Source organism: Semicossyphus pulcher, unplaced genomic scaffold, assembly GCF_022749685.1.
Source record: "Semicossyphus pulcher isolate SPU_LCO1_2020_fin unplaced genomic scaffold, fSemPul1.0.p SCAF_16, whole genome shotgun sequence".
Classification (NCBI taxonomy): Eukaryota; Metazoa; Chordata; class Actinopteri; order Labriformes; family Labridae; genus Semicossyphus; species Semicossyphus pulcher.
In genome coordinates, this window is record NW_027211670.1 from 10,634,879 (window position 1) to 10,778,612 (window position 143,734).

General features: G+C 42.3%; 5 protein-coding genes across 8 annotated transcripts; 3 read left to right on the plus strand and 2 right to left on the minus strand.

Moving 5' to 3' along the window:
- The first annotated feature begins 4,151 nt into the window (after positions 1-4,151).
- myof (myoferlin) lies at positions 4,152-34,933 on the plus strand. 2 transcript variants are annotated; one of them, XM_069665150.1, is made up of 54 exons: positions 4,152-4,343; positions 5,161-5,216; positions 5,529-5,620; positions 12,903-13,011; positions 13,093-13,186; positions 13,292-13,449; positions 13,756-13,884; positions 14,027-14,089; positions 14,183-14,233; positions 14,317-14,347; positions 15,979-16,094; positions 16,232-16,358; positions 16,447-16,550; positions 16,655-16,723; positions 16,808-16,851; positions 17,384-17,466; positions 17,624-17,662; positions 17,984-18,108; positions 18,782-18,895; positions 19,059-19,236; positions 19,321-19,445; positions 19,655-19,764; positions 19,963-20,155; positions 20,839-20,994; positions 21,652-21,783; positions 21,897-22,060; positions 22,777-22,891; positions 24,224-24,326; positions 24,514-24,653; positions 24,768-24,938; positions 25,196-25,292; positions 25,374-25,451; positions 25,566-25,747; positions 25,829-25,987; positions 26,887-26,988; positions 27,086-27,247; positions 27,338-27,503; positions 27,604-27,680; positions 29,150-29,161; positions 29,251-29,349; positions 29,426-29,554; positions 29,664-29,819; positions 29,923-30,014; positions 30,093-30,263; positions 30,389-30,537; positions 31,532-31,671; positions 31,766-31,854; positions 31,939-32,034; positions 32,188-32,329; positions 32,457-32,556; positions 32,646-32,839; positions 33,751-33,860; positions 33,939-34,086; positions 34,212-34,933. In XM_069665150.1, the coding sequence occupies exons 1-54, from the start codon at positions 4,256-4,258 to the stop codon at positions 34,248-34,250; spliced, it is 6,168 nt and encodes a 2,055-aa protein (XP_069521251.1). In that variant the 5' UTR covers positions 4,152-4,255; the 3' UTR covers positions 34,251-34,933. The 2 variants fall into 2 exon arrangements, with proteins under 2 accessions (XP_069521251.1, XP_069521252.1); XM_069665151.1 differs by lacking the exon at positions 17,624-17,662.
- Positions 34,934-36,257: 1,324 nt separating this feature from the next.
- On the minus strand, positions 36,258-41,927 carry LOC138593499 (alanyl-tRNA editing protein Aarsd1-like). Of its 2 annotated transcripts, XM_069664530.1 has the most exons (17): positions 41,788-41,927; positions 41,544-41,657; positions 41,382-41,448; positions 41,173-41,271; positions 40,694-40,783; positions 40,519-40,581; positions 38,895-39,023; positions 38,610-38,769; positions 38,426-38,483; positions 38,197-38,353; positions 37,983-38,099; positions 37,758-37,888; positions 37,604-37,670; positions 37,380-37,471; positions 36,787-36,841; positions 36,615-36,709; positions 36,258-36,526 (listed from the first exon to the last, which is right to left on the minus strand). In XM_069664530.1, the coding sequence occupies exons 1-17, from the start codon at positions 41,820-41,822 to the stop codon at positions 36,388-36,390; spliced, it is 1,668 nt and encodes a 555-aa protein (XP_069520631.1). In that variant the 5' UTR covers positions 41,823-41,927; the 3' UTR covers positions 36,258-36,387. The 2 variants fall into 2 exon arrangements, with proteins under 2 accessions (XP_069520631.1, XP_069520630.1); XM_069664529.1 differs by lacking the exons at positions 40,519-40,581; positions 40,694-40,783; positions 41,173-41,271; ... (1 more) ...; positions 41,544-41,657; positions 41,788-41,927 and adding an exon at positions 39,565-39,674.
- A 1,167-nt stretch (positions 41,928-43,094) lies between these two features.
- kat7b (K(lysine) acetyltransferase 7b) lies at positions 43,095-49,043 on the plus strand. 2 transcript variants are annotated; one of them, XM_069664372.1, is made up of 14 exons: positions 43,095-43,278; positions 44,252-44,402; positions 44,504-44,752; positions 44,865-44,947; positions 45,224-45,307; positions 45,502-45,600; positions 45,730-45,840; positions 45,985-46,176; positions 46,384-46,473; positions 46,603-46,743; positions 46,836-46,929; positions 47,055-47,201; positions 47,329-47,435; positions 48,047-49,043. In XM_069664372.1, exons 1-14 carry the CDS (start codon positions 43,249-43,251, stop codon positions 48,146-48,148), a joined length of 1,680 nt encoding a protein of 559 aa, XP_069520473.1. In that variant the 5' UTR covers positions 43,095-43,248; the 3' UTR covers positions 48,149-49,043. The 2 variants fall into 2 exon arrangements, with proteins under 2 accessions (XP_069520473.1, XP_069520474.1); XM_069664373.1 differs by having other exon boundaries at positions 43,095-43,266.
- Positions 49,044-120,681: 71,638 nt separating this feature from the next.
- dlx4b (distal-less homeobox 4b) lies at positions 120,682-124,288 on the plus strand. Its single transcript, XM_069664587.1, has 3 exons — positions 120,682-121,259; positions 122,126-122,322; positions 123,678-124,288. The coding sequence occupies exons 1-3, from the start codon at positions 120,941-120,943 to the stop codon at positions 123,921-123,923; spliced, it is 762 nt and encodes a 253-aa protein (XP_069520688.1). The 5' UTR covers positions 120,682-120,940; the 3' UTR covers positions 123,924-124,288.
- Positions 124,289-130,588: 6,300 nt separating this feature from the next.
- dlx3b (distal-less homeobox 3b) lies at positions 130,589-133,282 on the minus strand. Its single transcript, XM_069664487.1, has 3 exons — positions 132,778-133,282; positions 131,821-132,005; positions 130,589-131,493 (listed from the first exon to the last, which is right to left on the minus strand). The coding sequence occupies exons 1-3, from the start codon at positions 133,118-133,120 to the stop codon at positions 131,179-131,181; spliced, it is 843 nt and encodes a 280-aa protein (XP_069520588.1). The 5' UTR covers positions 133,121-133,282; the 3' UTR covers positions 130,589-131,178.
- Positions 133,283-143,734: the final 10,452 nt, after the last annotated feature.

Here is a 143,734-nt window from a genome sequence, read left to right on the forward strand (position 1 = left end):
ATTCACCCTTTAAAATGTCATTTAACAAACCTAAAGTAAGCCATTAAGTAAATCTTACGTCTGCCATGCGGAAACAGTTCTGCACCGTATTTTCTGACGTCACTGACCTGCCAACCTGCAGCAGGTCTGTAACGGTTACTATGGAGATTTGAAGTGCTATTTACTTTTAAAGCAGATATCAACCTGAATATGTTTTAGCTGACAAACTTCCGGTTTCATATAGTTACATATTTTATGTAAACATTACATATTTTTTAATGTAATTACAAAATAATTTGTCATCAGAACAATATTTAAGAAAAAAACATTTGCAGCAAATTTAAGTAGAAAAATACAAAAAAAGTAGGCTATTTACGATAAGATAAACCCACATTCAGCATACGGATTTCAGTCAAAACTAGGCCTATTATCTTTTAAAGATAAATCAGCTTCATATCTATTAACACAGTGCAAATCTAATAAATATTATAAATAAATCTTTTTTTAGTATGTAGTTGCATTAAAATTAAAAAAGATATATATATATATAACAAAATATATAACAAAACTAACCGGATATAAATAATAAGATTGGACAGAGACAAAGGCGAACAAATTAGCAAAACTTTACCCTTTAAATGCCTAAAAAGTCGTGTTTCTTATAACGTCCCTTCAAACATGCGGGACTTGGTGCTTGCTTAGACAGGTTCCATAATTATTTTTGCGACATTTCATTCACACTTGTTCAAAATGTAAATTACGTCCGTAGTGTTCCGGTTTCACTGTGCACAGTCATTTATAGAGTTCAGTTTTGTCAAACGGCTGTCAAATGAGATCAGTTAACCCTTTAGAAATGTAATTTAACAAACTCATCATCAGGTCAATGCATCGTTCAGTCTGGACAGTAAACAAGCTGTTTCTTAAAGAGTAAATCTTACGTCTGGCATCCTGGAACAGTTCTGCTCCTTGTCGATGTTCAGTCGATGTCCGGGGGAAAAAGTCGTCGATGAAGGTCGTTTTCTTGTAGAAATCCTTGGAAATTTTCAACTTTGAGAACCACTGCCGATATATGCTGCCAACTCTCAGTTTGTTTGTGTCGAAAAGACTTTGAGTTTGTTGTTGTTCGATTAATAAGATGTTAGAACTGTCCTGACGTCAGTCAGAGTTACTATGGAGATTTGTTTAAAATAACGCCTAAATAATCTTATTAGTAAGTTCATTTACACATTATTCACCTTATTAAAATCGCAGCATCAATTTCTCTTGTAGAAAAATGCCCTTGAAATTCCTTTTTGCTGGCTAATTTCTGTCTCAGCTATTTGTTAGAATAATATTTTACCATTTTAAGCGTTTAATGTTCATTCTGTAGTCTTTATTTGTGCATTGCATGAGACCAATACAGTCTATGGTTTAGACATTAATTAAAAGGTTGAATTAATGCATTTTTGTTTCTTGTCTAGTTGAAAATGAACCATGGTCCCAAACATGCGGGCCTAAAGGGACTTATAGGCTATGCTTTTGTAATATTAATATCCCATGCTGTTTAAACTATAACTATTCTCGTTCACACCTGGTGTAAACTGTGCATGGGCCAACATAGAGTTAAGTTTTGTCAACCATCTCAGTTGTGATGTGATGATTTTACCCAGAAAATGGCATTTAACAAACTCTCCACCATGACAAAAATCAGGCTTTTATTTGTGAAATTATGATCAAAAACTGCTCAAATCAAATAACTTTATTTCATAGCATCAAGGAGAAAGACAATGTAAACGCAAAAGAGCAAAATATTCTACATAAATTGGCTAGATAATAAGAGCTTTAACAGGATATGTGAAAGAAAAATTTATGTAGCGGAAGAGGACGCAACAAATAAAAGATTTTAAGGTAGAAAATAAATTCAGTTTGTTTGTGATGTTGCAGATTCACAGTTACCATTTCACATGTCAACATATTACAGTTATGCCTTCCAACCTTCTGTGCACTCATTAATAGTACTCTTAGATATTATTATTATATATTATATTATATATTATATTATTATATTATTATTATATAGTCATAGATGAACAGATTTCACAGTAACACAAAGTGGCCACAAGATGGTGCTTTTCTTCAAGTAGCATCTTTGAGGTCCACTGACAATCTTAACTCAATTATTCCTCTACTTTTGTAACCAATGTACACCTTTTGATAAAGTCAAATTCAAAAGCACACTCTGGATTTGAAAAAGGACACTTAAAAGTTGGATTGATTCCTGAGGCACTGATGAAGGCCATCCATCATCAACCTACATTAACCAGGGGGCGCTAGTGCGCATGTGTAAGATGTAGATTTGTCTAGCCAGTGAACTCGGTAAACTATCATTTTACCACGTAACACTAACCTACAGGCCCACAGTAAGTGTCTGCTCTTTGTGTCCGGACTCAACTCGCCGCAAAGTTGAACCATGCCGAAGCCAAGCACCTCCAGCAAAGTTAAAACTGCTGGCGGCCAAGCTACCGGAGCTAGTGCTGGTGCTAACGGCGGCCAACCCAGCAGTTCCTCCGCGGTGCTGATGGAGCAACCTGACAAAACCTACGCCATGTGCAGGGAAATGTGCAAGGAGATGTCTGAGTCGGTCCTACATGGCATTAATGAGCGCTTCGATGCTCTTGAAAACAAATTTCAGTGGCTAATGGCCTCGCAGGCCGCCCTGCAGACTATGTGGCTAACCAAGAGCTAGCAGCTAGCGACCTTGACATACGCCTGCAGACACTTGAGGCTAAGTACTTAGAGCTAACGAAGCAAAACAGCCAGCTTCAAAACAAAGTGCTGGACCTGGAAGCCCGTTCCCGGAGACATAATATTAAGATCGTCGGCGTTCGAGAGGGCGTGGAGGAATTCGTTTCCAGACTGATCCCCAAATTGCTCGGGGAAGAGCATTTCCCGCACCCGGTGAAAGTGTGAGTTTGCTCTTTCATTGTAATAAATGTTAATGCTGTTCTGTAATAACCAAACAGACTTCTTTATATGTGAGAGTCTGAAGAAGGAAAGGGGTTTCTTAGTGTAACATTCAAGGTTTTTCACTGTCCTCACTGGTAAGGATTTGACTTTACATTAACAAAATCTTATGAAGAAACAAGATCGTTAAAAGTCAGACTTATTACTGTATTACGGTATGGTGGATGTACGTGGAGTTGCGGTGCATGGGAGAGTGTGTACAACACGTATATCACAAAGGCTTTTCTGTTTTCATCAGCACACTGCCAATCCACACGTTCTCACTCACTCATAAAGGGCTATATATTGTATTCTGTATTTATTATACTTATCGTGATTAAATAAAAGCATAATAATTAGTAACTAAAGTTACCAAATATAAGGCAGGCAGGTAAATTGAAATATTTATGTAAATTACAAGTGCTGCAAGATAGTTCCAGAACCTGACTGAATGTAGTTTCGTTTGACCACTCAGGAGCAAGGATTTCATTAGCTCATAATCTAGGACACGTTACTTTTATATTACATGTTCATTATGTGGACAGGCTTGTTCGGTATTCAGACAGTTTTTACATAGAGCCCTGGAGCAATGGTCAACTACCTATGAAGCTGGGATGGCTCCAGTGTCGACTGTCAAATATGCATGTTATTACCCGCTACCGCCACTAGGTGGAGACTTAGAAGAAGTATTTGAATAATACTCCAACATGTAGAGGCGAGGTGTAGCCTGGAGCATGGTGGATTTTTATGACTGTGAGTAATAGTAATTAGGAAGCATCTGAAGACATTTAAACTTTAGAAAATGATCCTTTAAACTTGAGCAATATATTTTTGATTCAATGAAGAATCACTGCTACTGTTTAAACCTTTTGAGAATGTGTACTGTGACTGTTGGTAAGGTTATATGTCTATACAACGGAGCCCCTTTAATATTTCAATAATATATACAGTATATAATTATATAAAACATGCATGAATTTCGTCAACTTTTCCGTGTGAATAGCGTACTGTAGTTCGGGCTCAGCAGTCTCCTCTGCTACACTCACACGGTGGCAGCAGCAGCTCGCGAGCTTCCACTCAGAGGTAATTCCACCCCCGTGACCGCCCTCATTTCCCCTCGTCCTCACCACCGGGACCTGGAAATACACTCGGCCCTGCCCCGTGAGCTTCAGTGATGGGGCGGTGAGGATGCCGGAGCACGACCGTCCTGTTTATACTTTTTCATCACGTTCCTCAACGTCAATGAATTAACCTTTTTTTTTTATTACTATTTTATTTTAACCCTGCTGGTGCCATGTTGCGGGTCGCAGTACAGTCGGCTAAAAATCTGCCTAAAAAGAAAGTTGGAAGTCCTGACCCAATTGTCTCTGTGATTTTTAAAGGTAAGACGAACTTTAAAAGCCTCATAGTCACTTGTAGCGTAATATTTGGTCTTATAACGTGAATAAAGTGTGCATTTGGCGCTAAATAGTAGGTTCAAAGTCACTTTTATCATGTATGACGGCTACATATTTTTATGCTAGCCCATGCATTATAAAACTGTACAGCAGTACTATTTTTTTGCACTTTTTTTTTTATTAACTTAAAGTCTCACATTAAAGTAGTCTTTGTAAATGCAGTGCGTTAAAAACTTCAGCATCAGTTGTATTGCACAATTTAGGACTTAAACATGTCACAGCACTTCCAAGTCGCAAAGACAGCTGGGTAAGGGACCATGTTAGAACCTGCAGAATACACCTTGGCTAATACAGAGAAAAGAAATATGTATAAAAGTTAACAGATTCATCTAAAATCAGCCTCTGGCTACGGATATAGCATATCAGATAGAGTTCTGTGTCCAACAAAGAGTGGCATTTGCTCCTAAAGAGGAAACGATCCTGGCAATCAGCCTGAGTTGCCCTCAGCTGTGTTCATTGTCATCATCATCAGCCACAGGTGTGGCACCCTCTCTCTTCCTGCTTCCCTGTAAAGGCAGAAACACAGAACTGTGCAACAATAACTTAACAATAATAAATGGGTAACATAATTGTAGTTATATTCTAGTGTTGGGAGACATATGTGTGTCCTCATATTGATCATGTACTAAACAGTAGTTTGCTTATAATGTAAAGAATAAAGTGTTTTATTTTGAAGGAGTGTCAGAAAAATGATGGACATTGCAGTCCATAATATTCACACAAAAAATAATTTCCCTTTCAGATGAGAAGAAGAAAACAAGATCGATTGACAGTGAGGTGAATCCTGTGTGGAATGAGGTAAGCATCCAGTACACACACACACACACACACACACACACACACGGCCAAACATGCAGATTAAACTGTCTCACTCTCTTACATTGATTAGAGGTAGGTTAGATCAGCTATTTAGTGCAGCAGGGAGAATTGATTTACAACAAAGTATCTCCACTTCAACTACTAAACATCACATGCTCAACATACATACTGTGACAATCATCATATGACTGTCACAGTATGTGCTTGATGTATGTGAGTCAAGGAGTTTAATGTCTCTCTGCACAAAAAAAAAAATCTCATGGGCTTTTTGTCCCTCATCTTGTCCTGCAGGTGATCGAATTTGACCTGAAGGGCAGCGCTCTGGACTCCAGCTCCTTCATAGACGTGGTTGTGAAAGACTATGAGACTATTGGGAGTAACAAGTAAGTGCAGTGCAGCCTCTGAGGCTTAGCTCCCTGTTAGCTTTTGTGCAACAGAGGGATCGCAGTGATGAAAGAGGAGCTGTGTGCCTCATTCTGCAAACTCATTCTTGTCTCTACAAGAACCTTTTTTTTGGGGGAATTAAGTCTGTTCAATCAGGCAGCAGGTGAGCCAACAGCAGCTGAGGTGTTAACTCGTCTCTGGTGTCAGTAATTTTGATTTAAGTTACAACACAGGGGACGAGATCGTTTGAAGTACCCTGGCTGCAAAATAGTTATTTGTTCACACCAAAGGCCACGCCCTCTGGTGAGGTAATTATTATCATCTACTGTCACAGTGATACACAGGGAAAATAAGTTTCATAGTAACCCAGTGTTTGAGTTATGTAGCTGGCTGCTGCTACCCCCTCACACCCTGCCTGCCATGCTGGGACTTGCCGGGATGTGTGGGATGACTGGTCCTGATTGGGCAACAATGGATGGATGAATCGCTGTTTGTCTTCTTTTTCTCTCTGTTAGGGAAATGTGTTGCACTCTTTCACTCAGGGCAGGGAAAACTCTTAAAGGAAAACACTGTGCTGAAACGGTGCACTTTTAGTTTCTTAGTTGCTGCAGAAAAAGTTAACATCTGCCAAATCCAAATAAAACCCCTGAAACATATGGGACCAATCAGTCCAACCAGACAGAATGTTTCCTCGTCATCGCTAATTAAAGCGATCAAAGTCGCGTCTGTGATAAGAAAAACAAGCACACAAAAGTGTTTCTGTCTCTGTGATCTATGTGAAAAAGACTGAATAAGGTATATGTTGTTCCTGTTAATATGCTTTGCCTTGTAAAAGTTTCCCCGCTGCATGGGACAGTCATAAATGAGGGAGGAGACCATGTTCAGCTGAGTAAAGTTTTCCACTGGGCTGGCTCGTCTGACACACTCCCTGAAGATCTACACGGAGGGGAGCAGAAAAAGGACGTCCCTCTCTCTCTCTCTCTCTCTCTTTTTCTCAAGCAGTTTTACAGCTGCTGTTGTGGGTTATCCCTGTCGTCGTGGCAACTAAAGAGGAAGCCAAAAAAAGCGTTCAGTGTTTTCTGATGTAATTAGATTTTAGAGGAATCAGGAGATCGTAGGTTTCTTCAGTGTAAACGGCAGCAGCATCTTGATCATAAGGTCTGCCTATAGGGAGTTTAATCATAAGCATTTATTCTTTGGATGTGAGAGGGCACATGATTAAGTTTGATTTCCGTCTATTTTATTAAAATTTTTTGAGTGATTTGCAGAAGTAAAGACATTTTACAAACAATACATGTTCTGTTTTAGTATTTTAGAGAAGTCCGAACAGACTACAGCCACACGTCTGCAGCCGTGCTACAGGCTAGCAGCTCTCTGAGGATATACCAAGGCACAGCTGTGCTTTGAACGAAGTGCTAACATGAGCATACTAACAAGCTAACAGTCATAGTCATGACATTGTGCTATGTTGGTGTGTTAAATAAGCTGTACATGCATCCATACATTTTATTCACTCCGTTGTCCCGTAATAAGTTATTTCCGGTTGTTTTCTTGAGATCTTGATTTATTTATCGTGTTATCTCGAGACAACAACGCAGCACCATCGTACGTCAGATGATCGTATCCCCAGAGTTGCAAAAGCACGAAAACGAACATAGAAACAGACTTAGCTTACCTCATTAGTGCGGCCAACGGCGGCATGGCATGTCGTGGTCTGTAACTTCACAGTGACCAGCCTGTTGTTTTGTTTTCTAGATCACCAGAAAGTTATCCCGTTATCACGAAAAAACAAGCTTTGTTCTATCGAGATAATGGGCCAAATTAATCCGTTGTAAAACCAACTATGTTATCCCGAGATGATGAGAAAAATATTGAGATTTCGAAAAAAATCCAACCAGAAATAACTTGTTATCACGGGAGAACAAGCTTTGTTATCGTAAGGTAACGGGAAAAATTTGTCGACATTGAGAAAACAACCTGAAATTACTAGTTATCACGGAAAAACAGAGTAGATAAAATTAATGGATGCATGTCCACTAGGGGCTTCCGTACATCTGAGGTAGACAGGAGTCTGTAGTTTTAAATGAGTTAAGTCATAACCGAAAGTACTGGACATTAAAATTTTAACTTTATGAAGTTACTTTTACAATTCATCCTCTGGGGACCACGAATAATTGTTGCAAATTTCACAGCAATCGGTCTGATGTTTGAGATGTTTCAATAGAATACAAGAAAAAGGAACTTCATGATGACACTACAGGAAATATCATGGGATCAATCAGTCGGATTCATCCTCTGCAAACCATGAATGTGTGTACAGAATGTAGTGTTAATCTGAAGGTGTGCCTTGACATATTTTACTAAATGAATTAAACTTTGACCTGCTGGTAATGACGGAGAATAAGTCAGGGGATGACTAAAGTCACGCAGGGTGTATCCTCTGGGGATCAGGAATATTAGTAGGATATTTCACAACGATCCATCCAATAGATGTTGAGATATTTTACTCTGAACCACAAATGTCATCCTCATGGTGGTACTACATGAAGAGTCAGGGGATCACCTGGGTCAGTAGGGCTCGTTCTCCGGGGACCATGAATGTTTGAAGAAGATTTCATGACAATTCATCCAGTAGCTGTTGAGAGATTTCCGTCTGGAACAAACCAATCGGTGGACACAAAGCTAGCTGGCTAAAAGGTGATACAGTTGGGTGATCTCAACAGGCAATTTTGTGAAGTGGTTATAAATTAACTGTCATCTCCGGCTGTTTATCGGCTTTGCATGTAACTGTCGCAGAGGTTTTTTAATCCCACAAATGTTTAAATAAAGATTAAGAATGATTAACTCGAGGACGACACTGTGATGCTTTTAAACAGAGCTGGAGTCTGTAAAGTTTCCTTGAATAGTAGGTTTTTCATAACCTAAACCTGCCAATGAAAAGGCCTCTGAAATCTTATCACTACAATTAAATATTAACTGCTTCTGCACTGATATGTTTGGAGCGCTAATAAACAGGGTAAAACTCTTCTAAGGATATAGCTGGACAAGTTTTTTTCCATCCAAACCTTTGACTATTGTTTTATTTCCTGTCCTTTAAAACAGAGAGTCGGACTTCAGGAGGTTTGTCTAAATATTTCACCTACTTTCACCTACCGCGTTATGAAAAAGATTTCAGCCCTGCAGTGCTGTACTAAGGACACATAGTCATATTTACAGATCTATGTTTGCTGATTTTCACACCCTAATAAGAGATCTGGGAAGAGCTGTATCATCACCCTCATGTATCCTCACACATCTGTGGGAGAGGAAATGAATTATGACAGTGGGAGGGAGGGAACTTATTGAAATAACGCAGAGCCAAGAGCTGCATGTCTTCAAAGTCCGTCCTTCCCCTTCACAGATAGTTGATTGAGACAGATTGTTTGGTTTACATAAGTGAGAACTTCATCATATTAGGGGGGGTGGAAAGGCCGAAAAGTGTTAAGACTCTCTGCTGTCTGTTATCTGTCCGCTATCAACGGCTTTAACGTGGGGAGTTAGTCAGCCGTTGTGAGAAGTATCCTCTGACTCATCCTGTTTTTGGTCACTGCGCTGTGTGTTTACATGAAAAACAATGAGAACATTTGTCAGTCAAAGCACGCCTTTCAGTGTCTGTTCAACATACTGTAGCTTCAGTGACAGGCTGTAGTAACTGCCCCATAACTTTTGGAGGAAGTTCAGGCATAATGTGTAACTTTCATATTTGAATGCTCTTATAATAACGCAGTCAGGCTGAAAACGGAGGATTTGCAAAATGATAAATATCTGACAGGCTTATGTCTGAATCCAGCTGCCTAACCAACCTATTTGAATAGTTTGGCAGTTTTATGTGACAGAGGGTACATGAGCCTGAAATTCATACTTCAGTCACTCTTTGGTTAACCCTGCATTCATGTAGTGTAGGAATAATCTGGGAAATGTAATATAGACTCTCTTAAGTAAGAACAACAACTCGGAAAGCCATAGAAAATTTTGGTACACGATTGTGTTTTGGTTAGTAGCTACAGCAACTCCACCCCCCAATCTCTACTGCGCAGCTCTGGCTCCAAATTACATTACCAGCGCAAGATGGCAGTGCCCGTCACGGAGGGGTATTTTAGCTTCAATTTAGCACAATGACAGTAGATGGAGATGCGTCGTCCATCTTTATGTACAGTCATTGCTTGTAACTTGTAGTTGCTTTCCAAGCAGAGTGATCTACATTTGCTCTAAACAATAAAATACTGCCCATCTTCTTAGTGGCGTTCATGTTATTCCCACATTACAACGTTAAAGCTCATGAACACACTGAAGTAGGAAAAAAAGACTTCCCGACTCTGGACAATTTCGAGGAGCACTTGAATGCAGCATAACTCCAATTCTCTTTATGTTATGAAACCATCTAAAACCAAGAGCAGTTGTTGGTCCTCCTGTCAGATTTGAAGCTACATACCAGGTTTATAGAGTCACTGACTCCCTGGAGAATCCCTTTGTCAGCCTCCTTCCTGATTCAGAGCACCGAGTGCAGCCAAAACAATCCTCCATCCTCTCTACTCCCAACACAACTCTGCCCAAGCTATTTGTGCAGTAATGAGAAGTCATGGTAACCTGATATGCAGCTGCATAATGTAGCCTCTTGAAAACATGTAATTATCTGTTTCCTGCAAATTTCCTGGTCCTATGAATTTTTCTATCCAGGCCTTGCAAAAGTGGTTACTAAAGGGGAAATACACATAATATTGTATATCATTCATCATTCAGTCTTCAGTGATGTCATTTTAATGCGGTGTCCATAGTGAGTCACTGTTTCTGTCTTAGGGAAATTCCTCCCCTCATGAATGCTGCCAAAATATTAAGCCTGAGTCCACCCAAAGATATTACACTCTACATGATGTACTGCATTCCTTTAGCTACATTGTGTTACTTTGGACACAATACAGAGAGCATTATTTAATGCAGCCAAACAGACACGGAGTTGCCCCTTTATTTGATACAGCTAGCTAAAACAAAAGATGTCACAATAGTCACAAACAGTACAGTACTTTTATATTCCCTAGGTTGGGTTTTATCTGCACAGGCAGACAGACACGAGAGACGGCAAGAAATAACAAAGCACTTGAGAGACATTTTCTTCTCAAACTAAAACAAAAAGACAGCCAAAAGTCACAATTGTACTTGTATAGCAAAAGAGTTCAGCATTCATGGTGGCAGATCTCACAATGACAGACACTTTCCAACATTTAGTTTCGTTTTATTTTGTCCTTGAATAACAATGAAGCAGTAAACAGAGGAATGTGATGTGTGCCACACAGCTCTCACAGCTCTAGTTAAACTTCATCTGGGCCCATTACTCGCATACCTAAATCGACGGCGGTTTGACTCATTGGATTTCTGCTTGATCATTAAAATGTTAATGATTAATCGTAAGTAATTAGATGTAATACATTTTTCATAAGGAAACAGTTTGACATGTTTGCAGAGGTAATAGATTTACTGAGTAATTGATACAGACAGTAGAGATAATGTTTTTTGTGAGAGGTCCAGTTTGAACACCTCTAATATCCTCCTGGTTCTGTTGTTCATACCTGGTATTATAGGACCTTTAATGGAAACAGATGGATTATTTGGTTCATTTCAGTTCTCTTTACAGGAAGCCAAAGGTGATTTAAAAACATGAATCACTGGCTCGCAGCTTCTGTGCAGTGTTGACTGTATGCCGCCTCATGGGGTGCGTTTGTTTGTCTGTGCAGGCAGGGTTTGTTAGCTCTGGGTGGCGACCTTCTATATGCCCCTTTTGTGAATGTGACTCGACTGAGCACACATGCAGCATTTCATTTCTGTGTAGTCTGAACTGTGATTATTGACGTGTTTGCCGGCTAGAAATTAAGCTTCTCTTTAGACCTTTGACCATTTTCACACGGCGGCCATTTTTCTCTAAGATCACACACAGGGTGGGAAGCTCCGGCGGTTAAAAACACATATTTGATAACCTATTAGCTACAGCTAAAGTTAACATTCAGCCACCCCCTAGCTTACATTACCTTTACCTAGGAAAAAGCTCAATGCTAACATCACCTTTTGAAAGTGTTAAATGATACAATAGGAAAGTTATTAAAGAACTTAACATCATAAAAACTTATTCGATAACCTATTTGCACCATCACACAACAGCCACCTCTTAGTTAAAGTTACCATTAGCTTAGAAAGCTGAATGCCAACATCACCGTTTCAAAGTGTTAACAGACTTAACTTTGTATAAACGACTCATTTGATAACCCACTATCTACCATCAGAAAAACAGCTAATGTTAGCAATCAAGCACCGCCTTGCTAACATACTTTTAGCAAGTAATTTACACCTTTTATATCGTATCATACTACACTTTAAAAGCTGAAGTTGACATTCAGCCACCTCCTAGCTCGCATACCCTTAGCTAGGAAAAAGCTCAATGCTAACATCACCTTTTAAAAGTGTTATACTTTAGGAAAGGTATTAAAAAACTTAACTTAAACAACCTATTTGATTACCTGTTTGCACCGTCACACAACAGCTATTGATAAAATCCAGCCACCTCTTAGTTAAAATTACCATTATCTTAGAAAAACTGAATGCTAACATCACCGTTTCAAAGTTTTAACTTTGTAAAAGTGACTCATTTGATAATCCATTAGCTACCATGAGAAAAACAGCTAATGTTAGCAATCAACCACTTTCTCGCTAACATACTTTTAGCAAGTAATTTACACCTTACACTTTTTTAACGTATCATGCAACACCATCAAAAGCTTAAGTTACTATTCAGCTACTCCCAAGTAACAGTAATATTAGCTGGGAAGTGGCTAAATGCTAACATTAGCTGTAGAAAAACAGCTAATGTTAGCAATCAACCACTTCCCAGCTAACATACAGTACTTTTAGCAAGGGTTAGGGTAGGAAGTAACTGAATGCTAACATTAGCTGTTTTCTGACAGTAGCCAGTTGGCTAACCAATATCCACTAAAATGTGTTTGTTATAGCTTGTCAATCTTGTCAGATTATGTTCATTCATTAATAACATAAAGACTCAGCTCTATAACATAACAGCATTTTAGCCTCCCACTCTGGAGCAAAATGGCCACCATGTGAGTATAGTGAATTAGGCTACATTAGGATATCAGTGCATGATTGTCACCAAGTGAATTCTCACTGTAGTCACATGGTATAAACAAATAACATTACAGTATCTGACACACATCTAACTACCTACTGTGCTTCTTCCTCCAGATTCCTCGGCTCAACCAAGATCCCTTTGAGAGACCTCGCTGCAGGTCAAGTGAGGTCACTACCATCTAGAAATGTTCCTCTGGTCAACGAAAATGGGCAGAATATTGGAGTATGTTTCTTTCTTTATGAATTAAGAAATACATCTTTCTTTAAAGGGAATAAATAAGACTAACTAATCTTTTCCTTTCAGGCTACAATCGACCTTGTGGTTAGCTATGATCCTCCAGCCAACGCTGCACATAACCCCAACGATCCTCACTCGGGGGACGCCACAGTGGATGCTGGTATGTTTGTGTACATTTTAATGATGCAGTGAAGACTAACTGGAAGCGTTAAATTTGATTGGAGGCGTAGTAGGTGTTTGATCTCTGCTCATTTCTGCTAATTAGGTGGTGGTGGTGACGAGGGTGATGAGACTCAACCAGATGGGGTCCAGGGTGGCTCTGCTGGGGCCCCGCTGTCCCCGGGTCAGTCTGTTAACATCCGTAAGCGGCTGGCCAGGGCCCACAGTCGCCACCGACTAGTCAATAAACCTCAGGACTTCCAGGTCAGTTTGAAAAGTTTTTTTCTAAGCAGCTACAAGCTTATCGACAAAAATAAAACCTACAACTACAACATAAATGTGTGTTTTTAGACATGAGGCAATTCTGCTTCCAGCCCTGTTAGTAAGCTTCTTATCTAATAGCAAGTAGCTAAATAACCCATACATTGTGCTTTTGCTAGGTTTAAAAGAGCTATGTTTACTCAAGTTATCTTCTTCTTGTTCACAGTTTTTTAAAACACTCTGCAGTGCTCTAGGTCAGATTCAGATTCACACATTCACACTGTTACTGTGATGCTACGTGTGTTTCAGATTCGTGTCCGGGTCATTGAGGCCCGTCAGTTGTCTGGCAACAACGTCAAACCCGTGGTGAAGGTTAGCGTGTGCGGAGACACGCACAGGACCAGGATCAAGAGGGGAAACAACCCCTTCTTTGACGAGGTACTCGCGCTTTAAAAATAATTTATCCTGGTTTAGACCTCAGCCGTCCAAGATTACAAGGATGCCCTCGAGTGTCTACTTTAAATGTGTTCCTTGTTTTTCTTCTTGGAAACTTTTCCAAAAATGTTTGTATTTTCGGCAGATTTTCTTCTACAATGTCCACATGCTGCCATCGGACCTGTTTGATAAGCACATCAGCTTCCGGGTCAGTACACACATGTCAGTTTTAGGTCCTATCCTCTGTCAATATGTGTAGATACTGAATATGAACCTTGAAATCCTGCTCTTGTCTTTGCAGATTTATAATTCTTACTCACTGAGGGCTGACAGTCTCATGGGAGAATTCAAGGTACCTGGCGTCTTTACATATATGTTTTTACTGTAGGTATAAGAGCCCTTATATGAGTCTGACCTGTTTTTGTCCTCTCACAGCTGGATGTTGGTTACGTCTATGATGAACCAGGTAAGCTTACCACAAACCAGTGATTTGTGTGTCATATACATTGCTTACAGGATGCTGTGGTTTGGTGTATGAAAGGTCAAAATGTTGCAGGGTTGTTTGAGTGATTCTTATATATGAAGACAAGATGTTTCTGTAATGTTGCAGGTTTGGTTTACATACAACTAAAAAGTCTTGTTGCATGGTTGTTTCATTAAAGCGGCTAATGTCAACTTTTTTGTATTAACAGTTAATCACATGGATACTTATAAACTATTAGTGAATAGTGTTGCTCGTAGAGATGAACAAATGAGAAGCTCTACAGAGCTTTTTAGCATCTTTCAGTTGTTTAGGTTTTCCAGCTGGCATCTTTTTCTTTTTGTTCAATCGTTCTGCTCTCATAGCTTAGGCTAGCTTTCAACAGCAGCAGCAGCTGTTTCCAGTGAAACGCTATATAGTCCCTGTTCAGCACCAAAAGGCAGATAAAGTTAGCAACCAGCTTGTGAACACAGTGGTGCACTTAAAGCTCCTGTGAAGAGCTTTTTTGCTGATTATGAAACAGACTGACATTAATTCTTATTACTCTATATGACCTACAAAAGCAAACCAGACCATCAGCGACAAGATTGATTACTTTTATACAGTTGTTTTTAATGCCTGAAACCGCAGGGGGGTAGGTGTCAGACGAAGAGATTCACTCCACGCTGCCTTTGTTTACATTTTCCAGGGCAGAAATTTAAAGTGAGTGATACATATGAGTGTTAAAGAAAGCAGGATGAGATTTTATGTTAACAAGCACCACTGAAGCATGAACAGGAGAAAATCAGCAAAGAGATGAGAGGTACGGCTTTGTTCACAGGGGGCGCCAAAATCAACACAAACCGAAAGTTCCTCACAGGAGCTTTGAGCTAGCAGCTGTAAAGTTGGAAGGGACCAAAATGGAGCTAACGGGAGGGAATCATGTACTCATATTCACCAATTGGCCAGAAACATGACTCCAAATAAATGAAACTGTGCTCTGTATCTCCTGTATGTTTCAGAAAGCAACTGTTAGCTCATGTATTCGCCCCATGAACTGAAAAGGGGATTATATATCAGTGTTATGTTTGGATGGATAAAGCTCTTTTAATTTAAATACATTGACAACTTGTTTTATGCTGCCAACGAGTTGCCAAAAGTTCTGTTATTTAGTGGATAAGTAATAGGGGTGGGAATTGAAGGGTAATTCATAATAAGATACGCGATACTGGTCCATGATAATGATAATATCACGATACAGCGGTAATGGATACATCACGATATCTGATTCTGAACTTCTTCTTCGGCTAATTAATTTCCGTCACCGTGGAGAGTCGTTAAGAAGAGACGCGGTGAGTCAAAATTGCAGGGAAATCTGTTCAGAGCGTCATATATTTGTAAATGACAATATCGATATTTGGCGCCAGTCTATCGATAACTGTATTGCACGAGTCAGGACAACTATATATTGCTGTTTCGATATTTTGTCCCACCCCTAATAAGTAACATCACACACAATGTCTATGCCACAAACTAATCTGTGTATTCACTTCATAAACAGTTAGCAAAACCTGAACACATTTAATGTTACTTTCTAAATATGATATTATTGTTCATATGTGTGTGACCTTTTTCAGCCCACTGTGTGATGAGGAAGTGGCTCCTGTTGAATGACCCAGATGACTCTAACTCGGGGGCAAAAGGCTACCTCAAAGTCAGCCTCTTCGTGGTGGGGGCTGGAGACGAGCCTCCGGTAGGACTGACAGACAACATCACCCAGATGACTTTCACTGGGCGCTTAGTGCTTCCTCTTTCCTCATGTAAATGTGGTGGTTGTGTCCCCTGCTCTCTCTCTCATGTTCTTTTATCTGTTCTCTCCATTTCACACAGGTGGAGAAGAGGGAGGTGAACGATGATCAGGACGACATCGAGAGTAATCTGCTGCTGCCGGCTAGCGTGACTCTGCGGTGGGCCACGCTGTCGCTGAAGGTGTTCAGAGCGGAGGACGTTCCCCAGAGTGAGACCAGCTCAAGTTTACGAATCACATAGTGATGTAAACCTCTAAAATACCAACAATTAATTCTTCTGATGTTGTGTTATTTCAGTGGACGATGCATTCATTCAGACCATGAAAGGAATCTTTGGAGGAGATGAAAACAAGAAGAACCTGGTCGACCCCTTTTTAGAGGCTCGCTTTGCTGGAAAAAAGGTCCTTTTCCTGTTTTTAGCCTCAGTGCTACATGTCAGCATGCTTGAATTAACATGTTTGTGTAACAGAAGAAATGCCAATGTGTGTTTTATCCGTCGCTCCAGCTGTGTACTCAGGTCATCGAGAAGAACGCGAACCCAGAGTGGAACCAAGTGCTGAACCTGCAAGTAAAGGTAAGAGGCTGAAAGGACTGAAATAGATGTTATTAATTCATTTTCAGTGTCACTTTTTTAACCTGCTTGTTGTATGTTCTGCAGTTCCCCTCCATGTGTGAGCGTGTCAAACTGACAGTCTTTGATTGGTGAGTCTAAAAAGATTACTATTTATATACAGTGTTCAAGAGGTAGGGTTATTTTGTTCTGAGAGTTGAGAGTGCACTAAAAAATGTGGTCAGTTGTGCGTGCGCATGTGTGTGTTTACTTGCCAAATCACCAACCACATGAGAATAATGTAGCAGCCTATGATTCATGCACTGCAGGCCCCTCCCTTCCCCTCAGCTGCATGCTCTGGGATCCTGTTGGCAGCGCCTGGCAGCCAATTTTTCATTATTTGAGTGTGCGAACAGCCTGATAACTCAGGACCAGGAAGGCTGAAGGGAAATCAGTGCAGGAGGAAAGGTTAGAAAAACTGTGTGTGCCTCAGAAGGTGTTGAAAACACACTCGGGCCTGAGAGCCGATAGATGCATTGTTGAGAGACGTGTTTTTCTTTTCCACACACTTTCTTCATAGATAAACTTCACACTATGATTTTAAGGTTATTTATCAGTAAATTCAGTAAGTCATTTATGTGTGTGTGTGTGTGTGTGCGTGTGTGTGTGTATGTGTGATTACAGGGATCGTTTGACAGGAAATGATGCTATTGGCACGACATACCTGAACCTGGCCAAGATAGCCTCCTCTGGTGGAGAGATAGAAGGTATTTTTGGATTTTCAAAATAAATCATGAAAAAAATGGAAATAATCTTAACCAAAGTGCATTTTAACCAGATACTTTATGTATTTATATATTTGCAGTTAAAAGCATTGTTACTCTTCTAAACGGTGTTTGAATTCTCCTTTTTCTCCTGGAATAGAGGAACATGCAGGAATTGAGGAAATGCCGTCATATGAAGGTTCAACTGAGCTCTTTGTTGCTCTGTTTTGCATGACATGTTGGCACCAAGCATGTTGCGCACGCTAATTCGCTGATTGTGTGTGTGCACATTGCTAAAAATAGCTTCTCTGTGCTGTGTTTTAACTGTAGTTTTTATTAGCATTAACCATTTTGTTGTCGTAGCGCCTGCCACCTGCTTACCCAGCATTCACCGCTTCAAATGTCCATGACCACCGCCTCCAGAACAGCAACACCAACATACTAACAATAAAGCTTTGCTTTGCTCAGCTTAGCTTTGAGTCCAATGATGAAGAGGTTACGTCTTTGTCTGTTTCCACAGCAAACACAGGCCAGTCTGAGGTGGGCTTCCTGCCAGTCTTTGGGCCCTGCTATGTCAACCTGTACGGCAGCCCCCGAGAGTTCACCGGCCTGCCAGACCCCTACGAAGACCTTAATTATGGCAAGGTAGTGTTGACGACATTCAGGATGTAATCGCTCACCAACATTTTAATCTTTCTCTTCACTTCTATTTTAATCACTCAATCTCAATCTCCACCCTAAAGCATGAACACTGAGCCCTTTATTGATGTCAGGTGTGCAGTGTGTGAGTGTGAGCGTCCATGAGGGCTCAAAATGGTATAAAAAGGAACACACTATCATGACATTACAAGTTACCTGGTTTAGTAGTTTATTACACTGCTGTGTTAAATACTTGATTCTGATTGGTTAATCACGATATTCCGAAGTCTGTTATTTCTCGATAACAGACGTTGCTATGAAGAACAGACCGTTGCTAGGGATGCAGTTCGAATCATCCAATCCAGAGGACTAACTGTAATCATGTCAATTTGCTGAAAGAAGTCCAGTAAATTTGACTTTGCTTTGTTTACAGAGTAAATGTGAGTAAAAATGTGACTAAAAAGATCCGACGTCTATGCGTGCTTTGTCTACATGTCACTGTGGAAGACTCAGTGAATGTGAATACACAGAAAGGATGCAATTGGGCTTTGAAAAGTGCACAACATGCACTGGAATTGGCAGTGGGACAGCCTGAACCCTCAAATTTAGTGAGTGTGGAGATTGGGATTGGGCCTATAGTCCCTTGTTTTTTCCAACAGTTCATTTATAATCTTTGCAGGGCGAAGGAGTGGCCTACAGGGGCAGGGTCCTGGTGCAGCTGTCCACTAAACTAGAGGGAAAGGAAGACAAAACAGTCGACAGTATCCACAGCGATGACATCCTGGTGGTGCAGGTGTTGTGACTATTTATCAATATATAACTTATGTCACTCAGAAATACGTGGCTGGTGTTGAATTACAGGCATTGGTCTACTTTCTTATGATGCTTAAAATCTGTTCATGCTGTCTTTTCTACTTCTCTTCCACGCCCTGCTTCTGTTCTTTTCCCCTCATCAGAAGTACCAGAGGAGGAGGAAGTACTGTCTGTGTGCAGTCTTCCACAGCGCCTCCATGATCCAGGAACCAGGAGAGCCCATCCAGTTTGAGGTCAGCATCGGTAACTACGGCAACAAATTAGACACCACCTGCAAACCCCTGGCCTCCACCACTCAGTATAGCTGCGCTGTGTTTGATGGTGAGTGGGGAAACGTATATCTGATGTGTGGATGTAAAACCTGCTCTCCTTGTTAAGAGGATTCTAAATGTGTAACTTTTCCAGGTAACCACTACTATTACCTGCCCTGGGCGGACACGAAGCCAGTGGTTGTGGTTACCTCGTTCTGGGAGGACATCAGCCACCGCCTGGACTCAGTCAACATCATCCTCTACATTTCTCACCGCCTGGTAACACAACATTATCCTCTGTTATCCTCAAACACCTACAATTACTGCTTTAGTTAGTATCACAACTTCTGAATTATTGCCTTTATATCTGCAGCCGTTAAAGCACACTGTGTTGTGCTAATGTTCTGTGCGTGTGTGTGCATGTACCAGAGTCTGTTACAGATGTTTATTATTGCTTAATCCTCACCCCTGTTTTGTGGTTGTTGCAGCAATCCAACCTGGAGGCGTTTAAAACTGGCATCCTGGCAAAAGTGCCTGACAACGAACTGGTCGAGGTGTGGCTGAAGCTGCTCACTCAGCTGATTGAAGACTTGGAAAGGTAAATAGAGGATATGGTGCTGCTGAATAATACAACAAAATAATTCCTGTTGTTTTTGCATCTTTGTAAGTGAATAATAATTCCAGTTTAACCAAAAAACATATAACAACAATGGTCATGTAGTAAAAGGTAATCTGAGACTGTACTGACAGACTATTCAGTATAATCACAGTGTCGTTCACCTCTGTCCTCCTCCAGTTTCCCCACACCCGAGCTGGAGGGCCGCTCCAACCTGACATCTCTGGACGTCCAGATCAAGAAGCTGCGGGACAGCGATTTGACCAACATCAAGGAGGGAGCCCGACGCATGAGAGAGGAGGCCCGAGAGATCCGGGACACTCTGTCTGACTTAGAGTCCTGGGCCGAAAAACTCAAAGTGCTGGCTGAGGAGGTACGGACGCAGCAAGCGTGGACTCACTAGTGTTAAATGTTTGTCACTGACTATTTTTCCATGTCGGAGAGACGTTGACGAGCTCAAAATAGATCGTTGATAATAAAAACTGTGACGACAGGTATGTTTGGTTTTCGTTAACGAGAGAAGACGAGACTAAAATATTAGTGATGGGCTGTCAGGCATTCAACATCCATTATAATTAGCACCAATTAGAGACAATAAGTATCACAAAGGTGGTTATAAACTTTCTTTTCTTACCCAGGCTTTCTGCTTCAGGCTCTGTGCGCGCTCACAGAAAAAGGGGCGATCGTCGGCTGTCTGCTTCAGTCAGACTGTTTAAATGAGAAGCGATGATGACAAGTAATCTTTAGATGCGGTGTCCTCATCGCTCTTTTACTGTTTGGATGATCTGCTGAAATTTAAGGTCTTAATTTTACCTGAAGCAAACAGGTGAAAACCAGAAGAGGGAGACCGGAGGGGGGGTCATATTTTCTCAAGAGAGAAAAAGTACTAAAATGTGATGACTTGTTATTGACTTAAACTGGACTTGAATGTTGTCCTACACTAAAACTATTAAGAGTAAAGATGTGACTAAATGACTAAATCTAAAATTAACACTTGTTAATTTTTTCCTATCCATGATTCTGCATGTGACATAATTTTCCTGTCTCTGTGTCCAGCCCCAGAACAGCATGCCTGATGTGATCATCTGGATGTTACGTGGGGAGAAGAGAGTGGCCTACAGTCGCATCCCCGCTCACCAGATCCTCTTCTCCACATACAGCGAGCAGGCCTGTGGGCAGCACTGTGGCAAGATGCAGACCGTCTTCTTACAGGTGCTGGTTAGACTGGTTAGATTTCACTCGAAAAGCTGAATAGATAAAAAGGCTAAATACATTAAAGGAAATGTCAAAGGGACCAGTTTGTTACCTTAAAGGTATAATCTCAAAGATTTTCATTGAAATAAAGGTCTGTTAAGTCTATCTATCGCCAAGGTTGATTGAGCCTATGGCCCACTAATGAAAGCCTTTGCATGTGCAGTATATCGTATTATTACAGACTGGGTGTCTGTGGCAACATTCACGGAAAAAATCACATTCGGCGCCCAGTTAGTGACGCGCTTTCCATCAGCCAGCAGTGGTTGGTCTGCCAGAGAGGGTAGGCGGAGCTAAGCGGCTGCTTTTCCGCTCTCTGTAAGCGGTGCAAGTAAACAGTAATCTACTATGGCTGAACAAACAAAGAAAAGATCGATGAATGCAGATAAAACTTCAAAAATTAGTGAAAATCCAAAGAAAAAGAAACAAATTCGACGCTCAGATGAAGGCAAACAGTCGGAAAAGGAAAGCGGCATAGAAAATCAAGAGTTACAACCGTTACAATATCTGGGAAGTGTGCTCCTGCTTCAAGATTATAACTTTAATGAGCTTCTGCACTAGAACTAATTATTCTGAAATCCTTACACTCATGTGATTTTTTTTTTTCATCCCCTTCAGTACCCCATGGACAAGGCCAAGGGCCTGAAGGTGCCAGTTCAGATTAGAGTCAACATGTGGCTCGGTCTGTCTACACATGACAAGAAGTTCAACTCGTACTCTGAGGGAACCTTCAGTGTGTTCGCTGAAATGGTATATCACTGAATAACACATTGGTCTCTCACAATATAAGAATGTACCTTGTTAGCCAGAAGATGCTGCTTATTTGGAGCCTTAAACTAAACATGTCCTCGTTGTCGTTGCAGTACGAGAACCAGGCGCAGGTGTTTGGTAAGTGGGGGACCACAGGACTGGTGGGCCGCCACAAATTCTCCGACGTTACGGGCAAACTGAAGCTGAAACAAGAGTACTTCATGCCCCCCAGAGGATGGGAGTGGGAAGAGGACTGGTTCATTGACCCAGAGAAAGCGTGAGTTACATTTAATATCTAATTTCCCTAAAACAGCTGACCAAGAGGAAGATGAGTTGCATGTATGAGCTGGAGTTGCACTGCCGATTATTTTTTCCACTGAAAGCCACATTTTGCAGAGGAAGTGGGCTCAGTCTGCCCTCCACTGTTTACATTCCTCACATGCCACAGAGCACGATTTAAAGACAAAGTACCAGACTGTGCCCGTGAGCTGGAGGTTATGTACACTGAACTAATCCTTTTCTGCACATGAATCCTCACTCCTTATTTACATGCATCATATTTTTGTACATGTTTAAGCACCTTTCTGGGAGGGAGTATCTGTAGCTGCTGCGTATCTGCTTTGTACAGATGAATAAAGGAGAAAGTGGAGAAAAATAACAAATGCAGATTATTTCAGACGTCTTTATGTTGGTTTCTCTTTTAATTCGTCACAGGACGACTGCAGGGAAAGTAGCAGCTTGATTTGAAATAACTGACTGGGGCAAAGCCAACAGTTTGGTTCCTCCCAGCATGTAAACACAAACGCTGTCAAAGCAAACCTTCTTCTCTCTCACGCTGCACCAACGTCTCTTACCAAAGTCGCTGTGCCAGGATGTCCTTTATTTTTAAGTTACCACTAGAGGGTGCCACATTTCCCACACAGCGTCTCTTTGTTGTGACATTTGTAAAGAGTGTTTTCATCTTTCTCACAGATGTTTGATTTTGTGTTTCAGTCTGTTAACAGAGGCAGACGCCGGACACACTGAATTCATGGACGAGGTGTTCCAGAACGAGACTCGCTTCCCTGGCGGAGAGTGGAAGGGCGCCTCCGAGCCCTTCACTGATGTGGTGAGGATTAAAGCTGATGTACAAATGATGAGCTTTAGATATCACACAGAAACATCCTAATCTCTGACACACAACAAAATAAAAGCATCATCAGCCTGACACACTTTATCTCTTAGTTACTCATAAGTGTGAAAGTGTGTGTGTTTACATGCACACTACTATCCTGGTTATGATAGTAGTAGGTAAACCCCTTTGCGACTTGTTCCACATGTCGGTTATATTATCAGGACGGCGTGTCGCCTACTGTAGCCTACCTTTGAATGTACTGACTCGTTTACGGCCCATAATCTGTAACTCTGCCTAACAACAGGAATGACGGGCGCAATATAACCTTTACAGCTCTTTATTCTGCTAACGATCTGACAGTGAACTGGGCAGAGACGCACAGTATAAGGCACAGCTGTTTCCATGGCAACAATACAACACGGGCTCTTGGTCGCACTGTGTTTAGCTTCTTGATGCTCCTTCAAATTTGAAGTCGAGCTCTCCGCAGCTGACGAGCACTTATCCTCCAGACAAGACTTACTTTTCACCGTCATGTTGTTCTCGTCCCTTTCGCCCCCAAAAATTCACAATAATGTGAATATTTCCACAAAGTAAACGCTGTCCTCTCTGCCATCTTGCTACTTCAATTAGCTAGCTATACATGCGCACTGACACAGCTGGGACGCAGTTACCTGCCAAGAAGTAGGAGAGACACAGAAACAGTGCTTTGGGGATTTGTAGTTTTTAGTGGCGACAAAAGGAAAAGAGAAACACAGCATTTTTTTTTCCTGTAACAGATTCGTTATGGATTACTTGACTTGCAGAACTAACGCATAACGTAACTCGTTTCAACCAAAGATTTATCAGTGTACTCTGACAGATTACTCTGTAAAGCGTTACCCCCAACACTGTATACCTGGTTGAGCCCTTACCCTGCTTTTGAGAAGCCTGGTAACTCTACCTCGAGTACTTCAATTGAAACCAGGATCATTTGGCATGTAAACACCTTATCCAGGCTTATGAAATCTTTGTCAGAACAGAACTTGGTGACTGAGATGGTGAGACATCAGACAACACTGCAAACAGATGATGTGAAACCAGGACTGTCATGACTATGTATACAGGGATTCTAATAATCAGGCTTCTCATGTTAACATCCCTGATAAGATCAGAACCAGGATGAGGCTCAAACCGGGGTACTAATCGCCATGGAAACACACAGTGGTTGCACATTTCATTTAGCTTTCCTCCGGATGTCTAACTTTTAATTTGTGGTCCATTTGGTCAACATAAAGGAAACTTATTAAAAGACTTGTGCCGCTAACTTGAAGTTTTCTTGCTGCACAGAATGGAGAGAAGAGCCGTAACCCCGGAGAGTTCGACTGTCCTCCAGGTTGGGTCTGGGAGGACGAGTGGACTGTGGATGACAACCGAGCCGTGGATGATCAAGGTGCGGACATTTACCTGTTGGAGTAACACGTAGTCGCTCAAAAATGCTTCATAGGACCAAAATATATCTAATTTACATACTTATAGACTTGTAAACAAGGACTTGCTCTTGTCTCCTTACTGGGAGGAGTAATAATGAAACACAGGATAAGAGTCTGTAAGCATGTCTCTGTGTGTGCACTCTACAGGCTGGGAGTATGGAGTCACCATCCCTCCTAATGACAAGCCTCTGTCCTGGGTCCCTGCGGAGAAGGTTTACCACGTTCACCGCAGGAGGCGTCTGGTTCGACCTCGCAGGAGAGCCGCTGTCCCTGCAGGAGGAGCCCAGGCAGCCATATTTGTTTTTTACAAATATATTTAGAAAGCTGATTTTGTAAAACACAATACTGTAATTTTTCATTCTTTAAAATTGTTTGAGCTTCTTGTTTGTTTTTGGTCACAGAGGCGGGACCTAGGTGACCCTGAGGGCTGGGAATTCTCTTCTCTGATTGGCTGGAAGTTTCACAGGAAGGAGCGTTCGTCGGACACGTTCCGTCGAAGGCGCTGGAGGCGGAAGATGGCACCGGAGGACCGGCTGGGAGCATCCGCTATCTTCCAACTGGAGGGAGCGTTGGTGAGTTGAGGAAGGAAAATAAGGTCAGGATCTGGTTTCACCAGCATCCGTTCACGTGCGAGTACTTCAGGAAGGGCTGGAATAAAAGCCTGAACCGGATCTGAGCTCACTGAGTCACCAAACATCTTCAAATATTTACTCACGCATTAAACACATCTACAGTAACACAGTGTGTTTTTTTTAATAATCAGTATGTGTGTCATTGCGAGTGTGACGCATGAAGTAAAGCTCTGACATGTCTGCTTTGGTTTACACAGCAGGGTGTTGATACTGAGGAGAAGGAGAAAGGCTCCAAGGCCGACGCCAGCAAGATGTTTGGTGCCAACACGCCCACTGTGTCCTGCTCCTTTGACAGTAAATGACACACAGAAACAATCATGTACATACACACAAACAAACATAAATATAACCTACTTAATAATGTCCTCATCGCAGGGTCATATGTGTACCACCTTCGTGTCTACGTATATCAGGCACGCAACCTGGCATCTATGGACAAAGACAGTTTTTCTGGTGAGATTGTTGCTGCTCAACAAAAAGATTAAATGTTTGGTTTGAATATAAAGACTGGCTGGATAACAGATGTGAAATGTGGCCTCTGAACCACCTGTTTTCTTTCCTTCACAGATCCGTACGCTCACGTCTCCTTCCTGCATCTCAGCAAGACGACAGAGAAGCTGCCGGCGACACTGAACCCGACCTGGGACCAAACGCTAATCTTCACTGATATAGAGATTTATGGAGACCCCCGCAACGTCGCCCTCCGACCCCCTGATGTTGTTCTAGAGTTCTACGACCACGACCAAGTGGTAGGTTCTGGTCTTACACTATTTGTGCTGTTGCAACGTCACACATGATCGTTATCATAACTTCTTTTATCTTCTTCTCAGGGGAAGGATGAGATGCTGGGCCGCAGTGTTTGCAGCCCCATGGTGAAGTTGAATCCAAGCATGGATCAGACACCCAAACTGCTGTGGCACCCCGTCATCCAGAAAGGTGTGATGGCGGGAGAGGCTCTGGTGGCTGCTGAACTCATCCTGAAAGACAAGGTTTGCCCTCAAAGTAAAGAGAACAGACAACAACAGCGTTATCATAGTGAGGCATTGATACAGAGTTTTAAAGGGTCCTGTTTGTGTGTGTAAGAACGTTGTTTCCTTTTTTTAATTTAAGGTACTTTTATTGTCATTTTGAGTCATATAAAACGCCGCACATGACAGATATAACTGGATTTACAGAAGATACCCCTCTGTCGTGGTGAAGAGGGAGCTGAGCCTGAAGGCAAAGCTTTCGATTAAGCAGTCGACCTACGTTCCAACCCTCACCTACGGTCATGAGCTTTGGGTAGTAACTGAAACAATGAGATCGCAGATGCAAGCGGTCAAAATGAGTTTCCTCCACAGGGTGTCCGAGCCTGAGAGATAGGGTAAGGAGCTCAGGCATCCGGAGGGAGCTCAGTGTAGAGCCGCTACTCCTTTGCATCGAAAAGAGCCTGATGAGGTGGTTCGGGCATCTGATTAGGATGCCTCCTGGGCGCTTTCCGATGGAGGTTTTCCAGGCATGTCCAACTGGGAAGAAACCCCGGAGTAGACCCAGAGCTCACTGGTCAGGCCTGGGAATGCCTCGGGATCCCCCAGGATGTCCTACCATGTTTCTGCTCCAACAGAGCCCATCCATACTATATTTTTATTGTCAATTAATATTAATAGATGTTCTTCTGCAAAAAAAATCTCTAGTGTCAAATAATGTATAAGGTCTTTATCATTTTTTGCCCGACTATTAACATGTATATCTTGGGGAGCTACTCTAAGTGCAAAGTAACATTTACAACTCTTCTTCTGTATCATGATCTCACATTATGCGGCTTTATGAAGATAAATGTTGACTTTATGAATCATGCTGTCCTTCTGCCTCTCAACCCTAAAAAACACTCCTGTGTCTGTGTCTGTAGTCGGGCGAGTCAGATCTTCCCCTTGTTCCCCCAAAGAGAGCCGAGAACCTCTACATGGTCCCTCAGGGCATCCGGCCGGTGGTGCAGCTCACTGCTGTGGAGGTAACACACCACCTTAGACACTCTCCCTCTGAACTGATACACACAGTGTCTCCTAATCCATCCTCCCTGTGTGTGTATGTGTGGTCACTTAATCCAGATCCTAGCGTGGGGCCTGAGGAACATGAAGTCCTACCAGCTGGCCTCGGTGTCGTCACCCTGCCTGGTGGTGGAGTGCGGGGGGCAGAGAGTGGAGTCAGCCGTCATCAAGAACATGAAGAAGAGCCCCAACTTCCCCAGCTCTGTCCTCTTCATCAAAGTGGTAAGAGACTGTGACACAAACAAAGGGGTGGGTGAAGTAGAACAAGTGTCTTGGAAAATGTATTTCTGACATCTTCTTTGCTTCATGCAGCTGCTTCCAAAGGAGGAGATGTACACGCCTCCCATCGTGCTGAAGGTGATCGACCACCGCCCGTTCGGCAGGAAGCCTGTGGTGGGTCAATGCACGATCACCTCTCTGGAGAAATTCAGATGTGACCCGTATGTCATCACCGCAGAGGGAGCCATGTCCTCCAAAAGTAAGGAGGCACGCACAACAGGACAAATGACTCCGAATATTTTATTAAAATAAACGAGAGAAAAAAAGCCTTGTTTATGTCGTCCTCTCACTCTTTGCAGTGGCTCTGATGATGGCCTCGCCTTCCAAACAGGTCTCCATTAACATGGACGAATCAAGGCCGCTGCTGGACACTCAGGTAAACAGCAAACCACCACGGCATGTTGTTAATCGCGAGTAAATGTTCTTCTAAACACACATGAAGTCGCCACATGTCACTAAGAAGTGCAGAATTTGACTCGAGTCAAATTTGACAGACTGTTGACAAACTGCTCTGGCTTACAGTTCATGTACAGCATGTCAGCTGCTGTCAACAAAATGGCTTCCCCTTCCTCCCACTTTGTATGTATGATTACGTATTATAGCTTTCTAATTCACACGGCTGGGCAGCATTGACACTGGACGGCTGAGATCACGTAATCCACCACGCTACAGCAGCTTCACCTCGTCACCTGGAAATGTCACAATAACTGTGGTTGTTCTTAATTAAATGAGCATGTTTAATCGTTTCTTTCAAAGCAGGGGCGTAACATCTATATTGGCCCAACAGTGCTATCAAACCATCACTCATATTGCTGGAAGTAAAGAGAGAAAATATTCTAAAAGTAAAAAGTTACGTTTAAAATAAAGCTACAGCTAGCAGAGGGTTAGCTTAGCTTAGCTTAAAGGCTGGAAACAGGAAACAGCTAGCTAGCATCTGTAAAAAAGTTACAAAATCTGCCTCCTAACACCTGTAGAGCTCACTAATTTAATTTAACCAAACTGTAAAAAGTAAAGGTTCAGTTAATATAAGAGGTTATCTATTTATTGGCCAGGCACAGTCACTTCCTGGAGTCTCGGTTTGTCCCCTGGTATCGACTGCACCTGCCGAAGAAATAGCCTGGAAGTTACCGCCCTGTTATACACTGTTTTTAATACGGACTTAACAGACAGTTTGTACTGGAAAGCAGATTTTATTACCTTTTAGACAGATCCTGTCTAGCTATACCTCTTGTATCCAGTTTTTATGCTAAGCTAAGCTAACCAACTGCTCTCCCTTTTTTAAGCATACAGACTTGAGAGAGGTGTTAATCTCCACATCCAACTCTAGGCAAGAAAGTCAAAAGACATTTGTCCCAAAATGTCTGACTATATCTAGCTTATAAATACAATGACAATTGAAAGCTTTGTTTTGTTGAATAAAAATCACGTCTCAGAGGTGCCGGACAAGAAATATGTCAATATTTAAAAATCAATGCTACGTAGTAAAAGATAAACTCTTTCTAAAGTTAAGATTGAAACATTTTATTGGTCTTAATTCAAATCCAGTTTGCACTCATGGTAGGCATGGATACCGTAACCACGGTACCAAGTTGTTGCAACAGGTGGTGTGAGGGGTCCCCCTAGAGGCCTGGAACCTTACTGCGGTAGCATATTTTGCAAATTCCAATTTGTTACGCCCTTGTTTTCATATTTGCTCCTTTTCAATCTCTGTCATCATTTACTGTTTCCCTTTAGCCTAACTTGTGTTTTGTATGTTGAGTTTTTGCATTCATGTTGCTGCTTTAAGGGTTTATTCTTGTGACTTATTTTCTGTTTTTTGTCACGACGCGTCGTCTTTCTCCGAAGATTGCAGAGAAGGTGAGAGTAAAAAACGGAATATAACTTATTCAGATCCTTAAACCAAATCCAGAAAACTAAATATACAATTGTTTTAATTAATGATTCAGGAAAAAGAGACGGTTGATTGGTGGAGTAAACTCTACGCCTCGGTCGGAGACCAGGAGAAATGTGGCCCTTATCTGAAAAAGGGATACGACACCCTGAAAGTGAGTCGGCTTTGTTTCTTGTCACTGTCACAGAAGCTTCTCTCCTGAGCTTTAGCTGACCTGACTGTATTCTCAGGTGTACGAATGCGAACTGGAAGACGTCCCAGAATTCAAAGGACTGACTGATTTCTGCAGCACCTTCAAGCTGCAGCGAGGCAAGAATGAAAATGGGGACGATGACCCCTCTGTGGTTGGAGAGTTGAAGGTAAATTGACACTATTAAGTAATTCAAAACAGCGTTTGAGTTGTTATTAGTTCTTAATATTTACAGAACACAAAAGGTAAGTCTGATTTGTGTGTTCTCGTACCTGCAGGGTTCATTCAAGGTGTACCCTCTGCCAGACGACCCCGGTATCGCTCCTCCTCCGCGGCAGTTCAGAGAGCTGCCAGAAAGCGGACCTCAGGAGTGTCTGGTCAGGGTTTATGTGATCCGAGCTGTAGACCTGCAGCCCAAAGACAACAACGGCAGAGTGAGAATGAATCCGTGTTAAGATCATTAAAAGAAGCAGATTTCTACACTCGTGAATCCAGTCAGCACCTTCGGCCTAACCTTGTGTTTCCTCTCCCGCTCAGTGCGATCCATACATCAGGATTTCCCTGGGAAGGAACACGATCGACGACAGAGACCATTACTTACCCAACACCACCAACCCCGTGTTTGGAAGGTAAACGCTATGACGCATTTTACGAGACCTTTTTAAAATCTTGTGAAACTTCTGACTTACAACCATTTTTCTGTTCAGGATGTTTGAGATGACGTGTTTCCTGCCCCAGGACAAAGACCTGAAAATCTCCGTCTACGACCACGATCTCCTGAGCCGCGACGAGAAGGTCGGGGAGACGGTGATCGACCTGGAGAACCGCTTCCTCTCCAGATACAACTCCTACTGCGGCCTGCCACAAACCTACTGCATGTGGGTGTGGGCCATCTCGGGGGAGGGGGGAATGAATGAATGAATGAATTAATAATTAAAGTAATATATATTGATGAACAAGTACCATTCATGCAGTAATAATCTCTCTTTTATCTTCATCCTAGTTCTGGTATAAACCAGTGGCGAGACCAGATGAAGCCATCTGAGATTCTGGAGAACCTGGCTCGTCTGAAGGGCCTGTCCAAACCCAGGACTGAAGACAACGGCACATCACTCGCCTTCAACGGCAAAGAGTACACACTGGCTCAGTTTGGTAATGTCAATTATTTAAAACGTAGTCGTGTGACTGAATCAGGTTTTGATTGGACTGTTGGTTAGAGAGAGTAAAACCTCACATCCAAGTCGAATTAAATCAAATTTTATTTGTATAGTGCCAAATCATAACCAGGGTTATCTCGAGACACTTTACAGAAAGAGCAGGTCTAGACCGACTCTTTGTTAAGTTATTTAAAGAGAGGCCCAACATGAATCCACCATGAGTAGCACTTAGCAATTCGGCACATTGGCAGGAAAAACTTCCTTTTAACAGGCAGAAACCTCGAGCAGAACCAGACTCATGTTGAACAGCCATCTGCCTCGACTGGATGGGCCGAAAATGGGATAGAAGGAGATGCAGGATAGAGACAGGCAGAGAGAGCAACAACAACATATGTTCTTGTTACCACAACAACATATGTCCTTGTTACATGAACAACAACAGACACATACTTATGGTTACTATGCCAATAATAGTGGTAGACTAGAGTGAAGATTGGCTAAATAAATAAATAAATAAATAAATTAGCGAGAGAAGCAGAGTAATGATAAAGGCTGAGGTAATCGTAATTGTAACAGTTGAAGTCAACAGGTCTACTATTAGCATTAGCAGCAACAATAATGATACTATGGGGAAGGCTGATTAAATGGTTTCCTTCCCACCCTGCGTCTTTAAAGGTTCCCTTTAGCCTTTGAGAAAGGATTAGCAACACATGGACAATATGTCTTTTGCACAAGTTGAATTGGCTTGCAGTTCTCTTACTGTACCGTTCAGTCATTCGCTCAGTGATACAAGTTTGATCAAGCAAATACCCCTCAGCGAGAAAAACTAAATCAGCCATGCTAACTGTATGCTAATGTAAGAATGCTGGGTTATAAATGATGTCCTACAGGGTGTTAAAAACACACAATTTACTTTTTAATGTCGTAATAGACTGTTGTCATTTCCGTTCATTTAATAAGTCTGATAAAGTAAATGTTTTCACATCCAGAGGCCAACAAAGAAATCCATCAGCACTTGGGTCCGGCCCGAGAACGCCTCTGTCTGCACGTGCTGAGAAAACAGGGACTCGTCCCCGAACACGTGGAGTCCAGGACTCTTTACAGCACCTTCCAGCCCACCCTGTCTCAGGTGAGCTGTCACAGCTCGCACATACTTCATCTGGACATGTTTACATCCACCCTCACACTGCATTATAGTAACACCTTTACATTGTGTTATTTAGGGGACCCTTCAGATGTGGGTGGATGTTTTCCCAAAAAGCATCGGCGTCCCTGGACCTCCCTTTGACATCACACCACGCAAACCTAAGAGGTGAGCGCCGTGCAGCTCTTCAGTGCATCATCACCGCTCACATCATCAGGTGTCACAGAGTTAACACTGACTGTTAATGTTCAGGTATTTCCTGCGTGCCGTCGTCTGGAACACCACCGACGTGACTTTAGACGAGACCAGCATCACGGGCGAAAACATGAGCGACATCTACGTCAAAGGGTATGGCTGCTTTTTTGCGATAGCTAAAGCTGCATCCGAGCCTCTTTTACCTGATTTACTTTTATTATATTGTTTATATAAAGGTAAAGAAGCTGCATCCTATAAAATCTGTATAGTACAATGAATGCTCACACCTGTTGTTACCTCTGCCAGCTGGATGCCCGGCATGGAGGAGGACAAGCAGAAGACTGACGTCCACTACAGGTCTCTGGACGGAGACGGGAACTTCAACTGGAGGTTCATCTTTGACTTCGAATACCTGCCTGCTGAACAACTCTGCCTCGTGTCCAAGAAGGTGAGCCTTGTTTGGACCATCAATCTTAGAATAAAAGTACCTTTTTAAACGTGACAGAGGAAAAATAAGGCCCACGTTGAATAATCAGCTAAGTGAGAACACGTTTTTCCCTCTTTTTATCAAACAGGAGCGCTTTTGGAGTCTTGACAAAACAGAGTTCAGGATTCCCCCCAAGCTGATTGTTCAGATATGGGACAACGACAAATTCTCATTGGACGATTACCTTGGTACGAGACCAAAAACACTTGTTTTAAGGTGTGTGATTTATATAAAAACCATCATTACATGCCTGATTGTTGTTGTGTGATACTCACAGGCACACTGGAGCTGGATTTGCGTAACCTGGTCGCTCCTGCAAAGACCCCAGAGAAGTGCTCCCTGTCGATGATGGACAATCTGGAGATCGGCGCCCCGCAAAAGACGGAGAACGCAAAGTCCCTGTTTGCTCAGCAGTCGGTCAGAGGCTGGTGGCCCTGTTCCATCGAGCAGGACGGACAGAAGGTCATCGGTGTAAGTATGAATTAAAGTACAGCCAGAGATAGATGGATGCTTTTTGTCCAAATCTGATCTATTGAGCTAATGAATGAAGAATGAAAGGGTTGGATGGGAACATTTAGCCCGACACGGCGTGAATTTTGGAGGTCAAGGACAATCATTGTTTCAACTGCTTTAGGCTTCATGCCCCCCTCTTCTCTGACTCCAATCTGCCGTAGAGTGACTGCCAGAACAAAGTCAAGAGCTTCCCCTAAAATGTGCCGTTTCTGCCAGAGAAATGTTCATATTTAGACTCAAATAAGAGGAATAATGGCAGAGGGAAACTACTGATCTTTTTTTACTTTGGTTGCTTATTCCGTTTGTTTTTGGGCTCCGAATGAACACGACACAAATTTACAGCTCTGGAAAAACATTAAGAGACCGCTGCAAAAAAAGTTATTCTATAGGCTTGTGTGTAAAATATTTCTTCCTACTTCCAAGCAACATATTCACATATACTGTAGGTCTTTAATTATGCAGAAAATGTTGACTGGTTAAGATAACCAAAAGATGCAGAAAAGATGTATTTCTGACCTTGAATAATGCAAAGAAAACAAGTTTATCTTTAAACAACAGAGTACTGATGTTTGAACTAATAACTATAAACCTGGTTTTTAATTACACCTTTCATGTGTCTTGGCATGCTCTCCACCCGTCTTTCACATTGCTGTTGGGTGCCACTCTCGACTTTGTTCGATGGCTCGTGACCATCCGTCTTCCTTTGATCACATTCAGGAGGTTTTCAACGGGGTTCAGATCTGGATTGGGCGGACCACGACATGTAGAGAGAGACGCTGATTTGGGGAACATTTGGAGATGTCTCTCTTTTCTTCCAGAGCTGTATTTGTTGTTATTATTTCTTTCTCATTACCTTTCCTTGTGTGCAGGGCAAAGTGGAGATGACACTGGAGATTGTCAGTGAAGCAGATGCAGATGAGAAACCTGCAGGAAAAGGACGAGACGAACCCAACATGAACCCAAAACTGGACCCTCCCAAGTAAGAACTTAAAGACTTGAAGACTCTTGAGGAGGAGTTTTTGCATGTTACATGAACAATGTGATTGTCTTTCATCAGACGCCCAGATACGTCCTTCTTCTGGTTCACCAGCCCTTGTAAGACCATGAAGTTCATCGTGTGGCGACGGTTCAGGTGCCTCTTCATCGGACTCATCATCCTCACCATAGTGATTCTCTTCCTCGCCATCCTGTTGTACTCTCTACCGGTAAGGACCGAACAAAGGAACCATCTGAGAACACTCTGTTCTTAAATCAGCTGATCCAGATAGTATATTTACTCTGTCCAGACTTAAGAGAAGCAGTGGTTTGATTGTTTTCTTTTCTTTTCCAGAACTACATCTCAATGAAGATAGTGAAACCACTAAAGTAACTGCACAAAGAAGAGGAGGAGCGGAGGAACAGTAAAGGACCATTTTTAAACGTCGACAGGATCACACAAGCTACTGCCAAACCATCTCAAGTCTTTTTTTACTGCCTATAGTGTTTATAAAGGTTCACTTATACTGGGTGGGGTGCTTGCACTGTTGCACTAAATCATCACATTTCACCTTTCAAACTTTGTACACCGCTTAATGTGACACACACGTCAGCAATAACCTGTGATTTGTTTTTAAACCACTGCTTTTATCACGCAAACACACACACACACACAAACGCACAAATGTTATAGCTCTTTGTGCATTTTGATGCAATCCAACAGTCCTGTAATCCACACTAGAATTTTTAATTACTTGGTGTCGTGTTTGTAAGTGATGAGATGAAAAGTGGGAATTTTGAGGCTGTATGTTTGAGTTTTACTGGACTGCACATTATTGTTAGGTGTTTTAATATTTTGGCACACTGTGTGTAAATAAGGTGATAAACAGCAGTTTATAATTTGAATATTTCACTTGTGTCAAATTTAGTTGTAGGACTGTTTGATTGCATTCCAATGTATCTATTTTTCAGTTACTCAAAATAATCATGCCGGAAAACAGTCATTTCAAGTGTTGGTCTCTTGTATTTCACATTTTTGCAAATATTTTAAATTAAATATATTAAAACTATTCAAAATGTGTTTGTGTTGTCAGGAAGAAAATATGCATTTTTAATGTGTCTGAAACAGCAGGGATCGGAGGAGAATAGAGTTTGTTTTTGTTTGTTTTTTACATATAAAAGTTGACTGTCTGCCTCTTAATTGCAGATTATAATGGCCTTGGGCCAGCCCTCATATACAGTATACACTGATCAGCCATAACATTATAACCACCTGCCTAATATTTGGTAGGACCCCCTTTTGCTGTCAAACAGCCCTGACCCGTCGAGGCATGGACTCCACTAGACCTCTGAAGGTGTGCTGAGGTATCTGGCTCCAAGCAATAGCAGCAGATCCTGTAAGTCCTGTACGTTGCGAGGTGGGGCCTCCATGGATCGGACTTGTTTGTCCAGCACATCCCACAGACGCTCGATTGGATTGAGATCTGGGGAATTTGGAGGCCAAGTCAATACCTTGAACTCGTGTTCCTCAAACCTTTCCTGAACCATTGCTGCAGTATGGCAGGGCGCATCATCCTGCTGAAAGAGGCCACAGCCATTAGGAAATACAGTTTCCATGTAGGGGTGTACTTGGTCTGTAGCAATGTTTAAGTAGGTGGTACGTGTCAAAGTAACATCCACATGACCGTCGGCCTGCCTACTTCCCATAATGCACCCTGGTGCCATGTCTTCCCCAGGTAAGCAATGCACACGCACCTGGCCATCCGCATGACATAAAAGAAATGTGATTCAACAGACCAAGCCACCTTCTTCCATTGGTCTGTGGTCCAGTTCTGATGCTCGTGTGCCCATTGTAGGCGCTTTTGGTGGTGGACAGGGGTCTGCCACTATGCAGCCCCAAACACAACAAACTGCCCTGCACTGTTGGACCTGACCATACGGAGCAGCCTTCGTTCCCCACACGCTTCATTGAGCCTTGGCTGCCCATGACCGTCATCGGTTCACCGGTTTTCCTTCCTTGGACCACTTTTGGTCGGTCCTGACCGCTGCAGACCGGGAACCCCCCACAAGAGCTGCGGTTGTGGAGATGCTCTGACCCAGTCGTCTAGCCATCACAAATTGGCCCTCGTCAAAGTCGCTCACATCCTTACGCTTGCATTTTTCCTGCTTCCAACGCATCAACTTCGAGGACAACATGTTCACTTGCTGCCGAACATATCCCACCCACTGACAGGGGCCATTGTAACGAGATGTTATTGCAATGTTATTCATTCGACCTGTCAGTGGTCATAATGTTATGGCTGATCGGTGTAAAATAATAAAGAACAATATTTGGAAAGAAAAAAGAAACTCAAATGGAAACCACAAATACATCAAGATAAGGTTTTAACACAAGGTTTTTAGTGATTAAAAACTCGAGACATTTCACATTCAGATATGTACAGCACATGTTGTACAAGAGTCTAATTATATACAATTTCATATGATCTATCCCTTAGTTTGTGTACTTTAACACGTCATTTAATGTTGGCTTATTCCTCCTCTGAGGCGCGATGTTTGCACTGCTGCTGCAGGAAAGACTCCACCTCCGCTCTTCGTGCCAGGCTGTTGGCTTTGCCCTGGAAACGTCCGTTTTTTCCTGCTCCCTTACCTTGGAGCATCTCCAACACCCTGGAAAACAAAACAAAGAATCAACGAATACCAACATCCATGAAAGTTTTTAGGTAGAAGCTGAATTAATGTGGGGGTTTATTCTTACCGTGGTCCCATGTCGGCCACTGGTCCACTGGGTCCAGCCAGCAGAAACAAACCAGGTCCCTTCTCCTCTCCGACAGTCAGGAAGACCAAAGTTTCCTGGAAGCAAAACAAGGTTTAATATAAATAATTAACTGCTAAAATATAAAGACTATAAAATCAGGAAATGATCTCACCTCAGTGTTTACTTCATTGGCAATAATATTCATGAACTCATTGTCGCCTTCTTTTCTGTAGGAAGAAAGAAAGAGAGGCACCATTCAGTCATCTTGTATTTATCACTGTCTCTCGCGATGTCTGGGTGACTGCTTAAGGTGGTGATACACGTATCAACTTTTACATCAACAACTTCTCCTCGCTCCACTGCGCTTGGACGGCCGCCATTGTTCAGAAAATGTTTCAGGCCAGAGAGATCCCATTACCCAAAATATGTGCTGTGATTGGTGTAATTCTGTATGTTGACCACAAGAGGTCGCTGCTGATCTGACATTAGAGGAGGTTGTGTGTCGAGTCAACAGTGAACACTGACGTCATCTGTCGATGTAAAAGTTGATACGTGTATCACCACCATAGAGATTTATAACATCACCAACATGGTTTGTGGTATGTTTATACTACTTATTATTTCTTGTTGTTTTGTGTGGTATTGCTGTGTTGATTATTGTGTGGTCACTTCTCGCTGTACAGTAAATTGCCCCTCAGGGATAGTAAACCTTGACCCTTGAACCTTGAAGAGATGAGCCTTTGAACTTGAAGAGGAGGGTCTTACTTGTGATAGCTGAAGAAGTCGCCTCTCTGGGGGTCGTTCTTAAAGTTCTGAGCGACGAGGACGGCCATGTCTCGTAGCAGGCTCAGGTTCGTCTGCAGGAGACAATTCAACGATGGTGAGGGAGACTAGCTGAAATGCGCTGTATTTCCAGAAACATACACTGTACATGTACCTGTGTCATAAGCAGTGATTGAGAGAGGAATTCACTGATGAAATGTTCTTACTTTCTGTAGCAGCTTCACAGACTTCTGCAGCTTGTCAACTGCCTCTACGTGCTCATCAGGTCCAGTTCTGTTGAACGATAAGAGAGATTTTCAGTCATTTTACGGTCTGAATAAGTTAAACTCACATTGATGATCATTCAGATTTCGAACTTACTTCAGGAGCGACACCAGTGATCGCTCCGTGCTGTAGCTTTTCTCAGCGTACTTCAACACCCTGTTTCCTGTCAGGAAGATCAGGTTGGTTTTGTTTTTCTTCCCTTTCTCAGTTCCCAGAAGCTTTATTACCTGAAAGTAACATAACAACAAATAAAGCACACAATGAGTATATTATAAGAATAACTTCATATGTATCTAATGCTCAAAATATGACATATTCAACCTGTAAGTGACTGAGGTTGGACACATGAGTTCCACAGCACATGTTGGCATCGACGCCCTCGATATCAATGATCCGAATGGGCCCTGCGTGGTCGTCTGGCAGCCCTCGACTCCTCACCTGAATCACACACACAACATTAAGCACATGTAGATTCCCATTTTATAAAATGCTGTCATGAGTCATTGATTGCACAGTAAGAGGACTGTATATTCACCTTTTCTACAGCAGGATCATCTATAGAGAGAAGCTGCACAGTGACGGGGACATGGGCTCTGATCTTTTCGTTAACAGCCTCCTCCAGGGTCTGGAGCTGGGCAGGCTTCATAGAGGGAGTGTCCAGCTCAATGGTGCTTCTTTGACGCCCCAGATCCCTAAAGAAAAAAGGAATTAAGTGTTTTTAAGGTCATAAAGAAATGAATCAGTGCAGAACTGGGGTAACGCACCAGGATGTGGTCTTGTATCCAAAAAACGTATCTGCCAGAGCTGTGATCAGATGTTGACCTACGAGTCCAGAAGAGAGAAAATAGCTAAGATGAAGATCAAGGTCATGCACTTACAGTTCAATCTTGTAAAACTGGACTGAACTGGTAAAACAGTCCCTGACAGTCATGATTTAATGTTAGTCACCTGAGTGTTGCTGCATGTGGTCAAACCTCCTCTCCCAGTCCACCTTTACTGGCATCTCCTGACCCACCTCGAGAGCTGAGCTTACAAAGTGAACGGCGTCAGGCCCATGTCTGGTCACTCTCAGAACCGGGACATCTCCAATCAGCCCGTGGTCGTCTGGCTTAAGGAGGAAAGCACAAATTACACATGCAAATGATTTGAATGATACCACAAAGTATGGCCTTTTGATATGTTTGAATGGGGCTTTCTAGGTCCGGAGACTTTAATTTTGAAAAACCAGCTTACCTGTCCGCCTCCCTCAGGAAACAATATGGTGTCTTGGAGCTTGACATTGAAGCCCTTCAGAGTTTCTTTCTTTCCGTTGACTTCTTGTTTGAGTTCAGCGGGGCAGCAGGACACTACAGAGGTAACAAACTAAAAGGAAACCCATAGAATGAAAACGTGCAGGATGTTATATTTTGCAGGGAGAGAGACTGCCATTAATCTACAACTGCTGAGTGATTTCAGTCTTGAAAACTAAACGTACGGTCTGGGTTAACAAATAAAGAACTGCTTTAGCAACTGAATGCATTCTAACTCCAAGATAGTGTCTATATTATATATTAGGACTGATAAATTGCATTGCAACAGTGAAATGTGAAAATCCTACATTTTGACGATGGGCTGTGGTTGACAACATGAATGCGAGTGGCTCGCTAGGATTCCTTATTGGTCTACACAGTGCTAATTCGTGGACACAACATTACATAACTCAACAAATACCTAATGCACAGTGCCTTAAATAAAGTAGTTGCAGTGCGTAAGTAGCTCGTGCTACCAAAATACTGTATATGGTGCTCTCACTGTAGTTAGCAACCATGCTAACCACTTCAGCAGAGAATGAATGCTACATGTCTGTCAAGTGTTGTTGCATGCTATTAAAAAATCCAGCGCTGATAAACTGTCAGGTTCATACCTCTTTCATGTAGCAGTCTCGTTGACATTGAAAAGCCATTCTGGAGTGTTTATGAGGAAAAACTGAGCCTGAAATATGAGTTTATGTAATGCATGTAAGAAAAGGCTGTCAGCTTGGTACGGCAAGCAAGAAAGTCCAAACTTCATTCCGCCGACTTTAGTGACTTCTTTCTAAAAATAGAAAACTGAAGGGTTATAAATTTCAACTATTTTTCTAAAATATAATTTAGCTTTTCTGATGACACGTGAATCAAACGGTCTTGACAGGGGGTTACAAAATATTTTTATTTATATATAAACAGTGATTTGTGTGTGTTTGCGCTGTTGTTTAATTCTTGTGTTGCAATACTGCCATCTTCTGGACAGACTGAAAATAACACTCTGCCATGCTCAACCTATAACCCCACTATAAAGCCTTTTAATGACCGTTCAAAGTCTATGAACATTAAATATATTACCCCAAACACAATACCTTCACACCGTGGTTGGTAAAATTGATTTTATTAAAATGTATTATAATATGTCAGTGCACAGCGGACAATAATATGTCAATACATAATCCCATAGAAAATATCACATACGTAAATACAGTATTTTAGACAATAACACCTCAAATCATCTGCAAATAAAACAAGTTTTAGCAAACATTGTAATCGGTATCCTAAGCAATAAAGTTTTTATTGTGGGCTTCAACAACAGGAGAGAGGGAACTGTGAGTCTCAGTCAGACTGTGGGAGAGGAAAGAAGAAGAAAACAGTCAAAATAAACTCTTATATGATTAATCAGAGTTTCTGATATGTTTAATTGAAATTAGAAGAATAATTCTGTATACTGTATATATCATGATCATTTAATATGCTGTATTTTATCCATCATTCTGTAGGCTTTTTTTTTTATTATGAAGCAAGGACGAATAAACACAGATGATTTAACCGGAACAAAATGAAACACTTACATCACTGAGATCCCCCATATCTGGAGCCTCTCCTTTATTATTGGAAGACATTTCTTGGATCATCTGAAAAAGGAAAGCCAAACACACACGCCTGAATCAAAACCCTCAAACCAAAGCAGTGATTGGACTTCATCAGAATTGACTTGATCTCTGGACACAGTGCCTTTATACTCACATCCACGTATCTGTCGTACTCTTCCTTTCCGTCGTCTTCTTCGTGCTCCCAGTCCCTCCAGTTATCAAAGTCTACTGAAATCCAGCTGGGCTGCAAAGAGAAGGAGAGACAATGTCATTTTACATTCTGTTTACCAAAGAAGAGTTGGGAGAAATGCAGACATTTTTCAGTTTAAACTTGCAATAATCAGGTGTCAAGCCCATGTCTCTAATTTCTTTTTTTTCAGATACAGTGTGTCATGAGGGGTCCGGACATAACATTGTATCTTTTGGTTTGCAAATGGTTGCAGAGAAATGCTATGAAATATATCACATTTTCAATATAATCAATTAAAATCTCAAAGATACAAACATGTGTCTGAAAAATCATGTGACAACTGAAAACATTTTTTAGACTTAAATGTGAGGCGATGTGGACAATGCTGTAGATTGATAATGTAAAAATTCATGCAACACACCAATTAAAACACACAGACTTACTCTAGCTTCATCCTTCTGCAGACGAGGCCATGCATAGTCAGGCTTCACCTTCCTCAGCAAAACATTGATGGTGCGGTCATAGACCTTCTCTCTGGAGTCCTTTTAAAGTAATGAAAGGATAAAAAACACACTTTTATTTAACATCACATTTATTAATTTAGCTGTAAATATTCCACTGGTCTCATCAGGCCTAAAAATAGGATGCTTACATGAATTTGAACTTTGTCGAAGAAGTGCAGCTCATTGTAGAAAACATCTTCTGTGTCGTTTTTGCAGCTGTTGTGGAGACAGGACAATTTTCACCAAACCATTTTGGAGTACGATTACATTACACAAGGCAGAGAAAGGCAGCCACAGCTTGTTTAACTCACCATAAAATCATTTTGTCTGGCTGGATATCCACCCGGACATCTTTTGGTCTCTGAACCATGAAGTTAACGGTGACATATTTTTTCCTGTCGAACCACAGTGCACGTGCTGGCTGGCTGTTAAGACACAGACAGACTACACTTGTGAATCCAATACATGACCACTTGTATTAGTTTTTTCCAACAGTGACATCTTTGCATAATCAAGAGGATTATTAGTAAATAGGCACATGTGTTTGTCACTTACCTGTCCTCTGGTCTGACAATTTTGGGCTTGTTCATTCTTATTCTTCCACAAAACTAAAACAAAAGCGACTTTCTTATTCCTCTGACCACCAGAAAGTTACACCATGTGGCTTGTTTGATCGTGCTGTGTGCTCTAACGCAGTGACCAGGCCCTGCAGGCTATATATAGAGCAGTTGGTATCAGCTGCTGAGAGCCTTGCCTGCCACAACCCCTTCCCCTGCTGTTTATAGTCTGTCAGTGGAACTCTCCAGAAAACAGATGCATTTTCAGGGCTCTTCAGTACTTCAGCTTCCCCCGACCGGGTGCTGGGAGGGTGAAGGTGGGGGCAGGGAGACACAAAACAAATCAGAGATGTCAACAAATGGGACGTCTGAAAAAATACAAAACAGCAATTCGATAAGACCATAAGAAATGTACAAAACTGACAAAAACGGCGACTCCTTCATCTTGACACAACTATTTGAGGACAGTAGGATTTAAAAAAAACAAAGAAGTATAAATCAATCAATACTTCTTAACTTAAGCACTAAAAACTTTCCCCCTGATCTTTCAGCCATATATCTTCTTAATTCTCATTAAAAACGTTACATCCAACCTAAACATTTTATTTTACCACTTGAGAAACCCATTAGATAAGGTTAACCGCTTCAGAAAAAGCTACTAAATAAGGGTTTTTGATTTAAGATTTAGCCTATAAGTAGTAGTGTAACGTTGTAACTAAAATAAAATGATAATTCAAATACAGTTAATCTATTATAAAGGTGCAGTAAAATGTTAGTTTAGCAAAAGGAGGACACAGGTGTTGTTATAGGCTAGTTAAAGCTCCTGTTCCTCACAGGAACCCCCTGTGGACAAAGCTGTACCTCTTCTTTCTTTGACGATTTTCTCCTGTACATAAAGTGTTGGTTTTTAACAAAAAATCATAACACAAAGTCATATGTATCACTCAATTACTTCACATTTTTTGCCCTGAAAAAAGGAAAACAAAGGCAGCGTGCAGTTAATCGCTTCGTCTGACACCTACCCCCGCCCGCAGTTTCAGGCACTGAAAAGAACTATATTGAAATAATCAATCTTGTGGCTGGTGGTCTGGTTTGCTTTTGTAGGTCATATATAGTAATCAGAATTAATTTCAGTCTGTTAAATAACCAGTAAAAAGCTCCTCGCTTTAAAGAGCCCCATTTGAACCTAAATTGATTACCAGGATTTCGTAGTGAGGCGCAGAGTCGCCCTCTGCTGGTCTGGCGGCCTACCTGCAATAGATTTTCCACCGGAAATGCAATTCTCTGCTCTGTCTGTGTGGGGAATGTGGCGCGAGAGACCCAGGCAACGCTGTGTACATAAAAACTTCTGCCTGATACAATCAATAAATACTTATCTTTCGTATTTTTGTTAAAGTTTAGGGGATTTTCACATTTTTTGACAACAAATCTACAGGAAGTGCTGCTCATCTAGGTGAAAATGCCTCGCAGACGACAGGTACGAACAAATGTAGGTCGCACAAGAGCCGTTAGCTAAGTTAGCAACAGTCCGAATGGGGTGAACGTTCCACCAAATTACATTCAATATTCTGACTTTTTAACATGCTGTAATATGGCATTAGTTGTCCATACCTTCAACCCAGATAGCAGCTTTTAACGTTTTTCATTGCTTTTAAATGTCTTAGTACTCATATTTGACATTTTCAGTTTACGTTAATATAGCTTAAGTTATATACCTTGGTGGTTGGTAACAAGCATCTAAACCAAACCCTAATCTTCACTACGGATATTATATAAATAAAACTGTAATTTGTGGGTTATTTGTACGCCGAATTCACCATAAGACCACACTGGCCGGCATTATGTCAAAAATAAATGTATTGGTGCAAGCAGAAAGAAACCGGTGGGCATTACATCTTAAACTGTGAGATTTATCAATGTAGTTTGGTGCCGCTGTCTGTTAGCTTATAGGGAAACGGGGTCAGCTTAGCTAACAAGAGAGGCTAAGCTAACAATAATAATAGGTTGCTGAAGTGCTAACCGGGCGAGCTACTTTGCCGGATTGCCAATGCTAATGCCTACCTGCTGCTACATTATTGTTGCCCTTTGAAAGTGTCAAATGCTTAATGTGGAAATATATACTAATTAGCCAACGTTAGTCACAGATATCTAACCTAACGTTACTACAGACCCAGCTAACAGCGAGCTAACAGCTGTCTGTGGCCTTTTCTCTAGGCACGATTACAGAGATAGCAACAGTTAACACGCAAAAAGCTCTTTTCATAAAGGGAAGTGTTGGGAATCTGTTCTATATATCCAAACTAAACTGTCATTAGTAAGCTAGTCTTTACTGAAAGAACTTATGTCATGTCAAATTAGCATTACTGACACTTACCATAACTTATCAGCTTTTAATTTTGGTACTTTGATTACAGAATTGTTAAGGATGCCTCTCAATAAAGGTTTTTCTTCTTCCCTCACAGAGACATATGGTCGGGAGTGGTTCAGATGGAACTGAAGACTCTGACTCCTCCGCTGAAAGAGAACAGACCAATAGTTCAGAGAGTGATGGGAACATGCCCAAGAGACAGCGCCTCACCAGAGCCTCCACCCGCCTTAGCCAAAGCTCTCAGGGTCAGCTAACATATCCTGTATTTAAAATAAAAAGCTTTTACTTTGTACTTTAATCTCAGCAGCTTAATCAAAGTGGTGGTTTTTTACTCCTATTGCTTTAGATACTCCGGACTTGAAGCGAACCGTTGACCACGATGAATCTCCACCATTGACGCCCACGGGAAACGCTCCCTCCTCAGAGTCTGAGCTGGACATCTCCAGCCCCAACGCCTCCCACGATGAGAGCCAGTCCAAAGATCAAGGCAACAGGGACTCCGATAAGGACCTCTCGCATCGCCCCAAACGCCGCCGCTGTCACGAGACCTACAACTTCAACATGAAATGCCCGACACCAGGATGCAATTCACTCGGTAACACCTCTTCGAACATGTTCTGCAAATGGTTCATCAATTGTAATATTATTATTTTTCTGAAAATTTTTTCTATCATAATATCATAATCTCCTCTCCTAAATTCTCCCAGGTCACCTCACAGGAAAACATGAACGTCATTTTGCTGTATCAGGGTGCCCACTTTACCACAATCTGTCTGCGGATGAATGCAAGGTGAGTAACTTAACATACTTTCATATCTGTAAGTTGATGTTCTGTTGATATATTTCATTAGCATGTCTACTGTCAGTAGCGAGTAAGGCTTGGCCAACAGTTTACCCCACTGTCAGCTTCTTTTGTCCTGTATTTTTAAACTTTTATTTTAACTATTTATAGGTTTTTTTTAATATTAAATTAATGCTGTTTGCATGTCTACAGTGATTTAAAGTTGAATTTTACTCTGGTTTTTTTTCGCACTGACTATAATCCTTCCATTCCTCTCTACATCAGGTTAAAGCCGTCAGCCGTGAGAAACAAGAGGAGGAAGTGAAGACGCAGGAAGAAACCAACTCACGCCATGCAACGCGTCACCAGGTTGTCTATTAGTGGGATGATTAGCATCACAGTGATTAGCTTTACTTTCTAACAGGAAGCATATGAGTGTTATGTAGGACTGCATTACTGCTGCAGAGTTGCTTAATACTTTGTCTGACAAAACACAATAACAGTTGTTATTGTGCAGGTGTGCTGTCACCGTTAAAGTGAATGCATTTATATCTTCATTCCAGACTCCAACATCCAAACAGAGCAGGTACAAAGAGCAGGTGGCTGAGCTGAGGAAAGGGCGAAACTCCGGCCTTCAGAAGGAGCAGAAAGAGAAACACATGGTACATCCCTGGCACGCAAACATGCAGTTGCTGCTTTGCATTTCATTCATCACTATTGCAACTGGCACTGTGTAGATTATTGGATGATATATCTTCCTATCTCTTTTCCTCTTCCTGTGTGGTCAACAGGAGCATCGGCAGATGCACGGCAACACAAGGGAGCCTCTGCTGGAGAACATCACCAGCGAATACGACCTGGAGCTCTTCAGAAAAGCTCAGGCCCGAGCATCTGAAGATCTGGTAATAGGCTCTCTCAAATCTACATCCGTACCACATTAAGATTTTAAATACTTCAAGAATTGGTTATAAATTCCAGTTAATGAATAAAAATACACACTGGTAGACGCTAAGACCAGCTGTAACAGTATGTCTCCCTTCCTGCAGGAGAAGCTGCGTATCCAGGGTCAGATCACTGAGGGCAGCAACATGATTAAAACCATCCTGTTCGGCCGCTACGAGCTGGACACCTGGTACCACTCGCCGTATCCGGAAGAGTACGCACGTCTGGGCCGCCTTTATGTCTGTGAATTCTGCCTCAAGTACATGAAGAGCCAGACCATCCTCAGGAGACACATGGTGAGAGCCGGAGACCGAAGGCAGTCTGTGATACACCATTCATGTCAGGACAATAACTGTAGACCCACAGCTTTATTATTATTATTATATTATATTTTTTGTTAGTTGTAATAGTTTTTTTTTTTTTTACAATTTCTCCATAATAATTTTATAAGATGATACTTTTCTTTGAATCTAACACTGATGTGTTTAACAAATGTCTTTCAGGCCAAGTGTGTGTGGAAGCATCCCCCAGGAGACGAGGTGTACAGAAAAGGAGCCATATCTGTGTTTGAAGTTGACGGGAAGAAGAATAAGGTAGGGACACTCGGCTCAGTCAATATTGGGAGATTACACACACGTCAGTAAAGCAAACATCCTTGCCAGTGTCATCTTACTTACTTAAATCAACCGTAATGAAGGGAGTTGGTGTCATTTTATCCCCAGATCTACTGCCAGAACCTGTGTTTACTCGCCAAGCTCTTCTTGGACCACAAAACGCTGTACTACGACGTGGAGCCGTTTCTCTTCTATGTCATGACTGAGGCCGACAACACCGGCTGCCATTTAGTGGGATACTTTTCCAAGGTAAATGAAGAACACAGCAACCATTTCTAGTGCGCCTAATAAATCTAAATTATTGGACACAGAAGCAAACTAAACCTGATTACTTCTTCTAGGAGAAGAATTCCTTCCTCAACTACAACGTTTCCTGTATCCTGACAATGCCGCAGTACATGAGGCAAGGCTTCGGAAAGATGCTAATTGACTTCAGTATGTATTCAGCTGCCGTTAACGACCTCATTTTGTTTACTGTGCCAACAATGAATAAAATTAGTGTTATTTCCACGTTCATTTCATGTGCTGCTCTCTCTGACCCTCCTCTGTGCTTTGTTAAGGCTACCTGCTGTCCAAAGTGGAAGAGAAGGTGGGCTCACCGGAGCGGCCACTGTCTGACCTGGGCCTCATCAGCTACCGTAGTTATTGGAAGGAAGTGTTACTCAGATACATGTACAATTTCCAAGGCAAGGAGATCTCTATTAAAGGTGAGTGAGAGCACAAAAGTCGAGCCAACTTGATGACGGGAACACATTTATTAACACATGAAAAGATGTCTTGGACAAAGGACACACATGCATATACTTAACATTAATTATGGTATTTGGCATACAGAGATCAGTCAGGAGACTGCTGTCAACCCGGTGGACATAGTGAGCACGCTGCAGTCTCTTCAGATGCTCAAATACTGGAAGGGAAAGCACTTGGTGTTGAAGAGACAGGTAAGATAAGGCCAGTGTATTCATTGTTTCATCTCTCTGAATAATTTGAGTGTTCTGAAATCAATACTTGAGATTTTCCTCCTGACAAAAAGTTTTTTAAAGCTCCTGTGAGGAACTTTCAGTGTGTGTTGATTTTGGCGCCCCCTGTGGACAAAGCTGTACCTCTTATCTCTTTGCTGATTTTGTCCTGTACATGCTGAAGTGGTGTTTTTTAACAAAAAATCTCATCCTGCTTTCTTTAACAGTCATATGTATCACTCACTTTATATTTTTGCTCTGGAAAATGTAAACAAAGGTAGCGTGCAGTTAATCGCTTCATCTGACACCTACCCCCCACCAGCGGCTTCAGGCATTAAAAATAACTTTATAGAAATATTCTTGTCGCTGATGGTCTGGTTTTTTTTTGTAGCTCATATAGAGGCATCAGAATTAATTTCAGTCTGTTTCATAACCAGATAAAAACTCCTCACAGGAGCTTTAACATGGATGGACATGAGTGAATATTGGACATTAACATTTCAAGGCTCGGCTGCTGTCTGAATGCAGTTTTTCATGTTGAACAATAATTGTTTATTTGACATCCCCGTTTGGTACTATATCCTTCCTCCTAGGACCTGATCGACGAGTGGAAAGCGAAGGAGATCAAGCGAGGCAACAGCAACAAAACCATCGACCCGAGCTCGCTGAAGTGGACGCCTCCCAAAGGGACATAAGCACTATGAACCTCAGGCTACTGAATGAACTCACCTCCAGCCTCACCAGCCACAAGTAGCCTCGACCTACGAAACTGTCAATAAAGACCCGTGCTCTCTCTTTCTTTCATGTTTTTACCCTTCTTTTTTTTGTGTCTCAGTACTTTTTTTACTTTTATATTTTACTTTTGTTTATATTTTAAACGGCATTCGTTACAAATCAGCTGATTTTTGGCTTTAACGTTGTCAACAGTAGAGCGTCTCCTTTGTCCTATTCGTTCTAAACTGCCTACTTCCACTAAGCTTTGAATGTTATGATAAATGGTCCAGTGTGGTGGATAACATGAATGTTTAGCTTTTCTCATGCAAAAAAAAAAAAAAGCATACCTAGATTTGGCAGCATTTACCGGCTGTTGTTTTGGGTTTAATACAATAACTGTTAGCATGACATGAAACTGTAAGCAGAGTGTATTTGAGAAATGATGTATGGTGACGTCTTTGGTCGGTGTAAAATTGTATAGATGATAAATAATGTACTTCTTTTCTCTAACTCCATCAATATAGGATCTGGACCCATTCCTCTGATGAACCTGCCAAATAATGAAAAAATAATAAGTTCAGTTCTTTTTAACTTTCCTGAAAATATAAAAAAAGAAGACAAAACCACTGTAAGAGTGCACATAGAAATAAAACGACCTCAGGTTTTTCTACTGATACAATCATACCTTTCTCGCGTGGTTTCTCTGGAACATCGGTCGCAGTGGTCGTGGTTGCAGAAGGAATAATTCTGGTCAAAGGTTCTGTGATGAACAGGAAATATTTCGACTCAACATTTGACTGTCTTTGCTTTGTACTTTGAATCATAGATGTTAAATGTGTATTAGCAATTTGATATTTTTAATATCAATAAAGCTGCCTTGATATTTTCAAACGAGTTCGATTTTGTGCTCACTGTCGCTGGAAATGCTTCTTCCCATCAGGCCCACGAACACTTCTCCTTTATTCCCTACAAATGTGAGGAAGACGTTTAGAGAGGAGTTTTACAGTTTTAAAAACAACGATGCTGCCATGAGAGGCAAGACAAGTGATAGCAGCGATACATTTTACTAGATTGGAAGCAACAAGCCACTTACGTCTGTTTACTTGAAAAGGTTTCTTTACACCTGTGAGGGAAAAAGAAACCAGTGTAACCTGTTTATTCATAGTCCTGTTCCAGCCCATCATAATCATTACCACAAACATACAGTAATGTAAAACAAGGCGAAAGAATACTTTTTTTTTTAAAAGTTGCATAAATGAATGCTTTTTTTTTTAAAGGCGCAGGTACAAATATCTTTTAAAAAGGTGCATGCATTTTATTTAATTTTTTTTTAAATGTGCATGTATACTTTTTTTATTTATTTCTAAGGGCATGTATAAATATATATTTTTAAAAGGTGCGTGTATAAATGCATTTTTTTTGTGATGCAGAAATGAAGCCAGAGACCTCCTGAGCGTTTCCCCATGAGTCCGTAGAAGCGAAGGGCTTTGGATCTTTTCATCAGACTGGCCAGCGGGGGGGTCAGACCTGCCTCCAGTGACTCATCCTGATTGAAAAAACATTTTTTTCCCCTTATTGTAAAAATTAGGAACATAAGAATTTGATATCCTTTTTTTAATATCTATAAATCTTTCCTACATTAACTTGAATCCCTTCATATTCATTGCCACATTTTTTTGCAGTTCAAAAATGTCCCCAGTTTTATTCTAATAAGGTAAAAACATTTTATTTCTGATGCTCACCTTCCAGTCTTCAGATAGCCCTCTCTCCTCGTCCACAGTAGAAGCCTGGTAAGTTTGCACCAAAGCACAAAAAGTAACAACAACCAGCTGGATCTTCCAGTTATCCATCTCACAGCCACAGGGAAAGGCTTCAGTTCTGTTTCTCTTCAATCACAGCGGCTAAAAAAGACACATTTAAAAATGTGGTTTTGCTGATGGGATTCGCTGCTATTCTGTCTGCCCCAACTGCATCCAGGGTGCATTTATACCTCAGACCCCAAGCAGCTAGACCCTCCCCTCCAAATGTGATTATGCACTTGCCCCCATTGCCTCTTTAAGCTTCAAAATTTGCTTATAATTCAATACGAGGTCGATTTCCAACTAAATTATTAAGTATTTTTCAGCTGTAATACATTTCAAATCTGATAAATCACATGTTTTCAATTGAATACAGTATTTATTCTATTTGAATTAAAAAGATTTACTAGCAGTGGAAAAAAACTGAATTTCCAATAATTTCGTAGCTCAAATATTTACATTTGGGAAGGTCACCTTTCATCTCCATTTTTATTGGACATCTGGTCTAAAAATATTCCCCCGTTACTCATTTGTGACCTTGTGATGTGCACATGCTTCTTTGATATCAGCGGGGACGTGGGCAGGACACGTCGGAGTCTTTGAGCGATGCTTTGCAAATATGACCGTCTGCTTTGAAGGTAGAGCTTTATTAGTCAGTCAATTGACTCTGTGGATCACTGCTTGTTCTGGGTTTATTAAGCAGATGTGACCTCAGAGGTCAAATGAGCCACACATGTAACACTGATTGTTGGAAGTCAAGCAGATGGACAAAAATGGTAATTTTTAAACTCCTGCAAAAATGGGGAAAAAGATTGTATATTTCCAATCTCATCCCTCATCATTAAACCTTTTCATGATCTTTACTTACTTAGCTCTGTTTTTTATAAAAGCTGAGCTTGTCTCCGAACACTGCAGCTATAGACACTCTGGAGAGGCAATTACTTGACAATCTGTGTGCTGTAAGGACACCCACTCGAAACAAAGCTGACACACACATCAGATGCTTTGATCCGCACACAGGTGCTTCTAAAAGCAAGAAAAGACCAGGGACAATTAGGCCTGAAAGGCAATTAGACCTGAACAGCCCTCCTGTGTGCGTGCAGGCTAACGCACAGCTAACGTGGAGAGCTCGAATCAAAAGGAATCAGAGGGAGAACATTTGCATGTGAAATGTTTCAGTCACAAAGAGCTGCTGTAATGACAGGACGCTGCATTTTCAGCATGTGACGCAGGAGAGCGGGTATGGACCAGATTTCTGGGTTTTCGGTCTGATATTCTCCACTGATCCAGTTCACCTCCAGATATGTGACTCCTCTATTGTCTGTGTTTAATTAAAATATATTATATGATTGTCTGCTGTCTGAGTACATTGTGGTTATTGACCTAAATAGCACAGCGACAGCTGGAGAAGGCAAACAAGGCCAATATTTCTTATCATAAGCTTTATCAAACTACCCTTTTCTGCCACTCTTGTGCAGCATACAAACATATAGCCGTCCTACGAAAGCCATGACAGCCAGATATTTTTTTCCAGTGGATTTCACTTATTGATTACTGTCACGATTTAAAGAGAATTTCCTCAAATATAAAAAAATTGCATCCAAAATCAATGGCCTGTCTTTAAAAACAAGGGCCTAAATGATCCAGCTCATTCATTTCTTGTTTTAAAAGTGAAATACAATGATTTTGGGGGTAATTTTTTATTCCTTTGCATTGCTGATAGTAGAGACATGAATTAGGGGAGAGTACGATTGGGAAAATCCCACACAAAAAAAAAACCAAGCCTGAATCAAACCAGGATCATAGCGCATCCCTGTACTTGAACGGCTCACCAAAAAATGTGTAATGTTAAGAGGTGGCCTGGGGATGTGGAGTTTCAGAGTATTGGCAGCAATGTTCTAGCTTTTAGGGTATCACCCCCTCTCTCCAACCACTATTTTTGTGATGAAAATATTTATGGAATCAAAACTGTAATATAAACAGTTGTATACAGTTGAAAACATCAATGGGGCATTTTTTAAATATAAATATATAATAAAAATCATACTGGTATTTGGAAATTACGAGAAATGATGACCATTGACCTTTGTTGGGAGGGGCTTGGGGGTGCTTGTTGCTACTAGCTACCCCTGAGAAGACATTTAATAATCTAATAATCATAATAATTTTTTAATTTGTGAATCCTAAAGCCTAAATTAGGAAAGTTTTTTTAGTAATTCGTTTTTTTAAAAAAGGTAAGAAAAAAAAAAGAAAGATTATTTTTGAGGGAAAAACAAGAAGCTAACACATGTGATCCGATCCGGCCAATCAGCGTAGCGCGCACCGAACCCTTGACCTTTAATCCACTTCCGGTTAGCGAATTTGTAACTTTTCGGTTGGCAAATTAACCAAGAGGTGTGCAAACGAATTCCCCCAAAACACGTCTTCTTCGGAATAATAGCCCACACAACCAATGTATTGAGTTATTTTGGAGTCATTCAAGAAAACTTGTTTGTGGAAATCTACGAAACTCGCGTGCTACTGCAAAGAAATCATCCACCGCCTCTAGGCGCGGTATTTTTATCGTCTGTATCGTTTGTAAAACTTCTTGAGGAATACTAGTGGGGACTCTAAAAACAGTAACTTGGCACTGTTGGATATAAACAGCGAGAACAAGACCTGAGACAGCGACTTAATCATGTGATGGACTCGACCACGCAAGCAGACGCATTGTTTTGTTATGAAGACGTCTAATAGTAAGTGCGTGATTTTCCTCCCTCTGCTGGATTATAAATTCAATGCATTTGGTGGTCGAGACGCACATCCTTGTACCTGGCTGTATGAATTTGTGTGGTCTCAGAATATAAGGCTGAAAATGCGCAATTGCTTGTCTGTTGCTTGCTGCTTGAGAGAAGGCCAGTGCGTGGCAGAATTGTGTGACAGTTTATATTAAGAGATGTCTTCCTGTGGAAAGGCTTGTGTGCCTTGCACATCTCTTGAGTGGAATATCCCCCTTGTGTTTAAATCATAGTCATAATCATAATGATAAACTAACTCTCTGCAATTTTACCCGCGTGTCTGCGCGCATGTGTGATCGTCTGTCGGGGATGTTGGGATATAAACTTTTGCGACCAGCAACCTACATGGAAAAGCGAGTATTTCAGAGGACCATCATTGAAAACATTTGCCTGTCTATAGCTGTCAAGCGGAAATCTTGTTAAAGTGTTGGACACATTGGAAAGCCAAACATGGAGGATAATAAGGACAATACAACAAGCTGAACAACACTATAAGTAAGCTTCCTCAGCTAAAAGTTTTCTTCTCTCATCACTCCTGTGCTACCTAGCAGGAGTTGTAATTTTTTCATAGTACTATAAGATTAATCTGTTTTATTATAAAGTTTTAATTCTAGAAGTGCTACAGTCGTTTTTGTTCACAGCTGAAGGATTTTGAAAAAACAAACAGAGGCTTTTTTTTGTGTGTCTTTGATTTGAGTGGGGATTGTTTGTGGTTGTAGCTTTTTGCTGCACTTTGCTCAGTAGAAATGTACGCAGTTAATTTTGCTTGCATTGAACATTTCGTAACCTTTACTTCAACCATTTACCCGGGATAACTGAACAAAAAATATTAGTAGCTGTTATAAACAATCAAGCCCCCCATAGCTTCCTAAATTAGCTCACCCAATAACAATCCCCTGGTGCCACATTTTTAATTGGAAGCTTGTATTACAAACTGGAGATATAGAGTTCGGTAGTATTGAGCATTTAGCAGGCGGAGATGTTTCTAGAAATTTACTGCTGAATTCAAGCAAGAAAACTTGAAATGTAGGATCCAGAGATGCTTAAACCTGATTTAATACTCGAGTCCTTGAGTCCTGGTGTTAGCCTCTGCTGATTCGACTTTATAACTCTTTAACAATCTGTCTCTTGTGAGTTCTTTATCTTTATGTTGCCAAAAGTGCAGCACTAAATAGGCAGAGTGCCACTTTCAAGTGATGAATTCAGTTCTTCCTTTAGGGAGTCCCATTCGTCTGCTTCAGCTTAGAGTAATTACAATAAATCTTTCATGGATTTACAGTTTTAATTCGGTGACACTTATTGACTCCACATGGAACGCTAATTCATCTGTTTCTATCGTCCATGATCATCATTAGGCAGGAAAATTATACATGACAGATGAAGTATACAGGATCTGTGCATAATTTCTTTGTGGTTTTAAGCAGTGATAAAATCTTTATTAATGTGAGTAACTGCTTTCATATGCTGTTAAGTAAGTGCTTCCATGTATATTTCTGATCTAAATGTTACATCAAGTAGTCTTACTTTTCACTAAATCATTAGATCTTATTCCTAAAGAAGGCTGCAGGTAAAGGCTAATGTCTGACACAGGGTGGCGCTGCCTGACAGAACCAGTCTCTGACACCTCGTTGTTAGAGCTGAGGGCCATAAGCTCCTGCTGACAGATGCTGTGTTATCAGATTGGAGATGTGAGTAAAGCCCACACACGCTCCTCTGCGGTGAGTTTAGACTAAAGGACAGATATCATCAGCTCTCAGCCTGACGGAGCGGCTTTAAGGCCGACTGTTAGACCTGCTATCTCTACACGATCTGGTGCATCTTAACGCTGACAAATGAGTCAATTCAGGAGACAAAGTGGGCTTAACTGCAGCTGGTCAGTCGAGTTAGTAAAGAGACAAAGGGTGGTCACTGCGCTATTTAAATATATGTGTTAATGAAGGTGTTCTCCTCCAGACGGGGTTTGAGATGCATAGAAACTTGCTTATCTGAATAATAGGTTGGGTTTGTTGTGTGGTAAAACTATTACTTAGACTAAATGTTTGAAATGACATTTCTTTCTTAAAATAATAATATAAATATTCTACTATCAAATTAAGTTAAAAGCAGAATCAAACATGTATAAAAAGCAGTTTTGGCCTCTTAAACTAATTTCCCCATTCATGACACCCTTGCAGGAGCGAAGCTTTATATAACTCACCCAGTTAAATAATATAAAGGCTTAAAGTTCTGCATGATTGGGGGCGTGACAGCTTTGAGCGACAGGTGGATACTGCTCGCTCTCTGCTTGGTTCACCTCAGTGAACTTGACATTGCAGCGTTTTGGAGAACTCCTCATGCAAATATTGAACAAATATTACTCCTTGCTGTGCAGTTACTTGTGTTAACAGACAGTCCAAGAAGTCTGCCCTCTTTACGTGACTGGCATTGTGGTATTACTTTATCTGTGTGCATGATTTACAGTCAGTAGCGTGTGTGCTCACCATACCCGGCTTGTTAGCTTGTTCAGTGTTTCTCAAATGTTGATTCTTCTCTTGTGGCGGCCCTGAACAGGAGGCGAGACGTTTGTTGGCTTTTCCCTGCAGAGAAGATGGCAGGTCCTTATGTAATTACCTGACTGTCCAATAAGCCAGCTAATGAATTAGCCTTGAGCATAACTTTGAAAATGTAGCGTTTGCGTTTTTTCATCCTTACTAAATGTTCAACAGCAGCCAGTTTGTGCACGGCAAACCCGCAGTATGCATTGCTTTATGTGCGCCATTTACGCCTTCTGTTGTACACAATTCCAGCAAGGACTGTGTCGGTCCTGGCTAGTCAGACGCGCTGCTAACGTTAGCTAGCTCTCAGCGTCGGGGAAAGCCCTGACTTCGCCCACAGAATAGCTCTTACCTGCGATGCGTGGACCTCTCGAGCCACCCAGTCTTTTGTGACATTAACCGCTCACCACATCACGGACACCCGGCAGCTCGAGTCTGGTAAACAAACGCGAGCGATGCACGAAAGCACACGGCTGTGAGCGTGAATCTGCAGCCGCCAGCACACAAGCTGAAAATCGATGTAAATCCTAAAATAAGCCCCCCTTTGTGACAAATAGGGCATTGATTGTGAATTGATTGTGAATCGGGAATCAAATTGTGAGATATTGAAAGATCCACACCCCTCACATCGCCTACATCATTCTGCGCAGTGGGGAACATGATACAGGAACACGTTTTTAGAGGAGGCGTTCCTTTGAATATTTGACTCCTTGCTACCCTGATATTGCTTTATATTTTGACATTAAGAACAAACTCCTTCCTATTATTTAAGACTATTTGAAATGAGGAATTACTCTTCACGGTGCATGTATTTAGGACTTTTAGTGTGATTGTTTAACTGCTGTAGAATACATGGCATCCAGCAGGTGGCAGTGTTGCCTAACACATAAAATACAAGCACCCAAAGCCTGCAGGGTCGCTGCCACAAGCCAGCATGTTTCCTCCACCTCACATATTCCAAGCAGACTTTAAAGTCCTCTTAATGAATTTATGTCTTGTTGCTTGTTCTTGTTGTTCCCCCCAGAAATGAAAGAATGCGCATTTTCACAGCCTCGGCCGGGGGCAATGTGACGCTTATTATGATTCCTCTTTGATTTTTATGGTCAACATTTGTGCTTTGTTTGTACGTTTTAAAACTGAAGTGCAGGCATACAATGTTTTGTTACCACTACACATAAATCTGGATATTTGTTGTTGAAGTTTTCACTTGATTGAATTATTGAATGATGAAAACCTTGTTGCTGGAAATTGTTAGTTTTGCATCGCTCATGAAAAACTTAGTGTAATGAAATCTGCTCAGACCACAATGTACACGACCATAACGACACTTTTTTTCAGCTTAAATTGGCATCACACTGGCCCCAATTTCTCAGCAGATAAAGGCACAAAACTGAGGTACATTTGTAGGTAAATGCATCACAAGCACGTATCAGCTGCCCTGCCTGAAGAAAAGATGACTGTATTTATTCCTGCGTCATCCTGCGAGGATCCGACTAATTGTTTTCATGTAAACGTGGGCTCATCACACACTACAATAGATGAGACAGTGTGTAATAAAGACTCAATCTGTACAATGGTAGGCGGAACAACCTTGTGAACATGTGCCTATAAATTATCGTATGAGTTTTCTCTGTCGCAGTCGGCCTGAATGCCTCCTAACTCTCTCGCTCCCCGAGTTGTTTTTCTCGTTTGGTGCCCTGTGGCACTTTAGTGTGGTTTCTCCACAGAGGCGGACTTTTGGTTTTTTAAGGCATCTCTGAGAATGAAGTTCTGCTGTCTTTGCATGCTCAGACTGGGGGGCTTCAAGGCTGCTACTGCGGTGAATCTGACACTATTCTATGAAAAATAAAGTGACAGGCCGGGGTCATGGGACCAAAAGCAGCGATTGATGTGTATTTTTAATCTTGTTTTCTCTTGTTAAAGGCCGATTTTATCCCTCTTAGATAAAGCAGCATTCTCCTGCCTGTACCTGCACACATCAGCAGGTTGCGTGGAAGTCTTATCGCGGTGGTCACGCTTGCTTGGAGGTGATGTCAGGTGCCGGAGGTTCACTTCAGCAGCAGACAGATCTGCACTGAGAGGCCCGTGTTTGCAGCAGCTGATTGTAAACTTTGAAGTGATTAAAAATCCGTGTGTAGAGTTTATGTTTCATGGTTACCTCATGTTGTGGGATAATGTTCGTAAAACAACACTTCCTCTGTTGTTTTTGTTCCGGCATTACTGTCAGGATGAATTCTTTCATTGGTTTATGCCTGTAAACTGTGTCATGACCTTTAGCTGTTGAATATTTGCATATTGGTACCGTGTCAAAGTTACATTACAGGTTATGCTAGCTGCTTGCTCTGTTATTATTTTGTCACCAGTGGGCGGTTATGCAATTACTTGTGGTTTGCTTTTGGTCACAAGAAATCTTCTTCAAACTTTTGCCTTTGCTTAACTTCTGATATTAAGGTCATGTGAAACATTTACACAGATAAGGTAGCATTGTTTGTCTCTGTGGTGAGCAAAGTTAGCCGGCTGTTAACTTTAGCTCCATTGTTTGCTATGAGACACGAGAGTGGTATCAATGTTCTCATCTAAATCCCAACAAAGTAAATCCTGAAATGTGAAACTTTTAATTTTTAATCCGGATGCTTAAAATGTCTTTGTTTGAAAAGAGACTTCATAAATAGAGGTAGTCAGCAGCTCAGTCTGTAGGGACTTGTCTTGGGAACTGGAGGGTGGCCGGTTTAAGTCCAGGTACTCACCAAGTAGGGCTGGGCGATATGGCCTATGCCACCATGTAGGATTTTTCATATCTTGATAATGATATCATGATATATGAAATAGCCTATTTTTGGATAATCCTGTGTGAATTAAACACTTGACAAATTAAAAGTACTGAGTCCTTTTCTGCATGTTAATATCCATGTTAATAAGCAGTGCCTCTCCCTACGGTTCGCTCTCACATGCAAGGATTAGAACGTCAAGTGTGTAAAAATAGAGACAATATAGAAAAACACATACAATAGACATTTTCACATTGCTTTAACGATATATTATCATATTGCCCAGCCCTGTGACCAAGCGTGGAATAGGGGCTGGTAGCTGGAGGTGTGCACTGCTGAGATGTCCTTGAGCAAGGCACCGAATCCCCCAACTGCTCGGGGCGCATGTCCATGTGCAGCCCCCTCACTCTGACAGCTCTCTGTTAATACATATGTGCATAGGATCCTGTTTAAGTGCATGTGTGTATTTCAAGCCTAAAATCCGGAATATAAGTTGCAGCCTGTCGCAGGGAAAAAGGTTTTCTATTGCTATGTATTAATAAAAAGATGTATATTTATGTTATTTAAACACAATTTCAATTTATTTTCATTTAAAACACAAATTACAGCCTACCATCTGTTTTTACCACGTCGAGTTTGTGATCCTGCTAGCCACCGGAGCGGTAGCTAGCGGTAGCTGGCTGCCAACAGTAATGTTGATTGTTGTACGGGTGGCGGCTGCGGTGGCGATCATGACGATGCATGTCTGTGACGAAACGTTAGCAACAATCAAGTTTGTGTTTTCCTCGCTTAAAACAGTGAAGAAAACACAAAACAGCACTGCGGCATGTTGTAAATACGACATGTAGCGGCTCTGACCCGGAAACAGTTTGATGCAGGGATGTGATAATGTAAACGTCTGTGTAAAATAAGGTAACAGAATAACATATCTCTGTCTGCATTTTACTCTGGTATATTGGTCACACAGGTATATAAGACACAGCCCACTTTTTAGATGGAAAAAAAGTATTAAAGTGCAGTACATTTTACAGCACGTCTTCTTCTAAATCAGAAAGGTCTAAATGCAAGTTAAACTTAAAGGCTAGTTTTCATTAGCAGTCCCTTTGCTCTATGTTTTCAGGCCCCAAGAGTAATAAAAGTAAGACAGTATAATACACAATACTTAAAAAATAAAGTAAAAAGCACACATGATGCAGTTAAACAACATTAAAGGAGAAAGTCTAAATAATAGATGAGACTAAGAGAGTCCTTATAATGGATAATAAGTATAGCATTGACGTTGACAATAATAGGTGGGCTTCCTAACTGATTATCTGTTCTGCTGTTCATCAGCATGTCACATGACGTTGTCCTTTCCCAGCCTCATTAAAGTGCTAATCTGTTGGTTCTTGGGTCAGAACCCACCGCTCCCCAGAGGCCCCCGCTTGGCCCCCGCTAGCCATCTTCCTGTTTGCTCGGCTCTTGTGGCTTCTCCGACGCTCTCGGCCTATGGCGAGGCCTCGTTCGGTCAGACGTGCTTACTTTGTCGCGGAGCCAATCACCGATTCATTCCCAAAAAGCCTCAGAGGTTCAAAAGCCAAGTGCATAATTGCTCCTTAAATCAATCTGCAAATTTGGTGGTATCTGCGCTCGCAGACACTCGGCCTGGAATCGTTTATTCACGAGGAACGCTCGTGCATGGGACGTATTTAGAGCCAGAGAAAGATACCTTCAATTACGGGCCACATACATTTTACATTAAGCTCGGTACAGTTCATCCCATTTGTTCAGCCTTTATGGGTATCATTGTGTTTTTGTGGTCGTGATGGCGGTAGAGGCCACACAGCGAGCTCTGAATCTGAGAGGCTTCTCCCCTGAAAGTTTGTGAAATTTTCCCTCATTCTGTCTTCATAAAGCGCCGTCAGCTGCTTTAATATGTGAGACAGAGACACAGAGGAGGCAGACGGTGCGGTTGCAGCAGTGTCACTTTAAAAAACAGACAGGACTCATCTCCACCTTTAATAACAGCTCCTCTCCACACACACACACACTTTGATGCCCAGGGCTTTACGAGTCCTGCTTCTCTCTGTGTCTCTCTCTTCTGAGTTTTCTGTCTCCTTCTTCCTCCTTCTGTCTCTCTCTCTCTCTCTCTCTCCCTCCTCCTCCCCCTCCTCCTCTTCTCCCTGCTGTATTTGCAGGCAGCTTTAGTGCCAGACACCCTGAGGCAGCGGTAGCGCCAGCGAGTCTTCCCACCTCTGTTTTTGTGGTGGGAGATGACATGTCGAAGCTTTGAAGGGCAGGGGAAGGGAGGGAGAGGGGGAGGGAACGGGAAGGGGAGGCAGGGAGGGAGGGAGCACATCACTCGGCGTGTAGGACCCAGAGAGAGAGAGAGAGAATGTCATGTGGCCTGCAGTCCGCCCAGATATTCTCTCTCTCTCTTTCTGTCTATGTGGGCAGGCAGGAATGGCGACAGGAAGCAAACCCCCCTCTCTCTCCTCCTCCTCCTTCCTCCCTTCATCCTCTCCTACCCTCCTTCAGCTCTTCAGTCAGTCACTCACTCACTCACTCCTCATGTCTCCCCCCCTCCCGCTCCTCCACCCCCCTGACCCTTTTTCCTCTTCCTCATCCCACCTTCCATCCCGTCGCTCACACTTCTTCTCCCAGAAGTTCCCAAAGTAAAATCTTCTTTACCCCCCCTCCTCTCTCTCTCTCTCTCTCTTTCTGTCTCTCTCTCTCTCTTGGTTTGTCTCCCTCCCTCCCCCATAGGCGTGCCGGTGCATCATAACTCACTCTGTGTTGAAGTTTGCTGAGGTGTGTTGAGGTGTAAACTGTGAGTGAGTAGCAGACAAAACATGTTTGATTTCAGGTCCTCGGGTATAACTCACCCTCTCACCTGGGAAAGGAAAGCAGCAGTACTTTTCCAAAAACACAGGTTGCATATGAGAATAATCTTTATTTATAGAGCACCTTTCAGACAAAGTCACAGAGCGTGCATCTCTTAGAGCTTTTGGTAGGGAGGTTCATAATTAGGGCCGGGTATCGATGAGGATTTCTCAATTCGATTCGATTATTAACATTTTTAATTACATTAAGAATTGACCCCGAAGAAGTTACATCATGTCCTTTTTATCTAACATGACATCAACACGATATTAACAATTTTATGAATTAGACAGCTAATAAACTTTTTTTCCAGTTTCAGATTTTTAGTCTGAACATCCGGCTCATGGTTTTGAATAAACGAACTTGGTTTCAACTTGCACGAGATTTGGCCACGAGATCTCATAGGGCGAAGAACGAAACCACAACAGACTAAGATTATGTTACAGAGAGTAACATAAACATCGGTGCAAAACTAACTTACATATTCATGGACGCACACACCACGAAAAGAGTTCGTAGGCGATCACTGATGTCGTAGTAGGGGCAGTAAACAAGTCCGGGCATGTCTCCCTCACTGCTGTGTTTCGGGGGGGGGGGGGGGGGGGGATGCGCTGAGTCGTGCTGCGTTCAGGAGCACTCAGAAACAAGAGTTATCAGACACGTTTCTACGCATGTTTGTAAAGATTGATTTCGGGATGTGGTTTGGAGCCTTCTACGAATGAAATCCCCGAGAACCATCTTGAAGGGCGTCTCGTGCTCTCTGCGAAGCGCCCCCAAAGCGCTGCCCTCTCCCTTTTGGCACCCACGTTAATCAATTGGTCTGTTGGCGCCCGGGTTCTCAATCTGCAGCCACGGTTTCACCGTCTGTTTTATTTTCTCTGCTCGCCATGAGCGAATCTGGCAAGAGAACACAGTGATAACTGGATAAAATGGATAAACAGACGTAACTATGCAACACTGTTCTACAAACACTGTCTACACTGTGGCTGTTCAGTGTTTACTCTGGTAGGCGCTCTAGAAATCTTGTTGTTGTCTTCTTGTTTTTGTCTTGTTGATTAATTCAGCCCCCACATCTATTGTTTCCTTGTATGTGCTTTATGTTGTTTTACCCCATAATGGCTGCTAGAATTTGTCTTCAGGCAAATATACTTTCGCAGCAGCTTTTATTTTTTAGATTATTTTTTGGGCCTGTTATGCCTTAATTGATAGCGAGGACAGTGGATGGTGTTGGAAACAGGGTTAGATAGAATGACGCGCATGAAAGGGCTGAGGGCAGGAACCCCGGCGCCACCGATCGAGGATCGTAGCCTCACATGGTGTACATGGGCCGCCGCTGAGCTAATCCGGCGCCCTGGCTGTGTCTTTTTTAAAAATTTGTTATGCAAGTTTTGAGGCTTTTTTTTCTCTTGCGGTGAGAATCATACGACAACTCATTATGTTTTAGGCAACATAGTCCCGACTATTCAGGCCTCACCAAAGTAAACACAAACCTTTTTAAGCAAACAGCGCTACCGAATAAAGGAAAATGAATTGATTTATGTATTTCTTATATAATACAGCTCAAAAAGGTGCTTGTGCGAGTTTAACACAGTCAGTAGGACATCAAAGGAAAACGTGACTTCCTCTAAACCAGACTGACACTAATAATACCTCATTTTTCTTTATTTTTTTGACGAGTTTCACACAGAACTCTTTGACGGCTTCAGGAGTCTCTGCATTTTCCTCCGGTTTCGGAATCTCACAGCGCCACCTCCACTTTACCGGTACATGGCACTAATGCTTTCTTCTTCTTTTGTTAATTAATGGCGGTCGGCAAACATCTTTCAGTTGCGCTACAGCCACGGTCTGGTACTGATTACAACTAGATGCTGGTAAAAACAATGGGAAAATTATGTTTTTAAGATGAGGTGATTTTAAAAACATAAATTCATGTCTAGTTCGAATATTTGAAAATCATGACTCATCCCTATTCCACATCCACCGTGAGTGACGGGGACAAGCGATCCATCAAAGCCGTTTCTTCGCTGAGCGAGCTGTTTGTATTGAATGAAAGTTGAATGAAAATAAAGTAAATTGCTATGAAATACTTATTCTGTCACTCATCTCACTGTACAATGACTATATGAGATCAGTAGTGACTCACATTTGAAACGGAGCCTCTGGTTGGTGGAAAGTTAGAACACAGTCTCTGATTGGTCAGTAGACTCAACACAAGGCCTCAGAACGTGGCTAAGTGCACGACTAACAGCATTGAAACATGGATTAATGATTACAAGAAGACATTGGATTGGATTGGATTTATTATTATGATTTCACTGTATAGTGTGGGAGAAAAAGGATGAAATGTTAATGTCGCGAACTGAGCGGGCATTGTTTGAATTTGCCTGGAACGGCAACTTCCTGGAGGGACTATATAATATAAGTACATATCACATACGAACACGTGCACTTCTGTCATAAACAGGACACTAAAATAAGTAGTAAATGTCTGATAAAGATGTATGTTTGTCTGTCAGCTTTAACTGTCTATGTTCCCACTGTATGAATGCTGTGTTTGTGTACAAATTTGTGCATCAGAGCCGTGGGATTAGCACCGAGGCAGACAGGACGGGGCCCACACAGAAACCATCAAACGTGCTCTCAGACATGCTCTGCTGCATGTATGGGGTATAGTCTCGGCTTTGTTTGGCGCACAGAGAAAACACACTTACAGTCAAGCAAATAAAATGATGAAAGGCCTCAACTGGGGTATAAAAGAAGTTTCCACTGTCTTTGATTCGGGCCTCTGACGGTACTTCAACCGTACCTGCTTGTTCTAATGTGGCTGCCTTCTCACCTGTGTGCTTTCAAAGCAATCAGTTACATGCTATAAAACAGAGATAGGGACTTTTTTAGTGGGTATTTTTCAAAGTAGAGACAGACCAATTAAAAGAAAGACCAACCTTCTTTTCATGAAGAAGCATGTGGGCTGGTTGACTCTTTTTCTTTTACTTTCAGATCAACACAGGATCAGTCGTCGCCTGAAGATAAAAACAAAACAGTAAGTTTCCTTTTCCAGCTCAGGTGAGCTCACTGTGCGCGCTCTGTGTGTTTGTTCACACACGTATTTGTGCGTTCGTGTTTGTGTCACCGTATGACATACTATTTGTGTCTGCATGTGTTTGTATGGACTGTATCACTGCAGGCCAGATTGATATTTCAAGTCATTACCAGCGTCAGAAAGGGAAGAGATTACAGGGTGCAGCAGCAATAACACACACTATTAGCAAGACAAGGTGTTATTATGCCTCTGGTGTCAGGTGAGATGTCAGAGGAGCTAGTCTGTGTCATGCTTACAATTGCTGGATCAGCAGGCTTACACTGTAACAAGTGAGTAATGCAAACACATTAACAAAGAGGGAACTATGTAAATCTTTCCCCGATGGAAGAGCGTGATTCCCTGCTTTTTTCTTTTTGACTTATTTTCTTATTGTAAAGTAAAATATTCTCTACTACAATAATTAAAATTTGATCAGACTTAGCTTAAAAAATGGTATTAAAGTTAAGTATTCTTTGTAAAAAAAAATGTAGTTTTTAAACAACTTGAAAAGAGTAAGGCCTAGGTGAAAAAAGTTTTGATTTCAAAGTAAAATATTCTGGTCAAATTTGCTGCAAAAGTTTGTGATTTTAAAATAAAGTATTCTCAACAAAAGAGCATTTACATTTTATACAACTTAATAGGACTTTGCTAAAAAAATGTGTAACAGGAAAGTATTCTTTGCAGAAATGTCTTAGATTTGATACAACTCTATAACATTAAGCTGAATTTTTTTGATTTTACAGATTCTCTAAAAAAAATCCTAAAATTTTATGCGACTGGATACGTTTTTTTTTAATGGAAAGTCATTCTTAGATTTCATAAAAAGTTTTTAGGATTCTCGTAATTTTTTTATGCGACTTGATCAGACTTTGCTGTAAAAGTTTTTGATTTCAAAATAAGGTAGTCTTTACAAAAATCATGAAAATTTTATACGACTTGATAGGACATAACAAAATTAATTGTTAAAGGGAAAGTATTTTTTTTAATACGTACGACTGAGTATTCGGGCCACATTAAAGTGAAAAAATTGAGATTACAAGAATAAAGTCGTAATTTTAGACTGTTGTTAGCCTAAATATTATAAATGTCAGAAGAGCAGCCTGCACTAAGATGAGGAACATGTGTAGTATAACTTCACAGTGAACATCATGTGAAGTTATGCTTGTAGATGATTGCACCGGAGGCTTAACTCTACTTGAGCTGGAGGCCAGAGCTGTATTTATTGAACACACCCGGTAGCATGGAAGCATAGCACACATGTACCTCGCGAGAACATGCGAGATCTCCTGTCTAGTAATGCGCAAGCACACTAAACAGCTATATATCAGTACATTAGTAGAGGTTTCACATATTAAGAATAATAATTAAGCTTTGATTGATGATTTTAGTCATTTTAGCGCAGGCGACTGGCTGCTCTTCAAAATAAGATACAGGCTTTATTCTCATAATGTTACGAATTAATTCTCATAGTATTATGACTTTATTCTCAAAATCGTAGTGAATTTTTTGATTTCACTTATGGTCCCAATACTCTGTCGTATATACGACAACAACATTGAGATGAAAAAGTTTTAGATTTTTAGGTAAAGTAGTTTTTTACATAAAAAAATGAATGCTGCTTGATAAGACACAAGTAAGGTCTAAAAGTAAATTCTGAAAGTATTCTCTAACAAAACATAATTTGATATGACATGAAGTTTCAAAACATCTGTTTGTCATCATACAACAGCTTGTCATCACATTGCAACATGCCGTCCCACCATTGTTTGCACAGAGTCACAGACTCCTGTTACAGTGCACTTTTTTCTTTCACTTTCAGATTTGAAATTCTCTGAGAACTTTTACAGTAAGTGTGTTAGAAGCATTAAGAAAACGCTCTCGGCCGCAAATGTGAATGAGCACATAAATTTCGCCTGCCTCTTTTTTTCCCTTCCCCTACTTCTTTCTTGTTGGGTCTAAATTTTCCACCATGCCTGGCCTCCCTACTGCTGAGAGTGCTGTTCCTCGAAGCCGCAGTGTATTTTGAAGCAAGGTCGGGAGAAAGCCAGCGGCTCCAAAACCAGGCACAAGACTCCCAGTGTTCCACTGTTCGACTCGCTCTTGGCACCGGCTCCTGACCAGAGAGGTCTAGCTTTAGCCACAGCCACTGTGTGTGTATGTGTGTGTTTGTGTGTGAACATATATAGCCCTCCCCTCTCCTAACTTTAAAGCCTATATAGGAATAGCTTTGGTTGACTCATTTAGGAGCTCTCCCACAAAGAAACCGGACCAAGGTGTGACTCAGAGAGGCTCGAGCTCGGTTTCAGCTTTTGTTTTAACCCCTAATTCTAACCCCTCTTGTAAACACGCAGTTTCCCCCATAGTACACAGAGCTGAAGGGGAGGAGAGCCCAGATGTGTTTGACAAATCTGAACACACAAGCAATTCAGGGGAGATCCTCTAAATTGGTTCCATACCTTGGCTGACAGCGGTGAGGTCATCCCCCATTGAAAAAAAGGCTAAACTGGTGATTCTGACGATGCTCGAATTTCATACTTTCCCTGCCGCTGCGATTATAGGCCATCATACCAAATGTCAAGTATTTACAGAAGGAAACTCTGTCTTTAACTCTAACTTGTTTTGAAAGATAGACCTACAGCATTTTGTGTTTAAAAAGTAAAGATGAGGCGGGGGGAAAGGGGCGTGCTGCACATCAAAAACCTCACACTGGATTAACACATATGGATCTGACATTAATCCTGAAGCTTCCTTAAAGTATGTCAATGGAAAGCCCATCCATCTGTCTTCGTCCGCAGACAGAATATCCAACCCGGGGTCTGGAAGTCTAGGACGCAACACGCAAAACCACAGCGGAATATAAATAAATGGCTGTATTTCTCTCCCTGCTTTTGTCTGGTCAGGACACTCCGTGGAAAGTCTGCCAAGTTGAGCATCTACATTTGGGTTTGGCTGTTCCCCTCTCCCGACAGCTCGGCCCGGGCCAAACCACAGGAAAAGGAAGCAAAAGGTCCTTTCTGAAGGGCTTATAAAATATTGTGCCGGGTAAAAATGGCCGACGTGAAAGGCAACATTCGCTCCATCCACTACAAACAAAAAGCCTTTGAAGGAGAAAAGTGGGGTAGTCACTTTTGTTTTTGCTACCTTTGCTGCCCAAACCCTCATGTTTTACTGTTTCCCACAGTTCATTTCAGTTTCTAGTAAGCGCTTTGTGTTTTCTGGCTGAGCGTTTGTGCACGATATGGTGTAATAACCTCTGAGAATGGCACTTTAACTGTTTATTGGCACTGCTGAGGCATCGCTAGGGCTTCAAACTACCTTGAAACACCATCTAATATAAATGTTGGCAATTTCAGATTCACTGAAATGTGTATCTTGTAAATGTGTTTGTGTAATAATTTTCTCAACCAAAGACTGTAGTTATCTACTTTTTAAACTACCACAGTTTAATTTAGTTTGTCAAGTGGTATTGAAACTTCCCAGGTTGAAATCCACAAAGCAGCAAGTGGATAAAGGAAACTTTTAAAAACATATTCTTTAAAGCATTAGTTTTACACTTGTTTGCTTCCTTTAAAGCTACAGCTAACAGATAGTTAGCTTAGCACGAAGGCTGGAAAAAGTAAAAGAGGTAGCCTGGCCTCTGTCTACCAGCACCTCTATAACTCACTAACACATCATATATTCTTTTTTTAATCTCTACAAAAACCAAAGTCACAACATGTTTTTGTGTTATGTAATATGCCAGACCTTTTCTTGGCGGTGCTTTCAATAACTTCCATTGGTTAGATTCCAGAAAGTAAATGTGAAACTTTTTTGTTTGTTTGTACGGACTGAACAAAAGAGAAAGTGCATTTTTTTCCTAGCAGTATTTTAGGCACCTATTTTCTACACAAAACCAGTGCAGTTCAGCGTTTTCATCAGCTGTTTAGTTTTTTTAAAGATTATTTTTATGGCTTTTTCCTTTTTTGTATAGGACAGCTGAAGAGAGACAGGAAATGTGAGGAGTAGAGAGCGGGGGATGACATGCAACAAATGACCGGTAGACCGGGAGACGAACCTGCGATCAGTGTGACGAGGACTGTAGCCTCTGTACATGTGGCGCCTGCTCTACCAACAGAGCTAAACCAGCGCCCCCACGTCAGCTGTTTTTCGTTGCTGCGCTCACTGCGCTCTCAGTTGAAAATAGCTCAACTTTTGGACAACCGCCGTGCTCATCAATGTCACTTGTCCCTCACTGACCAATCAAAATCAAGAAGGGGCGGGACTTCAGATATCAACTTCGGCCACAACAATGGCGGAGGAGAAGCTAGCCCTTTCGTTTTTTCGCAGGTACAATTTCCAGACCTAGAGCTGCTGCTAACAGCAGGACACGATTCCTTTACATTGTTTTTGTATTTTCTTCGTAAATTTCTGTGATAAACGCTCGCTACCAAGGCAAGCGGGAGTGCCGCCAGACAACTTTCGTAACCTAGCAACAGTAAGCGCCCGTGAGAAGCACTCTGTAATTGAGGTCGTGGGCGCTGCCAGCTCAGAAAAGGCCGTTAGTGGACACAGGCCCTTAGTCCTTTCTTTTAACTCTTAACAAAAAAGAGTATTTCCCCCAAGTGTAAGCTATGACTTTAATATACTATAATGATTGTGAACTAAATTGATACAGTTACACCATGCTTAGTAGCTTTGTAAACCATAAACACAGGCAGAGTCCTGACTTATATCAAACATTTTGAAACACTTGGAAGCCTTTTCAGTTTTAAGTGTCGGTAATCTGAACCCTGAAATCAGTTCCGCAGCTGCAAATGGCCGAGTTACAACTTAACCAACGCACACACAGAATACCTGCAGGATTAAAGGCCGGCCATGAAATTGACCTGATATGTGGTGGTGGTGGTCAGGACCTCTTCCATTTCAATGTTTTTCCATCCCTCATCCGTGGAGTTTTACTCTCCCTACAAACACACATATATAAAACGAACCAGTGTCACTGATACTTAGAGTCAAACAGTAAAGCAAACTGATCGCCTCCTACACACGCAGACAAACCAAACACACAAACATGCACCGCACACATCCTCCCACCCACTGTCTCGACTGTCTGTGACAGAATGTACAGCCTGTGTGCAGCATGTATGTATACACTTTGACCTGTATTTATCTCCTTGTAAACATTATAATGCGACTGTGTTGCAATGCATACACCTACACACACATGTATGTAGAGGTGCTCGTCTTTATGCACGGGTACTCGCACGCATGAGGTGTGTGTGCCAACGTGATGTGCGTGGAGGGCCATCTGGTCACCCCTGCCATGCCGTGGTCCCTCTGAAGTGCTGTCAGCGTGGCCGTTGCGGTCTCTCGTGGCGACTGAAGGCTTGCTTCGCAGCACTTCCAGCCCAGGCAGCCGACCTCAGAAAAGGAAATTTGGGTCGCTCAAATGGAGGGGTTGCTCCCGTGCTATTTACAGAGCCCTCTACCGGTCCAGCGCCACCCACGATATTCCATATGAGAACGAGTGTGTGTGTGTGTGTGTGGTGCCTGTGGTGTAGTGTGTGTGTGTGAGTGTTGGGGGTTTAGGGGAGGGGAGCTGCGAGGGTACGTTTGTGTGACTGTGTGTGAATGCGAGGGATTTTATGAGGAAGTGCAGGCTTTATATTTATGACTGCAGGCATGTGTGCTGCGTCCTGGCTTTAAAATGCAATTTGCTTAATGCTTTATGTAAATCCATGATATCCTATCAGACTTTGATTTGACTTCAACCTGCTATAAATCAAGTAATTAGCAGCAGCAGTTATAACAGTAGGCCTACACCTTTACATGCACTGACTTACTTGTCACACGCAGCAGATGAAACGGTTCTCTTACCGTGCACGCGCACATACCATGAATCGTAACCCATAAATCATTGTCAGATTTATGGATATTGAATCTAAGAAGTGCACCCTGGAGCCAAGCTCGGGCCGATTCCTTTTCTAACCTTGTCTGTATAAACATCTGGGGCGTCATGGTTGCTGATCGTGGAAATACGATGAGGAGATGGAGAAGAGAAGCGGAGCCCTGGATTAATGAGAAACCTGCCTGTAGGAAACTTTGGTTCAAGTGAGATCATGGGCATTTCTCTTTTGATGCCCATCAATTGGGTTTAGTGGTTTTTCTTGTTGAGACGTGGGGAATAATGCTGAAACAGGACTGCCGACCCATTCGCCAAGACGTCAAGAATCTGTTGCGCAGTATTTTCGCAATGAACCACACGACACTTACGGGATACAATCCTGCCTCAAACATGTGACCGTGTTTAGAGTCATATCTCAAGCTGCGGTGGGGTATGTTTCAAATGAGCACCTCGCCTACGTCCCCTTGATGTACCTAAAGAGAGGTAAGCAAGTAAACAATCTCTTAAACGCCCACAAGCCGAGCACGGTCCACCGCCACCCAAGGGGAGACCTCCGGCATTTCTCAAAGTCTTCCTATGTTGTGAATATTAGGTTAAGGTTATTTTAGGCCGGCCCGCTCCTGAAGCAAATTACAGTGCAAGAAAGAGGGGGTGAAAAACCAAGTGGGCTGTCCACCATGTAATTTTCCTGTTTCTCTTTCAAAGGATGAGGTATTCCTCGAGGAAGCCCTGTTAAATTTACAAGCCATGACCCCACATCAGCGGGAAGGAGGCTCTCTCCGACAGGGAAGAGGAGCCGTGACTTTGCGTCTGACACTTGATGGAGCTGTGTCGCTGCTTTTCCAAATCTTGTTCAAAGCAAGTAATCAAAAGTTGATTGGCTCGAAAAAAGAACAAGATAAATCATTCACCTGCCTACTGCTGCCACCGTTTAGCTCGTACATACCGAACCTGGCTGGCATGAGATTCCTGAATAAGACCCGCTGGCTGCTCTTAAGAAACCTCGCCCTGAATAAAGGTCTTTCCTGCCTGAACAAGAGAGCAGCCCTCTGAAGAATGAAGATGATAACTGCTTACTCCTCCATAGCGCCTCCAGACGTCTCAACCATAATTATGCCAGTCTGGAAGACTTACAGGTACCCTGGCATTACTTCTAATGCACACTAAGATACACACACACACACTTATCTCTTCTTTATCAAACGCTGCGACACTCTTGTTTTCTCGTGCTTCGAGTCTGTAAACTCTTCAGAAAACCATTTAGCTCTGCGACTTTGATCCTCGCCATCTTTCGCTTTACAGCCTATAATTAGGTGTCGAACATATCCAGTGAATTCATGACAGTTAAAAGCAAATAATGGAAAGCGTTGACACAATTTGTTGTTAATACACATATATACATCATCAATACCTCCTGCTCCAGAGTCTTCCAGAGCATCCTGCGGTGCGAGGCTGTGTATTCTTCCCCCGAGTTTCCGAGGGGCCCCTGCAGTGTAGCATGGGGATGGGAGGGGGGGGATGATGTGCGCTGCAGTGCGGCTTGCTGGTTAATTATGGGTCGCGAGCTGCAGCTCGGCTGGCCTGGGCGGGTGTTGGAGCCAGTGGGTCTGGCACAGGGAGGTCTGGCCACAGACCCCGGCGGTGACGGCATGAAGTCTGGGACGAGTCAGAACACCAGCCCGGGGTTTGGAGCATTCCTCGCATTCCCTCCTCCCATGGCTGCCTGCCCGCGTGTGGATGTGCATGAGACAAGAGCACGAGGGGAAGGAAATGTGTGGACGATGCAATGTGTGTGCATGTTCATAAGGACATTTACGCTGCATGTGTTTTACATCCCGGCTGCATGGAGAGTGCATCCCAGCTCAAAATCAAGTCATGATCTCTGAGCTGGCAGTGAGCAGCGCAGCTTAAGTGCTCAATGAAACCGTATCACTGAATAGACAGATTTTTTTGTCACACTCATGAGTCACTCTAATTATTTTGACATGCATGACCTGTCTTATACTGTATCTTGTAAGCTTGCTTAGCAAGGCTCAGTCTCTTGTTTTCACAGTTGAGGAACAACTCTGGCCTGAAGGCAGCAGCCAGAAGAAACATGTAAAGATGTGATTTATCGCCATTGTGCAAAAAACAATAAGAAACTTACATTTTAGGGCCGTAAATTCTCTGAAACCAGAACTTTACTTAATCAAGCAAACTTTTAAAACATGTTGAATCTCACCTTCATAAAGTTTTACTATCACCGTGTTCTGAGGTTTACTTTGATAAGACCTGACAGATTGGCAGCAGGACAACACACACCCGGTAAAAGAGGCAGATGAAGCATTCATGTATTCAAGGTTTCACATTAAGAATTCATTCGGATCCCTTTTGGACATTTTTGCACTTTGGTTTCAAACTATTCTTTGCGAAGGTATTTCATATTGAATTTTGTGACACTAAAACATGAGATATTGAGTTTCACTTGCGTTCTCTTTTGTAATATTTAACCAATTACTTTGAATTTAAAAGTGTACTAAAAGTAACTGTGACTTGATACTGCTTAAGTGAAACAAGGACACAATTTAATAGTAATTTATTTTGACAAAACCATTCTCCATATAGGACAAATGTTGACCAACCTGCTGTTCACTAACTCTTATAAGCATTGCTAAATGTATCAATTGACTTACTATGAGTTCTCTATTTTCCTAAAATAAACATGTCAAAACAAAAAAGTTCTTGCAAGAAATTAGGCAGATCAAAGATTTCCCCCTAATTCCCTGCATGCTGCGGGTTTGCTGTGAGAGACAAGATGGGTTGAGATTGTCAATTCAGTTTAGTTTAAACAACTTAATTTAAGCCTCTAGGGGCAATTGGTTTGCAGCAGCTTGTCAAAACAGACAAAAATAAATGATACATAAGAGCTCAAATATGAGATAAGATCTAATTTAAATAGATATTTAGACAAACTGGATAAAAACAGAAAGAAGTTTAACACTAAGAAATATAAAAACCTAAGGAGCATTTAGAAATCTAACTGCAGAGGGGATGAACGATTAGTTTTACAAGCAGGTAAAATATAACGACGTCCTGATGGCAACAGAGAAGATCGACTTAAAATGTCCAGAAGGAGCTAAAATACCTGCAGCCTTCTGGAGGATGTCAATGTTTCTGTATTTTAATGTGAGGCTGTGAAACCAGCAGATCAGGAAAAGCAAAGACTTTTAATAAAGGGTTGATAAAAATGACTGTATGGAAAGGAATTCATTTTCCTTAAGAGGAGAATTCTCTGTCGCCCGCTCTTCACAATAGCCTCAGTGTTCACATCAAATTTAAGCTATATCTTATAAAATCAAAAATAATTTCTTTGGGTTTAGATGCATTCAAATCCAAGAAATGTATGAATAAATTAAATATATGATAATTAAATAAGATAATGTTTTTAATGGGCCAGTTCCTGTAAGTTCCTGTATGACAAAACACCTATTTGTAAAAGTCTGGCTCACATTTAGTGACCTGGTTGGTCTCATACCTGCCCTGAGACCAGAGAGCTAAAGCACTTTTAAAGCATTTTTTGTGTGTGAGTGTTCAGAGGAGCCGAGACCTGCTGCAGACACAGACAGGTGAGTGGGCCGCGAAGACGACGAGGAAGTCTCCCTGAAAAACACAGATCAAAGTCTTCCGCACGTCGACGGGCCGCCGTGTGTACACAGCTCAGACAATTCTTTATATTTAAGCTTTTTTAACTCCCGGCCCCCATCCTCTCTGCTACGTGTTGTAATAAGATGCCGTGTTAAATCCACTCCAGTGTCAGTCAGTGTCAACATATTGACATGTAGTAACCTCTGTGGCAGTTTCACAACTTGCGTTCAGAGGGACGCTGCTTTATTTTTAGCTCTTTTGATGTTGAGCTATGCCTAAAAAAAAAAAACCTAACAAGGACGGAACCTCCTCGAATTTGTCTTCATGTGTCACCGAAATCTACAGAGCTTCACCCAAAGGTAAAGAGTCCGTTTGGTTTAAAAAATAGCTCCAAAGTGGGGGAGAGGGCCACCAAAAAAGCCCTTTTTTGTTTCTCCCCACACAACCTTTATTTTGACAAGGCTGGGAGAATAGGGTATTTATATATGGGGCTGTGTGCTGTGGTTTCTCCACAATTACAGAGTGGCAGTGCTTAGACTGGGAGGCGTGCTGGAGGTTTATGGAGGGGGACATGAGGGGACCAGCCCTCCTAAGCCTCCTACACTCTGACGTATAGATGGGTTCAAGTAGCAAAAATTCACATGCACATTTCACACAGTCAAACACGCTGCACGTTCATCGGGTTACATCTGAAGAAGAAATTGGGTCTTTTATTGTGAAATTTTATTTCCTGCATTTGAAAGTATGAGCAGAATTTTTCCGGGCTGAGCCAAACCTCCATCGCCCCAAACCTTTACGTTGCAATGAGGCTCAATTTCAGTGTTTAGAAGGTGGTCAGTAATGTTTTGAGTGGTTCTGGCGCGGGGGTGGAGCCCCTCTTTGTAGATCTGCTGTATTATGGTTGCGATATAAACAAGGATTTTCTACCAAAACGTCTTGCACAACCGCTGCAGGGCCACGTAGAGGAGAACAGTGGGAGTTTGTGTTTGTTTGGTGGATGCTGTGTTGAATCTGGCATCGGCCTCTGCAGGGGTGAGGAGAAGAGGAGGAGGGGGGAAGTGGGGTTTTGCGGTTCTGCCGGGGGAGACTGGAAGTCAGTCAGGGCGGTGGCTGAACCACCTTCCCTCCACAAGCCGACATCCACCGCCCCACTCCCCAAACACACATAAATGTACATGTGAACACACCGTATCGTAGGAGCCCTTCTAAAAACATATAAAGACTCACAGCCTTCCTCTTCTCCTCTCTTCTACTCAGTACAGTGGATCGAGGGGGGTGGCGTGTCAAAAAGGCAACAGGAAATACAAGACGGCCTTGTTTACAAGCAGAGCACGTGAGGCAGCGGCTACACACAAACACACGAACAAACCAGAAAGACTGGAGCCACAAGCGAGTAGAATTAATTAAACACCTCTGTAACAGTCTGCAGCATCCAAATAGATACTTCTTTTGATGAGGCTTTTATTTTCATTTTTGTACTCACTTCTGAGCTTTAAGATGCGTCAAACTTGCTCATGCCTGTCCATATGTCAGGCCGGCACGGCTTTGAAATGTAATACATCTCCTGGGCTGTAAGCGCTCTCAACAACAGCCTGCTAGCTTGTTGTGTCTCTGCGCTACAATGACAGATACCTGCAAGTGGAAGCAAACAGGCAGAGCTGCCGCTGATAGACGTGCCTACAGTATTCTCAGCGTATTGACATACATTTGGTAGCTTGGCACAGCAGGCCGTATATGCGTCAGCTCCTTGCAATGTGTTGATGGCAGTCTCATCCTGTTGGTTCTTCAAATAATGGCGACCTGATCGTCTGAAGCTCCTCGTTCAGGTTTCCAGGCCCGTTTCCTCCTACGCGTAGATTTAGTCACCATGGCGGCATAACAAATACTCGCATCAAATGTAGCATATCAATCACAAAAACCTGCATTTTCTACCCACATTAAAGGATATTATGGTTGCTGAGAGGAGACAACGACGCATCAAGGTGCGTAGAAAGCGTCATGGGCTTGTTTGCATTTGTGGTTGGTAGTCTTAAGGTGTATTGTGATGTACACAGTGTGGTTTGAAGCATAACTGAGAATAAATGGGAGACTTTGTGATGTCACACGCAAGGGGAAATGTTAATGTGCCAGAGGCTGAGCTTATGAATGGTTTACTGTAATATGAGCCGACTGTAACCATACCCGCACGTCTGGCTAAATGTTTTCAAGGAAATATGATTGACGGATCAGTTTTCACGCGTAGAGGAGCTTTGTTTCTGTGCCATTGTCTATTCAGCCCTCACTGTGCGTTACTGCAGTGAAATACAGATGAACATTGTTTGTAGTAGTGTAATTATAACCACAATACCACAATAGAAACTAAAAGTAAAAGTCATACAAAATAAAGTAAATTTGCAATCAAATTAATTCAATTATCAATGCCAAGGACGCAGGCATTTACATTCCCTTTATCTGACCTGTGACCCCTGAACTCTCCTAAATTCCCTCTGCAGCCAGGGCCAAAACAATTCTTTTGCTTTTGATCGCCTGTATTAGACTCTTTGCATCTTTTTGTTAAGATACAGAACAGAAGTTCGAACTGTCAGCTCTGTTTCAAAATTGTTCTCATGAACAGCACTTGACTCGATGGTCTCAGTAACCTTCTACCTCTGATCTGTAACATTAAGTAGAAATATTTAACAGCTCATATCAGAGACTTCATCAGCAGCTACCTCATGTTACCACCTCACAGCTTTGTCACCGGAGAGGTATCCAGGGCTGTTTTATTTTCTCTGCTTCTTCCTCTTCTCTCTGCACTCGGAGGCAGATCAAATAGGATCTGCTCCCATCACCTGTCAGAGGAATGTGCCAGCACTCCCGTCCGTCAGCAGCTCGACTAGAACAGGCAGAACTGTGGCTGCTGCAGGCCCCAAACACCCCCGAGGCAGCAGCAGCACCAATACCTGGCTCATCGGCTTGGGTGCGTGCATTCGTGTGCTCGTGCGTGAGTGTGCTTGGTGTGCAGATCAACAGATTTGCACTCACGCATGTTTACGAGGCACCGACGCAGCCAGTGGTCCCGTCACGTGAACCGACATGTCCTGCCCTGCTCAGCGGCCTATGTGATGTCTGCGGTTTAGACAGGGCGTTCCAGCGCGTTCACCACCAACCTGGGAGAAAGAGGGGGATTTGGCATGTGTCAACAGGCATACCTGTAACCTGGGAGATGTGCCCCGCAGGCACCTAGTGATTTTCTCATGATTGTGATGGCCAGACGCAGACGACAGGGCTTGCAAAAGTAGACTCCTCAGCAGGACTGAGGTGGCTTAGCATGGCGTCAGACACACACACCACTGCATTCCATTGGGATGCTCTTTATGCAAAAGGGAGGGGTGTTACATTAAGTGTGTGTGTGCGCCTGTTTGTGTAAGTATATCACAATTACTGTTTGTGTTTGTGGCCATTGAGGCCAGTGTCATGGTAGCGCTCAGGGAACAGAACACAGGTCCAACCCTGAGAACCTGAGGAACCTGAGTAGACGTTAGGAGACTAGCGGAGTCTAAGGGGCTTAGTCCTGGCCCGACACAAACACTTACCTACTGTGTCTGCTGTCTCCGTCACTGTGTACTGGAAAACAAGAGCTTTGGTGGAGACACTGGATCCGAGGGGTACCCCTGGGCTCCTTCCTAGGCCCGAGCTTTTTGTTACATATCTCATGTTTGTTTTCAGTTTAGCTCATGTTGAAACGACACTGTATCACTCACAATATTCCTCTTGTATTTTTTCTCTCCCATGTCATCTCCCTGTCTTTTCTCTGAAGTGGTTCCCAACCCCGAGCAGCAACAAGGTGGCCTTAAATGTGAGGTAACAGTGTGTGTGTGTGTGTGAGGGGGATTAATCTCCCTCTGACAGCATGGAGACAAAAGAAGGGCCTCCTGATAAAAGACAAGCCTCGCGTGTTAGAATACAGGGGGTCCTTTAGGTGAGGGCTGCCGTTGCTTGACAAACAAAGGAAAATGATTGCCATCAGCTGTCAGGAGGCACAAGATGAAACGCCTGCACATGACAGATGAGGAGAGCCGCTTCTACAGTTGCGTTTCCAGTGCCGCCACCCCTAAAGACTCTGCTTTCTGTTTGATCTCAGTTGTCACTGCTGCCTTTGTGAGCTAAGTGACAACAGAAGAAAGCGCATTTGCTTTGTATATCTGTGCAGGTGAGGACTTGTGTACATATGTGTGCGAGTAGATATACACACAACTTTATGTATGCATTATTTCAGGTCATATTCGCATTGCGATTGCATCATTGTAGCAGCCATAATGTTGTGAATGGACTTTCTCTTATCATTAATTTACATTAGCGCTGCATTTGTAGCCCTTGCATATTATCAGGTAAAGACGCCTAACTGAGGCAAGCTGATATGATAATTAAGATAAGCTGGTCATAGACCCTGAGGTGAGTCGTCCTGGCCAGGTTGTGCAATAATAGTAATAGCAGGCTTCCTCCAGGACCAGGGATAGTGGAGCAGGGGAATCTCTAATTGCCCCAATTATCAAGGGAAACCTGCATTCCAGCAGGTGGTAGAGTAAGCAGGGATCCGCTGAGTGTTATGACATTACCTGTGCCATTAGCTGCTCATTAGATTACGACACTACAAATAACTGGAGCTCAATTACACCCCTCGTCTGCACGAGTAAAAAGAGAGAGGAAAGAAAACTACTTGGAGCTACAAGACAGTGAAAAGATACAGTTGTACAAAGAGAGGGACTTGCAGCACATCTAGCAACACAATTCTTGATATATACATGTAACATGTGCATTGTGCAAATATTGTTGTGCATTTTAATATATTATAATTATTGTAAATTTGAATCGTCTGTGGTTTGGCAACAATAGCTTTGTTCCATGAAATTTTCCTGCCAATAAAGTACGGTGGACAACAAAGGCAAACGTGCTGCAATGGCCCAAACGATTTTTATTTGGAGAAACTGGCAGCAAATTCAGAAACACAAAAAATCAAAAACAAGTACAACAACAGAAAGTTTGCAGATTAAAACTGTGCTGCAAAGATCTTGGAAGAAATCTGCACGTGATGCAAATATGTAAATTATGCAATGTCATAAACGAACCCATCCCAGGAAAGAAATGCAACTAAAATTGCTGCATATCCAGTCATCGTTCTTCCAATTAAACTCTTTTAGGCCCCTGCAGCACTTTTGCTCTCGTCGGCCTCCATAACAAAGCCTTTGAATTGAGTGAGGAGATATTTTTATCACTTTATTTCCATTGGAAATTCCATGTTACCTGAGAAGGTGGGATACAACCTTGGACAAACAAGGATTTGGACCCATTGGGTTTCCAACAGGGTGACATTGTTTCGGGTGTGGCGATCTGTTTGTTCACCTTCCAACGACATCGTCACCCGTAATGGCAGGGAACAGGGTGTCACGCTGGATCCAGATCAGCACGTTGACACAATGTAATCAAATATTCACCTCAGATCAACCCATCTTATTAAGTTCACAGAGTGCTCAAGGCGAGGTTCCAATTAAAGTTTGCTCTCTGTTGTGCTGCCAGCTTGTTACTCAAGATGGATTCATGCAAAGACGATGCAAACCGTTTTCAGCGTATGATTGGTGCGACGCAGAGGTGCCTAATTTGCATATATTGTTCCCTTTCAAAACACGTGTACACAAAAACAAAAGTCACAAGCACACACCTCCAAGGCCAAGGTGCTGCCAGATCCTGACATGTGTCAAGTGTAATGCAGTGGCTAAGTTTCGGCCATCTCGTGTCAAGAGGTTTGGATTAGTCACACTCTGTGGTGTACCTTGTGCATTATTAATAAAGCAGGATCCCTTGTCACTTCACCCTCCAACACCACCCTTAATGTCTTTGCCAGTGAGGATTTATTCCCCTGGTGTAGCTGGCAGGACGAAGAAGCACATGTTAATTAAGGAAATGGAGACAAAGTGCGACCGACCACACTGACAGCTACTTAATACCGCAGCTCTGCCAATCAATCTAAAATCATCAAGTCAAATGAGCGATACGTGAAGCTCCAGCTGATCTGCAGACGGAGCGGGAGAGCATGTCAAGTGATATCAGTCACTGTCGCTGTGACACAGCAGCGGGGAGACACGCTCTCTTGTGTTCAAGAAGTTACAAAGTAGTGTTAGGCCAGAGGTCTTAGAGGGACTAATGGACGGGGGTGAAGGGGTTTCAGAGTTGTCATGAATTATTGAATGTGATCAGGTTTCCCGGGCTCTTGTATACGTACAAACGCTCGGGCACATCGGAGCAGGACCCTGGTTCCTCTTGCACAGTGGAAAGAAAACCAACACCTGTAATCCCTACAAGGTGTAGAAGAGCAGAGGGATCAGACCGCTGAGACCTGAGTGTGTTTTTGGGATGTGTGTTCCCACATGTGCAAAGACATGTGTAAGTGGCCCTGTGGTAAAATAAAGAGGTTATACCTAATAATCATTGTATGTGTTCGGTTAGTGTTTGTTTTAATTCTTAAGGATGTTCATGAGCTAACAGGAGACATTAATCTAGGAACAAGGAAGACGATCAACCCTAATTAGCACTGACAGAAAAGAGCCGATGTTCTCGTCATGTTAATGTTAGTTTACTTATAAATGCAATAACTGATTTTTGCTCATGTTGCAGAAATCGGCTGCAAAACACAACATTGACATACAGTGAGGTTTTAAAATGATCAGGTAAACAACAAAAATAATGCACAAAATAGCATTTTTAGCAGGAATAGATCTACATTATCATTTATTTGATCGCATTTTACTGGTGACTTGACAAACGTGAGTCTTTTTTTATAAGCTCTGTTTTGCAAAAACTGCAAAAAATATATATATCTTGTTTCTGGCAGCTAAATGCCCCAAAATGTCCACAAGCTAGTTTCTAACTTTGTGGGGTTTTTGGTTGTTGGTTGAGACTCCAGTTTATGAGGTTTTCGCTTAAAACGGAGCGAACCATAAAAACGTTTAGAAACGTTTTTAACACAAAGTTTGGTCCTAAAAAGTTTAGAGTATAATTGTCTTTATTTGATGACAAAAGAAAACGTACACATGTTGGTGATTATTATTGTGTTTACGCATCAGCATGTATGCATCCAAATGTACGTCTTGTGACATTCAGACTCCAGCAGCTTCACTGCCGCCCACTTTGAATTATTCAGCCACCTTTACCTATAGATTCTCACATCTCCTGGAGGTGTGATGGGCCCCCTCAGCTCCTGTTTCCTCCCCATCACTAATTACATCTACGTTTTGACGGGCCGTCCGTCTCCTCGGCAGAACCACTAATGAAGCGCTCTCTATTAAGATAATAGCAGAAGACGGTGAACTAAAAGACTTTTGGGGACAGAAACACTTTGCTAATACCTCACAAATGACTCTCAGGTCTAACCTAGTTTACCTGTCTGTCCAAAGGTGGAGACGCCATTGATACATGTTCTGTTGTCATGTTTCTGTTTGAAGAAACAAGTCAAAGCTGTTAAACATGCGATTTTACTGATTACCTTCAATCAGGGCTTTTGTTTGGTAAAGATTACCTGCAGTTAAGGAGTAATAAGCGTATGTATAATTGCCTCTGATGTTTGACACAATTGGCTTGAGTACATGGCCTAATCGTCACTTTAAAGAACCATAGTGTCACTATATGATGTCGGCACCTGTGATGATGATGATTTTCTCAAACACCCCAGTTGGCACTGAGACTTCGTCCATTGTCTTCCTTGTTTTTGGCGTTTATAACTAGGGTGGAAAATCAGAGCAGCAGTCATAAACACATCTAAAAAAGAGGTACCCCATTTGACTTTTCTGCACTTGTCTTTGTTAGCTCACAGTGTAAGGGTGTAAGGGGGGTAATGGGGGGGGGGTCTGGACACACTCCCTGCACGGTCTTATGGAAAATCCCATCCTGTCCTCTGTATTTCCCCGGCAGTGAGGTCATGTTGTCTACCTCATCGCAGACCTCAGCGCTGAAGCTTGATGACTGACTGAGTGATGATATTTCACTTGGTGAGGTCACTGGGTGGCAGTGTTGAGCTGGAAAGCAGGAGGAGGGAAGTGCTGAGAGGGGGAGTGAGGTCTGGCTTCACACACACACACACACACACACACACACACACAGTGCAGTATCTCCTCTACTGGCTGGATTAACAATAAAAAGTAAGCCAACAAGTAAGAGATAGGATTGAAAAGCTCCAAAGATCCACCCGTCAGTTTCAGGTGTCTGTAAACAGGGTGCCCAATACACCCCAACTTTTCACACTCCACGACCCCCTTGTTCCCTCAGGGCCTTGTATGTGACTGAAGGCATTGTGCGTTGGTTCTGAATCCAAGGGACTTACCTGTCACCAGCTATAGCCCAAAGGACAAGCCCCTATCTCTATCAGTGACAGGGGAACAAGGGGATACCTCCAAAGGAACCTTGTTTCAGCGATCAGATGATGATGAAGTGACCTGCTCAGGATTCACAAGTGTGGATGGCCGCTGTCGCCGCTTGTTTGATGGGCGACTGTCCCTCAGAAAGGTCAGTGAATTGATTATTCTTCAAAATAGGGAACAAAAGGAACTATTTTTGCATGATTTTAGGATGATTTCTTAAGTCTAGGCCATCAATCTCTATCGGCTATATTGTCAATGTGTATAGTATTGTTTTTAAAATGTCCACCTCCTCATCCGTCCTGACCCTTTGCACACTTTCTGTAAACCTCTCCGTCTCAGTCGTTCTGGAGTGGAGACATGCCCAGCTCTCCTTAATGGCCCTTTGTTCAACCTGCAGGCTTACAGGTCAGGGGTCAACTGCACCTGAGGCCGATTCCCACAAACAAAAGCTCAGTGTTTACTGGCACCAGGCCACCACTTCCCTGTCTCCTGCCGTGGGGGGAACACACAGAAACACATAGGTCAACAAGATGGAGTGGAGTGCAGTGAGATCATATTAAAGAACAGGCTGTTATTGTGTTATTTAGTCTGTTTGCATTTATGTTTATATGAGTACAAAAAAGTTTTATGCACAAGTTATTTGGGGATTAAGGGCTCCAAATACAATGTTTGGAGCTCATTGAGTATACATGAAATGTGTTATTGTATTGTCTGCAATTGAATTCATTTTTAAAAATCTGATATATACAAAAAGAAACGGACTGTGTGGGCTCAACAAGGGTGGTATGTTGCTCTAAAGAAAGTGAAACCATGTCCAAAACCTCAACCACCAAAACCAAACCAAAATTAATCTTACTTCAACCCCAAAGATCAAAATACATTTTCTGAACTAATTTGAAAGATAAACTAAGTTTTCATGCTAAAGCTATTTCCAAGGAAACCTTGTTACACTGAGCACAAACAAATCCGAGATGATCCCAACATAAATCTTATAAACTCTGACTTTTGACCAATGGGCAAAGATAAGTAGGTGTCAATACTCCCCCCTGAATTCAACACAAGTATCACATCATGCTGTCTAACCCTGAGCATAGAACCAGGAAGCAAAGCCTCAAAGATTCCCTTCACTTCCTGCATCGAGATGGCCGTTCCCAGCTTCTCTGGCACCGAGTCAAGGACAGCAGATGGGAATCTTTAAGCTGCCACACATCCGCCCACAGACGAGACCATAAGGGGGCTGCACTGACCAGATTGAACCCTGAGATGGAATAAAAGAATCTGTTGGGTGGTGCATGGGGTGGGGGTTGGGCTGGGCGGGGGGTCGTTGGCAGAAGGGGGGAATCTACCTGTCAGGACATGAGTAGAACAGGTGAACCCCTGTCCCAAAGGGCCAGCACACAAACAAGACCACATGAGCCAGCCCCCTCCACCTGTCACTCTGTCATTCAGGCTGGAAACCAGCAGGGTGCCTCCCTCCACCCGTCACACCCTCTCTCACTCACTCATCCCTGTTACGCCCTCTCTTTCAGGCCCATCCCATTAGCTTCGGGCTAACTTCACTGTGCCTCTTTCTCTGGCACTTTATGAGCGTGTCATTATTGTTACCGCTCAATTTGAAACTATAGAACAAATCAGCACTTTAAATCTTTTAATCGTGCTGTCAACTTCTTCTTTGGCCAATTAATTTCCTCTCACGCTAGCCTCATTGTTTTCATAAGTGCCAGCATGAGGAGTCATGAAGTAGTGAGACGGAGAGTCAAAGTGGCAGCTTAATCTGTTTTGTGAGCACCGTATACTGTATTTGTAAATTAAAATATCTATACGGCGCCAGCATATCAATAATTGTATTGCATGTGTCAGGACGATGATATATTGCCATATCGATAATTCGTCCCACCCCTACTATTGCCTGTATTCACACGCCAGCCTTTTTTCCTCTGTCACTTTTAGGGTAGGAAGCTCAGTAGTTGTTGTAATCTTACTGCTACTCTTACTCTTGTAAGTCGCATAAATGTATAAAATTTTAAATCATAAATTAATAAATCATCGTCATTTTACTGCTTTTGATTGCTATACAAATGAACAGTGAAAATCTGTTGGGAAATCTGGCCATATTACAAGTTAAAACATTTGATTAGCTAGGCAAGGCTAACGTCAGCATTCAACCACTTAGTAGCTAATTTAAGTGTTAGCTAGGAAGTGTCTGAAAGCTAATATCAGCATTAAGTAGTGGAACAAGATACATTAATATCAGACGTTAGCTAGCAAAGTGGTGAATGCTAATGCTCTAACGTTAGCCAATGGGCTATCAAACATGTCTCAGGATTTTCACTATCAAGTGTCTTTTCAGCTACTTGTTAAATGGGAAGCAGTGATATGATACATGTACATGACCTGGAATACAATAGAAGAACCTTCTAGCAGTGTTTTAGCCTCCCACCCTGAGCATGACATCAGAGGAAAAATGGCTGCTGGGTGAATATGGTAGATATTCCCTCAAATAAACACGTTTCATGAAATCCTTGTTAGTATTTAATTGTGCATGTACAAAAGAAGTGTCGATTCACTCTTTTGCAGCAGCAGCAGTAACAACAGTGATTTTGTTTGGTGCAAATAGAAGAACTGCGCAGTTAGCGTGACAGCAGCAACATCTTTTCAACAGACAAATAAAAGAAACACAAACAACATAAACACAAAATAAAAAAAAGCCCACCACAGTTGTGCCCGCACTCTTTGATTAACAAGTGATCTCGGGGGAACGGCAGCGCAGACTCACCACAACTACTCAGCACCAAAGACGGGGCTACAATGTGGCATGAATTAATTACTGAACACTTTTGCTGTAATAGTCACTGCAAAGCCTTTGACAACAAGTGATCACAACAAAGCTCTGTGTAAAGCGGGTGGTTTGTCTGTCAGGATTGTAGTCAGTTGGTGGGCTCACCACTTTGGTCTAGACTGAATATCTCAGCATTTGTTGGATGGACTGGCCCTGATATTTCATACAGACATTTATGATCCTCAGAGGATGAATCCTAATGTCTTTGGTTATCCATGTATTTTTCTCCAGTGTCTCTGTGAGGTCCAAATGCCTTGACAACTACTGGATGGACTGTATCTTTGAAATGTTAAGCTGATCATGCTACTACAAAAATATTGTTACAATTATTATTCATATTATTATTATTATTAGTCTCACCTGTGTGATAGTTAGCAAATGTTGGCATGCTAACACGCAATCCTTGAGGTTGACTTATACCTGCTTTCCATTGCATGTTAGCTAGGGCTGCACGATTCATTTCGTATGTGTGCATGTGCAATCGTAACATTGCAGTACGTGCGATAGTGAAGCAAATTAAGTGATACACGTCAAGCTGCTACTTTTATTGTTGCTCAGTGTAAAACAAAACTTGCCAGTTTCTCTTTTTTCATGACTACAGTAAAAGTCAGTCTGATGTCACATTAGTGCAGCCCTTCATCAGAGCACACAGAGAACTGACCGCTGAGCTGCAGAGTCTGTGTCACCTGCTAGTGAAAACGCTTCTGTCGTCAGAGATCATGTCGTCGTGGCGATCGAGGCAGACGCTAACTTACGCAAGGTGGCTTAAGTGATTGTTTTCCTGTCGTCAGCAGCACCTTGTCCTCGTGCTGACTGTATATATAGATGCACGATGCATTTCCATCTGCTCTCATTGTACGGAATTGATGTCAAAATAGCCCCCGTGATAGGCGCTGCCATCTTGTGATGGTGACGTCATTTGGAGCCAGAGATTGGTGGATGACGCTGCCGTAGCCACTTCCGCTAACCAAAACACACACTTAACTTACCGTAAAAAACAGCAAGGATCCCGCACACCGGTGTGTTTAACAGCAGAACAGCTTCTTGTGTTGGTCTGAAGCAGATGTTCACAGTTATGGAAACTTCAATGACTGTCGTGATTGTTTTAGTTACGTCTCCTCTCACCGTTCCACCTCTACGCTAATCCGGAACAGATCGGCTGCAGGAGCCGTATGTCGCATGTCCCATCTGTTAACATGGAGGAGGCGGGCTTTATGACCTATACTGCAGCCAGTCAGTGGGGGGCGCTCCAAATGTTTTGGCTTCACTTTTAGGGAGCTGTCATGTCGTCCATTTTTTTATACATTCTATGGTTCAGCCCCACAGAGCTGCTAGCATGGCTGTCGACTCCTTTACCTCTAACTCCAGTCAGAAATCGTCAGCTGCATCTCTGTATTTATGCCTTCTTTAAAAACAAACAAAATAAAAGATGTTTGAATTTTTACTTTGTCAACAAGCTGGTAACCACTGTTTGCATGTGAGCTGATCAAACCTGTATAGCAGAGTCGGTGATAACTGACAACCGCTTTATACCAGATATGTTGCAGTTCTCATCATTGTCACATTTATCACCTTTATTGCTATCTACCACGCAGACAACAGCACATATACAATTTTAAAAGTACATTTTTTAAATTCAAAAACATTGAGGACGCGACTTCCTCCCTTTCCCTTACAAACAGTCTTCATGCGGCCTTCCAGCAGGACACTTTACCCCCAGCTGCTTCGCTGAAGCTGTTTGCAGCCAGCAGTTACTGGCAGCGGTTAGACAGAGCAGCCTGTAGGTGAGGATCTGTCTATCTGTGTCAGTGTGCTGCAGCTGGGAAGCTAAAAAGTTTCGCTTGATAAATGTTGTTTGAAATAATAAATCATGTTTTGGTGAAGCAATGACAAGCTGTGAGTCACCCTGCACGGCACTGCCTGACTCACCTTAACCGCTCCAAGTGGCAGACAAACGCTGAAACCTGTTGATGAGTAGTGAGAGAGACTGAAGTTCACATTTTAAACATTAATAAACTTGCAAAACCAGAATTTTAAGTTTCTTAACCCTTAATTCTAGGAAGGATACTGTCTTTACACTTATATGACGTGGTGGCTCAAAAGCTCTGCATGAGCTGTGGTGTTCTTGCATGTCAACATCATCATAATGCCTACCTTCACTGTGCCGCTACCTAAGGGGCTTGCTGTTTTACACGGCCTTTTAAAAAACGCTCTGTGGGATTAAAAGAGGTTAGATGCACACAACACACTGCTATTTCCCTCAGGCGAGAGAGGAACCTTTCCACTCTCTGCTCACACTCCACACAAGTCACGCAAGCCCCGTCAGAGATCGCTGCGTACACACGCACACACACACACAGTCACAGGGAAACACACAGACGAAAAAACTCAAACTTAAAACAAAGTGAGTCAGAGGATCGACTCAGGTCGGTAAATCCACATGTTGTGTAAGAGTGTGTGTGGTGTGCGGATGTTTTGCGGCGCTGATTTTTTTTTTTTGTATTTACAAGCGTCTGTGTTGTTTTAAGCCCAGAGAAGCAGCTTAAAGGTCGTGGCATTAAAAGGGAAGTTTGTGTTTGCATTGGAGAATGAAACAGTATAGTGATCAGTTGACACGCCAACTGTAAATACACAAAGCCAAAACAAAGCAGAGTTACCCTTCACTATTGTGGTTCTACTGTTGTTATTTGATGGAGTGAGTGTGAGCATGCTGCATAGTTTGAGTGTGTGTGTGAGAGGTAGAAAATGTGAATGTAGAGGGCCTATTCAAGCAGGATGCATGCTTCAGAACAGGCTGCAGGGCATCGCTGAATGACTGATAGGAGAGACCTTTAAAACAAAGCTCCTGACACACACACACACACACACACACACACACACACACACCACACTCACACACGCTCAATCTAAAATGAATAGAAGAAAAATCTCTGCAAATCCCTCCCAGCCTGTCTCCTCGTCTTGTAATGACAATTTGTTTTTGTTTTTTAAGCCGTTCGACACATCTTACTGTAGCGACGATAATCCCAGTCGATCACTCGGAGAGCTCATGCTCTGTCTTTCGTCAACGCATCCGCCCATTGGCACCCAACTAACCAGGTGGCAACTGTCACAGCAGGCGACGGAGGCTTTTCAACCTGTCATGCACACTTTTGTGTCAGCATGTGTGTTTTTTCTGCATGCGTGCTGCTTAGCCAGACATGAAAGAAGGGTTACGATGGAGGTCAGGCACTGTCTTATTTAAGTCTGAATGTCCTTGGTTGCAGATCTTAATTTCAGCTGCCAGGTGTGGGGTTTAGACCCTCTGAATTCCAGAGCGGTATAAATGCTCTCAGATGCTTGGGGGTTAAAATGTGTAGGGGTGAGGTTTGTTGCAGCCAGGGTCTAACACTACATGATGCAGAGAAAAAAGACAACCAGTCTCAATGACTCTCATGTGATCATAGCCATTGAGAGTTCCAGACTTTTGTAACTTTGGGATATTTAATTATAATAGCCACAAACTGTCACCGCCACTCAAACCACACGCTGTGGTAGATGTACACTAAGGCCCCATAAAGGTCGAGTATGGCAGCTTTCCTGTAACTGTCTGTGCTTGCGCTTCCTGGAAGTCCCACACAATATGCCCGACTCCATGTCAAAAGACAACATGGCAGCCATTTTTCCCTGGTGTCACACATAGGGTGGAAAGCTCAAACGCTGGTATGTTGTTGTACTGCTGTGTTAAGGGAGGAAGATCTTATAAATGTAGCGACTGATGTAATTTTGCTGCTCTCAATTTGGCAATAGATAGCGACAATCTGAAGAGAAATCAGGCCAAAGTTAAAACAACATATTTGCTACTGTTTGACAACAGTTAGCATTAGCATTCAACTACTTCAAGGTATAACCATTAGCAAGGAATTAGTTCCTTTCTTTACATACCTAACTTTACAGTTTGATATTGTTATACGATATAATAGGACATTCTTAAATTCCTGGCTAACGGTTATTTTAGTTAGAAGTGGTTGAATGCTAACTGTCAGAGACTGTCTATTGCCAAAGTTAATACATGTTAGCTATCGTTTGACAACGGCTAACAATAGCATTCGACCACTTCTAGGTAGTACCATTAGCAAGGAATTAATGCCTTTCTTAAAGTGTAACAGCAATTTCCTAGCCAACAGTAGTGTTAGCTGGAAAGCTACAAACAGCAATGTTAGCATTTAGCAAACTTAGTTTCTAGCTAACTTTACAGTTTGATAGTTTTACTCGATAGGATCGGAAATACCTAAATTCCTTGCTAATGGTAATTTTAGCTGGATGTGGTTAAATGCTAATGATAGCTGCTGTCTAACTCACAGTAGCTAATTTGTTTAAAATTAGCCGTTAAATGATAACAGCTGTAAGATTCAATACTTTTATACGAATTGCCTCCTATAACACAGCAATATGACATGACAGCTTTTGAGGTTCCCACCCTGAGCTTATGTTAGGAAAAAATGGCCACTGTCTGAATATGAAAAACCGTCTTCAGAAAATTCAAAATGGCTGCCCCTCCTCTTCCTCTCTGTGTGTCACCACTGGGCCTGGCACTGAGCTGCTTAGTTCATATACAGTGTGCAGGAAGTGATTAACAGTGAGAGATCAAAGGCGGTGGACAGGATAAACATTCTTCCCCGGGACCCTACTCCTCCAGGGTATACAGCACCACTTCCTCTTTTTACAGACTGACTGCTGCCTCCACCACCACAGCACAGCGCACACATTGTCACCACATGAGGCACTGACCCACAATTCAGACTGTGTGCGTGTGTGTGACAGGGAGAGATACAGAGATAGAGAGGGAGAGGGGGGAGGGGGTGATGTGTTTATGGGTTGGTTGCATGTATGGCTTTTAAAGAGCTGAAACAACATCCAAGCTGCATTCAGAGTTCGAAAATGGTGATGCTGTCCAGATCAGTCGAGAGGCTCCGCTTATGCTAATTTCCCACACGATGCTCTCACTGGTGCACAGCTGTTGTGCAACAGGACTGCCATTAGGAGTTGATTATGTGACCCGACCAGCTGCAGGTGTAAAGACAGGAAGAGAAGGAAACCCTCTCTCATGTCAGCAGTTCTGGATATGTTATGCAAATTTGAAGCAAAGCTGTTTCTCTGCAGAGTTGCATGTGTGTGGCGAGGAAGGACCAGAGGGGAAGAAGAGTGTGTGATGTCTGTGTAAAACAAAGACAAAGTCAAAAACACAATCCCTCATTCATACTAGAGATGCTCCAATACGATTTCCCAATTCCGATACCTAGATTTAAGAATTGGCTGATACTGTGTCCGGGCTCGGACAAAATATCTATGTGGCAAAAATATAAATATGCGGCACTCTTAACAGATTTCCCTTCAATTTTGACTCACCACATCACTACTACATGACTCCTCGTGGTGGCGCTTTTGACATGAATAAGAGTAATGTTGACTGAAATTAGTTGGCCGTTTTTACAGTTCTGAAAACAGTTAATTCAGTTAATCAGATAAGGATACATCTCAATATCTGATTGTCTTCTGTTATCGCAGAATCTCTGTATGGTGATAACGTTATCGTGGGCCACCTATCGTGAGTTACCCTGCGATTCCCACCTCTATACTGGATACCGATCTGATAGCAGTGTGATTAAAAAATATACATATCATTATTATTTAACAAATGCTAACTCTATATGAATGTCATATGATTACTATCATTGTTATATGGCCTTTCTCACTACACTAAAGAATGCTAACCTAAGAGCATTCCTGAGTACCTGGAAACATGTAGAGCTAATGTTAGCGCCTGCTAACGCTCAGACCTCCTGACATCCTGTAGGCCTATCTACCAAAGAACATTAAAGAAACAACATGAAACTGTTATATTTGTTTTGTTTTAAAGGGTTTTAACCATCTAAGTTTACAGCCTCAAAATATTAGCTCACATTTTGCTAGCTTTAAATAGCATTACACTTCCTGTTAGCATTGCAGCAAGGCTACAGTTTGGTAAAGAGGAAACTAGTAGACTTCTTATGCAAATCTTGCGTGTTAACTCTTATTAAACATTGCATAACAGTGACCTTCAACCTGAATGCCTGCATGAATCATAGTAAATGTCTTGGATGCTGTCACTCTGTGTCATGCGTTACGCAATATACACAACATAATATGTCTGCTCCTCTTAGGAATCCAGAATAACCTTGTGATGTTAAATCAGTGTTTACATCAATATCAAGGCATTCCTTGTTGAATCGGGGGCTATCCCCCCCCCCCCCCCCCTCCCCCCAATCTGAGGTGAAACATAACCTCCTTTTGGGCTCAATGGATGGCAGATCACAGGCCCTTAAGATCTAAAAGAGACAATTATCCTCAATTGAAGGCTGACAGGAAGAACAAACGCTTCATAAGTGGTGCAGGGGTCTTTCTTCTCCTGGGGGTGGGGGGTTAATCCACTGACAGGAGGCCAGTGGAATGACCAGGTCACCCCAGAGGTAGGTGAAGGACCCCACAGCCCGTTCTCTGGTTAAAAGGAGCGAGTGATCATACATCCGTCTATGTTTAAAACCATAAAGACAAACCTTTTAGATGAGGTCCATGCTGCTCTACAGCGCGGCCCAGAAGCAGAGAGTAAAAATACAGCGTTTGACCTTGTTGTTCCTTTGAGGCTCTCGTCTCAGGGACAATGTCTTTGTGTTGGGCTGGATGATGGCTCCAGCAGCCTTTGCTGTGGTAGGAACCCAGCGCCGAGTCCAAATGTGGGTTTAAAAATAGCGAGGTCTCTGGATGTGTGGCTTGCGCTCGCTGTTTCTCTTGGCAGACTGAGTTCAGAACACATTGCCCTTAATCCACATCATATGCAAAGCTACATTGTACGATTCCTTGTCGTTACCGCCTGCCAGTTACTCTCATACTCAATCAAAGTCGAGAATATGTTGACAATGGAGAGTTGTTGACAAAAGGAAATAAATTGTTACACTGCTGTCTCTAAAGTAACAAGCAAGACATTTTCCTTCACGCCTCTGCCAAAGTGTAGCCTTTCATTCACGTATTTGTTACAAACGAGCCTCATTTTGAATGTTAACCAGAGGAACGCACATATGGCTTCTCGTGAAAAGCCCACATTTGGCTTTGCCGTTAAAAAACATTTAATCTGATAGAATCATTTGTCTTCGTGTCTCAGTCCAGGCAAGTCCAAGGGCAGCTTTCAGCCTCTGATTGGACGAGAGGATCATGAGAGGGGAAAGGTCAATCTAGGACAACCTTGCAGTTTCTGTGGTGCCAAGTTCTGTTTGAGAGTTGCCAGGTGTGAAAAGCTTGTCTTGTTGTTCTTGGGCCTGATGTGAACATCTGTGCCGGACGACTAGCCAGTGCAGAGAAACAGAATCATGATGAACCTGGAGACTTTGAATTCCCCTCAAACAAACAGTAATTTAGAGAAAACACATTAATGGGTGTGGACGGGGAAGGGGAATTAAACATCTCTGTGTGATGCATCAAGGGTTTCGCAACACACTACCAGAGACATTTCCGATAAGATCCAGAGTTTCTTTGTGGAGAGCAACTAAAATGTTTAAAGAAGACTTTTTTTAAAGCAATTTGTTGAGCCACAAAAGAGTTTGACTTTTTGAGCCAACTATACATACTGTTAAATACATGACTTAGGGTGCTATATCACATAAAGTTTGAGCCAAATCAAAGACCAGATTGTTACAATGTTGCATTTTGCCTCGGCAGCTTTTACCAGCGAACCAAAAGTTTTGATGCGTGAGGAAACTGCTCTCTGATTGGTCAGAATTTCCATATGGGAAAACTCACTGAAGTAAACCTAAGCCCTTTTTACACTGCCAGGTCAAGGCGGCATTATTACGCCTCGGTTGCGTTTTGTCTTCTATGTGAAACGCGCGGAGGTGTAATGGTGGGGCAAAGTCGTTCTACCTCTGAGCCGGCATCAGAGGTAATAACAGAGGCGCAACAGAGTTGAATGGCGTCTGTGTAAGCGGTGGAGCCGGCAGGGCTGAACAGCACCCTGTGTGTGTATTTGAAGCACCCGCTGTTTGTTTATACCTCGCGCACCTTTTGCTTCACACTGGGGCGACTTCATGCCAACGTTGCAATGTAAAATGACGGTGGAGCTTCGTTACGGCGCTGAGGCGGAACTGCAGTGTAAAATGGGCTAAAGAGAGAGAGAGCACACTCCTCAATCACACTCAACACAGTCGCAGACTTTAAAGTTTTGTTGTCGTCGTTTTTTTTTTTTGTTTAACTGACATTGTTCCACAGTTCAATCAGTTCCACTCTCCCTTACTTTTTCACTGAGCACTTTGAATACCTTCGTATTCTTGTGCGTTTCCACAAGCGTTTGTGAAATTGTTTGCTCAGCCCATATTTCTATTAGCGCCCTCATGTATGTCCTCTACTCATCTTGCTGCCTCTGCCAGTGTCAACAGTCGTTAACAACCCGCAATGCACATTTCTTTTTGTTTGCTTCCTGTATTCGGTCCTACTCTAAATCCGTTTATGTTCTCACCTGAATCGAACTGGATCGTGGTTCATTTGGAAACAGACCGGTTCAGCCTTTTCTGGGGGACAATGGTCCAGCGGTTTGGTCCCCACCAGAGTTCGAATGTGTCTTCTCACCTGTCCAAACGAAGCGGACTTGTCCAGTAAAGTCTGAAAGTCCCGACCAAAGCTGTGTGAAAGCACACATAGTTGTATATTAAGTCATTTGTTGACATCAGGTTTTGACAAGGAAGAAGAATGAATGATAGAAAGAGGAAATAAATTCTGTTGATGCGGAAAAACACCTGTGGCACCTTAACAGGAAGTCTCCGCAGGAGCACAAACTGTTCCAAAGCTTTGGCAAAGAGAAACGGATCCAAAATGATAGACTGTATATTCATAAACAAAAAGAGCTATCATTTTACATTACAGGAGCTATTGGGCTGTTTTCTTTGTTTTGTCGCTAATGCTAATCTTACTAGCATATCATTTTGTAATTTAAGGTATTTTTAATGCAGGTAATATTTTCTCATTACATCATTCTTAAACAGCATTTTGTACTACTTTTATTATCAATCATCAAAGGCATCGCATGTTGGCAACCTAACAGTTGTGTTTGCTGGTTCAGTTAGCTAAGCAACGGATCAACCAAGCAGCTACTGTTGGAAATATCCTGTCGGACCTAATCTCTTGTTTGTGTGATTTAAGCTCAGTGTAATTTAGCACAGATGCACAAATATCCATACGTGTCATAACCGGGCTCGGTTTAAGTTACAAACAGCTGGTGCAAGTGTTGCACCTCAGCCTGAAACACACAGCACACATTTAGCCTCCTCTTGTGATATAAATAGACAGTGTTTACTCACACATCTAGTTTACCTTACAATGGCGTACCTCTGCGCCTGACCCCAAACGTAAACACGACATGGCTCCTTTCCCCAGCGGCCCAGAGGGGTGCAGGTGGTCCACATGGACGCCTCTGTATGGGCTCTGACCCGGGTTCAAAGGTCGGACCCCTCAAATGACGGCCTTCCTTGCCGCCCATAATTGCCCTGTTTATTTTTAGTCCACACTGGGCCGTGTTGAGCTATTAAAAGAAACATGAACATGAGGCTGTGTGCTAATTACTGTTGGGCCAGCAGACCCTCACTTTCCCTGATTGCTACCATATGCTCGCCCACTCAGAGAGGAGAGTCTCATCTGTCACCTTCACTGTCTCCCAGTGCTTCTCTGTTTGTGTAGCACTGCAGGTTGACACTTTGCTGCAATTGTGTGTTGATAAAATGCGTGATGTTATGGATGAAAATGTTGATGATAAAAACCTTCTGGACTGGATGTAAAATCTGTCAAACTGTTTTGAGATGCCCAAAAGAAGACTCCTTTCATAAACAAGAACACCAGCAACATGAACAGATCGTACAAACAAAGCCAATCCTGGCAAGTATCAGAAAATCTGCTTCGAGCTTCTAAGGAAGCACTAAGTAATTGGGTCGATTTAGACCTATTTGTGGTCGCAGGGAGGTTGAAATAAAGCAGCAGAGGCGGCCATCTTGCCCAAGTTGTGAAGTTTACAAAGGTTTGATTGCAGTAGGAAGCTGGTTGTGTGGATTAGCAGATGGGCCTGGACAAAGAGAGAACACGCTTCTGTTTAGTCTTAGAGACTGTTAGAGGAGCTGCAGACATTTGATATGACGATTAGAGATCTGTCGGTTTCACAAAAGAAAAAAGTCAAAATCTAAATGAGAAAATGAGTTTTCTTTCTTAAAATTGGACATTAGTCTGTGTTATAACTATACTTATTTGCATGACTTTAATACTATAAGGTATTGATTGATGAATTGTAGGTCCTTAAACTTATTAGAGTTTCTTCTCCACAACAAACCAGCTCTTTCATTTTGTTTTTCTGATTAACTGCGTGTTTCTTGCTGCTCCCTCGTCCCTCAAAGCCAGCTTATGTTGCTGCTAACACGTGTGTCAGCGGTGAAGCCCGGAGCTGTCACGAAGGTGTCTGGATATTGTCAGACAGCGCAGGCCCACCCGCCTCGCTCTGCCCTGATGGATTGGGTTTCCGCCGCACCGAGATCCACACAAACCTGCAACTTCCTGCAGAAATGAATCACTGAGCGGGGGAAAATAGGTATTCACAGGAGAGCAATGCATTATGGTACTAAGACCTGTTAGGCAGCTCTGATGTGATGTTGTGTTGCCGCAGCAAATAAATGACTTTGGAAATGTCAAAGCGAGGACCTGGTCATGGTCAATATCCAAAAGCAAAGCTGCAACAGGAGGATGGTTTGGATCTGGGAAGGTTAAGAAATATTGATTATGACTGGCAATTAATTTGCATGATAGGTTTACACAGTGGCTAATTAGTATAATCTATAATAATATGGGACTATTTGTTGTTTAAAACAGCCAAAAAAACGATGAACCAGAAATCCTTATACATTGCTCCTGCATTGTGGCACATAGGATGTGAATATGGATTAACACTGATACATATATGATACATTAGCGTGCATTAGGGCTGCATGATATTGGAAAAAAGTGACATTGCGATTTTTTGTTCTGCGATATTTATTGCGATATAAAAAATAAAAAAATACAGGAAATCATAGCCCACCAGATAAATAAAGTGTTTTCATCTTCATATAAAATGAATGATTATACTTTTTATTATTTTTAAGTCTATTTTCCTCTAACAAAGCAAAAACCCTCCTACTTTTACGGTTCAGTGACTCCGCATGAAAAAGTAGGGAGTGTTCAGGTGGAGCGACGTTTCTTTATAAAATACAAACAGACTTGTGGGCTGCAGTTGTCTTACTTTATAGTATGCCATCTTCTATTTCTAACAAGGTTCAAATGTATTTTTGATCAGTGTGATCAGCCCCGTCACACTAACTTTTGGAGGTGAAAGCTCACCATATCCTACTTCCTGGTGTGTGTGCTGCAGGTGTAGCTGCTAAAAGTAAGCTCTCTGTTACCAGCCCGTACATGATGCCACAGCATTTTGTCAACAGCGCATTCAAACTGGGCCCCTCCTCCTGGGCTCTTTGTCTCTAGAAGCTCACTCTCACTGTCTCGTGCGAGAACCCGCCCAACCCGCCGAGCTAACACCAACAGCATCATGGTTACCTTTGTGCTAGCATGCTAACCGCTGGTTAGCTTGTCCTACCCGGTTTGAGTCACCTACCTGTCCAACAGAAAGAAGACCAACTCTGCATCGCTCTTTCGCCATGTTTGCCGCTCTGAATAGGGCCCAGTTGCTAATTTGAACCACTCCCACACTCGCCTATACGCTGTGATTGGCTCAGGGAACCACAACAGCGCCCCTCCTGAAAACGTCCCGTGCAAAGCAAAACAACAGAATAGATGCAGAGGGAAGGGTCTCACAAGGGTCTGCACACACACTCACCAACACACATGTATAGAGGCCCATAAGTGATGATTTATATTATATTATATTTGTAAAAGTCATCATTTTTCTAGGAAACTCCTACTTATTATATCTTTAAAGAGCAGCATGACGAGGTGCTGCCGATAACGGGAATACACTCACTGAAAAGCCTGCGTCGATCATCCCAGCGACGTGATCTGTGACGGCAGACAGATTCTACAGCTCAGAGGTCAGTTCACTCTGTGCACTCATGCAAGGCTGCACTAATGTGATACCAGACAGACTTTTGTTGTAGGTTAGTGATGAAAACGAGAAAATGGCGAATACTCCTTTTGCACTAAGCAACAAAAAATCAGCAGCGTGTGTAGATGTAGCTTGTCCCATATTTCACTTTAGTAATACATCTTTATTTTTTCTGTTTGCATATTTTAGATTATCCGACTTCAGATAAACTCATTTGTGTCCGTTCAGACCAAGCGGAATCGGATCCAAAGATCATGAGGAAAATGTGATATAAGGAAACAAAGCAGCAAAGATTTGATAACCTGAGGACTGGTCCTGTTGTGGCAGCATCTGGCAGCACTTTGTAATAATGGCAGCTATCTCCGCGTTATCAGGGCTGCACCATGTGGACTTTTATCTTGGCATTGAAATCTCAAAGTCTCTGCTTTGTGAAAGCCTTAATGGTGGAAAACTCAGTGTTTTTCTTTTTGGTTTGGTCTGCTGAGCTAACGCCCAGCTGTTGCAGAGATGTTAATATCTGGAGTGCGTCAGGAGCTTTTCTGCCACTATTGCTGTTGTTTGTCTTTTCACTCCTGTGTAACGTGGTGTGACTTGGTATGGTTGAGGTAATCCTTAAATGTGCCGTGCAGATGTACAGTAGATATTATTACGCCAGCAGACATTTGTTTTGGCATGCGTCACTTGACTTAAACTTAATTAAAACAACATGTTGATGATTTATTCATCATCGACATCTTTGCTTTAGCATCATTTCATACACATTTAAAGTGTAGTCAAACAGCATTAATTTATCGCTGACACCATGCTATGGAGAGGAAGCTCAAATGCTGTTAAAATGTTACACTGCTGTGTTTCAGGTTTCACAAATCGTTAATATTTCTAAACTAAACTAAACAACTAACAAGACAATGAACAGTAAAAATCCACTGGGAAATGTAGCCATGTTTCAAGTTAGAACAACATATCTGATAACCCTCTAACTACAGTCAGACGACAGCTAACGTTAGCATTCAGCAACTTACTAGCTAATATTACATTGTACTAAATGAGAGGCATGCATCCCTAGCTAACATTATGTTAGACAACAGCTAATGTTCAGGCAATTCTTAGCTAACAGCAGCTAACGGGTCATATGGCAGGATGTCTCTCCAGAGTTCACTGTCACTCGTCTTTTCAGCTCCTCATATGGAATCGGTAAATGGATTGGCCAACAATTATACAACTTTATACAACCTGGGACATTATGACAGCATTTTAGCTTCGGACCCTGACTGTGACATCAGAGGACAATGGCGACCATGTGATTTATGTGAACTAACTGCCATTTCTCAAGCAACACCTCTAGCGCAGCATTGTATTTTTATGTATATTATATAGGGGTGGGAATCTCAGGGTAACTCGAGATACGATACACGATACGTTGTCTACGATAAAAATATCACTATACATCGATTCTGCGATAATTGATATGCTGCAAGACAATCATATAATACATCACAATATCAGATTAAGTTCTTCAGCCAATTAATTTCCATTTACGTTACCCTCATTCATGTCATAAGCTCCACCGCGAGGAGTCAAAATCACCGGGAAATCTGTGTAGAGCGGAGAGAATATTTGGTGCCAGCCGATCGAGCCAGGACGACCATATATTGCCGCATCGTATTTTTTCCCACTATTAATATTATAGTGTAATATAAAATTGTCTCCACATTATTTTGCATGTGTTAACTGTCATGTATAAAATCCAGGCTCTGGCTCTGGAGGCTCTGGAGGCTGTGGTTAGGCTGGGGTGCCCTCTGTGCAACCACTGGGGACAATGTGACATCAGCAGTTGCTGGGCCACTGTTACCTTGCACACAGCTGTTACAGACCACCAGGACACCTGACGAGCACCTCAGCATGATGAACACACCTGATGGCGCTCCCTGCAGTTCTGTTCTCTCGGGAGCCTGGCAGACGTCTGGAACGTCGGTTTTGGGCAACGCTCCAACAACAACAACATGAAGTCAATGGAAACAGAGTTTGAAAGCAAAGGCTCGTAAAATCACCAATCACACTTTTATGTTTGCTAACAGTCTGCTGCCACTGTGGAGAAGCCTCTCTAATGAGGCTGTGCTCAGTTATTCATAATGGACGGCTCAGTAATAGAAAACCGCTGTGTTGCAGTTGCGTTGGTTTCACATTTTTGAACAATAGCCAAACCAGTGGAGCGTAAAAGGCCTACAAGGTTGTTTAAATACAGCATGAAATTCAAGCACTGTGTCTGGTCCTGCTCCCAAAATCTGGAATACTCCCCAACTGGGATCAACACCAAGCTCCGCCAGACACTCCCAGTTCCTCCACCACCTTCTAATCTTCCTGAGAAACCAGGATGGGACTCGTGGGTGAAAAGGTCACTGTCCCCCAGCATTCCTGGCTTGGCAGGGGGGCAAGGGTTGGGCTGAAATGGAGGGGCTGGGTGAGGTAAGCAGGGGCATTGTGTGTCCAGGGGAGGTGACCAAGTCAACCTTTTAGCTTTTTTGTTGTCATTGTTGACCAGACTTAATACAGCATTCCTCCTGGCTCTGCAGTGAGTGCGTACTGGAGAAAGGTAGCAGTAAGGGGGAAAGACGACAAAACAGGCGGCTTTTTAAATCTTACGGGAGACAATAGAAGGTGAAGCCCCCGAAGCCATATTGGGCCCTCGTGGCCTTAAGCAGAAAACTGCATGACAATGGCGGTAAACAGGCAGAGAAGACGTGAGTGACCTGAGGAAAGTCACCTGAGGAATGGTTGTCAAAATACAGTTTTCACCTTTTAATGTCAGTAAGTTCTTTCAGGTCAGTTTTAGGTACTCCAGGTTGGCCGTGAGAGGTCACGAATGACACATTTTTTCCAGTTTATTTTTCCATTTTACAATTGACTATTTGCACTTTTTTGTTGCTTTACAAAAAGTCACGTGTACCTTGATGTATTATTTATTTGCACTGCATTGCCATTAGAGACGCAGCGATTAACCGGTTTCACTATTAAAATGTCACGCTTATGTAATCGTAGGGCTCCACTACACTGGGGGGTTCTGTTTTCATAAAAGGGGCCTGTACATTAATTTTGGCGCAACCTGCACAGAACGAAAACAAAGTGACACCTGTGGTGCACTGGCTTAATGTGCCGTGCTTATTAAGAGATATGGAGGCTACGCTATGTTAGCTTTACTATGGCAGAGGGACCGAGCAGCAAAGCTTTGCACCCACCGAAGTATCGAGTGAGGTCGGCAGTGTGCGGGCATTTTGGGTACACCAAGAAGAAGACAACGGATCAACCATCTGCCGGACAAAGGTTGCGGCTAAAGTGTCAAACACATCAGATTTGATGCAGCATCTGCGGGATCACCAACCAGCACTTCACGCCCAAGTAAAGGCAACACATGAGTGATTTTACGTCAGTGGCAAGTTACTTGATGAAACATTGAGTTGGTAGGGAATTAAATATATAAACGTGTCACTTACAATCAATGTTGTTGCGGTGAAAGTTGTGCTTTCAGTGTAACGCAAACAAACAACCGTAAAGCGGCATGTAGTGTATGGAAGACAAAATAGTCCTCTCAATGGCTTCAGTCAGTGACCGTTTTACGCTGCTTCCTCCCGTCTGTGTGGAGTAAACAGCAGGCATTGTGGGTTAATATCCCAGGTGTAAAACACTGACACAGCATCAGGAGCTTATAGACTTCACTAGACTACTACTGTAATTGCAAATCAGTTATATAATAATAATAATAATAATAATAATAATAAAATTTACAATATAGCAGTTTTCTTAACAAGGTTTCAAAGTGTTATTAATAACACTGCATTAGAAATGTTCTCAATAAAGTTAATCTTGAATAATAATACTTAAAATACTATTTTTAAATATTATAAATCAACTTAAGTCAATATTGCAAGTCCAATGAAAGTTCATCTCGGCTTGCATTATTTATTTTGTGTTTATTCTGTTTCAAAAGGCAGCAATAAATAACATTTCAATTTCTAAAGAATGTTCATGTGATTTTATACATAAATAATGTTGTGAACTTAATTAATGCGTAACAATCGTGAAGCCGTGAATATTTCTTAGACTATAATCTAATAATTGCTGTAGGCTTACTTTCTCAACTTTTCAGTTTATTAAATGAAAATATATCAGGAATACTTTATCTTGGTCTCAAGTTTTGTTGTCTAATACAAAGTTTGGAGGGGGCCTTGAATATTTTAGATGTGAAATCGGGCCTCAGCATTCAAAGTCTGCGATTGGCTGCTTTTGGGAAACCTTGCACAGCTGCTTTGTATCCTGACAGACAGTTTAGTGCCACATTTCCACACTTCTTATAACTCGTACTTTGCTCATGTTCATCAATACTTGCCATCATTTCAGACTGTTTTGCTCATCTTGGCATGTCAAATCCTTTCAAATCCTCCCTCTACATGACCCACATCATGACAAGAATTCATTAGTTTGCCTGAAGTGACTTTGCCAGAAGCGACCGGGGTCAACCTCTGGTCAAATGAAGCTTCACGTTCCTCCTCGTCTTTCTATTTTTCAGCTCTTGACGCAGTCTCTCAGGGCAGATCTTCTCAGACAGCTCGTCCAATGTAACAGGCCAGCCTCCCCCTCCTCCTCCTCCTCCTCCTCCTCCCGGCCTGCTTTTAAAACAGATTACAGGTAAATGGGTTGTTTTACCCTGAAGCATTCTGTCACTGAAATATGGACGTGTTTGAAGTGTTGGCCCCTACACAGCTAACGAAGAGGTTACATGTTTGGGTATGAGCAGGATCAGTCACTCTGTTGGCGTTATCAGTGCTAGTTCATCATACCTGCTAAAGATTGGGTGCATTCCTTAACATTGCTATTTTAAGTTCACAGCTTGGTCGTCAATTTTTGACAAACGCTCTCATTGTTAGAGTGGCTACAAGCTAATATGCTAACAGAAGATTTATGGTTTTTATGCTGCATAGTTTTGGCTTGTTCTGTGGTTATGTGCAGCTACTCAGCCGCCCGCCCACCACATATTTGTCTACACATGCAGATTTTAAGAAGTAGCTTTGTCCGTTATCTGCAGCTCCACATTGAGAGAAAGAGCCTTTCTGCCTCATTCGACCAGGAGGACTGCCAAAGCTCCGTCCATCAGATAACAGTTTTAGAGTTTTTGGGTCAGGCACGTAAGAGGAACATTTCTCTCGGTGCGTTTCTCTGCAGTTGCCATGCAGAGGTTTTTCAAGGCAGGCCCAGGGGAGCCGATTATGACTAATGAGGTCCAAGTTAACGTGACCAGAGGAGGCAGCTGGCGAGAAACAGGCCCCAGTTTGAACCTTTTTATCGTGAGATCTCTCCTCGGGGCCTGACTGGGGGACAAACCCACAGGAAGTGCATCACTGGCGACGCCGGCCGGTCACGTCCGCCTGAAATGAGACGCAGTGACTTATAAGGAAATCTTAGCGAGACAGACCTGCAAACTGAACGAAAAAAAATCGGTAATTAAATCGGTGCTTTTACATATTCAGCAAATCTATATTATTTTTCTCAGCGTGCCTATGACTAAAGGAGGAGATACATGTGACGATGGCAGATGGTGGTTTGGTTTCATTTACCCTAACCGCTGAGGTGACATGCAGACCACCTGTTGTCTGCTCCCCTGTGTCCCCACTTTTGTTTTTGTGCTCATGTTTTTACAAGACTGCATTTTATTCACAAGGGATTCATATAAATCTTGATTTTCTTTATAAATATGGATTCACTTTTGCGTTTGATCAACTTTTGATGAATGATAAATCTATGAAATGAGCGTAAAACTCTTAATTGAGCCTTGAATTAAACATTCTCCATTTATTACCTATTCTGTGAAGTATAAAGAAGTTAATTCCAGTTTTTCCATGTGCAGGTCTGCTCCCCTGTGAGGAGTTTTGTTTTCCCTTCCTGCTGCTTTATTGAAAGCCCCGCTGTCAAAGCTGACAAACAGAAATAAGTAATCGGTAATTGTTTTGTGGTTCTGGGGCCCCGGATTCAATTATTGTGCCTCCCCAGCAATAATTTCCGTGGTTGATTTAAACACAAGTTCCCCCCTAGGCGAGTCATCAGGGCTAATTGAGACCTGGGGAGCTCCAATGCGGGAGGATGTTGGTGTTTAAACCTGTTGTGGTGCAGCACAGTCCCTGTTGAATGCTCAGTCAGTGAAGACTATGGTTTAAGTTTGGGGATTGCTAAGGCTGTGCACGATGCACGACCCCAACCTTAAGCTTATAGTAAGTTCCTGCATGCTAACATTCACCTGGCTACCTTCTTGCGCCACAGGACGGTGTTTTGCCGTTCCAAGGTGAGAGCAGCAGGTGTGGGAATAATCTGGGACCCACCCAGTTAGCCGAGGCCCCTATTCACACTCCGCCTAAGCTGCCATCCATTGTGTCCCAGTGGCTGGAGAGGAGCAGAGGAACAGGACAATTATGACATTATGGCTGGGTGGCTGAGCAGCCCAGTCCCAGCTGGTGAGAAACAGAAGGGAGGAATGGGCGACCACAGAGCGACTGTTCCCACAGGAAAGCAATCCAGCACATGGACAGGCTGTTTTCTGTCTTCACCGGGGGGGGGGGGTTGTCTACGATGCTGGAGCGCTCTTCTAATTGGAACAATTAGAACGATATTTCGTGCTACTTTCCAGCTCATGTACAAATCAAGCATCAAGCTAAGACTTAAAATTAGCTTCTTTACCTGAATTTGGTGCACCTTTGCATTGGTGCATCATTGGTAACTTTGGTCTGTCCGTCTGGATATGGTGTCACGCTGTTATGGATGTCTGACTTGATGCTGGACAAGGAGTAGCAACGTTACTCCTCTCAGCCTTCACACACTCATCATGCTGCACTTTGTGCTGTTTTTTCAGCTTGTTGAACAAGTTAGTTGTGTTGATTTGCAGCACACACAGGTTTCATGCACTCTTTGCATATTATTTTTTCATGCATAACATCCTCTCGCCCTAAACCTGAAATACCTCCAAACGACCGATGACGAGCCGTTTCGGGGGGGACCGGTGTTTCGGTTTAACGTGTGACTCGCTCTCTTCCTGTTTTAACAAGCAGCGTTCAAAATGTGATGTTAGTAGCCTACATGACACGTTTGCACAAACAACACTTCAAAGACGTAACAGATACGTATATGTCGGGATTATAATGGAAACCAACAAAGAGGCATTCACGAGGACAGGCTGCGTATTCTCAACAGCTGCTGTAACTACGACAACCACAGACTCATTCGGCTGAATGTCGCCAGTTAACATGGTCGCTCGTTGAACTGAAACATCGCTCTCTGTCACTCTAAACTGCCGCTGCTAGGTAGGAGCTCATGACATGACATGCCAGCTCCCCCAAAAGTGAAGCTAAAACCTCTGCATCGCCCCCTGGTGGAATGGCTGTTAGTTTAGGGAGCGCTTGATTTGATATTCAGTTTTCTACGGGCGGAGGACACATTTTAAACATAAATTATTTGGTAGCGAGGAACCCAACATTAAAATTCAATTATTTGCAGCCCCAATTTGAGTCCGTTTCCTCCATTATTTTCTGAACATTCAGGTGTACATTGATTCTCCTGACACTTGGGCCAATCACAGCTTAGCAAATGTATGAAAAGGGTTAAAAAAAAAAAAGTGATAGGTTGGACATATGTCAACTTAAAGAAACAAGTGAGCGACATAACAAATGAAACCAAAGATTTAAGGTGGATTGGACTCCCTATCTGTGAGTCTGTAGGAACACCACAGCTGAGGATCACGAGCACTGGGATCTAGCCATGCTTAAAACAGACCTTTCAACATAACTAACCCTGGCCGCCCTTGTCACACTCACCAGGAAATCATATAGTGTCAAATAAGGAGGGACAAACAATAGACTAAGTATACAACAGTGTTTGTGGCTCTTTCAATCTATTCTGAGGCACAGGGATGCTTTGAGCTAAATGCTAACATCAGCATGCTAACAGTCACAATTAGAGTGCTTATATGGTGGTGCCAAGTAGATGTAGCGTTTACCATGTTGTGTGTCATCCATCCACGGTGGTGAACCAACTGACAAACCCACATGACCTCTCACTACTACTTTTATCATCATTTAAACTTGAAAGACTCATTTGCGAGATAGAAGACTGTAATGTTTGTTGTTCAGATACTAATACTGAGTTTATTTGATAAGACAGCTCCGTGTACTTTATGGCTTAAGATTTATTCTACACAGTGCCGTATGTAGCATTCCTGTTTAGTTCCACTCCATCCAGGTGTTTGTGTCTCTCGCGTCGTTGCCTCATCCTCTCAACCCGACCACTTTGACATCAAAGCAGAGGTGTGTTGTTCCCTCTCCACGCCGAGGAGGAGGATGTCATGGGAGAATGACCCTGAGAGAGGCTGCTCCGGCCCCAGGACGGTGAGGAGCCACCTGAGAGGAGCGGTCAGTGCATTCCTCTGTGCATCTGCCCGGTAAAGGATGAGTGGCCTGATGCCGGAACAAAAAAGCCATCACATGTCTGGGAGAGAATGCGTTTCAGTGTCATATCTGAGCTGTGGGATGAGAAAGAAGATGGTAGCAAATTCGCTTTAAATGCTTAGATTTACTTTCTTTCCTTGAGTTAGAAGAGAGGATTTTAACCACCTATTTGCGTATGCTAAATATCAAGCTAACGTACAAAAACTCTTAGCCTGCAACCAGTTTAGATTCCAGGAAGTAACTGTAAATTATGTTCATTATAAAAACTTCTTGTATGAAACGAACAAATGAGAGAAGACGTGTTAAATAGTGAGCTTTGAAGGTGCTGGTAAGACAGACGCAGGCTGGCTGTTTCCCCCGTTTCCAGTCTTTGTGCTATGTTAGCTAGCAGCTGGTCATAGCTTCTTATTTAGCATAGAGAAGGTTTTATCAATACATGTAAATCAATGACTTCTAAGGTGCTTGTAAGACATATTTTGTAACATTTGGACAGAGAAAAGCTAGCTGTTTCTTCCTGTTTCAACTCTAGCTAAGCTAAGTTAGCTTACAGAACTTTGTAGCCTCTTGTTTAACATACAGAAATGAGAGTGGTTCAATGTCTTAACACAACGTTTGTATAGAAAGAGAATCGTCCCCTTTCCCAAAATATTTTTTTCATATTTTTTTTCAGTGAAACAATGCGAGGCACAGTGACGTCTTTGTTTGTATTTTCTGTTCATTGGATTTGAATTGAATACTGATAACCGCTACAAGAAACATCATATTACCAAACCACCTCATTTAGATTTTATCATTACATGTTAATTAATGAATTTAAATGTGCTGGGAAGACAGATTTTGTTACATCTTACAGAGCTAAGCTAGTTGTTCCCCAATTTCCAGTCTTGCGCAAAGCTAGTTAGGCTAGCAGGTAGATGGAGTAGCTTTTTAGCATACAGAGATGAGAGAGGTTTCCACCTTTTAACCAACATTTTTCTTTCAAAAATGTTGGACTTTTCCTTCAAATATTAAGTAGTATATATTAAGAACACTGCACTGCTCTTTTGTCACATCTTAAGTAAACATGTGGCTACCGTAATCTTTTGCTTGTATTTCCATCCAATTGTTGACACCACATCACTTCCTGTTAGTTCTATAATTTCATGTTAACTAAAGACTTTAAAAGCTGGTAAGACAGATTTTATAACATTTGACAGCGCCAGGCTAGGTGTTTACATATTTCCAGTCTTATATAATTACAAAACAAAATGTTTATGCCAGGACAGTCTCTCTAAGTCCTTTCTTTAAGGGTCAGTGTGTCTGCCCTCTGCTCTGTCCAGTTGCATACCTGAACTGATGCTGCAAGTAATAAAGTAAGACCTCCTTTGATCTGATGTCCCACCCAGAGGCTTCTCCCTCCGAGCAGACAATACTCCAATTCATTACTGGACCTGCCTCTTCAAAGCTCAGCCTCTCTGCAGCGGGAAACTCTAAACTTAGGCCCCAGACAGGCTCTTTTAAACACCCACTCAGCCCCTGGGCACTGAGGTGTTGGCTGGATGAGTCCACATAAGTCACGGTGGCCTGCACATATCCCCTCCTTGGCCCCTGCAGCACCACACCTATCCCCCTCAGGTGACAGGTGGATTATTGGGCAGTGGTATTTCTGCGTTCTCCTGCCCGGTTAGAAGCACGGACAGTGACCGTGGGAAAAAGGTAAACTGCACACATTAAATCACTGTAAACTCACAGCATCCCTTAGCATCCCTCTTCCTTTTATCACATGTATCCAAAGCACCGCCTTACATTGGGCCGTGTTTGTTTTTGCTGTGTAATCCTTTGTTATGACCTCAAATGGGCTGAATGGCTGGTTGGCCACTCAGGACGCCATTGATCCACTCGACTCAAGCACAAGTAGCTTGACATGTTTAAGCAACCGGATCGATTTAAAAGTGTTTGTTGCTGATCCGTAAGAAAACTCACTCTGCCCTCGACTTTTGTTGTAGAGATTCAGAACGTGGGTGTGTTTAAGACTCTGTAAGGCCTTTCCAAACAAAGATGGCTCCGCTCCATTTAACATGCATTTAATATGCAAGGATACATTTGAAATATCCCTGTAGGCTAACTTAAAGTACAACTCATGCTCCTTGAAGTCACCCTACAAACAGCGATAAGCCCTGACACAACTTGATATACTATATTGCCGTTTACCCCCTGGGTGGTAAGAAGCTTAATGTGTCAGAAAACCTGCTCATCTCAGCCTCTCATTTTTCTCCCTCTCTCTCTTCTCTCTCTGACGCTGTTTACCCAACACTTGCCAAGTCTGATGTCAGCCCGCCGCACACAGGGTCCCCGAGCGAGTGTACAGTTTCTGTTTTGACACCCGTTCCTAATTACACATGTAAATGATTGATCACCTGGACTCTGGCAGCGGGCAGCAGAGATGGGAGCCCTTGTTACATGATGGCTCTGCGATTATGTCCAAGTTCAGGACGGTTTCTGCTGCCGGGAACAGTGGAAACGGATACCTGCGATGGCCTTAGAGCTGGGAGATTAAGTTCTGAGCACCCGCCATTTGGACCAAAGACTCTCCCTATTAGCGGTCCTTGAGGAGCCAGTTGCACAGGTGCGGCTGGATATCTATGGCTCTTTGTTTGGTCTAATCCCACACAACTTAAACCAACGCTCACTGCCCGCACCTTTAAGCCGCCTATGCGACACCTGAGGGGCCTGGCCGCTGAAAGCAGAACTCAGCTACTTTTGTGAAATGTGATTTGGCTAATTGATTTTGGAGTGGCCGGGCTAGAGAGCCTGAGGGGGAAAAAGCACAGGGATGGACGCAGGAATGAACCTGCTGCTACTCGAGCGACAAAATGATGCTGAACACAAAACACAGACATGTTAGCTCAAATCGCTGACAAAATAAACAGAGACCCAAAGCCAGAAACCGCGTAATGCTTTCACAGATGGGCTGAGAGAACCTCCTTTCCCCTGTTCTGCCCGGCAACAGCTGTTGGTCGGTCTGGGCTTTGACTCAGGTATGGAGCCAATCTGCGGGCCAGGAGGGTTTTAACCCCAATCTTCTCCTCTGTCGTCTCACAGCCTGGCACACATGGGCCGTGCAGCTGCACTTCCCATTGATCTAGAGGTCTGCCTGGATGGCCGGCTGGAGGGAGATAGATTGGAGGGGAAATGGCTTAATTGTCCTCACTCTCACTGCTGGAATGCAAATAGCCCTCCACCACTGGCCTCCTCTGTGAGGAGAGCCCCACGTTGAGAAACCACGGGCCAATTTATTGTTGCAGAAAAAAGAAAATCTAGTAAGTTTTAAAACACACAGAATCAACTTCACACTGTTTTCGTACCTTTTGCAATTGTTTGATTAGACAGATAATTTCTTTACATGTTACAGCATCGGTTTTGTTTTGTCCGGTGAAGAAAAATGGCCGCCTCACCGAGCGCCTACGCCATTCATCAGCCAAAGGTCAAACAGATAGACAGGTGAAGGGTCATGACTCATGTAGAAAATGCGGGAGATGAAAGAGTTAAACGCTGAGGCGTATGTATCCTGTCTGACTTTGATCTCTGCCTCAGGTAGCTGTTGCACAGCCATCAATCTGAGCTGGGATCTGATGGGAGGCAGCTCCCTGTGAGAGCGGGCCTGCTCAGACCCAGACCGTCTCCTCGCCCTGACAGAGCGCTGGCATGGCACGTCAGACCTCCACACAAAGCTGCAGCTCCACAACGACCCTTCAAAGGTGTTTAATTTTCCATTTGGTATGATTTAATTCTTTTTATCAGTTCTGTGTCTCTTTTCTTGAATCATCAAAAGAAACCTGTGATGTAAGGCATGAACGCAGGTAGGCAGAGAGGGCGTGTTTGGTGAGGTTCAAAGACGATATGAGCACGTCTCCGACGCTTTGATGTTTCTTGGCAGGCTTCAGACAGAAACTGACAATCTGATGATCCTGAAGCACCGGCCCTTTTGCTTAAGTCCCTGGCCCATCCTGGCCCCAGTCGTCTAGCCCTGCAGTGACAAATGCTTTAATATGACGGGGTTAAACACCTGAAGCAGTGCGGTAAAATGGTCACGACGAAGCCGGGGTCAGGAGAGCAAACTTTAAAAGCCGGGCGTCTTAGTGGTTTACTATGACTGCTCACTTATTCATGCTTGTTTTACACAGCAGGTGTCTTCATTTAATCTTGCAAAAGAAAAGGTTAGAAAAGTTTAAAGCTCCTGTGAGGAGTTTTTTACTGGTTATGAAACGGACTGAAATTAATTCTGATGTCTCTATATGAGCTACAAAAGCAAACCAGACCATCAGCGACAAGAGTGATTATTTCTAAATAGTTATTTTTAATGCCTGAAACTGCTGGCCCCAGGTGTCAGACGATGCGATTAACTGCACGCTGCCTTTGTTTACATTTTCCAGGGCACACATTTAAAGTGAGTGATACATGTGACTGTTAAAGTAAGAGAAAAAGAGATTTTTTGTTAAAAACACCACTAAAGCATGTACAGGACAACATCAGCAAAGAGATAAGGGGTACAGCTTTGTCCACAGGGGGCGCCAAAATCAACACACACTGCAAGTTCCTCACAGGAGCTTTAAAAACAGTAATTTAAGCTGCTTTAATCAATTAATAATTGAATCTATTCTCATTGAGCAGATGCCTGATTTAGTGAAAAACTCAAGGAAGACCTAACTGTGCACTTCCTTTCATCTTAAGGGAGCTGGTTTCCTCCTTCAAATCTTTGTTTCGTTTTTACTGTTTTTCCTTTAATGTTTTGTTTCAGTCAAACTGCTCTCATCTGCATCTCGTTCAGGCAACAAGCTGCTTCTTTCCTTGTACAAGCTCTCTCTCTATGCATATACCTCTGTCTCTGCTCTTGGTACTGGGCAGGTAATGCACAAAGTGACAGCAACTAGCTGTTGAACTAACAGTCTCAGATTTGTAAAATGATGACAAACTCTTAATAATGCATTTTGTGGTGGCACATCGTATGTTGAAATGACAGGCCAAGCCCACATGAAGACTGCTTTTTAACACGTTAGCACCAACATGTTCTGTTCTTCAATCTGTATCATGTTTTGGGTTAAAATGAGTACCGTCAAATTTGGTGCATAAGACGCACTTTTATCATTTTAATACTTTTTTTAATCAAAAAGGGGGCTGCGTGCGACCAGTATAAATGCAGAGAGAGGTATGTTATCGTGTATTTTACCCAGACGATGGAGCTATAATCTAGCTAAACCTTCGTTACGGACGTGCGGCGTCATTGCCTGTGCCGTCGCCATCCTCACAACAATCAACGTTACCATAGGCTGAGGTCAACAACAGCACAGGTAGCTAGCAGGGCTGCAAACTCGACATGGTGAAAACTGATGGAGGGCTGTAATTTGTGTGTATTATAATGTGAGTTGAAACAACACGTTTATATTAATAAATAGCTACAGAAAACGTATATTCTGGATTTTAGGTTATTTACATCAGTAAAGTTTATTGCTAAGTCCCATTCTGTGAGTACCTGACATGAGTAACGTTATTTAACCTAAAAAAAAAAAACCTAAACGTAAATAATGCTACAATGATTTTTGGTCTCACATTAAACTTGGGGTGAATCCTGTATTTGTTGGACCCAAACGTCACGTCCTGCCTCCACCTTAAAGGACTTCACTTTACCACTCAACCTTATTTTCTAAAGACTTCGTGCCCACCATGACAAACATACTTATAGACTTTCCTTTGGCATTGATTTTAAGATACTGGCATGTAATATACATTTACACATTTATTTTTATTTATTTTATTCTAATTTACTCAATACGAGCAGCCACCACCATGTAATGTGATGTTAAGGTCGTGGTCATTTCAGGTATCTCTGGATGCAGTGACTGAAGTGGAGTATTTAGCAGCTAACAATAAGATATGATCTTTCCATCAGGAGTTGGTGGAGGCCAAAATCTGAGCTAAGAGAGAGGGAATGTCCAAATCAGTTAAACCTATTTCTTAATCCTGCTATTTCCCTGATATGATTTATGTCCGACTGAGGCGATGCATGAATTGAGCAGGTAATTGTCCGGGCCAGTCACAGTTAGCGAGTGTGTGTTAATGTTTCATGTTGCTGCTTCTTACTCTTTTCTTGTTGCCTTTATATTTCTTTTCACTCTTGATGACATTTCGGAAACGTCCAAACACATGTCTGTAATGACGGCTGTTTTAAGTTGATATCAATATAACAAGCCCTTCTTCATGTCCTATACACTCTACCCAGTCGGCAACCCTCGACCTACCTCTGCTACATGTGAAAGGACAAGTCCGGGCAAGACCCAGAGCTGATCGTCCCGACAATTAATATGTAAATAGCCAAACTTCCAACTATAATAGCCATCTTTACCATACCAACTTAAAGGTGTCTGTGTTGTTTTTTCTTCTGCCCCAATTTGCCATAAGAATGTTTTATTTTAGGTTTTTGAATTTTCTCATTTTACTTCCTATCAAATTCTTAAAAGATAATTGTGATTCCTAAGAAAAACCTTTAATTTGTTCTTAAATTCTGTCTCAACTTTACCAACTGTCTGTCGCCTCAAACTGATTTCTTAACATCAGGATGTCATATCAGGAATTATTATTTGTCTTTTAGATTAGAGCACGACTGCTTTAATATAAGCTGGGGAAAATATTGTATGACATTTGTAAGTAGGTCCTGTTAACGATAATTGTAAGTATAAAAAGAATGAGAAATCCAGGGAAAATTTGCATCACATCAGTTACTTAAAGTCAATAAATGTAACTTAAATGTACTGTAAAATGATTCATTAACAAATGATGCCACATTTTGTAACTTTATATATAAATAAAGTTATAAAATGTTGCATCATTTTGAACTACTAATCTCCAGAAAACTCCAAGCAGTGCTTTATTTGTTAATGAATCTTCTCACAGTGCACTGGCAGAGGAACTCTCAAACATACCATTATATGCTGCATCATGTAAAAGAACCCATCTGATACATGTATCCGTCACACATATCTTAATATCAGTTTGCCAGGTTCCTCTCTGAGTGACGCTGTCACCTGATAGGCAGCGAGGTGCTGCGGGGCCTTTGTGTCCTGTTGTAGGTCACAATGGAACTTAACACTTGACAGAGCCGGGGCTTGTTGTCAGGACCTGAACTTGATCCTTTAAACTTGCTCCCATTGAGGCGCTATAAAGAAAGAGCTTCGACTTCAGGGCTGTGCAGGCTCCATATCAGGCCAAATATTAATTTCTCTATCTGTGTAAAATATAGCAGAGCTGCTGTAGGTGCTGCTGGAACCTGTTCTGACACATGAGTCACCTTCTTCTTCTGAAAATGACTCATAAGGTTCATTTTTAAATGTCTGATTTATGCTGTCTGATTGTGCCCACAGTTACTTAACCCTGCCACCCTGCAAAGATGATGCAAGATGCCCCATCCTCACACACTCTTCACCCCCCTCACCTCTGGCATTCAAGCTGCACTCGCCTCGCACACTGTTGCCCTGCAGACCACAAAAGGGGGGTTCACGTTACCCACAGGGGCCGGTAACTTCAGATGGATAATCCTCGGACCTGGTAAACCGGTCTTTAACAGGGCCTGCTGTTTAAACCTGGCAACCCCAAGCCATGTGTCATTGTGTGTTGATTGGGTGTGCGTGTGTGTGTGGCTCCCCTGGGCAAATCATTGTCCGGTATGTTCAGTATTTACACTTCCGCCTGTTAAGTCACCTGCTCTGTGGAGAAGGAAGAACATAGATAAAAATCAATCCTTTAAATCATTATTTAATATTTATTTAGAGCCAAATCACAACAAATGTTATCTCATGACAGGTTCTTGGCAGCAGGCGATCCAAAACAAGGATCCCGGGAAACCAGGAAGGTCGTTTTTCTACCCGAACATCTGCAGATTATTAAACCTATAGGCCTTTCTTCATGCGAAACAGTCTCTGTGAGTCATTTTATCGTTTCTAGAGCGTCTGGACAACATTGTCAGTGCCGTCCTCATACTCTCCTTTTCTCACAAGTGCCATCAGAGGTTGTCCTTTGAAATAGAATAGATGTCTCATCAGATCCTTGTAAACAGACAGTCAGCAGCCCTGGCAGCTCGTGACGCCACTCCCACCAGCTGTTTTGACCTCAGCTGAACTCATATGTCATCTCATCCACCGGGCAAGACAGGATTCTCACACACAGACAACTGTCTCTCTCTCCCAGCCACTCCTGCCACCCTCTTGTCGCCTCTCTGATCCATGCCAGCCAACAGCTTTTTTGTTCTTCCTTTACCCGCCTCCTTTGCTGGCACTGGGGGCAAAGATTTACAGTGGAAAAATATAGTATTTTTCCCCCCATGTTGAGAGAGGAATGTGTGTTTGGGCAACATTTTGTGAGGAGTGTGAAAAAACAACAGAGCTGTAAACACGGAGGGGAGACCCAGACTGGCTTCCTTTGTTCCAGATGTGGAGCACTGTTAGCTAGCAACACTGGCACTACTGTCCCACTGCTGTCCATCAGCTGGGCCCGTGCTGCATCTGTGCAGACATGTTCCCGCGTGAGTCTGCACGAGATTAAACTGCTAGAAATTGTGTGTGTGTCCGCTCCCACACTCACAATTGGAACCAAATGCGCATTCAAGCCGCAACCAGAGCAGCGAGGAAGGTTAAAGCGGGGTAAAAAAAAAAAAGCATAATTTGGACACATAAGCGCGCGCCGTTCAATTGAAATGACGCCGTTTAAAAATCAGATGCCCCGCGTGACACTGAGCTCAGGTTGCACGAGACCGGCTTATCCGCGTATTACGGTTAAAGGATTCCAGACGAGTTTTTATGTTTTTTCTATCCAAGGCCTCGATATTCAACCAATCAATTAAAAGTTAAAGTCTAACCGTCAGCGGCAGTGGGCGATGCTGCTGTCATCCGCTGTCTGGCAACAATTATGCCAGTGATGAATTCAGAGCTCGAGCCAGAACAGCAGACACACTCCGACGTTTCCCACGCAGCAGTGTTCACTCCGAGTTACGTTAGATTTTGGTGGCAATTTAAGAGTAATTTCCTTTTATATAATTATTTATTTTATTTTTATTTGTCTTCAGGCGCTGTGTCTAATTCTGTCCCCTCTTCTTTGTATCAAAATGGCGACAAACACCTGATTAATAAGGTGGATTTAATTTGCTTTAAAATCTGTAATTTGACTCTCGGTTCTAATTGGCCAATAAAAACGGCGCTTTGAGGATTTTCCAAAACAATACAAGTAAACAGGAAACACATGAAAGGTCACATAAGGAGCTTTTTTTTTTTTTTTTTTACCGTGTAAATAATAATTTAAAACGCAATTTAAAAACAAACTATTTGTTTTATTTGTAAAGGAATGTTTTTTTTGTCCTTGATATTTTCTTTATTGAAAAGAAATGCAGACGATAACTTTTTTATTTTCTTAATTTAAAAAGGTATATGTGTTATAATAAAAATGCTATTCACCTTTCTTTTGGTGCCAACACTTCTAATATAATAATACTAGACATAAATATTCTTAGTTATTTTGTATTTTAATAATAAAAAGGAAAACAGACAAAAAAAATAATTAAAACACCCTTATTTAACTCTGTTTTCTAAACGTTTTATACACAACTTGGTGCTCACACATAAGCAAAGAGCACTTGAGTTTTGAGAGTTTTATTACGGCCTAATATTCACAATACAAATGAAAAAAATATAAAATCCACACCTGACTTTTAATTTGAAAGGGAAGATAATTAATAATGGATGACAACGTTTTTGAATATTAAATATCTTTATTAAATCTTATTTAAAAGTGACATTTAAATAGAAAAAAGAAAATGTTTCCCATAATCACTGAAAAAAATTTGACGTTGGAATTTCTGGAAGTTTTCACCACAAATCAATCAAATGTTCGACACCACGTTACAAACTGCTCACTTTAAAGCTGTCAGTCCAGCAGCAGCCCTGCAATTACCGCCCATGTTTATTTTGAAAGGCAAACTTTAAACTGAAAATCCATAAATATAGAAATCAATAAACCAGTCAATCCAACTCGTGTCAGGCGCACATTTGATACACACTCATGAATTGGAGGTTACATTAGTAAGTAGTTAAGTAGCCAAAGTCGATTACATGATAAACTAATGTAATAGCATAAGCAGGTTTCTTTTTTAATCAGCTGAACCAACATTTTGATCTGTAAGTGCCAAGAGTTTCACGCATGAGTGATCAGCGGTGAACTCCGTGCCCTCAGAGGCTGCCAGCACACACATACACACACACACACACGCACACACACAAATATCTGCAGCAACGTGGCTGCACTTGAGGAATGAGACGCCGGCCGGGCAGATATGAGTGTTCCTATGTGATGGGCGCCTGGAGGAGAGATTAGGGCCCTTCATCCTCTGCTCGGCTGCGGCTCCTCTTCTTCTCTTTCCTGAGGCAGAAAGCAGTCAGAGAAAAACGTAAATCCTATTGTTTGCACAGGCTTTGTTGATGCACAAGGATTGGAAAACAGGCGCCTCGTACAGTGGGAATGACAGACATCTGCTTATTCAGAGTGGAGGAGATGTGAACTTGACCCATCAGAATAAGATTTGTTAACAAAGCAGGGAAGCAGAGGCTCCACATGGGCTGATTTTTAGATCTAAAAGGATTTTAAAAAGCCATTCAAAGTACTAAACTTTATTCATATAGCACTTTTCATACAAACAAGCAGCCCAACGTGCTTCAAATAGGAACAAACGACAAAATATGAATACAAATTGACATTAGCTAAAATTGTGCTACAAAAAACAATAAAATGTTACAAATAAATAGTACAAATCAGTAAAAAGTTGAATAAGACAAATAAACACCAACTTTGTAGACTCAAGTTATACATTTATTTCAAAATAAAAGCCAAATTAATGAATAAGATCTTCAAAATAAGGTCTTCAATTTCCTTTTCAAATGCACAGAGGGCTTGCAATTTTGACATCCAATAGGAAGTGAGTTATAAAGTTTAGTTTGGAAAATAAAGATCTCTGATTTATTGAGAAGCAATGTCATTAAAGTATAAATAGTATATATAGTTTATATAATATATTTTAAAATCACTTCCAAAAGAAACAGGTTGGCAGTGCAGGCCTTTAGCAGAGATGTGATTTAAGGCTTTTATTGTGAAAGTACGATCCTTTACCTGTATAGAAATGAGCAAAAAGTTATCTAAAGGTATTTGCATGTTTCTCACGGCTTCTCCTCACTGTCTTTGGTTCATTTCTGGTGGGAGAATCACGTCAAACCTCGGTTTCAGTCGTGTCTCTGTCTTGGTGTCTATTATGTGGTGAGCTGAGCCTGTGATAATAAATCCCGGCATCCTGTCGGGGTCGCGGACTGTCAGTCTGAGTCTTGAGGCCTTCAGCTCGTGGGCCCCGTGCAGCAACAGACAGAGGCCTCTACTTGTAAAACATGATGTGCAGGCGGGTGGAAGATCACAGCCGTTGCTCTGCTCCTGGGAATGTGCTCTGAGTTTGTACACAAAGAATGCTGTCACTCTGCATCAGAGCTGCGTGATGGACAAATTGTGTATGTGTGTGTGTGCGTTTGACGTAGGTGTGCGCTCTCTCTCTCTTACTCAGACACACCTCTGACGATGTATGTGCACAGTGCAGCAGGGAAGACGCCAGTGAGTCTAGGCTGCGTTCAGGAGTGGGACTGTTTTTAGCATCATCCCTTTGCGTGCACGAAGGCAGGCTCTGGGAGGACTGGTCCCTGCCCTATGACTGCAGGGCTCGCCTTTGTTCTGCAGCCCTAATACAGACGTAATTACAAGCCTTAAAGAGCGTGCTCACCTTTCTTTCTCTCCCTCTCTGCACCTTTTGGATTTGCAAGTTTTTCACACATTCAGGAGTCAATCTTCGGCCTTCAGCTGCTCAAGTGCTTCACATGAGAGTGCGCACAGATAAGCCCACAGGCATGTGTGTCTTCAAAGCCTTTCGCAGTTTGTTTGTCTTCATTTGGCCGCCCCGATCCCATTCATCTGTCAAAAAGTGAGACTTTCTGGTGAAGTATAGCTGCAGCCACAGAGGTTGTTTTCCCACTGGGCTCTAAATGCAGCACCTGCTCATAATGTAGCAAGAAAAATGGGTGCAAACTGCAAATATTGCTACAAAAAACAATAATGTTGCAGTTTATTCTTTACAACTTGTTCCTTCATGATACCGATACCTAGACTTGAGTATTAGCCGATACCGAGTTCCCCTCCATACCAGTGTATGTGTGAATAGAAAATACACTTATCATATTTTTGTGCCGTTATTTATAGAGAGGACAGTGGATACAGTGTTGGAAACAGGGGAAGAGAGAGTGGGGATGACACGCGGCGAGCTGCCTGCAGCATCAGGACCTGTAGCCTCTGTACATGAGCTGCGATTTAACCGCTGAGCTAACCAACGCCAGATTTAGCTAGCTTTAAACTCTCCGCTATAAACACACTGTTTGGTTTTGTTTTGTCACATCATAATTCACCTGAAACCAGTTGATTTGCGGGGCTAACTGGTTATGCTATCGGATCGATGCATTGACTGGCATACTGGAAGAAAAACCGATATCGATACCCATAGTGATATCGGTATCTAACCAACTCTAGTATATAACTAGCAAGAAAGGTTGTTTCTGATTCTGCTCATATTATAACAACAAAAATCTCTGGGTGCAAACTACTAATATTTCCACTATCCCAATAATGTTGCAGTAAATTACTTATAGCCACAGCAGAGGTGTTACAATCTGTTCTGATTCCAGCACCTGGACTTCAGTATTTGCTGATATAAGCACCTCCTTTGATATCAGTACAATTTAAAAAATCTTCAACATGTTGGTGGAAAAGCTCTGATAGCTGACACTTTGCTAGCTTTGACTCACATTACAATCTCTGCTAGTGGGGGCTAGTTGGTTACAGTATCGGATTGATGCATTGACTTGCTTACTCACGGTTATCCGATATCGCATTTGAGGCTGTATTGGCAGAAACAACTCTACTACAGCCACAAAGATAGTTTCGCACTGATAACAGGGGCTATAAATGCAACACCTGCTCATTCTATAGCAACAGAAATTTCTGAGTCACTGGGTGCAAACTGCTGTGGCTAAAAAAAAATTGAATGCAACGAGATGTTCAGATACCGTTTTTTTTTCCTAGTGATATACGATTCCAAAACCGATACTTGATTAGCGCCTGATACCAAGAATCCCTCTGGTACATTTTGTTAGCTTTGACTAACATCATGCTCTATGCTAGCACCGCATTATTTATGTTTGTTATTGTACACATGTGATACCGCATTTTAGGCAATGTAACAGGCCGATACCGATACTGGTATCAGTATCGAAACAACTCCTTTATATAGCTACAGTCACAAAGTCTGTTCATCCACTGATAACATGCAGGCTCTAACCTGCTCATATTGTATTAACAGAAATCTTTTGTTCACTGGATGCAAACTGCAAATATTGCTGCCATAATATAAATAGTGTTGTAGTAATTCTCTAATAGCACCAGTGCTGCTTTCTCGTATACGTTAATGAGGATTTACAGCTGCAGCGCCTCATGTGTGAAGTCACAAACCTGCCTCTCAGCTCAGCAGCCGTTTCTTTTTATTATTGTGACTGTAATTTTACTATGATAATAATTTGTGGCTTTGTTCTGGCTGCAGCTGAGGCCTGTGGGGAATCGGGAAGCGCTCCAGCTCCCAGCAGGCCTTTAGTGCTGCTGCTGCCTCTGCTGCTGCTGCTTGCTGGGTTAGATGCAGGCAGGGCAGGACATGACCAAAATGACGGGGTTGGACAGCAGCTCAGCACCGCGCTCAGCCCACCAAACACTCTGTTTATGATTCGACTGCAGCCGACATGTGACCCGCTCAGATGAGATCTGTGTCTGTCAGATTTCAGTGAAAAAGCAGCTTCAGAGGCAGGATGTCCTCCTCCCACTGTGTTTTTCTCCACCTGTGGGTTGACTCTGCTTGAGAGTGAGTCAACAGAGGCTGAAACGTGGAGACAGGGCTGCCCTTTGATTCTGCGGTCGCCATTTTCTCCCCAACACCCACAGTATGTCCACATGCACCTTGTGGAGTTGTGCTGACTCTGCAGTCTGCAGCGTTTGTGTTGCCTTGTTTTATAAACCCTGAAGTTTGGTTAGAAATGACGTGAGTGACATGTTATTTAAATTATTTATACTTGAATATATTTTTATTATAAAACTGGAAAAAAAAAACATTCTGAGAGTTTTTCTTCCTTCTGTCACCTACTGAACATTTACACCATCATTCACTCTCAGAGGAATCGTACAAATTCTGTGAATACACTGCAGTAACATTACAGCATTTATCCAGCTACTAGTTTAATATATAATTTTTAATTAGGGGTAATATTTCCTGCACAAAACAAGCACAAAGCATGCTAATTAAAGATGTGTGTAATCGACCTTCTGTCTACAGAAAACTGATGTGTGTATCTGATTTTTCTGCAGAAATTTGCAGAAATGTAACGATTATTATGTGAACCTTTTGCTGAAATTTTCCCCAAATAATATATATAAATATAAATTCTATTAGAAAAGGTTTCTTTGTGAATTTGTGAGGATTTTTCAGTCACTGTGAAGTTCATGAAATTCTCTTTGGTTTCTTTTTTTAGCCGGAAATGATGTTTTAGTACAAAATTCAAAGTGACCTGTTTTCGATTTCAAATTTGTGAACTGATCCTTTAATAAAACAATTATACTGTCATTATAACAAATATTTAAACGACTTTTGGCGCATGAAATTTTAAAAAGAAACTGTGTCACCTTTCAATTTATTTGTTAACACCGGATAAAACTCGACTAACAGGTCTAACTCTTTTAAGATGCTTTCTGCTCATGGATTAACCATCGCACGTATCATATCATAAAATAATCGCGCGTGTTTTGTTCTAATTGTCGACCCTTGCTTCTTTAAATTCCCACTTAATTGTCACGTAAAATAAACATTTTATTTTGAAGAGTAAAAATATCTATTTAGCTGAAGTGTCTGCCTCTCCTGCAGCACATCTGTGTTCATGAAACAAAAGAAAACAATATTAACTCCGCAGTTTTCCGCAGCTTCATTCGTCAGTATAAATAACTGGATGCCTCCTAAAATGGACCAGAATAAGATTTCTATTTCTGTCCATTGATATTTAATCTGATGATTAGCGGAAGGAGGTTCCTGCAGAGCTGCATCCTGTATCTTATGTTAATGAAGTTCACGGTGGAGCTCCAGTGACAGCTGCCTGCTGCACACCAATCAGAGCGCGCGCAGACTGAAGGCAGTGTGCTCGCGGCTCCGCAGGCAGGAGGTGTTTGACGCAGCATGTCGGCTCTGCAGTGATGTAAAGAAGGATCATCTTTTTTTGCTTTTAATCCGTTTTCCCTCCGAAACACTCGCGAACATGCAAACTGTGACTTTCTACTGCGGGGGACTGTTTCTCACGAGCCATGCGCGGGACTTAAGTGTGGATTTGTTCCAAGTTTTCCTCGCTGCCCGACAGGACTGATGAAAGCAGCTTCAGAGCGACGCGTTTATGGACTCGCGTATTAGCTAATGATGTCTATGGGTTTCATGCCTGACTGTCTGAACGCCTCCGATCCCTCCAAATCGGCCTTTCTGGAGTTCGGTCACGGACATCCGGCGCACCAGCAGCACTCCCCCGGACTCTCCCACATCTATCCGGTGCATGGCTTGCACGCTGCCGGGCATTCCCAGCACGAGAGTCCTTTTCCTGGCAGCGCGTCCTATGGCCGCTCGTTGGGCTACGCCTACACCGGCGCGGTGAACGCTCATCCCCCGTCTGCTTACATGCCCTACCAGCACAGCAATCACAGCAGCAGCAGCCTGGCCCACAGCAGAGCAGAGCACGCAGGTACTGAATAATTGCATCCTGAAATGGCTGTAAAATAGTGATTTATCATCATGCTAATGCGCAATTACGCACACGGACGCGCATGTTTTCCTGACATTTTTCTGGTTATAAAAGTTGCTCACTAAAACATAAACATAAAGTGAACACAATCAGTCATTTTCAGTCATAAATATAATCTCTAAAGACAGAATAATGCACGAGCATTTTTACTAAAGCTCTCGTGTCCAAACAAGGCCTGTCATCCAACCACCGCCTCTCATGGATGCTCCCTCTTTAGATCTCTTGTTATATAATGAAGGAAGATGGTGCCATTAATTTTATTGACCATAATTTTCTGTGGGTAACTCCAATTGTGGGCCTCGCAGCCCGGGCCTACCTCAGGATCCCTTTTTACCCTCCTTTTTGTGCACATTAACACAGCGGCCTCAGTAAATAACAGGCCTGTTATGTTGTGGGAGTGCTCTTATAATTCCCCTGTTAAAAAAGATTCCGCTTGTATTTTCTGCGCGAGGAAGGTCAATTTAGCGTGTAGATAATCAGCGGTTTTAATATCATGCAAATCAATAACTAAGACATGAAGCCTGATCTGTTATAAAACAACTGAAATCAGAGCGTTGCTGCTGTGGGATTACTACTAACTAACGTGCATTCTTTGGCTTTAAGGCCCTCAGACTTTGGATTTTATAGCATCGCGTGCAGGGCCTGTTAGTTGCATTATATGGCTCTCTATTTGAACAGACTTGTATCTTGAAAATGTGACAAATCAACAGAGCTTCTGTGTTGTTTTATATGTTCGATTTTTGATTTTTAAGATCAGAAAAAAACAAACACACTCCTTATTTCATCTCGCTGTTCTTCTCTGCAAGACCGCGAGAAGTCCACAGTGATCGAGAGCAGAGGAGACCTGCGTCTGAATGGCAAAGGGAAGAAGATCCGGAAGCCTCGGACCATCTACTCCAGCCTGCAGCTGCAGGCGCTGCACCAGCGCTTCCAGCAGACCCAGTACCTGGCCTTACCGGAGCGCGCGGACCTGGCGGCTAAACTGGGCCTCACACAGACTCAGGTGGGCCTTGAACGCACCATGAATGGATCCCTTTTAGATGTTAAAGATATGTGCCCCATATTAGGTTATTATTCTAAAGTTATTAAAGGAGGTTGTGCTTATTAACTTCACATTAATTCAGCAGAACCTTCCAGCTTTAAAATCACAGGCCTGCAGGTGGCTTATTAAACAACAACAAAGCTTATAATTAATATTTTAAAGTCTTAACTTAATCTAACTTAGATCAGCCTGAATCAAAACATGAGTGAGACACTGGAGGAGTTAGAGGAAGCATCTTCTCTGCTGCATTATTAGGGATCATTGCGCATCTGGAGATCAAATGAAACAGCAAATTGTTGTGATTTGTAACTGGATCCTTTAATGCTCGTCTTATTTACTGTGCTTAGTGTTCGTGGCGGAATTTCCTTTGTCAGCCGCGGTCCTTAAAGTGCTCTCAGTGAGTGAAGAATGAACCACAGATACATATAATTACACAATTAGGAGTGTTTTCGAATTATAATTGTCTTAATTTATTTGTTTTATTGATTTATATTTGTTCGTTTCTATATTTAGTTTTAACAAGTCAATGATTGACGCTAAAACCTGCCCTCTGCTCTTCTTCAGGGTGCGTCTTTACGCGCGTTTTGGACATTAAATTGGCACTATGAGATGCACTCGTGAGCGTCTGAAAGGTGCACGCGTCGCTGTCAGATTATCATAGTTCTCGCAGGAGGACACTTTCTCTCTCTCTGACTGGAGTTTCAAAATAAAAGATAAACAAGTGCTTCCACTCTGTAATGTGAGCTGCCTCTGCCCAGTTTCTTCTTAATCCCTCAACAATTATCTCAACAATTATCTCCCAGTTATATCCCGCCTTTGTTGCTGAAGTTTATAGAGTGATCCATTTGGGCATTCTGGTGCCGTTTCTGAATATTCTCACCATTGTTCTCGAGTAAAAATAGAAACGTTTCTGCGGGATCAGCAGATATTTCAGTGACCCACCGCGGCGCGCTTTGGGCTGTTTTCACTCCGAAGTATTGTTGCGTTTCGGCCTGTTGCTGTCATCATGCACAATTGGACTCGTAAAGCAGCGAACAATAAAAGAGCTCAGTTTTAATGGAGAGCAAGTGACAATCCCGCACACGGCTCAGTGGCGATCAATGCATGCGCAGTAAGCCAGGGATTTACAAAAGCAATAGAGAACGTTTCTGGAGATCATTGTTCCCAAATGTTCAACTCAGGCCAACTCTGAAAGTGTTTTGACTTTAATTGAGGTAAATATGCTCATAAAGAAACTCGTCACTCTATAATTCTTTTATATCACTCCTAATTGTTCACCGCAGTGACACTCACGCGCATTCTCTCTCCCTTCTTAGGTGAAAATCTGGTTTCAGAATAAACGCTCCAAGTACAAAAAGATCATGAAGCATGGCAGCGGATCAGAGGGAGAGCATCTCCACAGCACGAGCTCCATCTCCCCCTGCTCCCCCGGCCTCCCCCAGCTGTGGGAGGTCTCCAAAGGAGCGCAAATGCACCCGAACAACTACATGAACAGTTTTGGTCACTGGTACCCAAACCACCATCCTCACCAGGACGCGATGCCCAGGCCTCAGATGATGTGAGTGGATTGTTGTTGTCGCGTGAAGGCCGGGGTGCTCGGGCCTGCGTGAGGCGCGCGTGCAGGCTGAACTAAAGCTGGTTTCTCTCATGGCCTCCTCTCAGAACTGTTTTAATGTGTGTTTAATGGAACTTTAATGTCTTTCTGCGTTTTGGATTAAATTTTTACTGAAAAGTCCAAACAGGCATGAAATGTATTTTTTAGATTTGTTATAATGTCACTGCAACATTTGGACTGCGTGTTCGCAGGTTAACAGAAAGGGGCTCGGGATAAAGGCAAATATTGATCAAGTGGATCGACTTCATTAGTTTTGGCTGCGTGTTCCATTAAATGCTCCGAGCATTGCGCAAATAAATAGCTGGATTATGATTCATTTCTTGTGTGGAATTGTTTCACTTTCAAGACAATGAGAGTTCAACAAACTGGGAGAGAAGAGGCTGCTGCTCAATGAAGTTTAACCTCTGTGAGCCTGAAAGTACAGTATGTGAGGAGTGGCTCATATTGTGCCGTTTTCTAATTCGTGTGATAATCCATAGCTGAGACGAGAGCTTTCTTTTGTCCATCAACACTCCTGCGCAGCGGAGAAAACCTGCAGAGCTGCTTCGATTGCAACTGTCACGTTTTGTCAAAACAGCTCGAGATGTTGAAATATATATATTATATCTTTTACACTGTTAACTGACATGCGTTATGATGGTTACATTAAATGTAAAGCCAAGAAAATATCCCTTTAAGTGAGAAAAAGTAGTCCCGAGGATGGTATACCAAAGGGATGTGGGGAGCCACCTTTAAGCACGGTGGTTGTGTCCAATGTAACTTTTACGCACGGACAAGAGGGCTGAACCTGCATCCCAACGGTTTCTTTGGATTAAAAAAATCAGCACTGCAACATGGAGACAGTTTTTTTTATCATTTAAAAAATAAGATAGAAATAATATCTTGCCCTTTTTAGATAAATATCTAAAATTAATTTTTCACATTGGGAAAATAAACTTCTCCACCTTATTTGACAGAAGGTGTGGCAACATCCGTGATTAGAAATGACGTGCAAGGCCGCATTTTAAAGATATGTTCCCTGTGCTCACGTGCCAAAGGGAGCTCCTGCAGAAACTCGCCGTTGTCACAACAAAATGACAAATAGCTCTGCTGTTCCCTTCAATAAACCGCGCCTGATTTATAGTCGTTTGGCCTGACTTACACACTCGGGCGCTTCCACTGTTTAAACACGGAGAATTGGTTCTTTATGTCTTCGCAAACAGCTCTGCACTTTAAGATGATGCTGTTGATTAAGCTGGGGGAGCTGCTGGTGGAGTTAAGCTGTGTTTAATGTAGCCGAATAGAGCGTTAAGGCAACATGCAACGACCTCTTTTTATCTTCATTTGTCACCCTGCTGCCTTGGCTGTGTGGCAAACACTAATTGTGTGACGTCACACACACGGGGAATACATGCGAGTTTTTTTTCCTTTCATATTTCTTGTATTAAAAATATTTTTGATTAGTTAAATACTGCACATGTATGCTAGGTGTAGCTCCTAATGTGTGATTTCAAATGGTCTAAGGGTTATTGAGGTAACCCAACAGCAGCGTTATTAAAACACTGTGCAGCCTCTCAGAACCCTTTAAATGCATTTAATGTTGCGTCAGTGAGGTATATTTTAACGCCCCCCTGAGCGGATTCATTGCAGGGGGAAAAAAAGTCTAGTAAAAAAAAATGTCAGGCTGCAAAATTCGTGTGTTTTCTCGCAAATACAGAAATGGTAAAATATAAAAAAAAAACATTGTTCCAACTCCATAGCCTCCTTTTAGAAAATAGAAAAACATCCAATTTGATTCATCATTACTTATTGAGGTTCAAGAGGTCAATCTTCATCCATCAACAGAGGCTTTCTAGCACAATTCAGGCAAAAAACGTCACCAAATTAAATCAAAATACCGATAAATACGCTTGATTTAAAATATACACTTTTCCAGATGAGATTTGGTACATTTTTTTAAGATAGAAAACATTCTATTAAACACTCACAAAGATTCTTTAATACAAAAGCTACATTTAATTTCTAACTGCAATCGAGCTGCTCTGACTATCACCTCACGAGAGCGCTCCGTCGTACAGGCCACGCGCACGCAGTCCAGTCCTACCTTGGTCCCAGAGTTCCGGTTCAGGAGGTCTGCAGCCCAGAACAAAGCCCCACCACAGCGCCGTGTTTTCACTCCTCCATCCTGATCCTCGCTTTGTGTTACATTAACATCTCTTTCTTCACATATATATGCGCCCTCGTGCCCCCTGTTTTCCTCATTCCTGATCATTATGTGCCTTGGTGAGCACGCGGGCCCTGGGAAAGAAGAAGAAGAAGAAGAAGAAGAAGAGGCGAGAACTGCTGCACCAAGTGACGGGGCATCAGGGAAAATTACAGGCAATTTCACATCTCCAGATTAGAATAATGGCTCGTGCAGTTGGACAGACAGTGTAGGAGCAGGAAGGGGGGCAATTATCACGCAGGCAGATTGAAAGGAAAGTGAAAAGGTTGTGTAATAGACAAGCTAAGAGGAGGGGACGGAAGACGGGAGATGGGTTAAAGGGTGGTGAAAAAGGCGAGTGTATCAGTGGTGCGGAGTCAGATACGAGGAGTGTGATGAGTTTTAATAGCAGGATAGCAGTGAGAGGGGAAATAGCGTGTTATTAAACCATTTCTTTGAATGGACGAACGGAGAGCAGGTCTCTGAGGTGATTATTGTTATTAACGTGAGGGGTCTGACGTCCAGGGTAATAGTGAGCAGCTTCCCTGTTGCAGAGAATAAATTCATGACACACACACACACACACACACACACACACACACACACACACACACGATCCAAGAATTTAGATTAGCTTCAAAACACCGGATTTACCATGCGTTGTCATCTACGTCATCAAACACCGACGCTTTTTGTCAGCGCCCTTTGGCGTCTCATTTAGACGCACAAAATATACTTTAGGATTTAAGCAGGCCGGACACACAAACACGTAAAGTTGTCGTCTTTCTTGCTTTTTCTCACATTTGTTGTCGAGTAGAATGAATACATGTATGCACGCAGGCTCGCGCTGAGAATAGGTTCAAAACACTGTATTTTCAATGCGTTTTTAATCCCGATAGTTGTCAGATATCTTCGCTTGCCAAAGGGCCCTTGGCGTTTTAAGCGCAGGCGCACACGAACAATTAAATGCCGTTCAAACCTTGTATTTCTAATGTGTTTTTATTTTCATCTCAGTTCGTCAAATATTGACGCACAAGATATATCTGCTGGGGTCTCAGCAGGCCAGACACACAAAGACTTGTTAAACAGCAGGAAATACAACTTCCTTTCAGGTGTTGTAGAGAATGAATGGCTCACACACACACACACACACACACACACACACACACACACACACACATTGAGATTAGATTACACTTTCTCATCCAAGGTCGTTAAATATCGACGCTTTGTTCTGGCCCCTGGCGTCTTATTCTGACGCACAATGTCTCAGCTGAATTTAAGCAGCCAAACACACATAATGATTTTAAAGCAGCAAATCCACCTTTTCCCATTTGCATTCTTTTACAGATTTTTTGCTGATTCTAATGTTTGTAATAAATATTTTCAGTCTGTATATAAAGATGAGCTGATGTTTAAGCAGCACTGTGCCCTCAGGTTCAGGAAGGTCTTTATCCTGATGTGATGACTGGCTGTAAAGCAGCAGCACCCAGTCCAGCGCGGCCCCTGGCCCCCTGGTCTGAGGTCAGTTAGGGTTCAGGAGTCCGCAGCTGTCAAAGATGCCTCTCTGCCTTCATTTCATCCCACTTTACAGCAAAATGGAGAGAGTGAGTGATCCTAATGCAGCCGAGGCCCGGACAGGGAGCTGCACAGCTGCTGGAGGTCTTTCTGTGGATGCATTTCAGTTCTCGACCTCCGCCTAAACCCACCCCAGAGACAAGTGCCAACACCACCCTGCTGACTGCTCCATGAAGGGAGGAGGGAGAGGAGCTGATAGGGGGCCCGGGCAGCGGCTCTATTTAGGGTGCTGTGATGTTGTGCCATGCAGGATCACATTCAAGTTCAACAGTTCACCTCCACCTCCACGGCTACTTACACTCGTTAATGTTTTCACATGACATATATGGACACACACACACACACACAAGTGCAGCCTGTAGCAAACACACGTTTGTCTTCGGCACAAATGTTTCCCCTGACAGCCCCGAGCTGAGGGCCACACACGCTGAGGGAGCCGCAGAGGGGAGCTCACATGTTCGCTTGATGAGATTTCATTGATATTAAAAGGCAATAGTAATCTGGCTGCTGCTGTCAGAGCGGCACAGTGAGGGGAGACGATGAGAGACGCTGAGGACAGCTGGAGCTCAGATCAGGGTGAGTGAAGCAAATAGAAGGCGTTAGAGGAATCAGAGCTGTTGTGGCAGAATCATTGAGAATGTGAGTGAAGTTTGGTTGACATATTTACAGTGTTTCGAATATATTAAATGTTAATAAAGATCCAAGGAATGCACTGGAATCCTTTGTGGCAAAATCTTAATGTTGGTCCTAAAGTCCTTAAAAAAACACTCAAACTATGAATAATGAATTACAGATTATAAATAAAATAATAAATAAAAAGGTAAATCTGTGTAAATATTACATAATAAATATGACAACATACTGCTTCAATGAAATAACCGCAAAAGTTCAACTTAAATTCAGTCTAAAAACAATAAAAAAATATGACTCGTTGTTTTTAAATGACGTCAAGGTAAAGCTTAGTCAGCATTTCCGGTGTAACTCAGCTCATATATAAAATCATAATAGAATTATACAACGAGGTGAAAAATATTTGGCCAAAGAAATTATGTAATTATATAAAAATGTATATAAAACTATTTAAATAATTTATAAAATTGTATTTGACTTTATTTTACACCAAAAAGTGGCACTCTTTGATCAGTATTTGTATTAGAGTTCATATAATATATATAATAGAATATATCATATTGCAATATATTGTTATGTAAAGAAAGAAAATCCTAAAACATATCTTATTAAAGAGAATAACATGTAGGACACACTGGTTGCAGAATCTAAATCCTCGTTTGAAGCTGTGATGTTCTGAAATGATGGTAAAGTTGCCCCAAAGTTTCATCACCTTCAGTCCTGGTCGCATTCCATTCTGCTGACTTAAAAAGGATATAAAGTCACTATAAAGCCGTCATGGGTACGTCTTCCTCTCCGTGCGTAATCGCGCCTTGGTGGTCCATGTGGATGAGCTCGCCATCAGCAGCTTCTCCATCGTGTACGTTTTACGCACACTCTTTAATAACGCGTGTTTATGCGGCCACACTTGTTCACTGTCGCTAGTTATTAGCTGTGAACTCTCAGAGAGGGACGCTTGTTGTTTTTCTGACTGTCTCATTGTCGCTGTCATAACAGTCATTATCGCGGCAGTTGTCATGTTTATGCGGCACCTCTGTGCTAATTGATAACGCTGTTTATTCCCTAGGTTTCACACGTGCCACACACGCTCCCGTTACGCTATACATGATCACCTGGGAACACCTTTACACTCCTTTGACGAAAAATACATGTTTAATCATGATGTGCGCAGCATTCTCTTTCATATTGGCTAAAAAGTGCGTCATGACATGAATGCCCATGAGCCAACGTGTAAAAAAAAAAAACCAATTGCTAATCAGCAGTCTCGGAGGTTTTTCCAGGGAACTACTTTTCCAAGTGTAATGAAATCTAAAGTGAAACAGTGAGAAAGTACAAAGGGCTTGTGTTTTCTTATACCTTCAATATTTGGCAGCCTTTCTATCATCCTGCTGTGCGCGTGTGCGTGCGCGCGCGAGAGATCCCCTTCGGCGACAGACTTCATCCGCCCCCACCTTCTCTCTCTCTCTCTCCCCCTCTCTCTCTCTCTCTCTCTCTGTGTGTGTGTGTGTGTGTGTGTGTGTGTGCGTGTGTGTAACGTGCTGACTTCTCTCTTGTTATCTGGCAGCAGAATAGTAATAAAACCGAGTGACTCCAACATGTCTGCTGGTGTGTCGCCTCCTACGTAGCGCTTTGCACGCAGCTCACGGGAACCAAACAGACACGGACACAGACACTTTGATAGTCCTCTACTCTGCGCAAAAACTGCAGCTATTACCTTTCTGGGTCAATGAGATGTAAAAGTTTTAATCAGGAAGTAATGAGTTTGACACAAATGTGTTGCAAAGACAAAACGAGTTACACTTCCTGTTTTGTTTTGTTTTGAAATGACTTAACCACGACATGTACATGGATAGTAATCAGTGTGATTACAACCTCTTTAAATAGTGTGTAACTTTAATCATCAGTGTGGAGTCCCGAATTCCCCCCCGGGGATTAATAAAGTATTTCTGACTAGTCTACAGGTGCGTGGATTATAATTAAATGTCGATTATAAACGAAGTGTGAGAGTGTCTCCTGAATACGCGGCGTGAATATACATAAAGATGCTTTAAGAGCGAGCAGATTGTTATCTAGTTAATTAAACATCTATGGAAAAGAGTTCATCTTAGCTAAATGTTCCGGAAGTTGTATTAAAAGTGGCGTGGATCACGCTGACCCTGCGTGTCATCATCCTGCATCTTTAAAAGACTATAACTGTTCATAAAGGGGCTGGAGACACAACATGCAAGTAACACCTTTATTCAATTGACAAGAAGGCAACAAGTGAACTAATTACATGGAGATGAAAATGGTTCTGGAAGCACCACAGTGCAGTCGTTCCCTCTCAGACAAATAGGATCATAGTGGTTCTGCATATAAACACATATTTACAGCCTTCGACGCTTTGTACAAATCCATATAAATATGACCTGAGTGTTTTTCTTTTTCTTTCATGACGCGCTCTCTACAAACACATGATTTGAATGTAGCATGGATCAACTGCACAGTTTTGTCAATATTCGCTTTGTGGTTAGGCTACTTGTTAAAAAAAACAAAAACTTTGCATATTCATTTACAAAAGGAGTTAAGGAAATACAACAGAAGCGATAAATAATTTAAAAAACCACGCCAGATGTCCGTTAAATATGCTGCCACAAGCGATCGGAAATCCCTCATGTGCTTTTGAATGAAAAGTTCTGAAAGGTTGTTGATCATCCAAAAACCAAAAGCAACGTTTCACGTCAGGCCTGCTCCCGGTTCGCTCTGCAGAGTCTTTGCGGAGAGGCCTCGTTTTGGAAACATCTGAGGAGACGGATCTGCCTTTGAGTCAGTGTTAATAAACAGCTCCGACGCTCTGCTGCGGGACCGGGTGGTGCACGGTGCCCGGGTGCTGTAGATGCGATCCCTGCTGGTACCAGTGGTTGTTATAATCCTCCAGGTAAGGCGGCGACGAGCTGTGCGTCGGCTGCGGCACCTGAGGTCTGCTGATCGGGGTGTTCTGCGGGGTGCTGTTCTCCCACACTGCGGGGGAAGGCGGGGAGTTACAGGCCATGGAGTCGCTGGCGTTGGGGCTGTGCTCCAGGGGAACCTCGCCGTTTTTGTACAGTTTCTTGAACTTGGACCTCCGGTTCTGGAACCAGATCTTCACCTGAGAGAAAAGTAGTGTCAGCATTAATACAAACACGACAAGAAATCAAAGATAAGGAGCTGCAGAATATTTAGATTGCTCCTCCACCGATTGAAAATGTTACATTTAAGTGAGAGGAAGCAGGGCGTTGATTTATTTAAATTGATTTAAATAAAGTGTATCAAACAGAGATACAGAAATCCAGAGTCTGTTGTGCATAATTACGCACGGATGGATAATTACAGAGCAGATTGTTTGCCAAATCTGGAAGCCCTGACTCACGTGACTCTAAAAATATCGATTACATTTTAAAAAAAAAACTGTGTTAGACCGGATTAGGCTGCTCACCTGTGTCTGGGTGAGGCCGAGCTGCGCCGCCAGCTCCGCTCTCTCGGGCAGCGCGAGGTACTGCGCCTTCTGGAAGCGTCTCTGCAGAGCAGCGAGCTGGTAGCTGGAGTAGATCGTCCTCGGCTTGCGGATCTTTTTCGGCTTTCCATTCACCATGCGGACTTCAGGCTCCGGCTCTTCTTTCACTGCAAAAATACAACAAATATTTTCATAAAATAACCCATAAAGAAAAGCAGCAGGAAAGTCTAAAAAAGCATCGAGCAGAGTGAAATAAAAGTGACACCTTCACAATAAAATACAAAGAGATGATGTGGGAATATTTTCTGCGTAAAAACTCATTTTAAAATTCAAAATGAGAAATATTCTTTCATATTTAAGCAGCAAAACTGCTTTAAAGTTAAAAACTAAAATACAGAAACTCCAAAGAGCAAAACTAAAACCTGCCACGAAACAAAAATCAAAGCGAAATTGTATTTTGTCTGAGCTCCAGTTTGTCAGGCCAGCGGCAACATGTAAAAACTGATGAAGCGAATATTATTAGCTTTAATCAAACCATTATTGTTTTATGGCCAGATGTGAATGGCTGCCTCCTTCACAGGCGGGCTGTTAGAAACATTAACACCAGCCGGCAGATCGGCCACTGAGAAAATGTTAGTGCATTTGCAGGTTTGAAAAAATATCTCATGTATGTGCGCGTGGATACACTGACAGTTTGAAGTCACGTTTATGGAGACATGAAGGGAGGAGAAAGCGTTTAATTTGACTGCAGTCCGCGTGTCACACTGCATTTTTATTGTCTTATATTTGTAATATTTTTTTCCTACATTTAAGGATATTTAAAACATAAAATAGAATAAAGAGAAAACATGGCTCTGTTAACAAGACTTTACGCACAGACAGCATTACGCGCGCTGGCTGCAAACACAATTGTAGATAAACAATCTTCCCCTCATTTACCTGAGCTCGGAGGCGAGGCCTGCAGGTGATCTCTGTTGTAATGTCCGAACTGTCTGTAGCTGTTCGTGTACGGGTATTCAGATTTGGTGGCGTACGCTCCCGCGGCTCCCATGCCGTTCAGGTTAAACTGGTGATGGTAAGAGTTCATGGGCTGTCCGTACGCCTGACTCTGATAGTACTCGTGCTGCCCGTGCGCCGTCTGTCCGCTGTAGTAGCCCATGTCCGTCACCGAGGACTCGGGCAGAGTTGGAGAGTCCTTGGAGTTCGGGTGGCAACTCATAGATCCTGGTAGATCGGTCAAAATACACGCAATCTTCTTCTCATACGTCTGTCCGGCGCTCATTGTGAAAGCAGCCCCCAGGAAGAAAAAAAGGATCCACTCGTGGATTTCTCTGGTTCTGGTGCGTAGAGCAAAAAATTGCGCTAAAGAACTGGTTTGTGCGCGCGTATTGACGCACGACTTTAAGAGAGCTTATAGTCCACTGAAACTCAGTCTGCTGTAGAAACTCGGTTGTGGCATCGCTCAGCCCCTGTGACACAGAGTTATAGAGAGAATGGGCTGGATGCTGGCTCCTCATTGGCTGCGCGCTTTGCCCCCCTTCTTGCGCTCCAGGCGAAGTCGTGGTGAAACCCAGCCTTCAGCCAGGAGCGCCTATGCACGCATACCTCAGTGTCCTGTTTTTTTTTTTTTTGTTTCCCATTAGATTTGCATTTACCTGTCCACTGTATTTACCTGTTCGCTGTAGGACTGCCTGTCTAAAAGCACCTATGGGTCCAGTTCCTCTGCATCGTCTCCACACTGGCACCAAGACGTTCGAGCACAATGGCAGCCTAAAGCTTAATCCTGCAGCCAGACCGTCCCCGGCTCTTAATGTGTGTATGCAATGTTTTCTTAACAGTGCCTAGAGATCACACTTTATTCAGGCTATTGAAAGGCCGCCAGCCGGACTCCCACAGACTCCCATTGTCATTCAGAGGTGTTGGCGGACAGTGAACTTTACGTGAAAGAGATAGAAGCGATAGGTAAAAGACTCGTTCAACTGATGTTCCCTGCGGGTGAATTCCTCCACACTGTCCGTGTGTGTGTGTGTGTGTGTGTTAATGCAAATGTTATCATCACTGTTAGAAAATGATGATAAAGAACTGCACCTCTTCACAGCAGTTAGTACGGAGGGCCAAACAGTCCAAATGTTTATTTTTTTTTTACGTTGAGGAATATTTTGCGGAAGAAAATTATATTAAAAAATGTTTCACTCTTTCTGCTTTTTCTGCATGTCATGCATTTTCAGCTGGTATCACGGTGCACAGCGCCCCCTGCTGTTTTCATTCACACATGGAACATGGAAGTTTTCTGCCTCCAAAAACAGATAAAAACAGCTTCACGCAGATGAAGACGCACTGACGGTGCTTACACGCTTGTGCCAAAACATTTAAATTGTTAAATTAACACTTATCACTCACCAAAAACCTGCACTTTTTAAATAACACTTCTCATGTAACATGCGTTTCCTCTGCAGCCCATCATGTCTGGTAAACTAGCGCCCTCTTTTGGTGGATCTGCGCAGCACTGGCGTGAAGATTTAAAGGGCCAGTTCAACCAAATATGATTACAAAGCAGCGAACTAAAGCCACCCAAATACTGTCCGGTTATATTCCAGCCGCGTGTATATCAAATAAACAATGAACACATAAAAAACTCTTTAGAGGTAAACTAGTGTTAATAACTGATAACAGCGTCTGTGTGGGAGCGTAAATATATCTCCACCCTCTGTAAACACAAATCAGAATTCATGGGCACACAATCTGAAACTCACACAGCAGCGTGCGGACATGTAAAACTCTGACTTTGTTAGTTCTCAGGATTATAAAACTAATCCCAGACCTGTTGAGAAACATGATTTTAGAAGTTGAAGAAGTTTTCCTGCCTTGCCTTTAGGGGGCGCCAACTCACATAGTTAAATTCTGCAGATTAAACCGAAAGAACAAGAGTGAATTATTTTCTTTTGTTTGACATCAATGCTGAGGAAAATCACACACAAATTAAATTCTAAAAATGTAAAATACCAGTTAATATGTTTCAAGAGAGGGAGAGACATTTTGTGTGGTTAGTTGTGAGCCAAAACAGCCCTGACCCATCGAGGCATGGACTCCACTAGACCTCTGAAGGTGTGCTGAGGTATCTGGCACCAAGACGTTAGCAGCAGATCCTGTAAGTCCTGTAAGTTGCGAGGTGGATCCTCCATGGATCGGACTTGTTTGTCCAGCACATCCCACAGATGCTCGATTGGATTGAGATCTGGGGAATTTGGAGGCCAAGTCAACACCTTGAACTCGTCGTTGTGTTCCTCAAACCGTTCCTGAAGCATTGTTGCAGCGTGGCAGGGCGCATCATCCTGCTGAAAGAGGCCACTGCTATTAGGGAATACTGTTTCCATGAAGGGGTGTACTTGATGTTTAGGTAGGAGGGATGTGTCAAAGTAACATCCACATGAATTGCAGGTCCCAATGTTTCCCAGCAGAACATTGTCCAAAGCATCACACTGCCTCCACCGGCTCGCCTTCTTCCCAGAGTGAATCCTGGTGCCATGTCTTCCCCAGGTAAGCGATGCACACACACACGGCCATCCAAATTATGTAAAAGAAAACATGATTCATCAGACCAGGCCACCTTCTTGCATTGCTCTGTGGTCAAGTTCTGATGCTCACGTGCCCATTGTAGGCACTTTCGGTGGTGGACAGTGGTCAGCAGGGGCACTGCTCTGAGGCTACACCGGCCCATACGCAACAAACTGTGATGCTCTGTGTGTTCTGACACCTTTCTATCAGAACCACCTTTTCAGCTTATTGAGCTTCAGTAGCTCTTCTGTTGGATCGGACCACAAGGGCCAGCCTTCGCTCACCAGGCACATCAATGAGCCTTGGCTGCTCATGACTCTGTCACTTCACCAGTTTTCCTTCCTTGGACCACTTTTGGTCGGTACTGACCTCTGCAGACTGGGAACCCCCCACAAGAGCTGCAGTATTTGGAGACGCTCTGACTCAGTCGTTGAGCCATCACAATTTGGCCCTCTTCAAAGTCCCGCACATCCTCACGCTTGACAATTTTTCCTGCTTCTAAACAAAAAATGTTCACTCGCTGCCGATCATATCCCACTCACTGACGACCCGTCAGTGTTCATAATGTGATGTCTGATCATGTCTCAGGCTGTTCCTTTGTTTAAGAGAAACAATCTGTGTTCTCATGGAGCTTTAAAGCCTCGAGTCTCACACTCCAGAAGAGTATCATGTATAATTATATGACAGCACATAAATGAGTTAATAGAGGCCTGCTCACAGGAAGATACACAAAGCCCTTTTCTGCACGTGATGCTCACATCAGACTGGAATTGATGATAATACAGAGATTTATATTCCAGTATATGAATACAAAACACACTTTCAGAGTATTATGTATGCAAAGAGCAAATAAGTTGCTGTAATGTGGTTAAATGGTTATAATAGTGTAGCATCACAAACTATCCAGCAGGTGGTGCAAATGTGTCAAATAACAGTGTGGTGGGGCTGAGGAGAAGATTGTCAGGACACAAACACCTGAAACTGCAGAGAGCAGACCCAATGATCTGCAAATGTACTGTTTGATCCACAAAGACACCAGACAGTGAAGAGACCCCCCTCTTTACACTGTATGCACAAACCTGTAGACACAGTGGTTGCTCCTCTGTAAGATTTAAGGGGCATCAGTCTCATATTTTTTATTCTGTCGTAGAGTCTGTAACGTGCATTTGGGTGAGAATCCACCGTGCACAGGGTCAGATGAACTCTCTGTACGCCACCAATCAAACCCTCACAACACAGTAACATGAGCCAGCTTTTTGTGCTGCTGTAACGCAGAGTGTAAAAGTAGAGCAGCTGGCCGGCTTCCAGCGCAGGACAAAAGCTCGGGCCTCGCTCAGAGAAACAATTACTGCCTAACTGCAGTCTGCTCTGATCGCTCCTGAGCTCAAATAATAATGTACCTTTTGTACTTTGCGTTACAAATGAAGCCATTTCCCCTCAGAGAAACTCATTTACTTCCCATTTTGAACTCAAATCTGCCTGAGAGTCATCAGCGTGATTACAGGAGCCCCTTTAGGCCAAAAAACAGCAGGACAGACGTGACATATGAGGGAGAATCAGACACAAACTAGTCTGGCAATTATCTCAGGAATGTGACAGAAATACGACGGCTGCAAAAAAAGTTGCACTTCAGGAACAAAGTGAATCGATTTCTGTGCCTTTTTTTTCGCAGCTTTTCTTTGGAATTCCAATTTCAAAATGCGAGCTCCTGCAGAGTTTCATGGAGCCCTCAGGACAAATATTAGTACCCTCTGGAAACACGCACGCTGTGTTTGCATGAAGAGAAATAAAAGTGGTGTAAAGAGCTGCAGAAATGTCGTGCACCTGCAAGACAAGCAAAAGGAAACACGCATGTATGTCTACACCTGCAACCTACGGCTCAATTTGCACTATAAGCAACACAGATTGTTATATTTAACCCCCTACACACATAAACAAGCAAAGGGGATCCACATTTTTACACAATATAAAATGCACACAATCCTACATGCATGCACCTACACTGCAGAGGATGTTTAGACTTACATTAAGGGGGCGTTGACATCACAAACTCACTGCTTCCTACGCGATTTCCTCCCCCCTTTGAAAACTACAACCTTGCAGTAATGAAGCGCCACTGGCCAGTTGATCTGATTGAATGCTCGGCCTCTCTGTGGGAGCGTGGGCGCACTCATGAGTGGGAGAGAGGGAAGTCTATTAACTAACTCTCTCTCTGTTGCTCGCACGCCCTCCTTCTTCTATCCTGATTAGAGATGAAAAGAGAAACCGGCACTGAGTCGAGGACTTTAGGCCGTCTGTGTGATGTGGAAAATCACCTGATGCTTTTTACTTTTTAAGTCTTTCGTCTAAATGTTTCCAGATATCTATTAAGCGCACAATCTGCAGGATCCATTACTGAACATGCGAACATAATGGCACAAAGTAAAACCATCAGAAACCTACAGTCATTTCTTTCCTGGAACTGCCTCCAACAGCTCAGCGCTCCCATCCTTCCTCGCTAAAAATACTCGACTTGATCTGGGATTTCTCTGGAACAAACGATCCTTCCAGGCTCCCAGTGGTGCTGTAAGTTGGCTCAGATAGATGGATCGGAGGCCTCGCTGTTCTCACACCAGGAAAGCGCACGCACACACAGAGATGATGTGTGTGTGTGTGTGTTTTTCACTAAAGCCGATCAGAGCAAAGAGCTCAGGTGAGGCCTGGGTAATGTGTTCCCAGAGCTCCACGCAGCTGCCAAAGGAGTCAAAGAAGCTAATGGGAGACACATGTGGCCAGATGTTAGAGGTCATGACCTTTTCCCCAAACACACACCCACATCCACACATATGGACATAAACATATCCAAAACACCTTCTGAAGCTAAATGCTCCCCCGCAGGACAGCGTCCACCCACACCGGCTCTGCTGTGAGCTGAAGCACTGAGAGGGTCAGCGCTATCAGACATCTGCTGCGTTAATGGAGCATTAATGACACTTGTCTGTCTGGAGTCACGCTCAGCGGTTAACACACTTCCTTCCTTCACTTCTTCTAATGCACCCCGTTACAGGGACAGTGTAGGGTGATCTTTAGCAATCAATCAGGCTGCTTGTAGTTTACATGTACCGTTTGTGAGTCTAAGATGTTTTTTTGCCTTCTGTAATTTAAGCATCAGTTTCAGTTGGAGCAACTAGCAGAGAAATACATTTAATGAATCTACAGCTAAAGGCTGATTCAGTATTATGGCCTGCCTCATCATACTATGTCGTAAATCACACTCAAATCTGTGCAAAATTCTTACTTAATTTGCATGCTTTCGGTCAGAGACCTTCTTCAAGGCATGAACAGGTAACAAGTGAAAGCTGCAGTGTACAAGGTAAAGAGAACATCAGAACACTTGTGTCAATCAGTTGAGCTTGAGTGGGTAAGCATCAGGGGGATTGTAGTCCTGATGTATAATGGACTACAAATATAATTATACACCCATATAACAGTAGTTTGGTGATTGTGCATGAAATCTAGCTAGCTAGCAAAGAAAAACAAAACGTAAGCAGAAAGTTCTGGATTAATAGTTGAAATCAGTGATTGATAAAAACAATAGGTAAACAGTTTGTGAGCAAAAATATTTTAAATCATTTGTTTAAATTATTGATGAATGGCATCAAGGCAAAAGTGAGTAGTGAGTTGAAAATGTTAGCTTAATGGTTCAGAAAGTTAGCTTAAAGTAATGTTGGTTAAAAAGCAAAAAGTTATAAATGAACAGTTAAATGGTTAGCTTGAATGGCTAAACAGTTAACTCAAAGTGATGAAATAAAATGGAAAGGCACCTTATTACTCTGATTTATTCTGTGATATCAACATAAAACCAACTCTTAGTGAAGTTATTGTAATCAGACCTAACAATGCTGTGTTGACAATCTAGCTAGCTAGCAAAGTAAAAAAAAAAAAAAAAAAGATAGTTGAAATCATTGATGGATAAAAACTTCAAGTAACTGCAATTGGTAAACAATTTGTTAGCCAAAACATTTTAAATACATTGTTTAAACCAATGACTGTATATATAGATACACTTGGACGTAAATCAGCATGATAAGAATTAACTATAATGACAGAAACCATGTTTGAGAAAAATGTATTGGGCGTATTTTGATTTTATAGTTTGACTCATGTCCCACCTGTTAACATGGAGGAGGTGGGCTTTATGACCTATACTGCAGCCAGTCAGCAGAGGGTGCCCAAAATGTTTTGGCTTCACTTTTAGGGAGCTGTCATGTCGTCCATCTTTTTATACAGTCTATGCTTTAAACTAACAGATGAATAGTAACGAGGCAAAAAAAAGTGTAGTTATTTGAAAAAGTTAGCTGAATAGGTCGGAAAGTTTGCTTAAAAAAATTAAGAAAAAAAGTAATGCATATAGAACATACTAATAGACGCATAAATAGTTTGGGCATTTAGCTTAAAGTAGCTACTTGACAAATGGTATAAAAGCTGATGGTACTGGATAAATAATACTCAAGTTAGTCTAAAGGAGAAACTGCTGAAATGATGGGATGAAACACATTTAATTGCAGTAAATATCAATGTGAGGATTTTTATTGGCCACCATTTTTCCATAATATTATATACATCAATATCTCTTGATCTCTTTTAGATCCTGTGATGAAGTCTTGTAACCAGTTCTAAATGAACTCATTGTAATCAAACCACCCGACGTGAGAGCATACCTCAACAAATAATCAGTCTGAATTAATTTGGGATGTAAACAAACAACCTCCTGTATGGAGACAACAGGCCTCTGACCTGGATACCATTCCATGTCAGTCAGCATTTTGCCACAGCGCCATGCACTAATTGAGAGGTCCAGTCCAAATCGGCTGTGAGCAGACACAGTGAGCGAGACAGCGGCCACATTACAATCCTGAAGAGTGTGTATCTGTTATTATATGTATAGGAAGAGATGATGTCCCAATCATGATCTAATGCATCTTCTGTTCCCTCTTAATTCTGATCCCATCCTCACTCCGTCCGTCACCTCCTTTACTCCTCTCCATCTTTTCCACTCAGCTGGCGCAAACTCAAGACCCCGCACAGAGGCATCCGTACAAGTGTCCCCGTCTTGGCAACCGCAGCCTCGTTGAAAAGAATGCCACTATTCTGCGGCTGCACTTTGCCAAGAGTGGATGAGTAAGAGCGGCCTGTGGAAACAGCTGTTCGGGGAGTGATCAAAAGAGGGAGGGAGACTTCTTTGATTACTACCTTCTTTGTTCGCGCTGCACTCAAACTTTCGTATTCACTGAGGGCCTCTTTCTGAGTGGGCCGCGAGCCAAGGGAATGCAGGTTAGTACGCTTATAGGAGTGAGAATACACTTGTTTTTATTTACATTTTAAATCCATCTGCAGCGGGAAAAAAATACTTCATTAAACTTAAAATACAAATAGTGTGAGTCCCCACTATCCCACACTTCATCTTGACCTTTCACCCCTTTGTTACAATCTTTTGCTGCCTAAAGTGAATATGTAGCCTTGGTTACTCTCTCCGTGAGTCTGCCGGGATGAGATGCCCTCTCCCAGGATACAAGCAGGAAGCTCCACCCTGATCCTAGCATGTTTGTTTTGGCTCAGACTGAATATCACAGAGGACGAGATGAAACTGCACCCTGCTATCTGCTCATTATCTCCACTGAATCTGCAGGCTGGATGACTCGACACAATCAAATGCTTCTCTAGCAAAGTTTGCCCCCCACTTTGTTTTATATCAGTGCTGCAGCAGGTCAACCTCAAAAAAAAAAGGTCACCAAGAGGTTTCAAGAAAAGCGCCTTTAATGCCAACTGTTGAAAAGATTAAACAAGTGAACAGTTTAGAAAGCCACGTGTTAAAAGATAAAGATGTTAAAGGCAAGAGGCACATGTAAAGGGCTTTAAACCTTTGCGTAGGTGTTCACCATTTTCAAATACCCAGAACAAATGTGCTCATACCTCTGACTGGAAATCTTTTGTATTCCTAGTTCCCACCTAGTTATTTGGTGGGCTTGTTAACACAACGTAGAGAGTTGTCATTTTTCTAGGCATGCCTGAGCACGGCAGATTGCGGGAGTTCCCGTTCTGTGCCTTTTTCCTCCTCAGCTTACACAAAAACCCCACCATGGTTTTCCGATCTCCATCATATAAACCTGCAATATAAAATCAAACGCGGCAAAGAGGGTCAATAAAGGTTCTAAAGTCAGGTCAGCAAAGTGCAGTCAGTCTACGTCAACTTTAATCTACCTGACAGTAAGTTTCTGCATAAACAATAGCTCCAGGAGACGAGTTCCCTTCCCCCTCACCTCCCCTCCCTTGTCTCCTGTGCTGGTTTTAATGCAGGATCTGGTGTCCTCAGGGAAGTGATGATGGCAGATGATGACAAGAAGTCTAGTCTAGGAAACGAGGGATATACACCAGCGACTGCAATGATTCCCAACCAGGAGAACTGTACCTGAGGGGGTACTTCTACAGTTTTTGTGGCTAACTTTACAGCTTGTGGAGTAGCTTTACTACTAGATACATTTTGAATTTGTCCATTCAACCCTAAAACCCAATAAAAAAAAGTGGTGAGAGAGTGAAAACTAGCAAGCAAAAAGTAGAACTTGAAGGAGTTGATGCACGGTTAAAATAACTTATCTATAGCTAATCAGTTGAAATTGTTAGCTTGAAGATACTGATACATGGAGGAAAGGCTAAAAGCAATGAAAAGCAGTTAAATAGTTTCCTTAATGTATTTAAAGTAAATAGTTGTTTTTATGTAGCCTTGTAGATAAGTGGGGAAAAGCTAAAGCTAGCTTAAAGTAGGCTAAGCAATATAATGTTAAACGTTAATAAATCTTTAAATTGGTTAGCTAAAACTAATAAGATTAAGAATGTAATCTTGAGTGATGAATAAATGTGAAAAGTCAGATCAAATGGTTAGCTAAATGTAAGAATAAAAATAGCTTAAAGTAATGGAAACATTTGAAACAGATTAAAGTATTAGATAAACAGTTAAAATAATTAGCTTAAAGTAGTTAGCTTAAAGTAATGGATATTATGTGAGAAAGCTAAGCCTAACGTTAATGGACAACCAGTTGAAATGGTTAACTAAAAGGGAAAAAAACAGTTAGCTTAAAGTAACAACTGAAACATCTTAAAGTAGCCTAGTGGATAAACAGTTAAAACCATTAACTTACAATAATCACATAGTAGTTAGCTTAAAGTAAAGGGCATTATGTGAAAAAGCTAGGCCTAACATCAATGGATTAACAGTTACAATTGTTAGCTAACAGTAATAAGATAAAGATAGTTAGCTTAAAGTATTGAGTAAATAGTTGAAAAAGCTAGCTTAAAATAATGACTATTACAAAGTAGTTAGCTTAAAGTAAATGGCCTAACAAGAGATGGCCTAACTTTAATGGATTGACAGTCAGAATTGGTAGCTAAAAGTAAAAAGTTAAAAAAATCTTAAAGCAATAAATAAACAGTTGAAATAGTTAGCTTAAAGAAGGCTAATGGATCATTTTGAAACAGCTAATAGATAAGCAGTCAAATTAGTTAGAAATGATCAGTAAATTGATAAAAAACTGATATGAATGGATTAACAGTTTATAGCTGTGTTGTTGAAAGCTTGAATAATGCATGCTACCTTGAGCACTTTTTTTTATCACGACAATGGTTATCTCAGGTGCTACACTTGAAGGCTACTACCACCCACAGTGTTGCAGGCTACAGTGTTCCCCCGGACAGGCCTCACAGTGTTTGCCTTACTGCTTAGTCCCCACCAGTGTCCCTGGCTAATGAATGGACATTTAATGATCTGAGAGGGCCATTCAATTGAGTGGAAAATGTGCAGGTCTGTAGAGTACAGCTCCACTTGTCGTTGGAAACAAAGAGCTTGGGTCTGTATTCACACACACACACACACACACTGGAGAGGGACGAAGTGGATTCACACACCGGCTAGAGAAGAGGCTGAACACACACACGGCATGCACGGTGGAGGTAATTTTCACACGCTTTAGCACAAATCCCGCACAATGAGAGCTTATCTCCAATGCTACACTGGATCATGTGTGCTTTTAACAAGGATGAGGGCTGACATGCACTCGTTTTAAAGACACATCAACAATTCTACCAACTTTTAAGTCTCTTTAATGGGAAATGTTGAACAATTACACAGTATGCACACTTATCTCCTGCTTCCTTGCTGAAAACGTAATCACACAGAAGCACATTTAATTTTTACAATCTAATGAGTTACTTAACATTACAGCAGTTTCACCAACATCAAATCCGAACCATCTGCCAATCTCAGTCCACTCACAACAAACAGAGGACACGGGCCATGAGTCTGGCTGTC

What these genes read in the sequence shown, in the direction of transcription:
- dlx3b (XM_069664487.1), bottom strand. Translation starts at nt 133,120, where the DNA reads ATGAGCGCCGGACAGACGTATGAGAAGAAGATTGCGTGTATTTTGACC. An exon ending in GGCCTCGCCTCCGAGCTCAG is followed by an intron (nt 132,006 to 132,777) that starts GTAAATGAGGGG and finishes GTATTTTTGCAG; the next exon opens with TGAAAGAAGAGCCGGAGCCT. An exon ending in TCGGCCTCACCCAGACACAG is followed by an intron (nt 131,494 to 131,820) that starts GTGAGCAGCCTA and finishes CTTTTCTCTCAG; the next exon opens with GTGAAGATCTGGTTCCAGAA.
- kat7b (XM_069664372.1), top strand. Translation starts at nt 43,249, where the DNA reads ATGCCTCGCAGACGACAGGTACGAACAAAT. An exon ending in TAGTGGGATACTTTTCCAAG is followed by an intron (nt 46,744 to 46,835) that starts GTAAATGAAGAA and finishes TACTTCTTCTAG; the next exon opens with GAGAAGAATTCCTTCCTCAA. An exon ending in AAAGATGCTAATTGACTTCA is followed by an intron (nt 46,930 to 47,054) that starts GTATGTATTCAG and finishes TGCTTTGTTAAG; the next exon opens with GCTACCTGCTGTCCAAAGTG.
- dlx4b (XM_069664587.1), top strand. Translation starts at nt 120,941, where the DNA reads ATGATGTCTATGGGTTTCATGCCTGACTGTCTGAACGCCTCCGATCCC. An exon ending in CAGCAGAGCAGAGCACGCAG is followed by an intron (nt 121,260 to 122,125) that starts GTACTGAATAAT and finishes CTTCTCTGCAAG; the next exon opens with ACCGCGAGAAGTCCACAGTG. An exon ending in TGGGCCTCACACAGACTCAG is followed by an intron (nt 122,323 to 123,677) that starts GTGGGCCTTGAA and finishes CTCCCTTCTTAG; the next exon opens with GTGAAAATCTGGTTTCAGAA.
- myof (XM_069665150.1), top strand. Translation starts at nt 4,256, where the DNA reads ATGTTGCGGGTCGCAGTACAGTCGGCTAAAAATCTGCCTAAAAAGAAA. An exon ending in TGAATCCTGTGTGGAATGAG is followed by an intron (nt 5,217 to 5,528) that starts GTAAGCATCCAG and finishes CTTGTCCTGCAG; the next exon opens with GTGATCGAATTTGACCTGAA. An exon ending in AGCGGAGGACGTTCCCCAGA is followed by an intron (nt 16,359 to 16,446) that starts GTGAGACCAGCT and finishes GTGTTATTTCAG; the next exon opens with TGGACGATGCATTCATTCAG.
- LOC138593499 (XM_069664530.1), bottom strand. Translation starts at nt 41,822, where the DNA reads ATGAACAAGCCCAAAATTGTCAGACCAGAGGACAG. An exon ending in CCAACCTCAGTCACTTACAG is followed by an intron (nt 37,889 to 37,982) that starts GTTGAATATGTC and finishes TGTTACTTTCAG; the next exon opens with GTAATAAAGCTTCTGGGAAC. An exon ending in CTGTGAAGCTGCTACAGAAA is followed by an intron (nt 37,472 to 37,603) that starts GTAAGAACATTT and finishes TGTCTCCTGCAG; the next exon opens with ACGAACCTGAGCCTGCTACG.